This window comes from Thermobia domestica, chromosome 15 (genome assembly GCF_964235325.1).
Source record: "Thermobia domestica chromosome 15, izTheDome1.hap1.1, whole genome shotgun sequence".
Classification (NCBI taxonomy): Eukaryota; Metazoa; Arthropoda; class Insecta; order Zygentoma; family Lepismatidae; genus Thermobia; species Thermobia domestica.
In genome coordinates this window covers 171,414,668-171,556,956 of record NC_137468.1, presented here as the reverse complement: position 1 = coordinate 171,556,956, position 142,289 = coordinate 171,414,668, and the positions used below count along the sequence as shown (strand labels likewise).

Here is a 142,289-nt window from a genome sequence, read left to right as displayed (position 1 = left end):
AAGGGTCTCTGCGACGTATTGGGGAGAGGGGGGATAAGAATGTGGCAACACGGGAAAACGAAAAACAGATTCACAGTATTAAACCTGCAGAAAAATTCGTGAGTATAGTGCAAGTACCAACTCCGAGTATTACTCACGTCTTGTTGCGAAAAACCGAATTCGACAATTAAAAAAAAAAAGTGGGAAAGTGTGCAACCGGTAACTGGTGTTTACCGAAGTCATCTTTGGCTTTTATGGCAGTAACGGGTCACCATGGACTAACTTCATGCTTTCCCCAAAATCGAGCTTCTGCAATTCAAAGTGTAGATTTAAGAAATCTGCAAAAATGAACTTTTGTTACATACATATATAATAACCAGTGATGGATAGCAGAAATATTATCAACAAATCAAATATTACATGAAATAGCAGTGTTCTTTGTGTTTCCAGGAGGCCCGGTGGCTCAGTGGTAGAGCGTTCACCTCCGGTGCTTGGGGTCCTTGGTTCGATCCCAGCTCGCGTCGTGTGGACTTTGTGGTGGACAAACACCGTGCTGGTGGGATTTTCGGGGTTCTCCCGTTTCCACCCACTTTCTTCATTCCACCATTTCACTCATTTCTCATAATCACTGTCTCCTTTAGCCTAACCGGCATAAACGTGGGACGTAAAACTCCCAAGATTTCATTTCATTTTTTGTCTTTGTTTCTACATGGACCTTCAACAGGGTACAGGTTTCCAGAAGAGAATAAGAGAAGGGAATTTAAGTGTTTTGAGACTATCGACAACGAGCTACGAGTTGTGAGTGCACCAACACCTATTGGAGGATCTGCCATGGTTACAGGCTATTAGCGAAGAAGACACTAAGCAAGCAAATAATTACTTCAGAGTGGAAAAAATCAGTGAAACTTTGTTTCCGAAAACAATTTTAAGTAAGTTTAAAATTTGTTTCGTAATCGTAATTCACACCTCAGGTTACATCGGTTTAAGAAAACGTAGTAAGATGCTCATCTTATTATTTGAGAGAGCCTTTTTGATCAAAATAATAAAAAGGAGCCAGGAAAAACTTTTATTCTTTATTTAATGAATGTGAACCACAAACATCATCAAATTGTTGCACTTTCATTGTTTTCAGTGTTGCCAACGGTGATATTGAAGTTAATGAAACTTCGCTAACTTCAAGAGGCTGTAGTTCATTCATGAAGCATTGGTCGACAATGCTATTTGCTGTGTTTATTATTCATGTAAAGTTGAACAATTTGACAACATTTCAGGATTTTAAATTATGGTGATTTCGAGAAAGGTGATTTTTGAAAATTTGACGGTTTCTCGAATTTTTTGCGACAAAACGGTTGCACACACACGCAATACATTTTTTTTTTCGAGAAGCGCGTAACTAGGTCTTACCAACCGTAAAATAGAATTTTAAAATTCGAGCCGGAAGTGCTCGACGCAAACTTCAACTTTTCAGAAAAACGTACGTTCATTTGTTAATTTATGTACCAAAAGATACGCATGCGCAAACCAAACTATAATAAAATATATTTTATTTATATCCCTATGTACACTCATGTCCAAAATGATTGTCGCATATCTATAACTGTCTTCTTCTAAGAATATAATTTGATAATGATTTTGCAGGGTACTATTGATACTGATACTCGGGAAATTAATTTTTATTTTTTATTTTATCTACGCACCTTGCAACGTCGTCTGCTTTCACGCAAAACAAACTTTATTTCTCTCGTAGCGCTCAATTCCTCTGCAGACAAATCTCCTTCGCATGTATTCGGACGAACAATCCCAACAGGTTGGGATCATTCGCATCTTTTCGTCGGGTTTTTCACAATTTGCTGCTCGGAACTAGTCGAGGCCTCTCCAATTTATTTACACGTGCTGGGAAATTCGCATTCGCAATCGCATTCGGAAGTAATAGAGGCGCAGCTTTAAAGACGTCCACATTTAGTTCGGATTCCACGTTAATCAGTAGGTCCACGCCTCGCTGCTAAAAGGGACGTTAAACTCAATATCAATTCAACAATATATATATATATATTTAAATTAGAAAAATGTTTCAGAAACATTTCCGATAAAATTCATTTTAGGCGTAACAAGGAATATGTACTTTTATTGTAACAGAAGCATACATTGAGAGAATAATGTAAAAGTATTTCTTTGATGTATAATAAAATAGTATTAGATAAAAGCAGAAACTATATTTCATAAACATGATAGTAAACAGTTTGTATTCATTTTTAATATCTGTTTTAACTTTTTTAATTAAACATTAGATAAAATATTCTGAAAATAATTCTAAAATATTGTATGAAAATATTTTAATTTAACCCTAGGAAGTCCAAGGGAGGGGCTTCTCGAGCCCACTCGTTTGTATTTCTTGAAAAAACCCCGTCGTAAGTCTTGATGAAAATATTGAGAATTTTATTTATTTTGTATTATTACTTCTTTGCTAAATCCACATAATTAATGTGCATTTTTATTTAGTAACTTGTAAGTTAAAAATTATTTCTAAGTAGTGGGCTCATCAAACCCTCTCCTTGGACTTCCATGTGACATATTTTCTACAAGTATATTTCCTGAACTTAGATTTTTTCGTTTGTATTTAACAAGGATTGTGTTCTTATGTTGGGAAACAACATATCAGCCACGAGTAAGTTCTGAATGCTTATTCTATATTCATTTCTTGTTTGATGGCATTATGTGAGTTATAGTATGTTATACTGTGGGTTCGAGGAGCCCCCTCTTGGACCTACTTGAGACAAAAAAATTTTTGGACTTCCTAGGGTTAATTTACAGTAGAAGGTAACAAAAATATTTCGATACAAAATTAATAGGTGTTTTAAAAATATTTCTGGAAAATATTTCTCATATTACGAACGAATTTATTTTTAAAATATTCGAAACATTTTTAAAATTATATTTCGTACGTTTTCTCGTAACAATAGAAAAAATTGCGAGTAACACGTTGGAAAACATTCGTAAAATCTATGGAATATATTTCCTATTCTGTTTTTTATATCATGTATGTAAAACATTTTCAGTATTACTATGAAAACATTTTCTCTCTGAACATTGGAAATATATTGCATTACATTCAACACAATAGTAGAATTTGTGAAAATTTTCCTTAGATTATTTTCCTTCTAACGTTCTAAAAATATACTTATTGTACTTCAGAAAATGTTTCCCAAACATTTTTTAAAAATATTTCCGGTAAGTATTTGGGATATTTCTCAGATATAACAAGAAATATATTTTCTCCAGTAACGGAAGAGTATATTCTGAAAACAATGTAAAAATATTTCTATAATATATCAGAAAATGTTCACTAAAAACACAAAATATTTTCCAAAACATAACGGAAAACATTTTCTATTCATTTTTAATATGTTTACTTTTCCCTGTTTTAGAGTTTTATATTCAAAGTCCGATAAAATATTCTGGAAATAAGACTAAAATATTGTACGAAAATATTCCATTTAAGTTATAACAGAAGGTTACCAAAATACTTTTGTTAAAATTAAGTAAACCTTTTTAAAACATTTCTGAAAAATATTTCTTATATTACGAAAGAATTTATTTTTAAAATATTCTAAACGTTTTAAAAAATATATATTCAATATGTTTTCTTGCAAAAATAGAAAATATTGCAAATAACCTATTAGAAAACATTTTTCAAATATATGGAATATATTTCCTTTCATTGTTTCCCATATCATATATTGAAAAGATTTGTATTATCATTTCGAAAATATTTTCCTTCTCAATAGTGAAAACATATTAGATTACATCCAATAAAATATTTTTAATACATTTTGTGAATATTTTCCTGGATATACTTTCCGGCTAGCATTCTCAAAATGTACTTTCGGTAATTTCTAAAATGTTTTCTAAACATTTTTGGGAAAATATTTTCCGGAAATATTCGGAATACATTAGGGAAACCAGCATGGAAATCTCCAGAGAAGGAAAACCTTTTGGAAATCAAGGAAAATATTTTCTTTTGGTTGAGAAAATATTCCTTGCTGTGTGGGGAGGTAGTAACCTGCATGGGCCGGGCTTGGGCAGGCCGACACTGGCTTCTCTTCAGGTCGGGCCGTGCTGGGGCCGATTAATTGCAATTCTTTAGTAATTATTGACTTTCGTTGAACGATAATTGGAATAAAGCCAAACGTTGAAAAAGTTTGCCCGTGAAAAATGTTACAAAGAATGCAATAGCTATTTACAGTTTGTGTTGCTTAGCGGCTCCACTTTCGCTATAGAGGATATCAGGCACTGCTCGGTAAATTAAGCTCTGACCTTGACCTTCACTGAACCCAAAATATGACAAGAAGGGGTAGGAACCCTTAGCTTGCCACTAAACTATATTGTCATCTTCACTTTATGCTAAAAATCATTTTTTTTTTTTTTACAGGAAATGGAGTTTTTGTTCTCTCCATGACAGGCAAAGTTCTAGGAGGCAATGGTATCATTTGGGAGGCAAGCGTTAGGTTGTGAGCCAGAGTTCAGAAAATGTTTCTGAGGGTTAGGTCAAGTTTAATACTAAATTTTGAGAAAGATTGGAGCTCGAGCTAAATTTAAAAAAAAAATTATCGGGCCGGAGTCAGGCCAAAAACTTTTAAAATTTATCGGGCCTGGGCCAAGAATTTTAAAAGAAACTTATCGGGCTCGGGCCGCAAATCTCCAACACTTTTCGGGTCCAGGCTGGGCCGGGCCTAGGTACATTCGGGCTGGATTGGGCCTGGGCCAAAAAATTAGGCTCGTGTAGGTCTCTACACTGAGGGTACTACTACCGCTGGAGGTGTTGACTGATACAGTCTATCTCGATATTAACTAATTATTATTAAATTCATCATGATTTTTAAATTATAAAATTACGCAACATGCCTTAAGGGACTGCGTGACACACCAGTGTGTCGGGACACGTCGGTTGAGAACCTCTTATCTAAGCCACTACTAAGAAGAATTTTTGGAAACTTAACGTTTAAGGGGGGAAAGAAGTGTGGCATTTATTATTTTAAAATGTTCATATCTCATAATCTCTTAATGTTCGAGACATGAAATTTGCTATTTGAACTTCTTATAGTAATTAGACCCGTATTTCACTCTACTGTAATATTTACCCTAAAGAGGAAAAAAGAGGACAAGGTTACAATTGTTATAATTGGATAGTCATATCTCGAAGTTCGCTATGATTAGAGACATGAAATATAGATTTTTCGTTTGAAATAAAGGCGGACTTTTTTATATTTATTCTACAAAAGTATTAAACAGGAGGGGAGAAAAACGAATGGAACTGCAATTGTTAAAATAAGTTGGCTTTATCCTTAAATCCATTAAGATTAATGTGACGAAAACTAGTATTTAGTCTTTTCATTTAAAAATTGAAGATGATTTCCAGCACTATTGCTACACTTGGTACAATTGTACCAAATTCAGCCCTTTTTGTCATTCATCGGCCCGTTAGTACCACGCTGGCATTTTCAGCCCCTTTTGTGAAAACGTTGGTACAATTCTACCCAATTCAGCACCATTTAACAAATATTTGTCACATTTTCAAAAATATCAGTAAGACTTTTTGTACATTTCTTTCTTCTGATGTCTTCCAGGGAACGTTCGAGAACCCTGGACCGGTTTTACAGTTTTTTTTATTACAAATATCAATTACTTACCTTATATTCTTACATTCTACTATCCTCCTTCAGTCGTGAAATAAGCGAGAATAACGTGCAATAATTTAAATTTTAATATTTTATTATAAGATACCGGTACTGTTTACACACGAATTCGCAGATGATTGATTTATTCCTAGTTTAATGTATTTTTTCACATATGGCCATAATACAGTACTGTTTCGATTTATCGGTCACATTGAAATAGAGGCGCGTTGGTTTCCCTTACAATACCGAAGATGATAACTGATTTTCCTTTTAATGTGCGGCCTCTGTTATATTTCCTACGTGCGAGAAAAGTTTCATCTACTTCCACGGTTGTTCGAGGTACCCCTATTTGGATGTTTTTCAAAAGTAATTTTTAAAAAGAGCACTTTCTTGATTTGTACTCTTGGAAGAGGGGGAGAGCGTTCTAGAACTTTACCTCTTTTAGTTTCATGTTATAGAGCCATGTATTATACTGGTATAAAATAATGAATTCAGCCCTTTTTGCTTCAATTTGGTACTATTTTTAAGCCCACTCCAGAGCTAGGACTGTGGCAAAACTGATTTCCAGTGTATTTTGATATTTCCCCTATAAGGGAAGAAAAAAGTCGTTTATTTTCCATTGTACAAGCTTTCCTTTAGTAGATTTAAATGCAAATTAAACTACTCGCTGAGCAAAACAATACTTATATTGTGATAATTGCTAACGTGTAACAGTTTCGCCAACTATCTACTTGGAGATATAGTTTGATGAAGCCAAGTGGATAGTTGGCGAAACTGTTACAATTTACTAATTATTACAACATAAGTATTGTTTTGCTCAGCGAGTAGCCTAATTTGTATTTAGGCATTTAATTTTAAAATAAGTAAAGACGAGTTTCAGCGTTTTTTGATGTTTTCTTTATAACCGAAGAAAAATGCGGGAAAAGAATGAGTGTTGCAATTGTTATAACAATATTGTCACATCTGTAAAGCTGTGGAAGTGTAAAGACATGTAATTTAAGCCATGTCTCAGCGTTTTTCATGTTTCCTTTAGAAGGGAAGAAAGGTCGGGAAGAAGAAATGTTGAAAATGTTCTTCTCATAATAAGATGGCCATCTCTCGAAACGTTTAAAATTAAGACGGATTTTAATGCAAGCGTCAGTTGCGTTCTTTGCTTCCTATGTGGCTTAATAGCCAATTGAGAAAGTTGCTTTTGGCTACACATAGAAATCGCAATCAACGAACGCAACGGACCGTTACATGAAAATCCGCCCTTATAGATAAGTCTGGGTCATAAGAGATGCGAGGTTATAAGAGATGTAAATGCGGGAGTCTGGTGGCGAAGTCCTTAGCTAGTTATAAGATTGGTTAAAAATAGAACTTGAATAAATTAAGCTTAATTAGTGAATCAATGAAATATTACAGTTAAATACTATTTGCTAGTGCTACACCAGTAGATACTAGAGAACATAGGACAATTCTCTCATTAGTTCAAAATTATAAGTGTGCGTGTCTTTATTCACGTTACAGTATAATCAGTTAAATGTGAGAGTTGTCATAATTAAAATATATTATATTTGAAAATATTTAATTAAACATCTGACAACGAGAATTGTTATAGAAATTATAATAAGCATGGTATTGAATTATTTGTGTGTAGATGCAGCTATGCATAAAATTAAATTTTGAAAATAATTATAACAAGTTCCTTTACTAAATTAGGAATAAATAGCATGAAATTGAATTTTGAAAAATATCCACTTGGCCTTGATGAAAATATTCGGCGTTGTGAGAAAATGTAATTAGTTCACCATTAAGAAAACATTAAATTGTTTTCGACGAAATTTGATTGGATTTCGGTCTTTTTAGAAAGTTGTCTGCATATTTAACATTGCATATAAATAAACATGGGGAAAATGTTTAATTTATATATGTTACATAAATTAATATAGCAACTTCACTGGAAAATTCTGTAGCTTTTGTTAGAATTGTAATAATCACCAAAAACTCCAAACAATTAATATGTGGATAATGAAAATGGATCTATTAAAAGAGGCAGAAAGAATTCTTCTGGAAATTTTGTATACTAGGAATGCGGAAAGTTATAAATTTTAAAAGAGTTATTTGTCATGCTAGATATATGCTAAATTTGAAAAGCAGATTTCCAAGAGTCATTATTGACGAAAAATGGTTTTGATATGGGTAAAAGTTAAAAGAATGGAAGGTATGAGCAAAAATACGTGAAACATTGATATATGGAGTTGACAGCAATCATTAACTAGGTAAATAACCTTCTCCATTTAAAATTGATTTGGTTTTCCCATCGGAAGTAACTGATCCAAGTGAACGTAAAACACCTGAGTAAAGAAATTCTGTTTAAAAAAACACTAACGTCTTTTATAATCTATGTATTAAGAAATCTTCTCAACTAGTTAAATCGTGTTCATATTTTTTTTTTAATTTTCATACTGTCTTAGTTATATAATATCATGAAGAGTTTATTTTGTTTTCTCTTCTTTAAAGGAAGGAAGGAAGACGTAAAGCCTTGTCTGTCTATGTATGTGTGCAAACTGCAGACGTGCCGTGAAACAAAAGGGTCTTTAAATTGAATATTTTCCTTTTCCCAAATGTTTTCTTGTCTCATAGTTAGGGATGAGCAAATGCAAGACTTAGACCCGGTTGGTCTTGGTCTTGGCCATTGTCTTGCATATCCAATCTTGGTCTTGGTTTTGCACTGGAATCCTTGGTCTTGGTCTTGCTTGCACAAGAGTCTTGCAAGCCTTAGTTTTAAGAGATCTTATGCTTTACATAGGTAAATTTTACTATGGATATGAGTGATTATAAATTCTGCAATGCGCCAATACTAACGAAAATACTATATAAGTTTCTAAATGTAATTTAGTTTACCTTCCTGTAAGTATGATGATAGTATACAACATAGACTATGACTTATTTTTTAATGTATGCTCATACTTCACTACTTATAACAAAAAACACAACATTTCGTATTTTTTTATATTTTTTAACAGATCCAATACTCCACTGGTTTCCAAACTGGGGAGGTCACACCTGAGACACATGAAAGAAAATCAAGATGACAGATTACTCAAATACCAGAGTTACAAAATTATTTTTACACTCAACAAGCGTCAGATTTTTTAAACCAGGATTAGCTAAGCTTTGTATTGAACAAACTTCTAATTAAATATTAAGATCTTGGTTTACTGATTTCAATATGGACTCTATGGAGCAGAAACATGGACATTAGCAAAAGTGATTACAATGGAGGCTTTCGAAACGTGAACATGGAGAAAAAGGAGAGAATTCACTGGGTTGAACGGAAAACAAGTGAGAAGGTATTAGAAATAGTAGCAGTAGGGGAAGACAGAAGAATTTTAGATTAATTAAGACGAGAAAGAGGAACTGGTTGAAACATTGGCTGAGGAGGAACCTTATTATGAGGGAATGCTAGAGGATATGGTGGAAGGAAAGAAAGGGAGGGGATGAAGGAGACTGTAGTTGAAGGAAGATATTACAACAGAAAATTTCTACATTAAGACGAAGATACTAGCTGAGAACCACCGTACATCGAAGCTTCTCAGTTGCAGCAAGTGAAGTGCCAATAATTGAAGAATAGATATGATGATGATGATGATGATATGTTTAGCAGTATTGGGCAAGAAAGATAAAAATTAAAATAATGATTATAATCAAATCTCTTACTATTTTAGAACAATTTGAGTGAAAACTGAAAACGACTCAACGTCTATGTCTATTATGTAAGTTCCATTTATATTTAAAAAAAAAAAACTTTTGAAAAGTTATTTTAAATAACTACAAAATCACTCTTACCTGTGAATATAGATTATTTATTGTTGTATAATGTTATATCACTCAATCCTCGATGTGCTGTATATCTAAGGAGGCTAAAACTTATTCTGATAAAAAGTTATTCAACGTATAAGTATCTGCCCATGAAATCTAACTTGCGGCCATAAGCACTAAGTTTTTGCCAATGTCATGGAAATGTTATTTCGATATTAATTTTATGGGTACATGTTAAAAATTTCCAACAGATGTTTGAGCCTTGGAGCCAAGGCCATAGCCATATAGTTGGCACGTATGATGTACGAAATTACCGATGTTCAATGCTACATTTCTCTTTAGTTTTGGAAGAACTTCACTAATATGTTTAGAAATTAAATGAAATATCTAGTTTAACGTCCCACGATATTGCACCGACGCTAGCTGAGACTGTAATGATGAGAAATGACTGAAATGGAGAAATGAAGAAAGTAGGATGAAACGGGAAAACCCCGGCACACCGTGTTTGTCCACCAAGCAAGCTCACATGGCGTAAGATGACACGTGTGTGGCTTGAAAACGAGTAATAAATACAGAAAATGCAGAGAGCCGATTCAGAAAACGACATACTGTAGCTATATGCAACAGGGGCAGGTCGACTCACATAGATCGCATAAACTACTGGGAATATTTTCACTCCAGTGGTGTTTTTACTGAAGCTAAGAAATTCAAGTGTAAGATGTAATGATTTTTCCCCTTTTTACATTCTATAAAATATTCAAGTAGCACCGGTTCTTGTGAAAGATTCTTGCGCAAGTGTCTTGGTCTTGCATCGTGATTCCTTGTCTCGGTCTTGCATGCAAGACTCTTGCACAAACTGCAAGACCAAGACTCTTCCGCTCATCACTACTGATAGTACATGTGAGAATAAGTAGTTATGATGGTTATATTAATGTTACTGAACAGTTTGTGAGTTCTCGTACAATATTAAACAATTATAATGAAAAATAACTGCAATTTAATAGTTACGTATGTTACTCGTAAACACAAAAGAGACGTTGTGTTTAGAAATAGAATTGGGTTGAATTCGAGGTTAAAGTGTCTGTTTTACCAGTGACGCTATTGATAGAATGGACTTAATAATTGCTCAAGGTCCCACTAGAAATTGATGTCTGGTGTCTAACGCCGAAAACTAGCACTAACAGCATAATAGGTGGACTTGAGATATATATTTAAGTGTGAATGGCGAGAAGTTGAGAATCCCTTTTAGCATCGAGATTATACAAGACAGGGATTCCTAATTGTTGAAATTAGGATTGGGTAGAAAGCGCTTTGAATTAGGTACTGTACTATAAGCTGGTAAGAGAACTAGTATGTTTAAATAAGATGTAGGATTATGATGAATGTTTCAAGTGGAGTTTAAGACGGGGTTTCCGCGATGAATGTGATAGTGTCGACATCTCCTAGAGTGAACATGACGAAGAGGAAGTGAAAAAAAATGAACCATTCTCACGATACACTTTTCATACACATTTTCAAATACTCTTGAAATCACCTACATCTATTTACAATTACCTTACACGGTAACACTATCTATTTTTCATTTTTTCCAAATCTGTCACCCTATCTGGGTAGCTGGCTCTCTTCTTCCCCTTGGAACTCCATCACGATTTTGACTCTTACTGCACCTGATTGTAAGTATACATTTCTTTACCAAACTGTGACAAATTAGTTATCCTATTCCTAAACTTACATAATTAACAACATTTATTTTTGTATTTATTTCCTACTACATATGACAGGTAATGCGACTTAAAAGTCGACCAAAAATGCAAATGGCGGCATCTGCCATTTGTAAAATTCCTTACAATTTATAACAGAATAATTCCATTCTTGTACAAGTAATTCAATTCACCCACATTTTATCATACTTGACCTTAAAAGTGATCCTTCCTTAAAATAACACCGATAATGGTGATGAGGACAAGATAAGGCAAGAGTTTAAGACAAGATATCGATTTATGATGTATATGGAAATAATGAAAAGGTAGATGATAATTAGAATATATTAACGAAGACAAATGTATAGAAGAAGAAGTTATTATGTGATCATGTCTATTGTACAAGAAAGAGCGCAGATGGCACAGATAGATAATAAAAGGATTTGAGGATAGCGTGATTAAGTGGCATTGCTTAAGATAGTTTTTGGTTAAGATATTTTATTGCTTGGTAGAAACTTAAAAAAGAATAGAACACACACACACACACACAGAGAGAGAATTTAGTGACACTAGTAACATGAGTCCCACCAGAAATCGAACTGATAGACTTTCATGCTGGAAGCTTATAACCAAGCAAACTATAGATATTCTTTACTTTGGCTTTTTAGATTAACACCCTATTCAACACAAAGACTATGAACGTTCTTGGGAATCGATTTTGGATTTTCATCTTGAAAGTATAGAAATAAAAAAATGGAAATATGGGAGGGAAGAAGAAATCTCCTAAACGGATTGATTGATGTGTAACAATTGAATTAGAGTCTACTAAACACTAACCTTTATCATATGATTTAAATTTGGAAGCATGTATGAATACGGCACTAAATCATAGGTTAATGAGTCTTAGCATTCGTTAAAACAATTTATAATAGAATAAGTGTATATATAATCATGTGCCTTTACCATATATTTTAACAATACTTCTTATAATCTGTTATTATGATAAGATGTCTGTAATTATTTCATCTTACTTAATTATCTTCGCATAATTATATTATTACTGGATTTACAAATTGATCACATTTGATGATACATCGACTTCTTTAGCGTGTATAATATTTATTAATACATCCGAGTTGAGAGTTGATGTATCTTCTATCATAATAATTATCACCTTATTACGATACATGTTCATTGAATATAGCCTATAAGGTATTTCATCAACATCTTATAAATTACTTTCCATTATATCTTTTGGGTGAATGGTTTCAATTATTATCATAATAGTAAAGGATGAAATTATGAAATGTTAATGGAATTTTTCAACCCATTGATTTACTGTATTTGAATGTTACAGTTTTAGTGATATGTTTTAGCGATAGGCAGGCAAGTAGTAATGTATGTAACAACATATATTAGTGGGTTAATAAAATCAGGAAAATACTTGACATTGGATACTACAACTACTCGAAGTACAGGAGATAGGGAAAGATAATTAACAACGCACATAAAGTCATCTATTAACACCATAGTTAAATATTACGACCTCGAAATTACTTGACATGGATATAGCAACTACTAATATATATATATATATATATATATATATATATATATATATATATATATATATATATATATATATATATATATATGTATGTATATATATATGAGATAGGAACAGTTAACCACCAGTGCAAATAACGACATCTATTAGCGAAATAGTTAAATATTAATATCACGAAAATTTTTGGTGCATAATAGTGCACATAATGATACTGTTTCTTAGAGCTAAACGGTAGGGAAATGTTCTTCTCACTCACTTAACAACATCACAGTGACTGACACCTATTTATTAACTGAGAACATATTAAATAAGCAATAAAATATTAGCTTAAGTACGCAATTAAGAAAATTAAAAGGAATTATTTAGTTTTTCATCATATGGTTAACCCTTTAAGCACGGTTGATTAACGAAACTATAAATGAAATTAACTTCTTGAGTCCTAGAACTTAACTGAAGCTCGGGCTCATGCGCAACAAGGGCTCGCGCATTACCTAAATGTCCACCACGGAGGATTTCACTGATGTATGCATGTATGTTGTTGAAACGCCTTGAACGTTGAGTTTTATTGGATCACTAGAACAGAGCCTGTGATGTGAACGGTCATAGGAGGGGTGATAACAAACCGTGGTACTATAGTATTTATGATCGCGAGAGTACTAAACATATTACGTACGAAGTATGATAACACTGTAGTCGTACGGGAATACTGCATGTTGGGAGATGAAGTAATGCCATGCTGACAAAGGGATAGTCAATAAAAACGATGGCAGACAACGCTAGGTTTGTCATAGGGAAGATGATAGACTTATTAGCTCTGATAGTGTTGTGAATTTCGAGGTGACGAATTTAAAAGTAAATAAGTAACTATAAATGATATATAACGGGCTCATTAGCAGTAGTTATTTACAAGTGGCAGAACCTAGGTGAGCTGCTAAGAACTATGGGAAGTAAGAAGTTCAGTTTTACATAACATAATTCTGAATCATGGAAGTAAACAAAAAAAATTACATATGATTAGTGATGAGCGCTAGAGTCTTGGTCTTGCAGTTTTTGCAAGTCCTGCATGCAAGACCAAGACCAAGACCAAGGGGTGCAAGACCAAAACCAAAACCAAAAGCAAGACTCTTGGGGAAGTCTTGCACAAGTACCGGCTCAATAGTAAAGCGTTAACCTCGGGTCCATGCGGTCTCTGGTTCGATACCAGCTTGCGCCATGTTTGCTTTGTTGGTGGACAAACACCTGCACCTGGGTTTTCTCGGGGTTTTCCCCTTTCCATCCTATTTTCTTCATTCCACCATTTCATTCATTTCTCATCATTAATGTCTCCCTTAGCCTCGGTGCATAATCGTGGGACGTTAAACTAGATATTTAAATATATTAGTAGCATTCTTCTTCCAAAACTAAAGACAAATGTAGTATTAAACATCAGTAATTTCGTACACCATAGTGCCTGCTACACGGGTATGGCCTTGGTTCCGAAGCTCAAGCATCCATTGGAATCTTTTAATGTGTCTCATAAATTAATATCGAAATAACATTTTTATGACATTGACAAAAACTTGCATCTGACTGCAAGTTCGATTTCATGGGCGAATGTTTATACGGTGAATAATTGTTTATCAAATAACTTTTAGCGTCCTTAGGTATACATCATATCGAGAATTGAGCGATATAACATTATTCAACAATAAATAATCCATATTCACATATGAGAGTGATTTTGTACAGTTCTTTCAAATAACTTGGAGTTTGATGTCGTTACTTTTTATTTCTAATATATATTAGGCCAAAAGTATTTACACAAATTGAGTTTAAACAAAAAATAGACAATTGAGTCGCTTTTTGTTCTCACTCAAGTTACTGTAAAACATTAAGGTCGTGATTATAATCGTTATTATTTTATTTGTTTCTTTTTTTGGCCAATATTGCTGACAGCTATTCTGCCATTATTCGCAGGTCACTTGCTGCAACTGAGAAGCTTCGATGTACGATGGTCCTCAGGTAGTCTCTTCGTTTTGAAGTAGCTTTTTTTTTTTGAAATACCTTCCTTCAACTAGAGTCTCCTTCGCCCCCTCACTCTCTTTCATTCTACCATACCTTCTAGCACGTCTCTCATAATACGGTTCCTCCTCAGCCAATATCCCAACCAGTTCCTCTTCCTTCTCTTAATTACATCTAAAATTCTTCTATTTTCCCTACTGCTACTGTTTCTAACACCTTCTCATTCGTTTTTCGTTCAACCCAGCTAATTCTCTCCTTTCATCTCCATGCCCGAATTTATATAGTCTCCAAGTTTTTTCATCGCTTTTGCGTAATGTACATGTTTCTGCCCTATAGAGTACATATTGGAATCAGTAAAAGAATATCTCAATGTTTAATTGGAAGTTTGTTCAATACAAAGATTAGCTTATCGTTATTTTAAAAAATGCCTTTAGAATGTAGAAATAATTTTGCAAATCATGGTATTTCAGTAATCTGTGCCGTCTTGATTTTCTTTCATGTATATTGGGGGTAGCCTCCCCAGTTTGGGACTCAGTGGAATATTGGATCCGTTAAAAATATAAAGAGATTACGAAACGTTGTGATTTATCTGATAAGTAATGAAGTGTGGGTACCCATTGAAAAAAAAATAAAGGCCATCATCTAAGTTGTACAGTATCATCATGTTACAAGAAGGTAAAATATATTACATTTAGAAATATACATCGTATTTCCGTTACTATTGGCGCATTGTAGATTTTATTATTCCTTATATCCAGAGTAAAATTTATCTACAAAAGCATAAGATTTCTTAAGAGCAAGACTTGCAAGACTCTTGAGACCAAGACTGTGTGTGCAAGACCAAGACCAAGGGTTCCAGTGCAAGATCAAGACCAAGACCGGATGTGCAAGACCAAGGCCACCCGGGTCTTGATCTTGTACTTGCTCATCACTACATATTGTCGGGGCCGGTGGCAGGAGGCGATCAGAACTTTTGCGGCCACTTGTGAGGGAGTCCCACCACAGGTCACGAACATAAAAAGAGATTATTAACGATGCTATCTCTACCGAAGGTTGCCCGAATCAAACTAAAAGAATAATTAATAAAACCCCGGAAGGTCTCAAGAATATCACTGACTTAGAGAGCTGCCTGACATTAAAAATGTAATGGAGCTGAGCAGTCTCTTGGCTCAACAGTTAGTTAGTAGGGTAAGGAGGAGGTCCGTCCTGTTCAAACAATGTCCGACCAACAAGGCTGTCGGCAAGGTGATTTGATAGAGAGAGAGAGAACAGGATGAGTGCCTATGTATGACAATAACTAATCACAAAGTTCAAGCACGAGTTTACGAGATTATAAGGGAGCCTTGATTCATGAATGTCCCGCAGGTAATTGCCAGCACTTTAGGGCAGTGGCGGCTCCGAGGGGGGGTCACTAGTTAACGTGAAGCCCACACAACAACGAGATTAATTAGTACGCCAAAATAATAGACAACTAGGACTCGTGCAAACAAATAAATATTTGTAGCGGGACGACAACTTATAATTAGGCACGTATTATACAACAATGAATTAAAATAAAGCTAATGCAATGTAAACAAGATTATTAACACAATTAATGGACCTCAAATACATAAACTTCACAAGACAAGGTCAGGCTTGGCTATACTTAAATAATTCAGCCTAGTAACAATTTAATCGATAAACAATAAAATGGAAGAGATAGTTATCGCTAACAACCTTAGTTGTAGAATCACTTTATAAAAAACACAAACATTGAAATCGGGTATTGGATGCACAGAAGTAGACGTGATTCTGAATCGATGCGAGGAATCAAGATGCACAATTAAGATCACTAAAACAATTTAAGTCACTCACCTCGCAATTGAACACCTACGGAGATGAAAGAGTTCCAAGTGGCCTCTGGAGATATCGTCAAGTCCTGTATACGTCCAGTTGAGCTTAGCGTGGCAACAAGATGTTCGCTGCGACCAAGAATTCCCAGAAGATGTCTGTATTGGTTCGAGCGGTAAAACCAACAAGATGCTTCCACTTCCTACGGAGAGTGACGTCCTTTCTCCAATCGGAATTCTCACGGCGAATGCAGGGATAGTACTGGAGTCGCAGAACACACACAGGAGGGTGATGTGTCACCCAACTTCCCAATCCAAGAAGATGAAGAGTTCAGTCCTCAACAGGCGTGACTGGTGTAGTGGTTCACGTAGGAACCAGAGAACAAAAGAGATGTTGTAATAATAGACTTCGACGAACGGCTTTTTCGGAGGTACTTTCTGAGATAGTATGAGTAGGTGAGATCGTACTTTGAAAACTTTAGATAGGCGTTTTAAATGACTGGAACGCCGAGTTAGAAGTAGTATGGGTTTTATTGTAAGTTGCTTTTGTACAGCACAGAAGAGTTGATAAGCAATAAGTTGTTATACAGCGGAGGTATCGTTAGATGACGCATAAGTCTAGTGGCGTATGCGTGAAACTTGAGAGGGTCAGAATATGACCGATGATAAAAGAGAAATAAGGGCAGTTCCATGAAGAGGTCGAATTACGACTGCCTGCATGTAGTAGTAGTAAACTTACTAGTAACAAAGTTCAGCACAGTAACAAAGTTCTTACAGTACAGTCTTGCACACACGAAACGAAAGCAGAGATGGTCCTTAGTAGGAGAACGGAGATGACGGAGTTCTCCACTAACACAGTGTAATAACACACTCTGATAATGTACTAAGTTCTTCTCTCTATGACTCTAACAAAGTCAGAGAAGAAACGCAAGTCCGGCGGGCGAAGGGCAGAAGCCTGAGCCCGAAGAGTGGGCCGGAGCCCCCGGCGACGAGCACGAGGCTCGGGCCTCGAAGACGGCACGGTAACTTTCCCGTCGAAGACGATAGATTTTTCCCCGAAGGGCAACGAGCACGAGGCTCGTGCCTCGAAGACACGCAATAATTTCCCCCAGAGAACAGCTTGTAAGGCTATTTTGTATTCAGGGAGTTTTTCACACGTTACGTACGTGGGAGTATAGTAGGGTGGTATCTTTCCAAAAGGGCGGATACTCGTGTGCAATGAAATTAGTCTTTACGTTTAGATTGGATACTGATAATCTAAACGACTATTTAGGGTGTTAACTAGAATAGTCACGCATGCGCATTATTACAAACAGTACAAGGCTTTAGCGTCATCTAGTACATAATATCCAAATTAAAAGTCAAAGGTTAATTTGATATTACAAAGAAAATCAGGCTTTATCAGGATTTTACAGGTTTCTTAATAGTCTCACAATGATACCAAAAATACAAGTGTTCCCAAGACACTTATTTTATACGGTGTCAAAATAGACATATTTAGTATTTTCGAAGTGTCAACTTCGGCGCCAAAATGTTAGTTATACGTCTACCATGTTTTTGAAAACATCTGGGCTTAAACAGAGAACAATGAGAGTATTAAGAAAATAACATCAGACTCTCACAAGTAAGGGACCATATGGTTGTCGCGCAAATCAGATGCAGACATACGCCATCTGATTGAGCATGAAAAGATATGGAGAACACAGAAATTTAAGGTGCTAAGGGCCATAGGGAGCGGAGCAAGGAAAGAGGAAACATTGAATGTCGGCAAAATTGGAGAAAGTCAGGAATGTCGGGAAAAGTTAATTTTTTGTAAACAGGGAAAGAAAGTCAACCAAAAGAAAGAAATTAAACATAACAAGGGCATCAATGACGAAGAAAGATCATAATCAGGGTTGCCATCCGGACCGCAGTGTTGCCAGCTCTGCATAACATTGATATGGAAGATATAACACAGTATAGCAAATTAATGCACAAAGAAAAATATTAGTAACACAAAAGACAATTGAAAAGACTCTGTACACGTGCGTAAAAAGGTTTAACGATAGTCGTGAGTGAATAATGTACATGAGGGAGGACAAATATAGACATGAAAGTGAAGGGGGTACACATGATAACACAGAAACGAAAGTGTTTGGGAGCATCGTTCCATGATGATGATGATGATCGTTTATCACAGATACATTAGTGTTCTCTAGTATTGATGTGTGGCAACGTGAGAACTTTCTCCGCCTTCAGTCATTTGTCCAGTACCAGTTTTCCTCTAGGCGATTCCGAATGATGATACGCTTTGCATTTTTCAAATGTGGCTACTCCAATGAACATCCTGGACAGTTTGAAACACCTTCCGATATTGCTTTGAAAAAGGACTCACAGAGGAATGCTGCAGAGACGCGTGTGACCAGCTTGCTTTCATCCGCTGTGCTCACTGCGAGAAATGTTTGTTTGTTGACCACGCATTCATTCGTGATCTTCACGTCAATTGCAATTAAACTACACATGGTGCGTACTGTTCTCTATTTTCCTCCATTTGTATTCACGCGGGTGTAATATTCACTCACGACTACGTTAAACCTTTTTACGCACGTGTACAGAGTCTTTTCAATTGTCTTTTGTGTTACTAATATTTTTCTTTGTGCATTAAGTTGCTATACTGTATTATATCTTCCATATCAATGTTATGCAGAGCTGGCAACACTGCGGTCCGGATGGCAACCCTGATTATGATCTTTCTTCGTCATTGATGCCCTTGTTATGTTTAATTTCTTTCTTTTGGTTGACTTTCTTTCCCTGTTTACAAAAAAATAACTTTTCCCGACATTCCTGACTTTCTCCAATTTTGCCGACATTCAATGTTTCCTCTTTCCTTGCTCCGCTCCCTATGGCCCTTAGCACCTTAAATTTCTGTGTTCTCCATATCTTTTCATGCTCAATCAGATGGCGTATGTCTGCATCTGATTTGCGCGACAACCATATGGTCCCTTACTTGTCAGATAAGACACAAGGGTTGGATATTCCCTTGCACGTGCAGCGAATCGAAGGTTATAGGTTACCAATTCAGATCTGTTTCTCAAGATGCAAAGAGGGGAGAAAAAGATATGAGTGTCCTCTTACGAGACAACAGCTAACTTTAAGTATTCGTCTGGCTTAGTTATTCCACAGAAAGAACAAAAATATAAAGAAAGAAATTTAACATTCAATAATACCTGCAGTAATTGGATGGCAATAAAGCAATTAAACGGTTTTTAAATACTAATTATGAATTTAATAACAATAAGAAAAGCAAAAAATTAGGTCGTCCCGAAGGCGCCACAGGTCGGCCGCTACAATATGATCCTCATTGCTGAAAATCTATATAAAGGATCACAAGTTGAAGGAAAGAAAATTATAGTTTTTTTATTAATCGTTGCACTAGAATACGTATTACTTGCTGCTGTCTTTTAATGTAAGGGATATTTTTATTGTATTAAAATTATTGGATTATACTAATGATGTTTTGTTTGATCATATTATTAATTAAATATTAGAAAATGTCCTTATGGATTTTCATTTGCAATGTAGAAAGACATTCTTCTTCGCATCTGCAGTTCTATGCATCGTCGACATATAAAAGAATGAATGGTTGCATAACACGAAAGGAGATTACATTCTTCTTTTACAATAAAGAATTAAAACGAATAATTTCCAAATATAATGTGAAGAATTTATCTTTCCGTTATGATTTCTTGAAATCATATTTGTACTAAAATTCACAAAATATTTGATCAAATTTAGTTGTCCTATTATTACTGTTATTTACCATACTTTCTACAGAGTGTTTCCATAGCAGTTTGCGTCTTCGCATAACCAAATTGGTGCTGAATTACTTTTGGCGCACTACATTTTGGAAGATTTACAGGTACAATTCAATACTTTGCATGAAAAGACGGGGTATGTTTAGTACAAGGGGTCCAGAAGCAAGTAAAAAACAAAATTTACAGGAGAAATGAGTGATGCAAGCACTTAGACGTAACATAACGTAACCAAATCTAACCTAACCTAACATAAACTAACGTAAGCTAACCTGAACTAACCTAAACTAATGTAATATTAGTGGAAATAAGCGAAATCTATGATGTTTTTAGAAAATTATGCGAGACTCCTACACTAATATAACATAAACTAAACTAACCTAACGTAACCTAAACTAGCCTAACCGAACTTAAACTAACCAACCCTACCCTAAACTAACCGAATGTGAACAGAAATTACTTAAATTGTAACATTTTTTAGAGAAAAGAGCTGGACCCCTTCTGCTAAACATAGGCCGAAAAGACATACTAATATCTATATACATAACAAATTTCTGCAAGTAATAGAACTAAATACAAAGTAAAAAGGTGTATGTTTACAAGTGTAAGATTACTAGTGTAAAATCATTACAAGCTCTTTATGACGGATAAAATGAGTAAGTGCATATGAAAGATGACTGTATTAGAAACTATTTTCCATCTGCAGGGGATTTCTGCACAGCGTATAGACACTGTACCTTATGTTTGCAAGTGGAGCGCTACTAGTATAAAACCATGACAAGTGATATTGAAACACGTATCATTGCCAAAACATACTCGTTATCCTGTTCTATGCTTTTGCGTATACCCAACTCCGCTGGCGCGCCTGTTCCTTTCGGACGCACCTCCTTAACTCTGGGGCCCTCCAGCTTCGCCCTTCATCACATTTGGTCAGATAGCATTTGTGTTTATTAGCACAGGTTGGTTTCTGTTTTTGACTAGTTTTATGGATACATTCGGACGCCGCATTTATAGGAAGATCATAGAAGAATTGTAATTTGTCAAAAATTACTTCTGATGGCTTCTTTGATATCGCTTAGCGCAAATCATTTAGGAAACAAAAAGAAAGATATTAGTGAAGGAATTCTAATATATCAACAATTATTTCGAGTTGTGCGCCAAAAGCAAACCTACAGGAGAAATTTTGCATTTTATTTTGGGATACGCGTATAGCATTTACAAATGGTTATTAATGTTCTGTGTTGCGTTACTTCCTTAATTTTGATGTCATTACTGAATGATGCTGTAGGTGTATATTTTTCATCGATTGATTGTTCGTTTGGCAATGCTTCACTTGGTATTTTAGAGAAGAAGAAGTGAAATTCCCTTTTTAAGTTAGACGAAGAGGAAGATTCTATTTAAGAAAAGAGAAAGAAGTTTTCAGAGTGTGTACTGCTCGTTGTTACTGAAGCGAAAAAATGGCAGATCCAAAGTATGCTGATTTACCTGGAATAGTAAGTTTTCATATCACTACTTGTTATTAAATGCGAACGGTTAATTTGTTGTGTTCTGATAGTATATTTTTTTTTCTTAATATCGATAAAATTGTCTCGACAATTCTGAAGAAAGTAAAGATAATTTTGAGAGAATGAATTTCCAATACTAATTTGTGTATCTACTTACGTGTGATTTTACAAATAGGAAAGCAACATTGTCATCCGTTGAGCCTTATTTATTATTGATGTTGTCTAGAGTCGTAGATTAGCAGTGCTAAAGTTGTATTAATATTCACTCTACAACGCTATTTGTATTACGTTCAGTTTTGCTCTGTAGAAGCTATCTGAAACAGTTCTGTGAGTTTTTCACTATATCGGGAAAGATTCAGATCAAGAATACATTACTGTTATTGAAAATTTATTGGTAAAATCTGTTAATTCCCAAAGGTCCCTTCAATCCCTTCAATTAATTAAAGGAACAGCAAATTTTACGTAAACGACAACCGCGGATAAGACCTATATCAACTTGTTAACATTGTATTACTGTTTATATATACTGTACTTATATATATTATCAGGTACTTCACCTAACATAACTTTTTTTTTTTTATATACTTTCCGTCGTTCGTGAATCACTATTTTGTATTTTTATCCTTTACTCTTCAAAAAAATTCGTATTTATTTTCATTATTTTGCAAAACTACTACCTTCCACCTGTGTGTGCGAACTACGCATTATTCAGAAGTAATTAAAAGAATGAGTCAGTTACCTTCTCATGTTTCCAACTATCATTATAAACAACACCGTATTACAGGCTCAATCCATATCAAATCAGGGCCTATGTTTAGCAGAAGGAGTCCAGTTCTTTTCTCTAAAAAATGTTACAATTTTGGTAATTTCTGTTCACATTCGGTTAGTTTAGGTTAGGGTTGGTTAGTTTAAGTTAGGTTAGGCTAGTTTAGGTTACGTTAGGTTAGTTTAGTTTATGTTGTATTAGTGTAGGAGTCCCGCATAATTTTCTAAAGAAATGATAGAATTTCGCTTATTTCTACTAATATTGCGTTAGTTTAGGCTAGTTCAGGTTAACTTACGTTAGTTTGTGTTAGGTTAGGTTAGATTTGGTTACGTTATGTTACATCTACTAAACTAACCTAACCTACCCTAAACTAACCGAATGTGAACAGAAATTACCAAACTTGTAACATTTTTTAGAGAAAATAGCTGGACCCCTTCTGCTAAACATAGGCCCTATTTTGTTGGCATTAGTGCTTGTTGCCGGACCACACGAACATCGAAAAAATAAAATTTTAATATTACTTAGTTTCTCCCCCAACATACTAGGTTGTGACTCTGGCTCTCTTAATAGTGATTATTGTTGGAAATACAGTGTGGACGTATGGCATACGAACTAGTGCATAGAACACGAACCAACCTGTGCTAGGTAACCGAGTCAGAGTAGGAGCGCAGTAGGGGGGCCAACCTACGCAAGGGGCTGCGTCCGCAGGGAGCAGGCACATCAACGGCGATGGGTATACGCATAAACGAAGATAGTGGAAAAGCACTTTATATGTCGTAAAATGCATTGCTTTGTTGTTGCAGGGCTTTGAGGTAGGTACTATTTCCACCTAAAAAGTTCCAAAATGTAGTAAATTAGGTTAGATTAGATTAGATGTTCCTCTTCTTTTTTGTAGTTTCAATTCGTTTTTACACTTACAACAATCTGTTCGCCTGTTTATATCCCACGCCTTTCACACAGTTTCAACATCTGACTTTCCGTATTTTTATACAGCTTGATAGAACTCAAACATGATATGTGACAATCTTGTCATTTACGCACCATTTCCACGTTGCCTTTAACATAAATATAACAAATGTACTTCCCCGCCGCTTACAACATCGTAAACAAGTAACAACAACAAGTATTTTCTTAACTTCAGCTATTCCCCTCACCTACTCGCTTCCTCACAAACCAAAATAAATTCTCCAATTCATCTGGTAAATTTTTAAAAATTGGTCCGGCGATACAGCAGTTAACACCAGATTCACTTTAAGTGGTCTTTACTTATACCATGCTTGAATTTTGCTTACTTGTACAATGCTATTGTGGAATCAAGTTATATATTTATTTCACGGATTTTACAAATTTATGCCTCCATAAAATGGAATAACACCAAAGATTTTTGCCCCATTTCACAACATCTATTTCAGATTAACTCCCCTCTTATTAGTCTCCGCTCTATATTTTATATTTCTCTCTGTTATTGAAGCATACTCGTTTAGTTAATAAGATGTGGGTTTGAAACACTACAGTGTTATGATCTTTTATCTAATATCAACATTAATACACGAAACATGTAGTGCAAAATTTAACTCTGTTTTTCTCCCTAATGAATCACCATACACTGATGACCTTTATTGTCTTTTTTATTACTCCCATGTTAATATTTCATCTGGTTCCGTTGATTTCTCCGTAAATATTGTATTTCAGGTCCACCATCTGCAGCAGTTGACCGAAAGGAAATAAATTATGTAGTAGGAGATAATATTCTAGAGAAGGGCAAGATTCTAGAGCACAGGTCCACCACCCAGAGTCCAAGTTAGGTGAATTACGACAAAGAAAACTATCTCAAACTATTACTAACCAAAATATCACTTGCATAAAAGAATTTCTTCAAATAAACTACTCTTTAAAGTAACAATGGGGAAAAGGGCAGAGTCCCCCGAATATATATTTTTGTATTTTAGAATATATGTTATTAGAAAAAAAAATCCTTCAATGCAAATGGAATTTTGGTTAATTAAAAATTTCAAGTAATTTATTTAGTCGTAATTCACCCAACTTGCCCTAAAAAACAAAACTAACCAGCAACATCAGTACCATCTATTTAAAACTGTAAAAGGGAAAGTCGTCGTTGCCATAGAAACCACCGTTTCTTAATTTTGAACATACTAGATTCGATTGAAACGAGAAAACTTTTTATCGGACTTCTAGAGAGAATGAAATAAAATAACTAAATACATGACCGTGTTTATTACATCTAGGATTCCCAGTCACGACCCCCTTTTCAGTTTTATTAAAAAATAGAAGAAGAAGATGAAGAAAGGAAAAGGAAAATAGAAAAGGAAAGAGGTAAAGTAAGAAGGTGATAAAGAGGAAGCTGTTACTGAATATTTTGAAAAATATGGTAAAGAAAAGTGAATAATTATCGAATTCCAATAGCTATTGGGTTAATATTTGGTGTTAAGGTGATCAAGGGTAGACACATGTTAACCCATACATCCCCGATCTAGATCCATTTAACCCTAACTACCAAATTATCCCGATCTAGATCTGAGATAGATGAGAAAGTTTAATTCTACAGTTTATTCAATATTTCCACTAATATCCAATATTTGAAAAATAAACGACGAAGTTGATGGCATGTTAGAATCGACCACAAAGAAAAAAAAAAGTCAGAGTATTACATATTCGTAGAAGATTTTGACTCTCACAGTTCTCCCATGCTGATCATTCGTTCAGGCTACTTCAGTCCTTTTTACTTCCTTCATAGAGCCAACTTAAGTTAGTATTAACATTCAATGAGTTTAATTGATAACTACCATTAATTATAATAAATCACACATATATGTCAAAATAATGGATGCACTTAATACTAAACCTACATTTCACTCACACACACATTCATACAGGACAATGTATACTTCGGGTTGTATTTAGTTAAATTAAACTAACCTAACTACGTTACTATATACATTTATTACATTTCAATAAAAGAAAAATTAGTTGGACATAACAGGGAAAAAATTTAATACATGGAAAGAATGTTTCATTAACATGCATAGAAATTCGCTAATTTTATCAAGACCAAATAACACATTTCTCTTCCTATATATATATTAAAAGTTGAATTACATAAAAGAGAATTTGACAAAAAAAAAAAAAAAAAAAATGAAAGACAAAAATAAAAAAAATTCAAAGATCAATACATTTAGGATTCAATGTAATGAATATATATATATCGTTGCGGAAAAAGAAAGAAAAAATAAATAAAAAAAAATATATATATATATATAATTGGTTAATCATTCTAAAAAAAAAAAAAAAACACTTTAGTAACATTTTATTAGGTCTCTGTCCAAAGAGGAGACATTTCGACGATTTTATGAGTCTTTGTTCTCACATCGATAATAGCTCCTTTTTCCAACTCTCTTTTCGCACTGTGATTTGTGTCCATGAGAGTGTTTAATTGTTTTTGTTTTAGCTATAGACAAATAGTCGCTTCATATCACATATATATATTTATATTTCTCATTTCGTCACTCGACGCACTCAATATAAAATTTCAAAGTTTATCAAGGTTAAAAAAATTTTTGAATCCAGTCACAGATATTGAGAACATATTTCCATATTCCGGTATTCACATTAAGTTATCAACTAAATTTCTCTTCATTAAATTTAAGACCAGTAATTTTCTTTATAGTATAGATCTTGTAGTCAAAAGATTCTAGTCACTGAATAGTTAAATTTCTGATCGTAGGGGAAGGATTTGTTTCAGAGTCTACTGATAGAAGATTCGTTGGTGGGGCACACTGTTTCGTAGGTTATTAATTTCACTTTGATCTTGCGAATAAATTTGGATGAGGATTAGGGTTATTTTACTTATCTTACGACCTGCTACTCGTTTTACTTACATGCGGTATTTAACATTATATTCAACTTTAATAGTTACAGACATCAGTAACCACTCAACAAAATGTAATTTATTACAATATACGCGGTAACACTATATGTCACAAATAGTTGGTAACGGTCGGGTGTCAAAAACCTATGGCAACCTAAACAAAACCAGGGTAAATACCGAGCCCATTACATACATACTCGTATATATATATATTCATATTATTCAATACAATAAATTTCACTTTAATATCCATCGTAGTATTTTGTCGACGTTTAAATTCTACATAACCGTTCATATTCGACAAGTATTCATATTTTATAAATGTTTATATTTTATTGGCTCAAAGACAAAACAAAAACCCTGACTATCAAAATTCACTTTTTTCTCTCATAAGGTTGCAACATTGTACTTTCTATGTATAAACCCGATAATCAATAATCATTTTCAATTTACTAAAGATCCGCATATATATATATAAAAAATAGTTGGTGTTATTTAGTGACATAAGAGGTGGAAATGTAACAAATTGAGCAGGCACGTAACTTTTAAAACTATGTAAGCACATATATAGATGTATATAAAAAAAAATCAATGTTATTGGAAACTAGTGGGCCCAGACTACTAATACATACACACTATATGACCAATCAATAGAAATAAAAACCAGAAATCAGTTGTCAATGGATATAATTTGTATGATCCATGAATAACGAATGTTTCTAGGAATCCGAAAGCATAGTGTACCTTCCCATCAATTTCTCCAGTGGTGGATTGAATATCGCGAAAATGGTCCCGAGATGTGCTGCAATACCTCCACGAATTGCATCCCTCGATGTCTCAGTTAGTACATATGATCGAAATAAGTGATATGGAATATTGTACATTTTCATAAGTTTCAGAAACCGGGGGGGGGGGGAAGGTTGAAAAATTAAAAAAAAAATCTCGAAGTAATGAAGACAGAGAGAGATAGAGAAGAAGGAAGACGAAGAATAGTGGCGCCAAAGACTTAAGTGAGAAGTAACTAACGCTACAAAGACGAAAGTCGAATTTCTATCTCAACAAATCCATAGCCAAAATATTCTTAACATGCCAAAAGGGTGGTCTACTCAAATACGTAGACTCAAGGAACGCCCTGCTGCCAAGGATGCAAGTTCTGTGTCCATCAGATCCCAATCCCACAAGAGTTTGGTTGTAAGATTGAAATCCGATCCCCGTATCCGGCCCAAACCAGCAGGTTCCCGGAAATCGTCCGGAAGGTTAGAGAAGGCGCTAATTTAGAATTTCAAGAAAAAAAAAAAAATCATCCGACCTCTTGGAAACTAGAAGATTCCAGAATAGGGATGAAATTAGAGTAATAGCTAAGGTATCCCTAATTAGTAATTCGCCAAAATTAAAAAAAAATTAAATAAATAAACTGAATTTTGGATCGGTGATTTCAATTACCGAAACATCACCGATGGCTACCCAGCGCAGACATGCCACCGTCTGGGACGTCGTTAATTTCCCTCATTTAATTAAACTAAGAAAAGACATGAAAAATACTTAAGGGGACTAGGGGTCGACGTCCGGGTACGCTAATGACATGAATATTAATTTAGTAGCAGTTAATTTAATCGGATAGTCCGAACTGAGTTATATGAACACTGCACAATAACTAAATAAGGTAAGCGACAAAAAAAAAAAATCTCTGAGAGGCAATGAATGCTAAAGATACAAATGACCGAAACCTGTACTTTTCGATGATCACAGGATATAGCAGTTGGTTTTCTTAATTATCATTTCTGTCATCCTTTAGAAGTAATTCCCACATGATACTACTCTATCTATTGAAAGGCTTAAGATCTGGGGCTGTTATTATGAGGTACATAAATGCAAAGTAACACACAATTCCCAACTATAATTTACATTCAAGTAGCAAACTCGGTTGGATGAATGCACTGGTGTGGAAGTCAAAACGCGAGAGATTTTTTTTTTTTTTTTTTCGTAAACATATTCATATTTTCACTATATAAAATTCACTAGGCCTATCCATTTAAATATAGGGGTCGTCATCTCGTTCATATTATATATCATATTATTAACATATCATTACGTTCATTCATTATCTACTAATTTTCGCACGAAGTAATATTTTATAAACACCCTATTTCGTACATTTTACACGCAGGCCATACACATATCTACATTACGCAGTAATAAATATATATATATATATATAACTATCACAATCTATCACGCTCAAACCACCACACGATCACATTCATCGAACCACGTACTCTTTATTTCGAAGCACCCAAATTGTATTTACCTTGCAGGTTTAAAAAAAAATCATACATGTATTTACGGAAAGTTAAATTGTCAATGATTAATCTATTTCTGATTTGTTGATAAAACTGAAGCAACAATGGAATTTTCGACAGCCACGGGAAAAAAGAATTTAATACTACATTTTGAACCAAACAGTAACAGCATATGGGCTTTACTTCTATTAAGAAAATAGGTGTTCTTTATTTCAGCGGATTATTCATTAACTACTGGACCTAGCAAGCTGAAATTTTCAGTACAGTAAGATCTCATGCTATTTTATACGAAGGTATACTCATCTGAACCGAAAACCATGTCCAATGAAAGTAATTTTTGAATAAATGACTAAAATCCGACAACCTAGATCACTAAGTTATGCGATGTCGTATTGTCAACAAACAATTGAGTACCGAAACCGGACGCTGTGGCGCTGTAGTGGAGGCATAATTTACCGTGTACTGAAATCTATACTTGTACTCATTAATCAGAAATTTAATATTTACTCTGGTTTATTTATGTTAGAAAAATGGGACTAAATTAACATATATTTATACACTGTCCTAACCAAAAATTCACACACTCACACAAGACTACTAACTACATACACCACTGCTAATACTATACATAAAACAACTAACTAAACCAAACATGCACCATTTAGTTACATGCATGTTGACAAAATAAATACTCCCTTCTGATATATACCGTCGGCTCTATTTAATTTAGAGGGGGCAAAATGAGAAAGGTAAACACTAGGTCCAATTGACCTGACCAATTGTTTACATAATGACTACCAAAAGTTGATGCCCGGGGGGCACCTTAACGAAGTTTATGGAGGGTCCCTTCCCCTAAAAGGGGAAAAGGCCCTAAAACGAACAATAACTAACCCATTCCCCCGCTAGAACCGGTTCAATTCAGAAAAGGGGATAGGAGCCCTTTTGAACTAACTTAAGCTGCCATTATGATTATTTACAGTACTATTAAACCTACTACATACATGCAATTACGAAATAAATAATAATAATTCACATTTACTTAATACACGACCAACATGCACTAATCAGGTCGTAATTTCCCTAATCCCTAATTGAATTTGAAAAGATAAAAAAAAAATCACTTTCCTATATTGTCTATCCTATCTGGGCAGCAAACATGGCTTCCTGCAAACCGAAATCCTGAATCAGATATTTTCCCCTGGTTTTGCAGTTCTTTCAACAAAAATATGGGTTTCCTGGCTCCTGATTGATCACACGACGTTTACGATGACATTTAGTCTAAATTTTACCTGTTTTACACTCGAAATCCACGTCTTTACCAGCCAGTATAGCGTAGTTGATTTCCACGGCTGTGCTCGTAGAGTCGTTCTTGATTATTCCCATAACATTGCGCCGAAAAAGCCAGAGGTAGGAGAATTCCTCCAATCAGAACGAAAACTTTAGCCGCGGAAATTACAAAGCGAATGGAAATTTGGTAAATCCAGATATAACCGGATCTGAAAGTGACTATGGACTACTGAGAGGGGGTGAGGGAAATGGTTAGGTACCTGACTAAATTCTACATTGGTCTGAAATTAAGAAAATTTATATCCAATGACAGAACTATGTTTCGGTATGACGTCAGAATGGTAAACCTTGAAACTTTTCAACTTATATATCAGAAAATGGGATTTACACTTAATCAAAATGTAAATAAATATATTATACAGTGGGAATATGGTTATTAATGAAACCTTTCGATTCATTGTATTTAATTCGAAGTAAAGGGAGTAAATAAATTGTGTAGCTAAACCGAAATTGAATAAAAAAAAAAAAATTACTAGGTACAGGGTGCGTAAAAAAAAAATTGCCATTACCTTCAACTGTAATGGTACATTACAGTTTTCCCCGGCCCATTAACAAAATTTTGTTAGAATAACAAAATTTTGCTAATTGGGAATACTAACTAATGATGCTTGTTAAGTTAACACACTCATTCATCCCATTCAAACGTTACCAGTCACTCTAGGACAGTGTATTATATCTACTTGGGGTATTGCGCAAGTAATTCACTACGTTTATCTTCTGTACAATTGAAAAGCTTAAGATCTTGAAGATTGCGAGTTCACCTTTTAGGTAGCAGGAAAACACGAGGCAACCAGTTCGCAATGTTCCCATCGAAAGTGGGAAAACGTTCAATATCCCGGAGGGAAACTTTAGAGCTCATACTATACAGGGCAGGAAAAGAATCCAGTGGAATCAACGCGTTATCCTGAGCGGTTGGGGTTGTCACCGGATTTGTCACCGACGGAGTGGTCACTGAACTGAACGCTCCCATATGACCAAGAGAGGTTTTATAATTAGTATTGACCATGTAAGGTTCGAATTTAGGACCCACCACTGCAGTAACTGACGGTCCGGCACATCTCCTTTCCCCTCCTGGCAGCACGCTGTAAGATTGTACCATTCCAAAGGTAGAGTGAGCATTTACGCTAGTGACTGTTGTAGTCACAACACTCGACTGCATCGGTACATCGAAATTACTCAACCATGATTTCGAGGTTGGCTGATGCGGGGGACAATACATGGTTGTGTCCCGTGCATCAGGCAACACTTGACTCTTTCCCGGGAGGACGTTACTCGTTTCGGGGAAATTTTTCCCTATAGAATCGCTATCAGGAAAAGGATAGGAGATGTCAGACTTGACGATTTCCAGTTTAGTAATCTTCCCCTTAATACTGTCTACCTCAGTTTGAATTCGACTAATTCTTTGATCAACCGACTCTAGTTTAGTTTCTATTGATAGGTCGGATATTACAACATTCAATTTACTTATTTCAGCCTGCTGCTGTTCAACCTTTCGTTCGATGTCACCAAATCTTTTGTTTGTACCCTCAAACCTTACATCTATTTCGTTTAATTTCTCATTTGTTTCGTCTCTGAGCTGCTCGGTAGACTGTTGGGCCTGGTATCTAACCTGCTCCAGTTCAGTAGACGTTTGTTCTTTCAATTTACTAATCGAAGAAGCAAAGTCTAAACAAATCTGGTCAAATTTGTTGTTTAATACCTCGAATCGAGCGTCGGTCTCTCGTTTCGAGGTATCAAACTTCTCATTTATCTCACGCCTTAAGTTTTCACTATTCTGGTCTATTTTAACTTCCATGTTAGTGAATTTTTCATGCATCATTTCCATCATCTGGCGAATTAATGCAGACGTGTCAGACCCTCCAGATGACATTCCTTCCTTCGGGTTTGCCGTCTGATCCCGAGAATCACTGTGATTTTCATTTTTTTCCTCATCGTCGAGGTCAGATATCTCCGCTGGAGATATTTGGCCTCGGTCCTTTTCACAGTCCTCACAGTATTTTTCTATTTCGCCGGTTTGCACCTTTTCTGCATTTTCCGCAGTATCATCTAAATTGGAACAAGCAAAGTGGATCCATTTTTGTCCACAACCGGTGCATCTAATTAATCTTCGCGGGGCGCGAGATCTTTTCTCTTTTTCATTTAATGTGCATTGAGTGCACGTGATTTCACACTCGCCCTGTGACACCACAACCTTTTTTGTTGCCATAGCTTTGAGACACTTTACACTTTACAAAAGACAAGATATATATAGCAAAAATACACATATACTATAAAATACTTATTTGCTATCCAGACAAGTATTATTCATGACTTAAAGGACTCCCATTCTCTTTCCTTCCTTGAAACCCTTCTAGCGTTTAATTCTAATTTTAGAAAAATTTGGACACTCCTTCTCTTTCTCCCCCTTAGAAAAGGAAACAAAAATGACAAAGTAGCCAACGACTCTACTTATTTCATTTGACTATAAAATTTCTCTTATTAATTTCAATGTTGTAATCAATTCAACATGCCTTCAACCTCACTCTTTGACATTCTTAAAAAAAATTTCAAATCTATCGGTTGCCATTTAAACTGAGATCCGTTGCCATGGAAACAAACGTTGCCATAACAACCATTCTTATCGCGGTTCACCAACTCAAACTGATTGGCATGATAACTGGTATTATTCAATAAGCATTTTCAGATCCGTTACCACAGTAAACATGGTTACCATAGCAACAATCTTGTCACGTGTCGCCAATTTAAAACTGTAAAAGGGAAAGTCGTCGTTGCCATAGAAACCACCGTTTCTTAATTTTGAACATACTAGATTCGATTGAAACGAGAAAACTTTTTATCGGACTTCTAGAGAGAATGAAATAAAATAACTAAATACATGACCGTGTTTATTACATCTAGGATTCCCAGTCACGACCCCCTTTTCAGTTTTATTAAAAAATAGAAGAAGAAGATGAAGAAAGGAAAAGGAAAATAGAAAAGGAAAGAGGTAAAGTAAGAAGGTGATAAAGAGGAAGCTGTTACTGAATATTTTGAAAAATATGGTAAAGAAAAGTGAATAATTATCGAATTCCAATAGCTATTGGGTTAATATTTGGTATTAAGGTGATCAAGGGTAGACACATGTTAACCCATACATCCCCGATCTAGATCCATTTAACCCTAACTACCAAATTATCCCGATCTAGATCTGAGATAGATGAGAAAGTTTAATTCTACAGTTTATTCAATATTTCCACTAATATCCAATATTTGAAAAATAAACGACGAAGTTGATGGCATGTTAGAATCGACCACAAAGAAAAAAAAAAGTCAGAGTATTACATATTCGTAGAAGATTTTGACTCTCACAGTTCTCCCATGCTGATCATTCGTTCAGGCTACTTCAGTCCTTTTTACTTCCTTCATAGAGCCAACTTAAGTTAGTATTAACATTCAATGAGTTTAATTGATAACTACCATTAATTATAATAAATCACACATATATGTCAAAATAATGGATGCACTTAATACTAAACCTACATTTCACTCACACACACATTCATACAGGACAATGTATACTTCAGGTTGTATTTAGTTAAATTAAACTAACCTAACTACGTTACTATATACATTTATTACATTTCAATAAAAGAAAAATTAGTTGGACATAACAGGGAAAAAATTTAATACATGGAAAGAATGTTTCATTAACATGCATAGAAATTCGCTAATTTTATCAAGACCAAATAACACATTTCTCTTCCTATATATATATTAAAAGTTGAATTACATAAAAGAGAATTTGACAAAAAAAAAAAAAAAAATGAAAGACAAAAATAAAAAAAATTCAAAGATCAATACATTTAGGATTCAATGTAATGAATATATATATATCGTTGCGGAAAAAGAAAGAAAAAATAAATAAAAAAAATATATATATATATATATATAATTGGTTAATCATTCTAAAAAAAAAAAAAACACTTTAGTAACATTTTATTAGGTCTCTGTCCAAAGAGGAGACATTTCGACGATTTTATGAGTCTTTGTTCTCACATCGATAATAGCTCCTTTTTCCAACTCTCTTTTCGCACTGTGATTTGTGTCCATGAGAGTGTTTAATTGTTTTTGTTTTAGCTATAGACAAATAGTCGCTTCATATCACATATATATATTTATATTTCTCATTTCGTCACTCGACGCACTCAATATAAAATTTCAAAGTTTATCAAGGTTAAAAAAATTTTTGAATCCAGTCACAGATATTGAGAACATATTTCCATATTCCGGTATTCACATTAAGTTATCAACTAAATTTCTCTTCATTAAATTTAAGACCAGTAATTTTCTTTATAGTATAGATCTTGTAGTCAAAAGATTCTAGTCACTGAATAGTTAAATTTCTGATCGTAGGGGAAGGATTTGTTTCAGAGTCTACTGATAGAAGATTCGTTGGTGGGGCACACTGTTTCGTAGGTTATTAATTTCACTTTGATCTTGCGAATAAATTTGGATGAGGATTAGGGTTATTTTACTTATCTTACGACCTGCTACTCGTTTTACTTACATGCGGTATTTAACATTATATTCAACTTTAATAGTTACAGACATCAGTAACCACTCAACAAAATGTAATTTATTACAATATACGCGGTAACACTATATGTCACAAATAGTTGGTAACGGTCGGGTGTCAAAAACCTATGGCAACCTAAACAAAACCAGGGTAAATACCGAGCCCATTACATACATACTCGTATATATATATATTCATATTATTCAATACAATAAATTTCACTTTAATATCCATCGTAGTATTTTGTCGACGTTTAAATTCTACATAACCGTTCATATTCGACAAGTATTCATATTTTATAAATGTTTATATTTTACTGGCTCAAAGACAAAACAAAAACCCTGACTATCAAAATTCACTTTTTTCTCTCATAAGGTTGCAACATTGTACTTTCTATGTATAAACCCGATAATCAATAATCATTTTCAATTTACTAAAGATCCGCATATATATATATAAAAAATAGTTGGTGTTATTTAGTGACATAAGAGGTGGAAATGTAACAAATTGAGCAGGCACGTAACTTTTAAAACTATGTAAGCACATATATAGATGTATATAAAAAAAAATCAATGTTATTGGAAACTAGTGGGCCCAGACTACTAATACATACACACTATATGACCAATCAATAGAAATAAAAACCAGAAATCAGTTGTCAATGGATATAATTTGTATGATCCATGAATAACGAATGTTTCTAGGAATCCGAAAGCATAGTGTACCTTCCCATCAATTTCTCCAGTGGTGGATTGAATATCGCGAAAATGGTCCCGAGATGTGCTGCAATACCTCCACGAATTGCATCCCTCGATGTCTCAGTTAGTACATACGATCGAAATAAGTGATATGGAATATTGTACATTTTCATAAGTTTCAGAAACCGGGGGGGGGGGGGAAGGTTGAAAAATTAAAAAAAAAATCTCGAAGTAATGAAGACAGAGAGAGATAGAGAAGAAGGAAGACGAAGAATAGTGGCGCCAAAGACTTAAGTGAGAAGTAACTAACGCTACAAAGACGAAAGTCGAATTTCTATCTCAACAAATCCATAGCCAAAATATTCTTAACATGCCAAAAGGGTGGTCTACTCAAATACGTAGACTCAAGGAACGCCCTGCTGCCAAGGATGCAAGTTCTGTGTCCATCAGATCCCAATCCCACAAGAGTTTGGTTGTAAGATTGAAATCCGATCCCCGTATCCGGCCCAAACCAGCAGGTTCCCGGAAATCGTCCGGAAGGTTAGAGAAGGCGCTAATTTAGAATTTCAAGAAAAAAAAAAAATCATCCGACCTCTTGGAAACTAGAAGATTCCAGAATAGGGATGAAATTAGAGTAATAGCTAAGGTATCCCTAATTAGTAATTCGCCAAAATTAAAAAAAATTAAATAAATAAACTGAATTTTGGATCGGTGATTTCAATTACCGAAACATCACCGATGGCTACCCAGCGCAGACATGCCACCGTCTGGGACGTCGTTAATTTCCCTCATTTAATTAAACTAAGAAAAGACATGAAAAATACTTAAGGGGACTAGGGGTCGACGTCCGGGTACGCTAATGACATGAATATTAATTTAGTAGCAGTTAATTTAATCGGATAGTCCGAACTGAGTTATATGAACACTGCACAATAACTAAATAAGGTAAGCGACAAAAAAAAAAAAATCTCTGAGAGGCAATGAATGCTAAAGATACAAATGACCGAAACCTGTACTTTTCGATGATCACAGGATATAGCAGTTGGTTTTCTTAATTATCATTTCTGTCATCCTTTAGAAGTAATTCCCACATGATACTACTCTATCTATTGAAAGGCTTAAGATCTGGGGCTGTTATTATGAGGTACATAAATGCAAAGTAACACACAATTCCCAACTATAATTTACATTCAAGTAGCAAACTCGGTTGGATGAATGCACTGGTGTGGAAGTCAAAACGCGAGAGATTTTTTTTTTTTTTTTTTCGTAAACATATTCATATTTTCACTATATAAAATTCACTAGGCCTATCCATTTAAATATAGGGGTCGTCATCTCGTTCATATTATATATCATATTATTAACATATCATTACGTTCATTCATTATCTACTAATTTTCGCACGAAGTAATATTTTATAAACACCCTATTTCGTACATTTTACACGCAGGCCATACACATATCTACATTACGCAGTAATAAATATATATATATATATATAACTATCACAATCTATCACGCTCAAACCACCACACGATCACATTCATCGAACCACGTACTCTTTATTTCGAAGCACCCAAATTGTATTTACCTTGCAGGTTTAAAAAAAAATCATACATGTATTTACGGAAAGTTAAATTGTCAATGATTAATCTATTTCTGATTTGTTGATAAAACTGAAGCAACAATGGAATTTTCGACAGCCACGGGAAAAAAGAATTTAATACTACATTTTGAACCAAACAGTAACAGCATATGGGCTTTACTTCTATTAAGAAAATAGGTGTTCTTTATTTCAGCGGATTATTCATTAACTACTGGACCTAGCAAGCTGAAATTTTCAGTACAGTAAGATCTCATGCTATTTTATACGAAGGTATACTCATCTGAACCGAAAACCATGTCCAATGAAAGTAATTTTTGAATAAATGACTAAAATCCGACAACCTAGATCACTAAGTTATGCGATGTCGTATTGTCAACAAACAATTGAGTACCGAAACCGGACGCTGTGGCGCTGTAGTGGAGGCATAATTTACCGTGTACTGAAATCTATACTTGTACTCATTAATCAGAAATTTAATATTTACTCTGGTTTATTTATGTTAGAAAAATGGGACTAAATTAACATATATTTATACACTGTCCTAACCAAAAATTCACACACTCACACAAGACTACTAACTACATACACCACTGCTAATACTATACATAAAACAACTAACTAAACCAAACATGCACCATTTAGTTACATGCATGTTGACAAAATAAATACTCCCTTCTGATATATACCGTCGGCTCTATTTAATTTAGAGGGGGCAAAATGAGAAAGGTAAACACTAGGTCCAATTGACCTGACCAATTGTTTACATAATGACTACCAAAAGTTGATGCCCGGGGGGCACCTTAACGAAGTTTATGGAGGGTCCCTTCCCCTAAAAGGGGAAAAGGCCCTAAAACGAACAATAACTAACCCATTCCCCCGCTAGAACCGGTTCAATTCAGAAAAGGGGATAGGAGCCCTTTTGAACTAACTTAAGCTGCCATTATGATTATTTACAGTACTATTAAACCTACTACATACATGCAATTACGAAATAAATAATAATAATTCACATTTACTTAATACACGACCAACATGCACTAATCAGGTCGTAATTTCCCTAATCCCTAATTGAATTTGAAAAGATAAAAAAAAAAATCACTTTCCTATATTGTCTATCCTATCTGGGCAGCAAACATGGCTTCCTGCAAACCGAAATCCTGAATCAGATATTTTCCCCTGGTTTTGCAGTTCTTTCAACAAAAATATGGGTTTCCTGGCTCCTGATTGATCACACGACGTTTACGATGACATTTAGTCTAAATTTTACCTGTTTTACACTCGAAATCCACGTCTTTACCAGCCAGTATAGCGTAGTTGATTTCCACGGCTGTGCTCGTAGAGTCGTTCTTGATTATTCCCATAACATTGCGCCGAAAAAGCCAGAGGTAGGAGAATTCCTCCAATCAGAACGAAAACTTTAGCCGCGGAAATTACAAAGCGAATGGAAATTTGGTAAATCCAGATATAACCGGATCTGAAAGTGACTATGGACTACTGAGAGGGGGTGAGGGAAATGGTTAGGTACCTGACTAAATTCTACATTGGTCTGAAATTAAGAAAATTTATATCCAATGACAGAACTATGTTTCGGTATGACGTCAGAATGGTAAACCTTGAAACTTTTCAACTTATATATCAGAAAATGGGATTTACACTTAATCAAAATGTAAATAAATATATTATACAGTGGGAATATGGTTATTAATGAAACCTTTCGATTCATTGTATTTAATTCGAAGTAAAGGGAGTAAATAAATTGTGTAGCTAAACCGAAATTGAATAAAAAAAAAATTACTAGGTACAGGGTGCGTAAAAAAAAATTGCCATTACCTTCAACTGTAATGGTACATTACATATTCATTCCGAAGTAATGAATTTCAAAGAACAGCACAAAAAAAATAAATAAATAAATAAAAAAATAAAATAAAATAAAAAAAAATAAACCCACAAAACCCAAACACATACACTCGCAATACAGTCAAGAAATAGGACACTAAAAGAAACTATAAAATGTACACAAAGCGATATATTGCAATATATAAATATTTCGACAGATTCACAAAATAGTCATATATCACATCTACCACCAAGAACCCGATGAATAATTTAACATCTACTCCCAAGACAAAACGATGAAACAATGAAATTTCGAATAAAATAAAAAGCAAACTAAAATAAAAGTATGCAGGTAAAATCAAAGAAATACCAAGAAAAAAAAAATTATCTAAAATTATAATTACTTAAACATTATTATTACTTCATGTATAAAACAATAGATATATTACTAGTGTGATTAAGTAACCAAACATGGTAGTGGACTGTTCAAAAATTGAATTTCAATATTGTTAGTTTCGGTAATAATATATTTCAACGATAAAAACGTCAAAAAAAAAAAAAAAAAAAAAAAAAAAAAAACTGGGAAGAATGAAGATAAAATAATAAGGAACGAAAAGGAACCGAAACAAGGTATATCAAATATATTTCATTAGTTTTTTTAAAGGGGGCCAGTGTTCTAAAACCTTCCTCTTGATAAGTTGTCTGTGAATATAGAAACAACAAGAATAGTTTGTTATTTCTGCAATTGTAATTCAAAGATAGCTTACAGCGTTCATGTAGCACAGGTTGTTGCGTGTTTTCCGTAATTATCTTCTTTAATGCAAGTACCGAGCGTTGACGTGCATGTTTTCTGTGAAGCTCTCTCACATTGCTGTGTACCTTATTAGATGGGATCCTAGCTTGTACTGACCACCTAGCAAAAGTTGGTGCATGTTTTTCTTATGAGTAGTAGTTTTAATAATATGTGCCTATTATTAGACTTCCAAACCAAGCTATGGGTAAGTGTCGGCAATATGGCTTTGGTCGTCCGTCTGTGACAGGTATCAGAACAAAAATGGTAAGAGATATCGGTATGTAATTTTTTGCAATCGATTCAGTGTCTCAAGAATAGATTCCTCTGGTAAACTCTATCCAAACTGTATCCAAGTAGTTCAGATTAGTTATTTCCGGTTTCAACGTTTATCTCCATAGAATGAAAACTGTAACAGATAGCGAGAAGCGGTTGTTTGCAAACGATTTAGTATCTTAAGACAACATACCTTGACAACCCCGATCACTCTACCCAAACCGGAAGTGGTTCAAATTTAACATTACTTCCAGTTTCAATGTTGATTTTCACAGAGCAAAAACAGTAAGAGAGATCGTATTTTTGTAATCGATTCAACCTCCCAAGATTAGGTTCTATTTCCTCTCTTAACCCTCTATTCAAACCGGAAGTGGTCGAAATTGACGACTTTTAGTTTCAGCCTTTATCGCCATAGAACAAAAAGAGTAAGGAATACAGAATAATGGCTTTCTGGCATGAATTCAGTGTCCGAGTAACAGGTTCTATCTTTGATCTTATTAATTTGTTGCAACCAGTAGTTATAAGTGTACTACTTCAAATTTGAGTATTCAATTCTCATAGTGTGGAAGTCTACCATACTTTCACACTGTGAAACGATACTCATTTGTGTATGACATACAAGGGTTAAACCTGATTTCTCTGGATTATTTATATTTGACATCCCTACCTTTCGGAATATAATTTGATCAGCAATAAACTCAAACTTTGATTTGGACAGGGTTGGCAAAAACCATGTTTTTTTATTGAAAAAGCCAAAAAAAAATAAAAAACAGGCTTTTTGTTTAAACCCGGTTTTTTTGGTTTAAACCATTTTTTTTTTTAAATAAATAATTTGCTCTGTGTATTTATATCACATATGGACAGAAATAAGCTTGTTTCGCCTTGGTGTTTGTATGCAACAACCGGATTATGCTGGAAGGGGTCACATAAGCTTAAAGCGGAATCCAAACCGCTTCTCGGCTTATATCCAACAGAAATTGTCCTCCATTTCAACTCGAAACCGGGACTAATTGGCCACAAATGCGATACGTCTGCCGGCTCACTCACGAAGGACTCCTGATAAAAACACGTTGACTGATCTTTACATATTTGTTAATCGTCAAGAGTCATTAGGACAGAAAAATAAACAATTGCACAGGTGGAACCATTATACAGAATTACGTATGGAAAATTTCAAAGTACTACAGAGTACAACAGAACTAATTTAGTCCAAGTCAGTTCACTACGACTTCTATTAGACCAAGTTAAAGAAATATAACGACTTACTTTGCATATCAATAAGAAAATGAATCAAGATACGAATTAGTTGAGTCCACTTTGGCTCTGACCCATTTATACCTAAATAGTTACCAAAGATTCTTGTTATTTCAATAATTACCTCTCGTGGGGTTTGTATGACCCCCTCCCCAAAAATGTACGGCATTTCGATGTATTTTATCAATAGTAAACATTATTAAAACGAAACAATGTTTATAATTTTCTAGAGATGCAAGGGCTCGGAAAAAAACCGGCTTTTTTGGAAAAAAACTCGGTTTTTTCTGCTTTGCTTTTTTGCTTCGGAAATTTTGGGCTTTTTTCAAAATACTGCTTTAAATTGATAAAACAGACTTTGTATCGCTTCTCTATAACACAAAAAATCATTTAATTAGTGGTTGATGCTGATAATAATATAAAACATCGAAAATAAAACTATGAATTTCGAAAAAATATTTCAAACAATTTTTCTTCAACATATTTATATTATGAATTCCACAGGATTAACCAATGTATATAATAAGAATTTTTTAACCTCCTATATACAAAAGTAAGCAGAGTTGGCAAGAACCGTGGTTGTTTTTGAAAATGCCAAAAACCCGTTTTTTGGGGGATGTTTAAACCAGGCTTTTTTGGTTTAAACCAGGTTTTTTGACTTAGATTTTTTGCTTTATGTATTTATATTACATATTCACAGAAATAGCCTAAGTTTGTTTCGCCTTGATGTTATTATGCAACAGCGGGGTTATGCCGGAAGAACTCCCATAAGCTTAAAGAAGTGCGGTCAGTAAATTTCTTAAGTTGAGAATCTCCCGCCCTAGCCATTGGGAAAATCCCGTCATTACTTGAAATGTAAGACAATAACGGGAAAATCCTGTTATTGCTTTGCATGTAAAATTTAAAGGTCAACGTACCATAATCAGTACGCTAAAACTGAGGTATTAAATTACAAATTTAGTACCGGTACGTAGATATCATTGAAAGTCCAATCCAAGCTAATGTTGGAAGCTACGTAGGCAATCGATAAATTTTGCCAATTTTTATCAATATATTTAAGCAATATTGGCTTCTCTATAAAACAACACGCATTTAGGCATGTAGAAATATACAATTTGGTTTGTTTCGTATATTTAGGCTTAACATCCTTACGAAATACCTAGGTTATCAAGGAGAAGACTTTCGCTTAAACTGACATCCGAACCGCTACTTGGGTTACGCATGAAAGGAGGATTGTGGTTCGACCGAGAATTGAACATGGGACACCTTGATTAAAAGGTGAAAGGGAAATAAAACTATTGCAGGTAGTTTGATATCTGGGAACGTTACCATGAAGTTCACACGATTCGCATTTTTGATTCCTTTTATTTTTGTGGTTTAAACCAGTTATTAAAAAAAAAAAAAGTTGGTGTAAACCAACCAACTCTAAAAGTTAACACTTCTTTTAAAAAAATACACAAATAACTAGCAAAATAGTATGTAGTATTTTTACTTCAAAATATTCCATACCCTCTTTTTGAAACAAAATAAAATTAAAATAAAACATAAGAGAAATACTTAGATTTATATGATACACTTAAAGGCTGCACATCTAGAGCTTTTGGTTCTGTATATTCTTGAAATTCTAAAGTTAAGTTTTATAGAACCACCATCACAGTTTACCCAATCCTCAAGTTTTCTGAATTTTTAACAAGAGGGATTCAACATATCATTACGGAACTCCCCCCCCCCCCAAAAAAAAAAAAAAAGACTACGGAATATATTTAAGCTAAGCTAAATACAACTGCACAACAAACATGACTGAGTGATTAGCTTTTGCGCTTCTATCGGGAAGTCCGGGATTCAACCAGCATTCGACCATTCTGACAAAGCTTTTCTTCATTCCATCTGTGAATGTAGAAATAGTGCGTGTACTGTGAGTTGGGCGACTTCCTTTTTTATTGTTTTTAAATCGTTATTATTAATTACCAGCAGTGACGGTTTTGCGAAGGTTAGGGGGGCGGTCTTTCGGACTGAAGCCCGTTCCCCAAAGTTACGGAATGTCTGCAACAAACGAAATATCTATTATTTATGCCTTTACTCATAAACTTTAAGCTCCCGTCAAATAAAAATTACGAATGTTTAAAAAAACTAAACATTAGTAAGAAACCCTTCCCAAAATACTTTTCAAAATCCGCCACTGATTCTCAGTATAAAATGATTTTTAAAGTTGTATCCGGAAGATTATTGCTAAACATATAAACGAAACGAAATATTAGTTATGCCTGTACTCATAAACTTCAAGCACTTCCCAAATAAAATTAGGACTTTTTAGGAAACGAAACAATCAGAAAAAACCCTCCTAAAGTACTTTTCTAAATCCGCTACTGATTATTTGTATAAATTGGTATTCAAGGTTGTGTTCGGAAAATTATTGCTAAATCACTTCACAGCTACAGTATAACAGAAATGTGGAAGTACGATTTGACGGATATATTGAAAAACGTACGCTTTGACGGATAAATAGAAAAACGGGCAAGTTTAACTTTTGCGCTAGAAGCTAGAGTACTAAAAGCTCTTAGAAATGAAACACGGATGACAAACTAGAGAAGAAAAAAGATGTCGATAACTCAAAAGTTAAAATAAAGTTAAATAGCCTCTAAAATTACCCTCAAATACTACATTCTTCATGTTAGCTTTAATTCGTAAAACATGTGCTCCATCCATCTTGATGGTGAATTTCAGAGCGAAATATCACATTCAGGTCATGGAATTTTTATCTAACTATAGAATATACTATAAGAAAGCTATTTAGATAGAAAAATCATTAAGTTGAAAAAAGCCAAAATTTCCAAAATTCTCGTTTTTTTCCCAAAAAAGCCGGCTTTTTATGTGAAAAAAACCATCGATTCAAAAAAGCCGGCTTTTTTGCATCTCTATAATTTTCCTTTGGTTGCATAACAATAATAACAAACTATAAAAAAATCACAAAAGAAACATCCATAAAGTTACATAAAAAAAAGTTGCTTTTGTAATATAATCTCTTTGAGTAAAGAATGGGAAATTTAGCTCTGAATATATATAGTACGAATAATATATGGGAGTGAAACGTGATTACCCACAAATATGTGTTCATCAAGATTTTACGAATAGTTACACTTTTACGAACATTTTTCGTTTTTTGGTTTAAACCAGTCAACCCTGGATTTGGATATTCTTTTCTCACCTTGAATCACCTCTAGGAAATATTTTGAAACATGGAAGAGTATTTACACCGTGCAACAAGTAATTACACATCCATTTTCCACTACTTTATCATTATGAATGTGTAATTACTTGCTGCACGTTGTAAATAAAGCTTCCGTGTTATAAAATATTTTATAATGTATGGAAGAATCAATGCATTAGTCATTTATAAGACCATCAACAAATGAGACTGAATCTGCCACTGCAAGAAAGTGGAATCATCATTTCTGAAATAACAGGAATGTAGATGGCAGCCAGTTACTTTGTTCTCAAGATACTGTCGACCAGAAAGAATGTTCCATATTCTTCTGCAGGAGCCGAAATCATTGTCCTTTTAACGTAAATAATTTACACATGAGATACGTAGGGTCAGTGAGGGTGATATGAGGCAGATTTCACAACTTTTCTACGTTACTCAGCTTACATTAGTTTTGAAAGCAGTTAACGTAGGCAGCAGTTTATGGTTCCAATAGAGTAACAATTTGCTGCCAAGAAATTTCCTTTCATCTCACGTTGATAAGTAAATGTCAATTTTGTGCTGTCTCATAGTTTCCCTCCAAAATAGTAATTATGAGACACCAGGTGGGTAGTTATGAGATACCTGTTGTACCGAGCTTCTGTATGTGATATTGAGGTATGAAGGAGACCGATTGTGAGACAAAGAAGTCTTCGTTATTTAGTGTTTATTGCATAAAGATATACAAATCTTCCTCTGAGTTACACGAAATTAACCAAGAAAGAAAGTGGAAATGGCTACTGATGTTATTCTAACATTTTTGTGAGTTGACTATAATAGGCCTATAGGCTATATTAGATAGTTTCAGACTACAAAATAGGCTTATGAAACAAATTTAGACCAAGTTATAGGTTGTTCACTAAAAGACAACTTAGGCTACTTCTATTTCTTTATGTTTTAGTACCCTATATTGATATGCAGCCTAGACTATTTTCAACAAAGTAATATAGATGTAGAACTTTGAAAGTTAGTAAGAAACAAGATTATAGGACTACCTAAACTACAGAATACAGCCTTTTTAAAACTTAACATAGTAGGATACAGAGACAAATTCCAGTATGCGTTTCATAATTACCCTCCATAGAAGCAAAATGAGATTTAAAAAAAAAAAAAAAAAATGTAACTCGGAAACAAAAGCCCAAGGAACAAATTCAACCTGTAACTGCTGTAACCTGTAACTGCTGACCTACCTGGCTTCCATCAACATCTATTGGTTTCACAATAGTCATATTGCTGCACGAGTAGAAATAAAAGTTAATGATAGAATTTCAGAACTTTTTTTTTAATGGCTTTGTTAAACAAAATTGTACATCCAAACTTTTGTAAACTGAAACTTAAAAATGTAGACAAAGCATTGTGAAGGATGTTACTAAATGCCTGTGTTCTTAATTTGTATTTATCCTACAGTGATTGAAGATCAGTGAGGGGTATCTTATAATTACCCTCACTGACCCAACATTACCTTATTTATAACTAACTCATGTCTGCCAGTAGGACCAATGAGATAATTTTATGGGGCAATATTAGCTTTGAAATAAACATTCGTGACTCTTGATTTCTGAGAAGTATATGAATGCCCAGTTTCTCCTTTGTGTTCTGTGTATTATTATTATTTCATGTGTAGCCTAGTCCTTGCTAAGTATTACTTTATCTTTTAGGCATATGACCAGCCTGATGTCTATGAGACGTATGATTTGCCTGAAGTTGATCAGAATGTTGATTATTATGAGGTAAGTCTTATTTTTGACAGTATGAAGTTTATTAGAGATTGTAATGTTTAATAGCACCTGTATCTCCATCCATCACGACTCTGGAACTTACTCCAGGAATAACTAACACTTTTCTGACCAGAGTATATACGCTTATTATAACTAAAATAAGGTGTTACAGTTTTGACAACTTAACATTATCAGACACTAACTACTGATAAAGCAGTTATCCGATAAAGAGAACTTTAAATTGTCGAAACTGTAACACCTTATTTTAGTTATAATGAGTGTATAATAATAATAATAAATTTTATTGTTGAATCAGCCACATAGCCATAAACAACGTCAAATTATAGCTTACTAATAATGTACAGCAATAGTGATTATTCATTATCTACAATAAGTGCTAAAGTACTAAAGTTCACCACAATAACAAAACTTAAATTTTATTACCTTACAAAAATTAAATATTATCGTATTCAAAAAACTCATCTATTGAATAAAATGGTGTTTTAACTAACCAAGAATATAATCTATTTTTGAAGCTACCCATAGGTAGTTGTGTCAGTTCTATAGGTAATTTATTATACAACTGCACACTCTTGGCTTCATAGCTATTTTTGTGATTTTGTTAATCTCAAATATGCTACGTTGAGACGTCTATTATTTCTAGTGTTGTATGAGTGTATGTCATGCCTATATTGCATTTCTGACGTTTTGCCCTTTATATACATCAACAAATTATATATATATAAATTGATTACCGTCATTATTTTTAATCTTATGAATAATGGTTTACAATGACACATATTCTCTGCATTCATCATTATTCTCACAACTTTTTTTTTTTTTTTTTTTGGTAACAACAGAACGTCATTCACATGGCTACCGTTTCCCCATAACAATATACCATATAGTAAGATACTTTGAAAAAACGCAAAATATGCGGATCTTACATAGTTTTGTGGTATCTGATTCTTCAAATTTTTTATCAAATATATCTCTTGAAAGTCTTCCTGTAATATATTGAATATGAGAGTCCCATGATTATTTGTTATCAATAATAAGACCCAAAAATGTTACACTGTCCACATTGTTCTCGGTTGCCATCTCTCTTAAACTGAAGTTTAAATGTTTCGTTTCACCTTCATTAAGGAAAAAAACGTTCGTCTTAAACCACGATCCAGCTTCAGATAATGTTCTTTCTGTGATTTCTTCTGATTTTTCCAAGTCGTGGCTAACGCTGAGAAATGTTGTGTCATCTGCATATAAAATTGAGTGACTAGTAACACAATTTGGTAAATCATTAACCATTATAGTAAAAAGCAAAGGCCCAAGTGCTGAGCCTTGCGGTACACCATATACAACCTGTGCAACTTGTGACTTTTCCCTTCCCACACATACCACTTGTCTACGATCCTTAAGGTAAGTCCTGACTAAATTTAGACCAGCATTTCCTACACCATATTACGCCAGTTTATTTAATAATAGATTATGGTCAACACAGTCGAAAGCCTCGCTCAGGTCACAGAATGTACCCCTTGCACAGCCTCTAGACTCAAAAACTTGTAAAACCTTGCTTACTAATGAGTTTATAGCATCAACCGTAGACCTTCCGGTCCTAAATCCAAACTGTGTATCATTAATTATATTATATTGATCCAAATGATCATATAACTGTATTTTTACAATGTATTCGATAATTTTCGAAAAGATAGGGACCAGCGAAACATGGCGATAGCTAGCTGTACAACGTTTGTCTCCCTTTCGTATATACTGTGGTCAGAAAAGTGTTAGTTATTAATAGCACCATATAGATAAATTTCGGTAGCATGAATATTAAGTTTATAAATACTGTATGTATAAATGCGTAATGTCACTGAATGTTATCTATGTCTTCGGAATTCCGTGGTCTGATGGGTATAAATTTGTTAGAATAGTTGTAACTTAATTCCAAAGTGTGTGCTAAGGAAATTCTTAAAAATTTTAGTCTGAAAACCATTATATTTTATTGTAAATTGATTAATCTAAAGAAATAATACAGCTACAGAATCTCTAGAAACTTTAAGCCTAAAAATAAAAGCACCAAGCTTCTTTCTAACTTTTGATATACGGAGTGTTCCAATTTTGCTTTACTGATTCAATTGATCTTTACATAAATAGGTCTTGGTGATGTAGGAGGGTTTTGCATAACTTTTTGTATAATCAATATTATTTATTTATTGAGTCGTCAAAGAGAGGGTTAAAATTCCTATTTTATAACGCGTTTCTTCGAACAGTTAAGAATCATTGTTATTGATTGTTTTTACTTGAATCGATTTTTTAAAAATTAACTAGCAGAATACCCGTTCTTCGCACGGGAAAATACGTTTCATTTGGACATAAAGGGGTAAATTTGAATTTAAACGGCATCGGAAGTGACATTGTTCAGCGACAGCGACCCCGAAAACTATGGATTCGGCACTAATATCTATCATTTTTGATCATTATATATATATATATATATATATATATATATATATATATATATATATATATCCCTCTCAAAAATGCGGGACTGAATTTGGATTAAAACGGCATCGTAAGTGTCACTGTCCATCTCAGGGGCCCCGGAAACTTCCAATTCGACACTGATATCGGTCATTTTCAATCATTTTTAAATATCTTCCCCCTCTCCTTACCTTAAGTTGCACCGTCAAAATGAAATGATAAAAACCATGCCAGGTCCGAACTTCACCCATGTTGAAAATTTGATCGAGATCGATCGTTGTCAAAAGTTAGTAAGTTAAAAACATAGTGACTTTCATTTTTATATGTATAGATTATACTAGATTAAAAAAGAAAAACAAAATTTACATGGTGTTCGTCATTTAAATTGTTAAACTACGGAGGTTCAGGTTCTTTTTTTTAAGTGATGTTAGAGTAAAGAGTAAAATCGGAAGTTTCCTGATATTTGTGTTGTGTTTTCTGCAATGTTTCTCATACGCGACAGTTAGTAGCAGTACCGTTTCGTTCTCCTTACGTCTAAGAGCAGGCGATCACGGTGATTTTGCGAATTCAGTTTACAATCATTGGACGATAGAAATATAATATGGTAATCTTATTATTTCTTCTTAAAGATTTTAATCAATAAACAACTAAAGTACTGTAATACATGTTTGCGTACAATATGTTACTAGGCATTGCGCTGCACAGTAAGTATACGACCTTTTAAAACTATTTTGTGTATAAATTAAATACATTTTTTAATACTCTTTTCATCGTAACTTTCTCATAATGAATATTAATATTTTGTTTTAAAATTGTAAAATTATTCAGGTAAATTTGCATATCTGCATGAGTTATACGTGATTATAAATATGTAATGTACCATTACAGTTGAAAGTAATGGCAACTTTTTTTTACGCACCCTGTACCTAGTAATTTTTTTTTTTTTTGTTCGATTTCGGTTTAATTACACAATTTATTAGTTCTCTTTACTTCAAATTAAATGTAATGAATCGAAAGGTCTCATTAGTAATCATATTTTAACTGAATAATATATTTATTCATATTTTGATTAATTGTAAATCCCATTTTCGCATATACAAGTTGAATAGTAACAAGGTTTATCAGACTGACGTCATACCAAAAAATAGTTCCGTCATTGGATATAAATTTTCTTAATTTCAGACCAATGTAGAATTTAGTCAGGTACCTAATCTTTCCCTCACCCCCTCTCACTAGTCCATAGTCACTTTCAGATTCGGTTATATCTAGATTTCACCAAATTTCTATTCGCTTTGTAATTTCCGCGGCTGTTAGAATCCGTCCTGATTGGTGGAATTCTCCAACCCTTGTCGTTTTCGGCGCAATGTTATCATAATAATCGAAGACACATTACGAGGCGCAGTTTGTGATTTCTCCTTCTACATATCTGCGGTAAAAGGACGGACATTTTCATTAAATCCAGGTAAAATTTAATGTAATTTAATAGTTAAAGACTGACAATGATTTAGGAGCTGACAAACTTCCATTTTTCGTCAAGTAAACTGTAAAATAAAGGAGAAATAGGAACCAGCTTTACAGACGCCATATTGCTCATCATCCAATCCAAAGCATAGACAGTTTATGAGAGTGATTGTCTGATCTTTTTAAACCTCAGTTACGGATTAGGGAAATACGACCTGTTTTGTGCATTTTATTCATATATCTGATAGTGTGATTTTTTTTATTATTTATTTAGTAATTGCATGTACACAGTAGGTTTCATAGTTGCAATGTTAACTCTCAGAATGACAGCTTAATTTAACAAAAAGGGGCCCCTATTTTTCTTTCCAAATTGAACCATTTCTAGCGGGGGATGGGTTAGTTATTGTTTGTTTTAAGGCCTTTTTTCCTTTCAGGGGAAGGGTCCTTCAATAAACCTCGTTAAGGTGCCTCCAGGGCATCAATCTTTAGTAATCATTTTGTAAACCTGTTTCAAGTAATTGGTCAGGTCAGTTGGACCTAGGGTTACCCTTCTCATTTTGCCCCCCATAAAGTTCAATAGAGCCAACTCTATATACCGACAAGGAGTAATATGTTTAAAGGTGCTTGCCTTTAATATGCATGTAATTAAATGGTGTTTGTTTAGTTAATAGTTTTTATTTGTAGTATTTATAGTGGTGTGTGTAGTTGGTAGTTCTGAGTGAGTGCGTGATTTCTACTATTAGGACAGTTTAGTTCACATGCATTAATTTAATACCATTTGTCTAACTCAAAGCACAATAAACGAGAGTAAATATTAGATTTCTGATTAATAAGTACAAGTATATATTTCAGTACACGGTAAATTATGCCTCTACTACAGCGCCATCGTGTCCGTTTTCGGTAGTCAATTGTTTGTTGACATTACGACATCGCATGACTTAGTGATCTAAGTTGTTTGATTTTGGCCATTTATTCTCAAATTACATCCCGTGGACATGGTTTTCGGTTCAGATGAGTATACATTCATATAAGATAGCATGAGATCTTACTGTTCTGAAAATTACAGCTTGCTAGGTCAAGTAGCAATCGAAATATCCACTGAAATAAAGAATGCCTATTTTCTTAATAGAGGTAAAGTCCATATGCTGCTACTGTTTGTTTCAAAATGTAGTTTTAAATTCTCTTTAGTCCCGTGGCTGTAGAAAAATTCCATTGTTGCTTTAGTTTTATCAGCACATCAGAAATAAAATCATCGTTGACAATTTAACTTTCAGTATGTGCACGCCTGACTTTTTTTTTTTTAACAAAACTGCGAAGTAAATATAATTTGGGTGCTGCGAAACAAAGAGTCCGTGGTTCGATGAATGTTATCGTGTAGTAGTTTAAGCGTGACGGATCGTGATAATTATATGTTTATTAGTGCGTAATGTAAATACGTGTATGGCCTGCGTGTAAAATGTATGAAATAGGGTGTCTGTAAAATATTACTTCGTGTGGAAATGAGTAAATAATAATTAAATGTAACGATATAATAATAATACGATTATAATGTGAAGTGAATGAGATGATATGACACCTATATTTAAATGGATAGGCCTAGTGTATATTATATAGTGAGAATATGAATACGTTTACTAAAAAAAAAAAAAAAATCTCTCGCGTTTTGACTTCTACACCAGTACATTCATCCAACCGAGTTTGCTATTGGATAGTAAAGTGTAGTTGGGAATTGTGTGTTACTTCGCATTTAAGTACCTCATCCTAACAGCCCCGGATCTTAAGCCTTTCAACAGATAGGGTGGCATCATGTGGGAATTACTTCTAAAGGTTGACAGAAATGATAATTAAGAAAACTAACTGCTATATCCTGTGATCATCGAAAAGTACAGGTTCGGTCATTTGTACCCTTAACATTCATTGACTCTCCGAGATTTTTTTTCTTCTTTGCTTACCTTATTTATTGTGCATTGTTCATATAGCTAACAGTTCAGTTCGGACTATCCGATTAAATCAACCGCTACTAAATTAATATTTATGCCCATTCGCGTACCCGGATGTCGACCCCTAGTCCCCTTAAGTATTTTCATTTCTTTTCTTAGTTTAATTAGATGAGGGAAATTAACGACATCCCAGACTTTGGCATGTCTGCGCAGGGTAGCCATCGGTGATGTTTGGTCATTGAAATCACCGATCCAAAATTCAGTTTATTTACTTTTTTTTTTATTTTGGCAAATTACTAATTAGGGACATCTTAGCTATTTTTTTCCCTCTAATTTCATTACTATTCTGGATTCTTTTACTTTCCGAGAGGTCGGATGATTTTTTTTTTCCTTTTTGAAATTCTAAATTAAGACACTACTCCAACCTTCCGGTGGATTCCGGGATCTGCAAGGGCGTTGACCGGATACGGTGAGTGGTGGGATTTCCCTAAAGCCTTTGTCTTTCCGAAAATCCCATCGAGGACACAGACTCGTCTCGACTTTGCAGACATCTTTTTTCGGCTATTTATTTGGTAAGCCGAACCCCTTTTGGCATAAAAGAGAATATTTAGTTATAGTATGTTGTATACGCAAATTCGACCACTTATCTTTCATAGTTGTAGTGTTGTCTCCTCTCTTTTTACCTATTCTTTCCTCTACTTCTTCTCTAAAGTTTTTTTTTTAATTTTTTAACCTCCCTCCCCCCCCCCCGGTTTCTGAAACTCATGAAAACATACAATATTCATATCACTTATTTCGATCGTATGTACTAACTGAGACATCGAGGGATGCAATTCGTGGAGGTATTTCAGCACAACTCAGGACCGTTTTCACGATACTCAACCCACCACGGGAGAAACTGACGAGAAGGTACACCATGATTTCAGATTCCCAGAAACTTACTTATTATTCATTGATCGTACAACTTATACCCGCTGATTACTGATTTCTGGTTTTCTTTCTATTGATTGGCTATATGGTGTGTATGTATTAGTCGGTTGGGCCCACTAGTTTCAAATAACCTTGATTTTTTTCTTTCTCTGTATATACATATATATATATATATATGCTTACATAATTTGGAAACTTACGTGCCTGCTCTATTTGTTGTATTTCCATCTCTTGTGTGAACTTACCAAATAACATCAACCATTTCTCTATACGCGGATCTTTAGTAAAATTGAATTATTATTATTGATTATCGGGTTTACATATAAAGTTCAATGTTGCAACCTTATGAGAAAAAAAAAAAGAGTTTTTGTTAGTCAGGGTTTTTGTTTATTTTTGAGCCAATAAAATGTGAATACGTATTGAATATAAAAAGGTTATGTAGAATTTAAATGTCGACGAAATACTAAGATTGATATTAAAGTGAAATTTATTATATTGAGTAATATGAAAATATATATATATATATGCGAGTATGTATGTAAAAGGCTCGGTATTTACCCTGGTTGCTTTAGGTTGCCATAGATTTTTGACACCCGACATTGACCAATTATTTGTGATGTAAAGTATTACCGCGTAAATGACACCTTACTGATTTGTTATTAATGTTTGTAACTATTCAATTTTTTTTAATACTATGTCAAATGTTGAATGTAAATGGAACAAGTAGCAGGTCGTAAGAAAAGTAAAAATAACCCTAATCCTTATCCAAATTTATTTTGCGAGATCATAGTGAAATCAGTAAACTACGAAACAATGCGCCCCACCAACGAATCCTTCTATCAGTAATCTATGAAACAAATCCTCCCCTACGACTGGAAGCATAATTATTTATCTTTCGTCCGTTCAGTGACTACAATCTCTTGACTCCACGATCTATACTGGAAATAAAAATTTAGTGATCTTAAGTTGAACTGATTTTGGTTAATAATTTAGTAATGTGAATACAGGACCTACGATGGGTCCATTGAGATATCGTATAATGGAAATAAGTTCCCAATGTTTGGGACTGGACTCGATATTTTAAATCTCGATAAACTTTGAATATTCATACCAAGTGCGTCAAGTGACGAAATAAAATATATATATGTAATATGAAGCAACTATTTGTCTGTAATTAAAACCAAAACGACTAAATACTCTCATGGACACCAATCACAGTGCGTAAAGAGACTTAAAAAAGGAGTTATTATCGACGTGAGAACAAAGACTCATAAAATTGTCGAAATTTCTCCTCTTGGGACAGACTCAATAAAATGCTACTAAAGTGCTTTTTTTTTTTTAAAAAAAATGATTAACCAATTATATTTTTTTCTTTCTTTTTTCACAATGATATGTATTCATTGCACTGAATCTTAAATATGTTGACCTTTGAATTTTCTTTTTTTTCTTTATTTTTTGTCTTTCGTCTTTTGTCGAATATTTTTTTTAAATGTAATCCAACTTTTAATATCTCTAGAAAGAGAAATGTGTTATTTGATATTGTTGAAAGTAGCAGATTTCTGTGCATGCTTATGAAACATTCTTTTTTCATGTATCAAATTTTTCCTGTTATGTCAAACTAAGTTTTCTTTTATTGAAATGTAATAAATGTCTATAGAAATGTAGTTAGTTTAGTTTAATTCAACTAAATGTAACCTGAAGTATACACTGTCCTGTATGAATGTGAGTGTGAGTGAAATGTAGGTTTAGTATTAAGTGCACCGATTCTTTTGATATATATATGTGTGAGTTACTATAGTTAATGGTAGTTGGCAATTAAAGTCGTTGAATGTCAATACTAACTTAATCTAAGTTGGCTCTATAAAGTAAGCAAAAAGGACGGAAATAGCCTGACGAACGATCATCATGAGAGAACTTCGAGAGTCAAAAGTTCCAATAAGTAGATGTGTTACTTTTTTTTTTTCCTGTGGTCGATTCTAACATGCCATCAACTTCGGTGTTTATTTTTTTTTCAAATATTGGATATTAGTCTAGAACTTCTGGAAATATTGAATAAACGGTTAAATTAAACTTTCTCATCTATCTCAGAGCTAGATTGGGATAATTCGGTAGTTGGGGTTAAATGGATCTAGGTCTGGGATGTATGGGTTAACATGTGTCTACCTTTGATCACCTTAATATCAAATATTCACCCAATAGCTATTGGAAATGATCCCAATTCCATAATTATTCACTTTCCTTTACCATATTTCTCAAAATTATCCAATAACAGTGCCTTTTTTTTCATCCTCTTACTTTCCCTATTTTTCTTCTCTTTTATCCCAATTTTCTCTTCTCTTCTTTACTTCTATTTTTTAATAAAACTGAAAAGGGGGTCGTGACTGGGAATTCCATATATAATAAACACGGTCATGTATTTATTTATTTTATTTTATTTTCTTCAGAAGTCCGATAAAGAGTTTTCTCATTTCGATCGAACCTAGTATGTTCGAAATTAAGAAATGGATATTATATTCCAATATAATTAGACATAAGCTGATAGCTTCATGAATATCCCCACCAGGGGTGAAGGGTTCCCACTCACGACTTATTCCATGCATCTCATTTGTTGCAGAGCGAGCTTAGCTTTCTTTCTTTCTTTTCTTTTTTTTTCTTTCCGTTTTCTGTTTTAAATATTTGGTCTTATTGCAAGTTATTTGCATTCAGTATGCTAATAGATTAGTAAGATCTTTTAGTAGTAGGATGTTTCTAATCAAGATTTTTTTTTTTCAAATATATTTTTCATTTTTCTTTCTTCATTTGGCCGTTGTTAGCTTGGGAAGGATAATTCATGGCAAATCTTTCAAAGGTATATTTGATTCCCCTTTCCCATTCTCTTAGGATACGTATTTGAATTTAATTGATAAAAACCCAGCTCGATGCAAGTGCTAACTTTCTGTAAAAGTTCATTTCTAACAGTGTAGGCGTTATTGTTTGCGAAAACTTAATCTCTTCTCCTTCTTCTTAAGATATGCATTTCAGTCAAAATCTAGGACTAATTATGAACACCCAGGATAACACCAAGTTCTGTTTCTAAAAATTAATGTTAAACGGTTCAACCGTTTCTTCACTTTTGCAATTTTATGAATACAAAGTACGAAATTAGTATTTTTACAGAAATGTTCCTCGTCTAGAGGTGGAATTTTCGAAAACTCGGGAGTATGAAATAAAAATTGAATCTTTCCTGGTGTCGTGATGAATATACACTGCTCCACAAAACTTAAGCAACCCGAGAGAACGTAGTATAAGCGACGTGTGGGGCCCACTCAATACTGGTTAGTGGCATGCACATACACAGAGACGCGTCAGAGACACACAGGCAAGGCGAACACACGTTCTATTGCATAAGCAACACCGTTTCAAGCGCGGTGAACAAATTATGCCATGAGGCGTACACCACAGCCTAGTAGTGTCCGAGGCTCCAAGCATTGTGTTAGTGGTTCTTGTGTGGGGTACACACCTTGCAATGACTGATAGACGACATTTGAGTGACTTTGACCGCGGGCGAATAATTGGGCGGTTGGAATTGGGTCGATCGCAAGTGGAAGTGGCGCAGGAATTCAACGTGAACAAAAGCGTTGTGTCAAGGCTGTGGAGTCGCTTCCAAAATGGAGATGAAGTCAGTAGACGTCATGGAGGAGGCCGTCCGAAGAAGACGTCGGCCGTCGATGACGCATTTCTCACAATTTCTGCCAAACGTAATCGGCAAGAGTCACGCTCTCAACTGGCCAATGAGTTGTTTCAGGCTACATAACAACGCGTGAGTCGTGAAACTGTTCGTCGTCGGCTCAACAGAGCAGGACTCTATGCAGGAAGGCCTGTGCTGTGTGCGCCATTGAAAGTGGAGCACAAACGTGCGCGTTACACATGGTGTCAGGAACATGTTGCATGGGGGAACACCAGTGGGCGCGTGTCATGTTCTCCGATGAGTCGAGATTCAGTTTGTCGTATGATTCTGGTCGGACTTTAGTGTGGAGAGAGCCAGGAACACGCTATCATTCAAACTTCATTGCTGACCATCTTCCTATGGCGGTGGTTCCATTATGGTTTGGGGTGGAATTATGCTGAATGGGAAAATGGACCTCCATATTGTGCAACATGGCACTTTAACAGCACAACGGTACCGGGATGAAATTCTGAATGCACATGTGCGCAATTTCCGCGGAGCATTTGGCCCAGACTTCCTGTTCATGGATGACAATGCCCGCCCACACCGTGCACATCTTGTTTCCGACTATTTGGAGAGCGAAGACATTACGCGTATTGCATAGCCTGCATATTCGCTGGACTTGAATCCCATCAAGCATGTGTTGGATGCTCTTGGACGGCGAATAGTGCAGTACAGTCCACCACCAGGCACTCTCCCTGACCTGGGAGCAGCTCTCCTGGAGGAGTGGCAACATCTGCCACAAGACTTGATCAACACTCTGATTTGCAGCATGGAGGCCAGATGTCGTGCCTATAGCTGTTCGTGGTGGTCACATACGAGCATGGAGGCCATATTGACTGAATATGCCCTCGCACAATCCAGCTTCACATGTTGAGGTATTGTTGTGCTGAACTTTTTGGTTACTCTGTACATCCTAACTGTATTGTTCGTCTTCACTTGTGTTGCATTGTGCATCTAGACCGTCGGTTTCTTCATTATACTTGGTGCAGTGATGGTGTCGTTTTATTTTCTGCCACTTTCTTCGAGTTGCTTAAGTTTTGTGGAGCAGTGTAGATATTCTCGAGCAATCAGCCAGGGGAATTCTATGTTGTCCAACGTTTCGAGAACCGACAAGACTGTTCTCGTCTTCAGGGTGATCATTTTCTTGGCGTACATTTTTATATCTCCACCTATTCCCTTATGATTTGCAATTCAGTGAATGTAATAACGATAAATATCAGGCTTGAAACAAGTAGTAACGATGTTCAAACATTCATTTCAAACTGTTCAGCCGTTTTCTGGTGATCATGAGATAGACAACGTCGATTTGAATGTGGAGGAAGAGATAAGCATGTAGTGAACTACTCCATTGCGTCACATACCAATTTTTATGAGTTTACCCCCAAGGAGGGGGAATGGCCTCCAACATGTCTGATGAAAACGAAGAAAAGCACGAACTTTACCCTGTGCCTTCGCCGTGGTAACCCTCCCACATACATAAAATTCATATCGGCGCGGAAAGGTTCATCCTCTAGGAACACATTGATACCAAAGTATCTTCTTAGCTTAATTAGGGGCAGAGCTATTGATGTTTTAAAGCCTTAATGGAGCAGCTACGTCAATGGGCGTTTAAAGGTTAATCTCTAAAATATCGGATATTTTGTTTGAACGTAAGTTCCTGTCATTACATAGTACGGATTAAGATGCGAGTTTTATACTTTCATTAGTGACTGAAAATTCTCAGAAATGCCCCATTTTGTTTCTGTTTTAAGCAAAATAAATTTGATATGAATCAATCAACCGGGTAGCAGTACGAACTTTATGTGATAAATATGTGACTCTCCAAGAAGAAGAGAAGCAGTGCTCACCTCTTATGCGAGGGACCCTGGGTCTATCCCAGACCATGTAAGTTTCTGATGGACGACAACTTGCCCGGGGTTCTCCCAGAATATAGTTCCCTTCTACATTTTTATCCCACCAATTCTTTCATCATCATTCATCCTCTTTAATCATCCATCTCTTCTAGTCTACAGAGCATATCGTGGGACGTAAAACTAAAAAGATTTCATTTGTTATTATTTTTCTCAGGAGGAGCCTGATTCGATTGAACGTCTCCATATCAGTGCAAGTGAAGCATTTTCTAAGTTCAAGGGCAAATCACTCGTTTCAACTCACGTTGATTTCTCCGACAGATTAAGTAAAACTTCCAGGACTGGATATGATGCCAGGTAAGTGAGAAAAAGTAGATCCATACATACAGAACTCTTCATAATGCAGTAACATTTTTTTGTTAATCTTTCACCTTCACAAAGGGGTTTTGCATAATCTTTGGAAAATGACCCACTACAGAAAATGGACATAAAATATTCCATTGAAGAGGAGAGGTGTAGAGAAAATGAAGACGGTAATAATTTAGAAATAAATGGATTTGCTTAACACAAACGATAATGTCAATCATACTCCTAGAAAGGGCCCCTTTCAATAGCTTAGGGCCCCATCAATTCTAAACCTGCCCACTACCTTTCCTCTTGGGTCCAAATATTCGCCTCAATATGCCTAACATAGATAATTTTGTTTTTTGTTTTAATGTAAGTGATTTTTATGTACCATTTTCAGTTAATAAAAATTCTTATTTGAATATTAAAAATCGCTGTCATTGATAATGATTAGCTATATTGCCTGCCTTATGTTTGCATTACCTATGCAATAGGGTGGGCCGAAAATTTTTTTTTTCAGATATTCCGGATTGAGTAGTTATCAAAAGTTGTGCATTGGTACGAAATAAAGCCATGTCAAATATGTTGATCTTAAAACAATATTTAACCGGGCCCCCATGGCCCTAAAGTTCCTAATTTTTTGTTCAAATAAAATGGTTTTAGGTAATAATAACATTTTACCAGACAATACTATTAATACATAAAACATGAAATACATGGCTTCAATATACGCAAATAACTATTAAGAGCTTAACTAACTTTCATAACTACCATATTAACACATGAAAAAACTTTGTGTAGAGACCACCTCAGAACTCTCAAACTTTAAGAGAATATCACTTTTTCGCATCTGGATGCAAAATACATAACACTGGCTTTCCGAAGGCGGCGCTTACATTGCTGAATTCAAATAAACTAGAAACAATATGGCTGCGAGCCTCTCTTCCTGTATTGTCTTGACTTCGAATTAAGCATATGATTTTGAATTACAACTCAAAATGCAAAACGATATTCATTAACCCCATTAAGAAATGAGATATACCCCATTAAGAGCCAAATTAAAGAAATTTAAGAACGGTGCTCAGAAGTTATGTGATATTTTTTCTTGCAAATGCTGCGATAGATTAACCTGTAAGTGTGGTAAATCAAATTATATACCGCTTTTGGAGTGGGAGCTCATATTAGATCAGAGAAATCAGAGACAAATGACGAGTTGCAATGTAGATGAAGCAAAAACCCATAGGCTCAAAAGAAAGCATGACACACAGATCGATTATGATGCTGCGGTACCAATTACAAGAGGGTTACAATTGTTAGCCTCAATCCCGTACTTGGAGCATACATTAAGCGCTTCCACTCCGAATTCAGACGATGAAGAGTTCGCATGGAGCTATCGTTTAGAGAATAAAATCTAAAGTAAACCTAAATAAACAATAGTGAGCCCTAAACAAAAAAGTACCGCAAAAGATTTAACAGATATATCGAATAGGTCGGCTGCTAAAATTGTATCCGCTGTTTTAGAAGATATGAATTTATTGAACAAAAACTAACTAAGACAAGGTAGTAGATAAAAACAAAATCCGTACGAAACTAGCAAAAAAGAAAAAGAAAAAAGAAACCGTCTACAGTGTAAAGCTACTAATTTTAAGGGTCTCTATTTTGATGACCGAAAGTACCAAACTATAGTTCTAATTGACAATTGCAATAGGCAAAGCACTGAAGAATATGCGGATAATATCGACTTGATCGATTGGTCAGAAGTAATAGTAACGAAACCTCCAATTTCGCCTAACGTATCAATAGAAGAACCAACCGAAATGATTGTGGAAAAGAGGTTTCAGTTTGTCACGTTCCCCTTCCACACGCAGGCTTTGGAGAAGTGTCTAAAGGTAGTAACAGAATCTTCTTCAGAAGTATGCGGTAGTGTTGCACGAGACGGTTATATTCGCCCAAAACTGGAAGCACGAAAGTATCTACCAAGCTTCGGACATAAATCTCAATATTTTGTTTCAAGATTCCGCTAAGGAGCTTTAAGTAAGAGGAGGGTGGGTGGGAGGAACTCGCTGTGTAGCCATCTCCACGTGGTGAGTTCTGCGCTGGTTTGGTGTTTGTTGGTCAATTTTTCAACCTTACCTTATGTATTTGTGTCCGTACTATTATATCTACTAAACACCAATCAGGCGAAGAGCTGCACATCAGATCAGAACATTTAAAATCCTGGGGTCAAGTTAAAGTATTAGGAATCTTAATCAATTTTCTATACATACTTAATAATATATATATTTAAAAAAAAGTAACACTTTTCGGACCCGCAGGGCCTGGTGAAATATTTTTATCTGCCTCTGTTTTGGGGAAGAAACATAGCATTATACAACTTTTGCACGGTACTCAAACTTAATTTTCTGAAAACAAATATTTCAATAATATTTTCACTACTCACAACCATATTTTTTCAGCATTAACGTTCTTTTGGGCTCCCGGGACGCGGTTAAATATCTTTTTATCCGGCTCTGTTTTGGTGAGGAAACATGACATTATAAATTTTGCACGGTACTCAAACTTAACTTTCTAAAAAAATATATTTCAATAATATTTTCACTATTCACAACTATTTTTTTTTTTTTTTTTTTTTAATTAACGTTCTTTGGGGTCCCCGGGGCCCGGTTAAATATCTTTCAATCCGGCTCTGTTTTGGTGAGGAAACATAATATAACATTATACAACTTTTGCACGGTACTCAATCATTTTCTAAAAAAAATTTTTTTCGGCCGTTTTCGGCCCACCCTACTATGCAAGCTCCTCTTGTCCAGATTGAAACTTGGCTTCCTTGTTCTGATGGAAAAGGATTCAACACATTTCTTCCAATATAAGACGGCGACATATTTAACATTTTAACCTCTTTAATTGTGACTAGGTAAAGTAAGATGTGTGGAGAGATCTGATGCAGCTGGGTCTTCATTTCGTGTGTCTAATATGTTCTTTAATTCTGGTTTCTGTTCCCTCTTGTGATACCAGTGTAATATATTCGCAATGTTCACAATTTGGCTGATACACCCCCTGAATTATTCAGTTTATCAGCAAAATAATTTTTCGTTGTTTTAGCTTTCACGACGATAGGTTGTAACATTTCTTTCTAAAGTTTACAAGTAGTACATGTCGGTTTTAATTTTGACTGAGATCATTTCGCTGATCGTACTGCCAACTTTTCAGGATCGGAATGATGGTTGAAGTCCAGGTACTGGTGTTTATATGTGGTTGCCACTATTTGTTGCTCTCTGATTGGTTGGGCTTCTTTGCCAATCACAAGTTATTTTTGATGCGTCTTTTGATTGGTTACCGGGATTTTTGCCCTTGGAAGGATATTCTGGATAGAGTTTAACTATTATCCCGCTTGCCTATTAAAATTGTTGGGATGATTCCTGATTTCAATGTTTTCTTTAATTATCCTTTAATGATAGTTGCTGCAAGTATGGATGAAGTACATCTGTATTCGGTGTCCATTTTAATTGGAATGTTCACTCATATCGGATCTGTGTATTGTACGTCTCTTTCAATATGATGTATTCATTTATCCTGATTTATATGGTCCTCCCTGTTCGTCCAATATATAAGCTACCGGATACACAACTGATTTTGTACACTTTGGGCACCCTGTGAGTTGTTCGATACTTTACTGTCCGTAAGTTATTCTGTATTTTGTTGATGGGCTTATAAACCGGTTTTATGTTGTATTTCTTCAATATTTTCCAAGTTCTGTTGCACGTTCCTTGAGCATATAGTATGGCTGCTATTTTGGATTTTTCTTTTTCCAATCCCAAACTGTTACTATCCTTCTCGTCTAGTTCTGATTTTCGAGTATGTTTACTGTTTTGTAATTTATTTATTGATCTGTGTTGCACTGTAACCATTTTCTAGCGTTGGTTTGACGAAGTTTATTTTCACATTGATATGTCTTTTATACGAGATCCTATGTGTTCTATGGATCAACGTCGATACTATGCCAGTTGGGTAACTAAATCTGTGAACATTGGTTTTCTGTATACTCGATGCCTTAATTTGCCATGCTCCAATTTATACACTAAAACGTTCAGGAAAGGAAGCTACCCTTTTCCTTTTGTTTTCACAGTAAACAAGGATGTTCTCATGTGTCGAATTTAGGTATTTCAGAAATTTTTGAAGGAGTTGTCTGTCATATTGCCAGATTGTAAACATGTCATCAACATAGCAAAACCAGTAGTTTGGCTTATCGTAGGCATTCTTCAATGCTGCCTGTGCGAAATGTTCCATATAAAAGTTTGCAATAACGGGTGAGAGGGGTAAATCCATGGTAACCCCATCAGTCTGTTCGTACAAAAAAATAATTTTTTGTATCCAGACTTCTTTTTTAATTTCCCGAAGATTTTTTTTAATTATTAAGACAAGTTTTCTTCATGCTATTTTTTGTAACCTGCAAGTGAGACTGGGCCATAGAGATACGACTATCCAGTTTTTATCATTAACATTGTTTTTGTAAATCCTTTTGTTATGAATTCTTAAAGTTTGAGCGTTCTATTCTTCTGATTAAAAATAATTCTTAATTTATGTTGTAGTACTTGTGAACCCTAAGAAAAAAAATTATAAACGTTAGCCTTTATCTTGTTGAAATATGATATTCCCGAACTGTGATGTCCCTGGATCTATCCTTGATCCTCTTCTGTACTTTATCATTACATGTTAAGATATGTAAATATCTTGCTGCACAGTTACAAATAGAAAGCATTTAGTTGGAAAATGTATAAATATATTTTGATAATAAGTGTATAATAATGTTAGGACTTTTCTGTTGTAGGTCCGGCGAATGGGAAATTGTTGGTGTAGGTGAGAAGGAGACGCCTCTGCAGAAATACCAAAGACTTGAGTGTGAGATAAAAGAATTATTGGAAGAAGTGTCGCAGCTGAAAGTAAGTATGTGAAACTCTCTCTCGTCAGAAAGTAGTGTGCATCAGATGCAGCTCTTTTTTTTTTTTTTTTGGTCAAACAATAGTTCTCAACTGAGAGATATGAATATACAGAGTGACCCAAAAGTATGTATACAGTCACGTGCTGATCAACTCATTACTTTTTATATCATTTCTTATTGTTATCCATCAGGTAGACTTAGTTTCTTTATTATTTGTTCGCAATGGCTTTTTACTTATATCTTAAGCTCGGAACAACCAAAGCAAATAAAGCTATAAGCTAGAATGTTATACTTGATCAGTGCAGGGGTGTATATCCACTTTTGGGCCACCCTGTATTTGTTCTAGGAAAGATAGTAGTAGTTCAGTGGTAGAGTGCTAATGTCTAGCGTGGAAGTACCACTAGTTCAGTCTCCTAGATTGTTTGAATTATGGGCAGCATTTACCCGTGGGTTTTCTTCCCCATTCATATTTTTCCCATGATCAATCACTTGTGTTTGTTTTTCATCCTGTGTAATGCTTCTTAGAGAATGTTAAACTAAATATTTAACTGTGTCTTGTCTTCGAAGTACATTAAAAGAATCTAGACTCTATACAATGATTTTGGGGGGAGGGAGGGACATGGTGGCTCAGTGGTGGAGCGTTGACCTCTGGTGCGTGGGTCCTTGGTTCGATCCCCGCTCAAGTCAAGTGAACTTTAAGGTGGACAAACACCGTGTGCGTAGATTTCCTGGGGGTTCTCCCGTTTTCTTCAACTTTCTTCATTCCACCAGCTCATTCATTTCTCATAATCACCATCTCCTTTGGCCTCGCCCGCATAACCGTGGGACGTAAAATTCAGACTTCTATACAATGATTTACAGTAGAATCCTCTTTTTATAATTCAATAATGTCAATGTTATTAATAAATACACTCTAAGTTACATTTTCGTTCTTATTTATTTTTTTACCGATTCATTAAAAAAAGTTACCAATTGACGAATTTGCGCTGATAGCATTGGCTAGACGTAAGCAAGATTGTTTCAGAAGTGGAATATTGCAACTACCATTCATTCAAATTAAAGATTTCTGTATATAGTTTAACAATTCTAAGAAAAGGAAAGGCGAACTAATACGCTTAATTTAGACTTTAAACTCTGCAGTAATCCCTCAAATCTCAGAAAGCGTCACGGGTTGCTGCTTGCACTTGATCGTGCATTAGCCAATGATATAGATATTGCTGAGCGTGCCCTCTCTTTCATTTACGCATGTAACACGTTGCTCACGTTCGCTGAGCTTTTTTAAAGTCCTTTCCACTTGTATTTATAGTCACTGCGCTTTTATAATAATTTTTTTTTATTGTTTTTACATTATTTCCTGTTATTATAAAGTTACTTTTTATTATTCTTGTTATGTATTTACTATTTATTGTTATATATTTGTGATTCTTATATTGTATTAGTTTTGTGAAATATTACACCAAAATACAACTTCACGACGCATGACATACGTAGGCAGCAATATTTGGACTTGTGTAAAAAAAAAACAACATACTCGGTCGAAAAAGTGTAAGAGCTTTTTCAGACCAACCATCCTGGGTGAGGTTTTCGTGGATTTTGGGATCAAAAGATCCAATATATTTCAGTCAAAAATTTTTCTTGTACGCCTTATATCTGGAGAACTACATACATCATCATCATCATAGGTATTCTGCCTTTATTGGCAGGTCACTTGCCGCAGCTGAGAAGCTTCCGTGCTCCACGGTCCTCCGCTAACCTTTTCGTCTTAGCGTATGATCTTTCTGTTTTAATATCATCCATTAATTGTAGTCTCCTTCGCCCCCTCCCTCTCTTTCCCGCCACCATACCCTCTACGACGTCCCTCATGATACAATTCCTTCTTAGGCAATGTCCCAACCAGTTTCTCTTCTTCTTCCTAATAATATCTAAAAGTGTTCTTTTCTCATCCACCATTTCTAACACTCTCTCATTCGTTTTCCGCTCGACCCAACTAATTCTTTCCATTCTTCTCCACACCCACATTTCGAAGGCTTCCAGTTGATTTTCGTCACTTTTACGTAATGTCCACGTTTCCGCCCCATACATTACAACACTCCACACGAAGCATCTTATGAGTCTTGAACTACATACAGTGTAGCCAAACCCGAACTATCACTTAACTCAGTATGATGTGCTTATTCCGTAAATAAATTTTAAAAAAAGGAAAAAGAAAATTCGATTTAGTGGCCGTTTAAAAATTTTGTGGCCCCTGATGCAAAAACTAATTATTGGCCAAGATCACTATCTTTTGACGCATTTTTGTTATCAATCCTAAAATTCTTGTTCTCATTCACACCAGTCAACTGCCGGGATGGTACCTAACATACAGGTCGCAGGGCGCTTCCTTCTTTCCCTTTCCTCGGATAGTGTAATCGCCAAGGGACGTCATCCCTCATATGTGACGGGCTGCTATGACAATACATACCGAAAGCCAAGAAATCTAATACCTAGTTCTCTATAAAAACAATGGGGATGGGATTTAGATTTCTGGGCTTTCGGCATCTAAGGCCATTTAGCCCTTCACGTTTTGAGGGATGACGTCCCTTGGCGAGCACACAACCCGGGGAAAGGGAAGGAAGAAATGATTGGGGAAGGAAGGAAGCGGCCTGGGACCTATAAGTTAGGTACCACCCCGGCATTTGCCTGGTGTGAATGAGGAAAACCCAGGAAAACCTCATTCAGGGTGGCTGGCCTGAGAAAGCTGTTACAACTTTTTCGACCGAGTGCCCCCACCGGGAATCTATAAAAACAAGTAGCAGTGTTTTATATACTAATACACCATGTGAAGTAGTTTGATTTTTGTGTCGTGGTATTTTCTCACTTAATATTGAAACTGGAAGCGGTAGTAGATTTCAACCACTTCCGGTTTTAATAGAGATAGATTATAGTGGAGATGGAATATATTCTTGAGACACTTAGTTGATTGCTGAAAACCGCCTTTTGGTATCTGTTACCGTTTTTATTCTATCGCAATCAACGTTAAACCGAAAATGGTTGATTTCTGCTACTTTCGGGTTGAGTAGGGAGTTGAGAGAGAAGATAGTACTTATTGTTAAAACGCTGTCTCGATTCCAAGAAACCGCTTCTCGCTATCTCTTGCCGTTTTTCCTTTATGTATTACCGAGTTACTGTAAGGAGGCCTGTCACAGATAGTTGCACATGTTGTAAAGGAAACGAGAGGGAGAATTGTTCGCCAATCACAGCAGTGTTCTTTCACGCTGTTGCTAGGCAACGAATGTCACTGACCGCGCCGTTGCCGATAGTTGAGACGACTTGTTAAATGTTTAAAGTTTGTCACCAGAACTGCTGTCCCTGCTGTGAAGCCTATGGCAATAGCGCCTCCAGTACTCCACGTGCTCTCACCAGAACTGCTGTCTCTGCTGTGAAGCGTATGGCCATAGCGCCTCCAGTACTCCACGTGTTCTATCCAACTGTAAGAAGCCACCTGTCCTTGCGCACACGGTAGATCAATATTGAAATCGGAAGTTGTAGTGGGTTACTGTCACTTCCGGTTTTAATGAAGAGTTAAGCTTGGAAATAAAGTGTATTCGTGGGACACACAATCGATTACAGGAAACCGCGCGTCGCTATCTACGAGAGCTGATCAATAAGGAATGATTATAAATGAATAAAACATAATTCCTTGTACTAATCCTCCAAATATTGTTGGTCTTTTTCAAAATAGTCCCCATTACGTGCAATGCACTTGTCCCAACGTTTTTGCCAGTCATCAAAGACATGCTGGAAGTTGGAAAAAGAAAGAAATCAGAAGGGGCTAAATCAGGGCTATATGGGGTATGCGATACCCACGGAACGTTGATCTTTGAAAAATTGTCAATAGAATTTTGTACTGTTCTTCGCGTGTCACTTCCATGTTGCTTTATGCGATACTGAAACTACGTGTGCTTGAACGACTGCCAAGGTCACATTCCTTACGTCATGGCCTTCAAACTTGCTCTATGTATTCGCACTTCTCCCATTACACAGACGTGTTTCGTTTTCTGTGCCTTGCTTTTGTGTTCACCTCATAAATATTGATGATCAGCCGTTATTAATCAGACTACGTATTACCATTTTGGGGTCTATAGTGATCAACGTTAAAACTGAGAATTGTTGATTTGTACCATTTCCGGTAAATGGATTACTTCCATCAGGAAACTGCGTCTCTAACTACTGACCGTCTCCATTCTGGCGTCAGCTCAAATTAGTGTCGTTCGAAAGAGTAAATTGTTACTAGTTTTTGTGCAAAAAATATGAATGTCGTGACGTGGCGATTGTAACGTAAGAAACATAAACTGTCATCTGGTAGAATAACATTCATATTGATGAAGCGCCTTACTTGGATTAAAAGAGAGGAAGACGATTCTCCATTTTAAGGGCCTCAGTTTTTCTGTAAAGTAGTGTCTTCAGTTTGAAAACAAAATAACACACATACATTCAGTAACTTAGATAATTTTTCAGTTTCAAACTAGATACATTTAACTGCTTGATAGGAATAACATTACAATGCAGGGTGTCTATTGGTAACGAAAGTCATGAAAAAGTCAAGAAATCAGAAAACGGTCATGAAAGTCAAGAAAATTCACGAAATTTAGGTTTTGGGTCACGAATTTTTTTTATCTGTACAAATATAAGTACAGAGTGGAAAATTTTGTTGTATAAAACGTAAAAATTCATCACCAAAAATGTCTATGGTTGACTTTAGACGCTACCAAATCGTAAGGAAAGCATGCTACTATCGCATGCATGAAAATTCGGCCTATTTGCACCCAAATTCGCACTTGAGAGTGTTGCGAAATTTTATGGTTTAGTAAAGAAAAGGTCACGAAATTTCATTTTGGAATTTTAGTAGACACCTTGCAATGTCAGTGTGTTAATCCAGCGAAATATTTTCGACATCTGTTGGTGTCTCCGAAATCACCTCGCTAAGACGAACACATTGACACACTAAAGTTAACCATACCATTTAGTTAAGGAAAATGTGTCGGGCTCTTTCTTCTGTATTTCATTTTTGGATGTATTCAGTCATTAAAACCTTAATTTACCATATATAGTAGGGTGGTCCTTATATACAAGAAATTTTTTGTTGTTAAATTATTCCGAGTCTTACCCCCTAAATATGTTCTCTATTATGAAAAACGTAAGTAAACAAAATTTCAACTTCTTTACACAATTTTAAACCGTGCCGCATCGACCCTGAAATTGGGAAGTCCTTCTGAGGTTTAGATGGGTATGTGAACACTGGACATTTTTGTAAAATCGTGTTATTTATAACCTAATTAACAGAAAAACACTGCTTAAAACACTTGTTCCCTCCATATATTCGCGCTAAAATGAACCCAGAAGCAGAGAACAAAACAAAACAAATAATAGGTAAGCGAATCCCGAAATTTCGAAAGAATTGACGATATATGGCAGCCACGTTGCATGTAGTATAGATTGTTCAGGTACCAATCTTGATACGACTGAAACTGTGATTGCATGCCGAACATAAAAAGGATGTATACCCTAATGTTGCTTATGAGTATCGGTGATACTCACTGTATATTAGTGATTCCGAAAAGACTATTACCGGTAATACTCATGGCAGCAAAGTGATTGTTCTTGTTTTAGTATTAGAAGGGTTTCCTTATAATTTTGTCATAGTGCTAAAAGGTTTAATTGTGTAAAATAAACGTTTACATTACATACAATTGGGCCGCTGAGTTAGTGATCTTTTATACAATATTGAAATGGTCACCTAGGAGCCAACAGCAGGACCAACCACAAGCACGCGGAGTACGCTGACAAATACGGAGGTTTGGCTAATCGGAAAACCAATTAGCTCGATTGGTGGTAGGAAACTTCCTTCCAAAGGCGATGTCCTTCGACGTTTGTTTTTTCTAATTCGAAAAGACGGCCATATACTGAGAGACGCCTACACCTATGTGGTCAACGAGGTGCTGAAATTCTGGGAGATGGCTCGAATACCCACCATGGCATCATATAACATAATCCCGAAGGTTCAGAAGGACTATGAGAATTGGCGAACTCTACAGAAAAGCAAATCCCGACGATCGGCATCACAGGTAAAAATGGAAACAGATTTTAAAGCGGATTTGGAAAATCTCTTTGATATTGCACACGCAAATGCCTTACAAATGATTAGAATTGAAGAAGATAGAGAGTTTCTGTTGGCACAAAGAGAGGAAGGAAGGAGAGGGTACATGGCGGGAATTGACAAGAAGTTGGCTGACCAGGAAGACCGAAAGAAAGAAAGAAAAGAAAACCATCAACGATTCACAGAAAGAAAACAAAGAGGAAGAAGGTAGTAAGTGGCTGAACGCCTAGGCTGAACTAGATTCCTCCAGTAGCAGTACTGAAGACGATGATGAGGAGAAAGGAACAGCGCTTTTTGAACTGAAAAGAAAGAAACGAGGAACGAAATCCATTGTTATACCGGCTTTGGCAGCTGCCTTGGACCGCACGAAAGTGAGTGATCGCGATGTTGTCCATATTCTGTCTGCTGCTGCTTCCAGCCTTGGCCAAGACGGCGACGAACTGGCACTTAATCGAAGGACAATACGCAGGAAGAGGATGCAAAATCGCAAGACAACAGCTGACGTTATGAAAGAATCTTTCTCCCCGGATATCCCCCTAATTGTACACTTTGATGGAAAGATCTTACCAGCTGTAACTGGCAACGATAAAATTGACCGCATTGCAGTGCTTTTGTCTGGGGAAGAAGTAAATAAGTTACTCGGTACTCCTAGTATTCCTTCCGGTACAGGTTTTGGCTTAGCTATGGCAAATGCAGTGATGGGATGTTTGAATGAGTGGAATTTAAGTGACAAAGTGCGAAGATTGTGCTTCGATACAACCGTCAGCAATACTGGAAAAAAGAGCGGAGCTTGCACTCTGATAGAAAATAAGTTATTAAGGGAGTTACTCCATCTAGCATGCAGACACCATATCATGGAGATCATCGCAAGTGCGGTCTTCACCGAATGCCATAACTACTCATCAGGCCCCAACATCGCAATCTTCCAACGTTTCCAGCAGGCGTGGAAGAATATAAATTATGAAGCTTATCTACCGATCGAGGAAGAAGTTAATGAGAAAGAACTCATAATTGATTTTTGCCAGAATCAGCTCATCAACACCCAACCTCGTGATGACTACCGGGAGATGCTTGAACTGGTAATAATATACCTGGGAGGTACTCCTCATAGAGGGATACGGTTCTATAAGCCGGGAGCACTCCCCCAGGCAAAGTGGATGGCGAGAGTCATATACGCTATCAAAATTTGTCTTTTCCGCTCTCAGTTCTCTATGAATAAGAGAGAGCTCACGGCTATGCAAAAATTCGCTTTGTTTTCCGTCAGAGTGTACATTCGCGCATGGTTCCAGGCCCCTCTTGCTGCAGCTGCTCCTTCCAATGATCTCTCGCTTTTGAAGCAACTTATTTCATATGAGGACAAGCATATTTCTAAAGCAGCGGTCACAGCCTTCTCCCGTCACATGTGGTACTTAAGTGAAGTACTGGTCTCTCTCGCGTTCTTTGATCCGAGTATAACTGTCTTGTTGAAAAACTATGGTTCAAGCATTATCTGAGAATGAGAGCTCAGGGGCTGTGATGAAGAGGATCAACGTTGAACCAGAATTACAAAACTTAGGCGAAAAGACGGTTGCTAACTTTGCTACAAAAGCATCTCGTCGCTTTTTCGAAATTTTGGAGATTCCAAGCGATTTTCTTGCATTCGACCCGGAAGAATGAGAAACCAGACCTGACTATAATGCTGGTAGGGATTTCGTACAAAAGCTAAAAGTTGTGAACGACTTCGCGGAACGGGGAGTTGCGTTGATGCAGGAGTTTAACTGCATAATTACAAAGAATGAAGAGCAAAAACAATACGTGCTGCAAGAAGCCTCGACGGGATAAGGTGGGTCAATAATGAACATTGAACAATGCAGTCATTACACATTACACAATATTGCATTTTCTTATAGCTTCAAATAAATACCACAGTAAGAGTATTTTCCATTTTATTGTAGGCAGCGCATTCCGTCTTATTTCACCGATGCGTAATATTGGACAGTAATGATAAATTTCAAGGTCTGTGCGGCACGGTTTAAAATTTTCCAACCTTTCTTAAATTTTGCCTGTAGACGGTTTTCATCACAGAGAATAAAATGATGAGGTAAGAGTTTAACATTTCATAAATTATTTTTTAAGGACCACCCTAATATATAGCTTGTCCAGAGTTAAGTCTGTACTGTGGTTGCTTATGGGCATTTACTTCTGCGTACTTACCCTCTTAAACAGAATAGATTTCACTACTGTAGTTTATCTTAAAAAATGTTAAATATTTACCGACGATACAAAAATAATTTTCCTAACTTCTCTTTTCTTTATAAAGTATTTAATTAGCTTTTAATGGCTTTTTAAAACTCGAAGGGGGAAGACACGATAAGCGTAACGGCTGCTAGAACGTTGCCGGTGCATTTTTACATGACTAAAAGTGTATACGCAAAGATACCGTTGCCAACTGACGAGAAATTTCACCATAGTGTCAACCTACATTCGTGCGCTCATTAGTATTGTCACTTCCACTGATTTCTATATGTACAACAAGGTTCATGGACCACGCCAGAAATTCGGGGGGGGGGGCACAGTGCTCCAGTGGTAGAGAACCCCCTTACCTCTGGTGCGTGGGGTCCCTGGTTCGATCTCCGGCCAAATAAGTTTGTAGTGGAGAACATCATGCTCGTGGGTTTTCTCGGGGCACTCCCGCTTTCTCATTCCACTAATTCCTCCATCATTCACTTGCTTTAATCATTGTCTTCCGTAGCCTAACAGGCATAATCATGAGACGTTAAACTCAAAGATTTTATTATTTTTATTTTTCTGACCAGAAAATTTATGAATAAAAATGAGTGCTTATGGCAGAAATTTTGTTGCCTTTCTCTGCTATGCTTAATTTATTGTGAAAACATCTATAGTGGAGGTCTCTAAGTTTCAATTTTTTATATTTATTTATTTATGTATTTATTATTATTATTATTATTATTATTATTATTATTATTATTATTATTATTATTATTATTATTATTTGCATTTATCAGTGGAAAAGAAATTAATAAACAATTACAGGATATCTACTAAAATTCCAAAATGAAATTTCGTGTCCTTTTCCATACCAAATCATAAAATTTCGTAACATTCGAAAACTAATAACAGTACCTATATTCTTTAGCACTGATCTTTATTTCATCTTTACTTTCAAAGGCTGTTCCCTGGAGCGATAAAAACTTGGGGCTAATCCATATGAAGTGGTCCAAAAATGGTGAAAGTGGTTGCTCGACCATCTCCGAAAATTATAAAAAAGTGGAGTGTGATGAACCTTGTGTATGAAAAGGTCACTAACACGAGTCACGTTTTCGGAGGTACAATTGTTCCTCAATGGCGGCCATCTTTGTTGTCGGTGGCGTGTCATTTTCTGCAGTTGCAAGCGTTTACGAAAACCACATTTGCTCAGGACTTACTAATCAGAGGATCATGAAACAAAAACTAATGTGTACAGGAGAGACCAAGGTATACGGAGAAGATATAATCGTGCGCCCAAGTGAAGATTCAGGGTTGCAAACTAATACATAAAATCACCAGAAAAGTGCACTTTCAAGGGGCTGTATTTTGGAATGGCATAAAGGTAGTGGTTCAGAATTTATGGTGTGAATACTAGGGCATGCACAGATTCTTCAGAAACATTCACAGCTATGATACGACTGTTGCCACAGAGTTATGGGGATTCGAAAGTTGGAGTTTGTCATTTTTATGGCATTTTTGGGGCTTAATATCTCAGGATGGCAAACTGCTAAAAATTTCTGCTGCAGCCACAATGTAGTTCTGTATGTTAATAAACTATTACAAAAAAAATCATGACTGATATTACATGGAGAACAAAGTTATGACAATGTTAAGAAAGTACGTGCGTGACGATGCCAAGTCGGTGCATGAATCACCTTTTACGTTATGATCGGATGGATATTCATTCTACTTTATCAGTTTGAGGAAACAGGCAGCAGATGGCAGTGAAATCGTGGCCTAAATCGTTCACGTTGGAGTTACCCATCTGTATTGCTTTTTGTTATCAGTGCATTTACCCTCCATATGTCAGTCAGCTGCTTGGAGTATCCGTCAGTCGTTTTGCTACAGCCACAGTGGAAGGTTGTTGTTTTGTGCGCTGAAAATGTCCTCTCAGTGTTCTGTGGGAAATTCAACTAATGAGGAATGCTATAAATCTACGTATGGTGTTTGTGCAAAGGAACTAAAGTATATTTCGGACTTGCAAACCGAAAGTGAGGAGCTGCTTCGTCTGCGAATTGGCTGTCAACGTGTTACAGTGTGCAAGTACCATGAAATAAGATATTTAGAGCAATATAACCATCTGTTCGGTCGTGTGTGTTGTGACCCAATGAACATTCATAAGAAATCTATTAAAAAGGGACTTCGAAAAATTCTCGTTGAACACATGCTACAAGGAAAGAAGACTGGTGTTCAGTTAATACCAGGAAAAGCACTTTGTCCCAATTGTTATTCCGCAGTGTTTACATCCAGTGCAAGTAACCTGGAAGATCAAAACAGAAACAGCGATGTTGAATTTGTTCCGTCAACATCCGTCTTAGAAACTTTAGATTCAGCATGTTGTATGTTAGGATTATCGCCACCGTCAAAAATACGAAAAGTCAGTGCCGAGAAAAGGAAACGTAAGCTTCAACGCAAAATGGACCAAGTGTCACAAGCGCTAAAAAGACAATTAGAACTTGCCTTCGAGGAAACTTATTGAAGATGAAGACGACAGCATACAAGTGTCCTCGGATATAAAATCCTGATACATCAATTAAAAGAGAAATGTGCCATTGGTACCAAGGAAGAAAAAGTAAAAAAAAAAATTCTTAAGTTTGCTTCCAACAACATGGCCTCGTAAGAAGATTGCAACTGAATTTAATGTGTCAGAACGTCTTGTCAAGATTACTAGGAAACTGGTGAGTGAGCAGGGAATTTTACCAGATCTTGGGCAGAGGCAGGGAGTATCAGTGTCACCAGAGACAACAGAAAAGGTTCTCCATTTTTATGAAGATGATGAATACAGCCGTTTGTGTCCAGGCAAGAAAGGTTGTAGACCAGTACGTGCAGGAAGTGTGAGAGTTCAGAAACAGAAACGACTGTTGCTATGTAACCTGAACGAGCTTTACCTGGCATTTAAACAGAACCATCCAGAATGCACAGATATTCACAGGGCTAAGTTTTGTGCCATGAGACCTAAATGGTGCATTCTTGCCGGTGCTGCGGGTACTCATAGTGTCTGTGTATGTATGTACCACCAAAATATAAAGTTAATGATTGATGGGGCAAAACTAAACGTTGAACACAAGGATCTCCTCGAGTTACTCGTATGTGATATTAACAGCAATGCCTGCATGACGCAAACATGCGAACACTGTCCAGGAAAAGCTGCCCTTCTGTCGATGTTTGATGAAGCCATGGAAAATGAAGTTTTCCCTCACATTATTCAATACAAGCAATGGGTTACAGTTGATAGGACTAAACTGATTACGGTAGTCAAACATGCGGACGAATTTTTTGAAACATTATGTAAGAAACTCGAGGATCTCAAAAAGCATCACTATATTTCCAAGGTTCAAGCACAATACCTAAAATACAAGAAAGACAATCTCAGTGATTCTGAGTGTATAGTTTTGGCTGATTTTGCTGAAAACTATACATTCATCACCCAAGATGCCATACAGTCTTATCATTGGGTAAATCAGCAAGCCACTCTGCATTCTTTTGTCTACTACTACCAACAAGGTGAAGAACAGAAGCACTCTTGTCTCTGCGTAATAAGTGTTCATTTAGCGCATAATACTGTGGCAGTTCACGTGTTTCAGCAACATCTTATCAGTCACATTCGAGAACATTTACCACACGTAACAAAGATTACATACTTTTCTGATGGTGCGTCCAGCCAGTACAAGAACAAGAACTTTGTTAATCTGTGTCACCATCAAGCAGACTTTGGGCTCGAAGCCGAATGGCATTTCTTTGCTACGTCACACGGCAAAACTGCATGTGATGGTGTTGGTGGGGTGACGAAGAGAGAAGTTGCAAGGGCTAGTTTGCAGCGGCAAGTTACTGATCAGATCCTTACACCTTACGATATGTTTCAGTTTTGTTCAGAACACATAAAGGGGTCACGTATGTCTTTGTTTCCACTGAAGTCGTGTCTCAACATCAAGATGAACTGAAAGAGCTATTTGCGAGCTGTCAGTCCATTCCAGGCACAAGAAGCTTCCATCGTTTTACCCCCATTTCTGAACATACCTTACGCTGTTATGTTACATCAACAAGTGACGAATTTCAGGAGTTTCCTGTTGCCAAATGTGTGTCCGTAACACACTGAGAACTAATTCTGTTTTTTATACTCTTTGTTGCTCGGTCAGTACTAATACACTGAATACCATCGTCCTGCACGAGCTTTCTTAACATTGTCATAACTTTGTTCTCCATGTAATATCAGTCATGATTTTTTTGTAATAGTTTATTAACATACAGAACTACTTTGTGGCTGCAGCAGCAATTTTTAGCAGTTTGCCATCCTGAAATATTAAGCCCCAAAAATGCCATAAAAATGACAAACTCCAACTTTCGAATCCCCATAACTCTGTGGCAACAGTCGTATCATAGCTGTGAATGTTTCTGAAGAATCTGTGCATGCCCTAGTATTCACTTCGTAAATTCTGAACCACTACCTTTATGCCATTCCAAAATACAGCCCCTTGAAAGTGCACTTTTCTGGTGATTTTATGTATTAGTTTGCAACCCTGAATCTCCACTTGGGCGCACGATTATATCTTCTCCGTATACCTTGGTCTCTCCTGTACACATTAGTTTTTGTTTCATGATCCTCTGATTAGTAAGTCCTGAGCAAATGTGGTTTTCGTAAACGCTTGCAACTGCAGAAAATGACACGCCGCCGACAACAAAGATGGCCGCCATTGAGGAACAATTGTACCTCCGAAAACGTGACTCGTGTTATTGACCTTCTCATACACAAGGTTCTTCACACTCCACTTTTTATAATTTTCGGAGATGGTCGAGCAACGTACTCTGGACCACTTGATATGGATTAGCCCCTTGGTGTCTTCTTACATCACTTTCAGTATATTCACTGCATATAATCTGTTTTGTTCGGTAACTAACCAACAGCAAACACTCACAAATCCAATAATCTTAAAATTACATATCTAAATACACAAAAATGGACAAATCCTTAGCAGTCTTTTAAAAATGTCACACTGATTGTAAACAGTTGTACTTTTGAATTCTCTCTCTCTTTTAAGTTGGCTAATATTGTTTTACTTTTTTTTCAGCTTTTTTTATCTTCAGAAGTGCTTTCCCTTTGGTCTGTTGTAACAATATCTTCAGCTTTTCTGCTTCCATCTTGATTTTGCTTTGTCTTTTGTGTTCTTCATTGAATTTTTCATGCATTCGATGGAAGCGTACTTTGCTTGCAATTTGGTAGCGTCTCAAGCCAATCATGGACATTTTTGGCGGTGAATTTTGACGTTTTATAGAACAACATTTTCCAGTTTCTCTTACTTATATTTGTACAGATAAAACAGTCTTGACCCAAAAGCTAAATTTCGTGACTTTTTCATGACTTCATGACCGTTTTGTGATTTCGTGGCTTTTTCGTAACTTTCGTGGCTGATAGACTGTAGGAAGGTAGTGAAAAAAATATGATTAAAATGATTATCAAAAGATGGAATTAACTCTTTAATCTGATGTTCATGATTATACCCTTTAGAATAAATGAGACGGATGACTAATAAAGGTGAATGATTATGAAAGGAATTAATTGAATGGAAATGCAGATAAGGACATTTGGACGCAGACGTTTAAGCGCAGTCGTTTGGGCGCAAAGCCGTATATCCAGGGGTAAACGTGGATCTGAAAAGGTGGGGGGACGGTGGGTAGCGGCATGACGTCACGCCGTTCCCCCTGCCTATCTTTGCTCATTGTAATTTGTTTAAGAACTGGGGAATGTCGTACATATTGTTTTCGAGGTGGGAAGACGGCGTCCCCTCACGTTCCTCCGTACTTTTACCCCTGCGTATATCTGAATAAGTTAATCTACTTAAATGGGCTATATTATGTATTTCATAACCAGAAGCGGATGTTTACGCACTAAGAGCCCTAGAAATTGGCACTAATATCACAAAAACTGTCATTTAAAAAATAATAGCACAACTTAAAATTAAAAAATTTAAGAGAGGTGAAATTTGACCCCAATTTTCTTTTAAAAAGCTATCGTCAAAAACTTTAAATTTTCGTTACGGTACAGTATGTAATATGGTAAACAGTCACTGAAAGTCTCAGTTTGCATTAAATGTTTGGTTTAGTTCTAGTAAATTTTTGTATAATGCAGAAAGAAAACAAATATGGGTGTAATTATTTTGTTCTAGAATAACATATCCTAATTTCAGGAAAATTCGGAGACAGTGACCTGCAGATTTTTTTTTTTTTTTTTTTTTCTCAGCAGTAATCTTTATTGGGCTACAATAAAATTTGCTGTAGGCATCCAATGGCACTACAAAATAAACTTCTCTGAACGTACCTTTATATGTTCTCTAACGTGAAGGAATAGATATCCATAACTTCATAGCTATTCATAACATTGTATTACTGCTTATTACTATGTATTTGCAACAGAGATAATTGAAATGGAAACAACAGCGAAATCTAATATAGACATTGAATAATTTATTTTTGTGTTACGTTTCATTTGTCATGACATTATCATTCTATGACAGAATTATGTGCCAAACCACGCAAGTATTCTACAATGTCAACAGTTTCAAAATCTGTACAATACGGCGAATTCTTTCATGTGCCTGATGAATATAGTTTTTTTCTTTCCTTGGGTGGCTCTTCTCGTCGACGAATTGCCTTGTACACTAAATCCAGCTTTTGTGTCCTCCGAAGCACAGACTAGAATATACAGACCGCAAACTCAGCGAAAAACTGGAAACTTGACTACAGTAGGGCCTCTAAAACGCGACGACGGAACTAACCAATCGATCTGACGTCACTTACGTGGAAATTTCGAAAGTAACCACAGACTAGATTTTCACTCCTTTAGTTGCATTTGGGGAACATCTTTTTCTGTTGACGTACTTCGCGGAACTTGGATATTTTCAAAGTAAACTCTTTAAAATAAAGAAAAATCTATTAATGTATATATATATAAAGCTCTAATGGAACATTCAGTCCAGAGACAGTACAAGAAAAAGTGAACATTAGCTTATCAGATCTTTCTGCACTACATCTAACACTGAGATGCGAAGCACACGAAAACAATCGGCTAATTACTATGACAACCTATGACGTCACATTCCAAGACCGATGGCAGTGCCATCCACACAAGACGATACTGATTCCGCCCACTGACAGCGTTGATTGGTTCCTTCGCTGTGCAGACGATCCAAGCTGATTTCAATAGCCCACACAGGAAGTTGCTCGTCTGTATGTATTCTAGTCTGTGCTCCGAAGTATATCAATGAAGCGCCAAACCTTCGGATGGTCCACTTGAAGCTCCAGCTGCAGTCCACAATGAACTGCTTCGGCGTGGTTGTTCGTTCTTGACTATGGTCATTCAGAACTCTGTGATACAGACACCACATCCTTATTGGAAATAATTCTATTCTTCTTGTACCATGCGTTGTAATAATTTATTATAGAAAAAATGCGAAAATGAAAATAGGTACAGTATTGTACACATTTTAAGATAAATTTTATAATGTGTGACTCAAAAAATCAAGTACACAGTGCAGTATGAATATATATATATATATATACACATCTTTAAAATAACATTAACGAAAAACGTGCGTTTTTTTACACGAATTACGTTTCTTTATTACATGTATCTTATTTTATTAAAAAGAAATATTCTTTTAAAACTGTCGCATAGTACGGAGACCGGATACTCGCGATCCGGATAGTCGAGAGTCTGCTGCAGTTCCTTCTCATTTGTTTTCCACTGGTAGAGACAAATTGTGCATGATGTGCCGAAACTTTGCTAATGTTACTTTTTGTTTTTGCAAAATTATTTGTAGAAGTTTCTTTTTTAAAATTTCCAGTGCCTATTTTCATATTTTAGTGCCTAAACATCCAGGCTCTAGTTATGAAATACACTATAACATATGTAGGTAGGTAAACTTATTTGGATAAAAGGTTTTGCGCCCAAGCGTCTTGCGCCCAAATGTCATGGACCCTGGAAATGTGGGAAGAAGTGGGAGAATCCCGAGAAAACTCATGCATGCGGTATTTGTTCACCACAAAGTCCACTAGGCGCGTGCTGGGATCGAACCAGGGACCCCACACACCGGAGGTGAACACTCTACCACGGAGCCATCGCGGCCCACAACGAAGAGGCATAAGTATGTTTAAAAATAGGGAGGGTAAGATTATGGTTAGGATAAGTTGCGTTCAAATAGGCTAATGAAATACCATAAAAATTTCGATCTGTGGGGAAATGATCCATCAGTAGCATGAACACTTAAGATCGTCATTAGCCTAAAGGACATATCCTGATTCCAAATAAATTATTCCAGAGACTTTTCTGTTTACAGTTTCTGATTAAGCGTTTCTACAAAGTAATACTTTTATTTGTTATTCCCGACGAGAGCTCATGTGATTCGAATCCCACGTTAAGCTGTAGGTCCACGTCTCATTTAGCCTGGCTGTTGAGAGGGACGTACTTAAATCGAGTCCAGTTATATTTGTCATTGTAAAATACCGAGTTCCCACTAACGTTATTTGCCTTTGTTAAAAATAACTAAATGCTACTGCACTATTGCGAGGGAGAGTCGAAAAATTGTTCTCCCTCTCGATAAATTGTAAAGTAATGGAGCAGATAAAACATGGTTTATTGCAAGAGCCATCTATACGTCATTTAGTGACGTAAAACCAAGATGCTGCAGATAGCGCTGTCGCAGTGCCAACAGGAATTTTAGATAAGCGGCCCATTCTGCGCCCGGTAATAATGGAGGTTGAAACAATCCATGCTCAGGTGCATTGCCGAACACTGACAAGGTTGAATTGTGATATTCGAAACAAGCAGCCTGGTCTTCTGACATGTGGCGTTTTTGGGCGACAATGCAAGACCGCAATCGACTGCGGCAACGCATAACCATCTTGCCACCCTTGATTGGGAGCGTCTTGCTTATGCGCTGCACAGTCCCTACTCGCTCTCCATGACATGCATCTCTTTCCGGCATTGAAGAAAGCTCTTGCGGAAGGTACTTCGAAACCAATAACGAAGTGAAAACAGTCGTGAGTGGTTTTCCGTATGGAAGACACGCTTTTCTTCCAAGAGAAATTTTTAAACTCTATAAAGTGGCATGAGGGATGGAGTGGCATCAAAGTTCTTGGTTCTTACGTGGAAAAATAAAATAAGCCATGTTCTTTATTTTCTCAATATATTATTTGTCTTGTGTATACAGCTCTGTCCATAACCATGAGACTTATTTTCTGACTTATTCTTGTATTTTTCAGGGCGCTGTTACGAATGAATCAACGCAGGAAAAATCATCGCCTGTTGTGATTGCAAGCCAGGTGGAACATTTGCAGAAGCAGCTTTGTGACATCAAGCTGGAAGAGTCGTTAGGATCTGAACTAATCACTAATTTGTCTGATCCTCAAGGAGCCCTCCAAAAGTATGTATACAAACAGGGTCAATTGTTTATTAGTAATAAATGTATTGAGTAATATTGCATTTAAGCATACATTAAAAAATGTTATAATTGATAGCGTGGACAGTTAAGATATTAAAGTAAACTTAGTTAAGAGCAAAAGTTCAGAAGAGAGATTTTTATTCTTAATTTTAGATCATCGACTTTTTTAACAAAATAAAAAAATCATTTCTGTATGATACTAGCTGAAATGCTCGTTCTTCGCACCGAGGGGGCGCGGTGGCTCAGTGGTAGAGCGTTCACCTCCGGTGCTTGGGGTCCCTGGTTCGATCCCAGCTCGCACCGTGTAGACTTTGTGGTGGACAAACACCGTGCTCGTGGTTTTCTCGGGGTTCTTCCGTTTCCTCCCACTTTCTTCATTTCACTCATCTCTCATCATCACCGTCTCCTTTATCCTAACCGGCATAACTGTGGAACGTAAAACTTAAAGATTTAATTTCATTTTTCTTCGCACCGAGCAGGCGTATGTAAAGCGTTTGAACCCCTTCCTTTCCTTAGGATACGCATGGTGGGATTTAGACTTTAACGGCAACGGCAGTGTCACTATTCATCTCATGGATTGGACTCTTAAGGTCGAACGTTTTCAATTAACTCTAGATGTCACACTCTTCCCACCATAGCACATAATGATGGGGCTGAACTTGGACTTAACGGCATTGGGAGTGTTACCAATAATCTTAACAACCCCAGAAACTATGAATTAGACACTAATATCGGTCGTTTCGAGTATTTTTTCATGTTACCGCCTCACACCTCCTCCCCGTACTAAAAACTAAGTTAAACCAGGATACATTTATGTACAAAAGTTAATCAAAATGGGCGCAACAAGGAGAAGTTCCAGGGTCCCCTTAAAACGAGAATTTTCAGAAACGCTAGGTCTCGCGTCCTGTTATGTTAAATGAAGAATTTATGTACCAAATTTCATGTTTCTATGTTGAGATGACCTTGAAATACTCAATTTTCGCATACATTTTGATCCCTCTTACATCCCCTTAGGATACGCAATTTGATTAAAGTAACATGATAGAAACCTATGTTATGCTATGGTCTTATTATGTGCCAAAAATCATCAAATCGGTCCAGCTGTCTAGGAGTAGTTCGCAGATAAACATAGTTTCATTCATTTTTATATATGTGGAAGATAAAAGATGCCCCCCTCAGAAAGGGGAATTTTTAAAAACTCTGGAACACAAGTCTCCTTGTTTTAAATGAATTGATTTGTCAAGATTTATCTTTCAAAGTTGTGAGGATCGTGAGGTACTCAATTTTTCACATAATTCCAAATCTCCCGCTCCCCCTTAGGATACGTATTTTAATTTAATAAAATAGCATGATAAAAGCATAAGCTAAGCAAGGGTCAAGTCAGGTGCCAAAAATCATCAAAATCAGACCAGCGGTTAGGAGGGGTTGAGGAGCAAATCGTTACACCCATTTATATATATATATATATATATATATATATATATATATATATATATATATAAAATATTATACAGACTGTCCCAAAATTCACGTGTAAATTTCATTTCCTTGTTGCATAGGAAATGGTCCAGAGTTTCATGTGACACAAAAACGAGGTCGAGGGTATCAAAGATTACAGACTTACAGGGTCAAAGGTCAAAGTGTAATTCTCCTTCCTTATAGAATTTCAGTGTTAAATTCCGATAGCGGTTACCTCTGGTGCTTGAGATCCCTTTTTCGATCCCCGGCCAATAAACTTTGTAGTGGACAACATCGTGTCCGTGGGTTTTCTCAGGGTACTCCCATTTCCTCTACTTTCTCATTCCACCTGTTCTTCCATAATCATTCACTTGCCTTAATCATCCGTTTCCCTTAGCCTAACGGACATAATCGTGGGATGTTAAACTGAAAGACTTAATTTAATTCCATTTCATTGATCTTTAACCGCAAAACTTGACAAATTTGCACAACTTCCGATGTGAAACATTGTGATAATGAAAGCTCCTTCGTGGCTAAGCGGTTAGCATACGCGCTTTTGGCATGGAAGATCCAGGTTCGATTCCCGGCGGTAGCTCATGTGGTTCGGATTCCACGTTAATCAGTAGGTCCTGTCTCATATAGCCGTTATAGGGACGTTAAAGTCAAAACCAACCATTGTGATAATGAGGAATGTGTGGAGCTGTAACCTTCGACTTCTAGCAGGTCACTCGTGACTTTTGATGTAACAGCATTCATTTTAGCGAGTTTCCACAACGGATCAATTTGTCCTAACAAGGTGTAATGTAGCGAACAAATAAAGAACCGAAGATTAGCCGAAGCGTAACAATTAGGTCACCAACTACAAGCGAGATCAAAGGTCACGAAGCTTATGTGTCCTATTTCAGGTACTGAAAAATATCAACATACTCAACTGATGGAGCAATAAATTAACTATATATGAAGATTGAATTAAGAAATGAAATTTCCATCAGTTAAATCGAAAATTGTGTCCCTTGACTTCTAGCTGGTCATCTGTGACATTTGTTGTAGTAATACAAAATTAACTGTCTTGAAACTGCATAAAGAGAATTTGATCGAGTAACATGTAATTTAGTATACAGATAAAGGGCCTATCCAAGATTAGTCGAAATCTAAAAGCTCAGCAATATCAAAAGAGATTAAAGGTAACGCAGCGTCACGAAGCAAATGAGTTCTATTTGAAGTACTAAAAAGTACCACCATAATCAACTGATAGAACGATAAACTTATTATATATAAAGCTTCATTATATATAAAGCTAAATAAATCAATTAGTTGAATTGACACTTATGACTTTTCACCACTACCAGGTCACCTATGACCTTGCTTGGAACAACATAAAATTCAACACTTATAAAAGACCTATCCAGTGTTTATTATAAGTCTAAGAATAAGGTCACACATGTTACAAGAGGTCAAAGATCATGAAGCTTATGTGTTATTTCAGACACAGAAAATACCAATATTCTCGAGTAATAGAGCAAATAAATTGACTATGTATGAAGATTAAATTGTAAAATAAAATTTTCGTCACATAAGTTAAAAACTGTGACCTCTTATCATGTAACCTGTGGCATTCGTTGAAATTTAACGAAATTCATCAACTTACTGTATAAAGACAGTTTAATCGAATAACATGTAGGTCAACATCAAATAAAGGACCTATCCGAAGTTTAATGTAAGCATAAGAATAAAGTCCTCAGTGTCAAAAGAGATCAAAGGGCAGGAAGCGTAAATGTCGTGTTTCAGGAAACGAAAAATACAACATACTACATTAATAAAACAATACATTGATTATATATGAAGATTGAACTAGAAAGTAACACTTATTTAGATGGAAGGGGCCGCGGTGGCTCAGTGGTAGAGCGTTCACCTCTGGTGCTAGGGGTCTCGGGTTCAAACCCTGCTCCCGCCAAGTGAACTTTGTGGTGGACAAACACCGTGTGCGTGGGTTTTCTCGGGGTTCTCCCGTTTCCTCCCACTTTCTTCATTCCACCATTTCATTCATTACTCATTATCACCGTCTCCTTTAGCCTAACCGGCATAACCGTGGGACGTAAAACTCAAAATTTCATTTCTTTCATTTCATTTATTTAGATGAATTGAAAATATTAAGATCTTGCTTCTACCAGTTAATACTATAAAATAACAAGTAAAAAAGGCTGCAGTGAAGTACGCATACATATAACGGACATTAAAAAAAATGTTTGGCCAAAAGAAAGTTAATTCAAGCAATAAGAAGCCAAAGTTCGAGGAATAAAATTATTATTTTAGGTACTTACAAATATCTATTTCTTCTGTTATGTGTATCGAACCTCATGTGTTAAATACAAGTTTACTCTATGTACGAACGTCTTTGTAAAAACTTCTTCAAGATAGCAGTTGCATGTTCTATCGTCTGTGTTATTACTTCTCGAAATCCTTAGATTGTTATTGAAGGGTTTATGTAGACCAATTTATTAAGAAACTCCCAGAAAAAAAAAATCATGAAGTGCAAGATCAGGACTGACTTGTAGTTGGCAACTCTACTTCACTTCCCATGCATATCAAATGGTTTTCGAACCTCTCAGTTGTTTCAATTTCAAACGTTTCAGTTCTTGTTCTTGCTAGATATGCTGCAAAACCATCCTGTTGGTACCACAGATCATTAGGGCAAGATTTAAACGATCATGCAGGGAAAATAAAATCGCGCAAAATATTTTGATATACAGTTTGGATATCATGGCCTTTAAAGAAAAGTGGCCCAAGTACACAATTTACTGTTAGCCCCATCCATTCTATAATATCTCTTAGATGACTACGATGTTGTACTATTTCAAGCGGAGGGCTTTTGCTCCAGAATCGAGCATGAGTCGAAGACATGGTTGGGGGCCGCGGTGACTCAGTGGTAGAGCGTTCACCTCTGGTGCTTGGGGTCCCGGGTTCGATCCCAGCCCCCGCCAAGTGAACTTTGTGGTGACAAACACCGTGTGCGTGGGTTTTCTCGGGGTTCTCCCGTTCCCTCCCACTTTCTTCATTCCACCATTTCCTTCATTACTCATCATCATCGTCTTCTTTAGCCTAACCAGCATAACTGTGGGACGTAAAACTCAAAGATTTCATTTCATTTTCGAAGACATGGTTCCATTGAAAAAAAAAATAAAATAAAATAAATAAAAAGAAAAATGCGTCATCAGATATTATAATTTGGTAAAAAAGAAAAAAATAATAATAAAAATCGGACTTTCATTCAGCTTGTGTGTAAGCCAGTTGCATGAGAATACTCTAGCATCATAATTTCCTTCTTGCAATTTATACTGTCTTCATTTTGTACGCTTTAATCTCCAGTGCGTCAAACATCTTGTAATGTTTAGAGAAATACTAGACGACAGATAGATTTTCTAGGTGGGGGAAGCACAAAACTTCACATTTAGTGTCATCGGTGAGGATGGATGCCGTCGTCCTGCCCCACAGTGGTTCTGATAGCGAAAAAGTTGGACAAAAGTATTTTGGCACAATTAACTAAGAAAATTACAGCATATAATTTAAAGCAATAACTTGTAATTCACTAAACTAGTAAAATAAATACTCACAGTAAGTTTGAATTATCAGAGATTCCAGCCTAACTCGCCTTTATACAGAAGATCAATCACTTTCGAAGGTTGTTTTCAATTTTTTTTCTTTCTTTCTTTTCTTTGTAAATTCTGGTAAGCCTAAAATTAGTTGATCAGAACTTAACATTAATCAGTGAAAGAGGTCCAAATTGGCGTCCCTTCTTAAATCTGTACGTAACCTATCTATGTTTTCTATGCTTCGTTGTGATTCAATGGCTTCTTCGGAAAACTGTTCAGTTTGTAAAATGGGTACTTCCACAACTACCGGTCTATCGATAAAAATTTCATATACTGTTAGTGGCATATATGACGGCGCAGTCTCGCAAATAAGTCAACTGTTTTTACGCGTTTGTTGTGTACTTGTCGCCGTTGTGTATACATACATTCTGTGTTAAAGCAGTTCTTTCTAAACTGGTCATAAAGACGAATAAGTTCTATATTATTTATTTTCACACTCCGCAGTGGAAATGCATTTCTTCGTGTTTGTGTCGCCAACTTGCCACTGACAATGAACCATTCATTAAAATCAACATGTTGTTCCTTTAAATAACTATCCATTCTGACATGTAATAACATTAATAGTTCATATGTTTATGACGATACTTGTTTGCAAACAGTCACATTTAAACACAAGAATCACTGACGAACACGATGTAATCTCAAGTGCAGCATTGTATCTGCCCAACTGCAGTATTCTTCGAAAATCATTGAACCACCCTTTTAAGCAAGATAAAAGGACCGTTGATGCGAGTCCAGTATACCAGAATCAAAAAGATGATCAGAGAAACACAAAAGATTTATGCTGTAAATAGGTGAGCAAACAAAAGTTAACACATCACGGATTAGTGCACGCAGGGGTGCAGTATGTTTGTTGAAAGTTATTTTCTTTCTTTTTCTTAGCTCCAGTGCAATTCACATTGCCAGGTTCAAATGTTCCTGTTAAGGCATGAGTGCACAAAGAATACATAGTTAAATATTATTCAAACTTTTCCCCCTACAAGCCTCCCATAAACCAACTTCATTGTTGTGATCCTTCCTTCGAAATATTTTATAAATTTGAATTCTGAAAAGTATTCCATCATGTGTTGAATTTCAGTTTTATTCGATTTTTAAAGTAACCTTCTGATTTTAGTGGCATTCCAACGAAGGTCACAAGTGACTTTTAGAGGTCAAGGATAACATTTTTCAATTTATTGCTCTGTCATTTGAGTATGTTCGTATTGGTTGTTATTTGAAACGGGGTAAGTAAGCTTTCCTACTTTTGATCTCTTTTGACATTGATGATTCTCAGGCTTATACTAAACCTGGGATGAGTCCTTTATATGTATGTTGAATTACATTAAGTCCTAAATTATCTTTATACGGAATTCAGTATTCCAAGTATGGTCACAGATTACCTTGGAAAGGTTAGGATTCACAGGTTTCAACTAATGAAAATGTATTTTGTAAAAAAATCAGGGTTCATACATAATCATTTTATCGCTCCATTAGTCGAATATGTTGGTATTTTTCAGTATCTCGAATAGGACATATGCTTCGATGGGCCACGGTGACCCATTAGTAGTGTGTTCACTTCTTGTACGTGGGGTCCCTGATTCGATTCTAGCTCGCGCCAAGTGAGCACTGTGAACTCACTGTGGATTTTCTCGGGGTTCTTCCGTTTTTTCCCCTTTGTTCATTCCACCATTTGAATTTTCATAATCGTCTCATAAGTCTACCTGGCGTAAGTGTGGGACGTAAAACTGAAAGATTTAATTTCATATGTTTCGTAACTTAGACTTCTTTTGACATTGTGACCTTATTCTTAGACTAATCTACGATCATCGTTTTGTTTGTATACAGTAAGTTTTTTAATTTTATTTTATTCAAACAAATGTCGCAGGTGACCTGTTAGAGGTCAGAGGTTACAGTTTTCAGTTTATGTATCGGAAATTTTATTTTTTAATTAATTGTTCATACATAATCAATTTATTGCTCTATCGTAGTGTATTTTAATTTTTATTTATTTATTTTTTCCCATGTAGGAAGGTTCTGGCACAGCTTGAGCTCTTTAAGCAGTCAGGTGCCGGGAAGGAGAAACCCAAAAGCAAGTCTGATCAACAATCGAAAGATAAAGGTGTTGTAACGTATGAACTCTACTATCGACCAGAACACGCTCGATTAAGCCAAACAGCTAACATAACCGATATAGAACAGAGGATTCATAGATTAGAAACCGTATTGGGGCCTTCTTCCGAAAAATTGGTACGTATATTGCATTTTTGTGTATAATGAATATAATCTTAGTACAGGATCGGGTGTAACGGCCGACTTATTTCTGCAACATTCAACGTGCACGTTTGTTAAGCCATAGAGTTAGTTAAAAATACATATTTTGTATGTTACTAATTGATACAATAAGATGCGTATCAATTGACAGTAAGTAACAATTTCATACCTGTAAACATTCAAAGGCACTAAATCTGCGAACGATTTCGAGGTACCCCTCATCTCTTCGTCAATACATTTAAAGAAAACTCGTTACTAAATAGAAGACATTTATGGAATTCTTCCCTTGTCCATCCTCTAGAATAAAAGTGATAAGTTTGTATGTTGATAGTAATGAAAGTCCTTGGTATATAATTCTACGTAAGATCACAAATAATAAACACTTAATTCAATTAACCATCTTGACCTGGGAATCATTCAACAAACTGATCGTGATGTAAAATATGTCTTATTGTGAACTTGATACATTTACATATACTCGAGAGCAACTTGCTGTCATAAGATTTTTGCATAAAAACAATGAATCATCTTTGTTAATGGATGCTATAAGATAAATATATGTAAGCGAAATACTATTAACATTGTATCCGTTAATCATTTTACAGTGAAACCTCTCTAAAGCGCACAGCCATGGGAATCAAAAATTGTCCGCTATAGAGAGGTGTCCGTACGACGTAAATTAGTAAACAAGGTAATACGCAATTAGAAAACAAATATTTTTGCATGAATCATGTATTTACGAATATTACAAAAATGCCTGAATTATCCTCCGCCACCCAATACTCTATGTTCGAGGCACAACATGGAAATAAGATTATATAGTTCTCTGCTCTTTACACTTGCTACTACTTACTACATTTTCGGTATGTTGTTTTAATTTGTGAGTTAAATGCAGTCCAGTATTGTCTTTTTTCAGACAATATGTGTACCCGCGGACCAAAAATACCAAACTTGTCTTCTGCTTGCTTACAGATTCTAGCGGAACAGTACCATAACGTGTCATCCCAAATTGTGGGTAACTGTCAAACGCTTTTCTGTCTAAAACAGTTTGGGTGGGAGTGGATGCAAGCAAAGGACATGAGAGTGTTGTTAAAAAGAGACTTCGTCTGGGTTGCTGAGCAGCCAGTTGAGGAGGCAAAATGTCACAATGCTTCCTTGATGACACATGTATGAATTACTAAAAATGTATTTTTACTGCAATTTCCAACTTGTTTCTAGAGAAAGTGTCCGTAATACGGAGGTAAATAATACCTATAAAAGACAGAAAAGACTGTCCGTGTCCGTACTAGAGAGTGTCCGCTTTAGAGAGGTTTATCAATATGTTTTTTCCTATTACAGTGTTTGGGGATTACAAAATATTTTCGTTACGGGAGGTGTCCGCTTTATAGAGGTGTCCGTTGGTAGAGGTTTCACTGTATTTAAATTGTTTCATTGGTAAATCTTTAGTAACTTCTTGAAGTGCTACAGTAGACCCATTATAGATTCTCTCCTCTTAAAGCTACCCAGAAGAGGGCACCTTCATCACTTCGAAAACAAATTACGAAATAACAGAAATTTATGTAGCACTTGTTCATACATAATTACTGTTCTTCTGTTCATGTGTAATTACTTGGGTAGTACGCTCACTGAATACCAGAAAAAAAATCCAATTATAACGGTTTCTTCTAGTGTATAGTGATGGCCTTCGTTCATAGTGAGCGTCCTGTTCAATTTAATATATAATCTTTCCTTTTTTTTTTTTTATGTGTACAAACTTCAAATTTTTGTTCTTTCGTAATTCCTTTTCCAAGTAATGAGGTTGGCCTCCTCTGGGATAGTTATAAGATGAGAGGATCTATAATGGATGAGAGATTTTTGGTTCTAGCGTAGCGATTGAAGAAGTTACTGATGAAAGTAACAGAGACCATCGATTTTTTTTATTTTTATTTTTTTAATAGATGAATCTCTTTGTCATTCCTCATAACATCTGTTCATGTCCCTTTGCAGACACAAGTAAAAGACGCCTTGATAAAAATCTGCAAGGGTTATCATAAAGGGGATTTTTTAATATCTCGCACCGTTTGCAAGATTTGAGTCTACTTCCGGTTGGAGTTTTAATTTATGTATGATCAGTGTTTTCATTCTTCTTGCATGCAGTATATAATAAGCAAATACATTACACACACAATTAATTATAATGTCAGTGATATGTGTGGTCATATTTGGCAAAACATTCCAAACAATAAAGATTCATCTTAGACTGGAGAAATGGTTATCCTTCGTTTTTCATTATCATTTAGCCATGAAAAACGCCGGAGAGATATACTAACCTTGTATGCAAATGTGTGGTGTTGGAATGTATAACTCGTAGGATCAATCTATACAAAATTTGCGGTCTATCACTGAAAACAGCATCTTCCTAGAGCTTGTGGTTTCCGAGATATCATTGCGAAAAGAATTGGCGACGAACATATAAACGTCCACAAACATATTAACTTTTCTTCAGCACAAACATGTAGACCAAGCATTCTAATTAGATACGTGGTTAGACACTGGCATATAATATAGTATTTCATTATGAACCATTTTGTTACTATTCTATAATATTCAACTTTCCCGTTTCTCTGTGCCAGAATCCAGTCTTTTTTGTTTGTTTGTTTTTTTTTAAATAAAAAAAGATAAAAAATTGAAAACCAGTCTGTAGTAGGTTACGTCATAATCAAATCCTCTTTTTGCAGAGAGAAAAAGAATTTAATTTTTTTTTTCGATAGCATGTTCCCCGAACAGATTAATTATTACTTTGTTAATAAAAAGTTAAACCAAAATTATAATGTGTTTCTAATATTTTTAGACCACCAGATAAGTTTGTTCTTCCATTCCACAAGGCATGAAAATTTTACATACTGTTGTACTTCTATATTGTTTGAAAGGGAAAAGAGTATCAAAACTGACATTCCATTCACTATGATTTGTTATTGTGCATATATTTGTTTCATTCATATTTGAATTCCAGATCAACTTGTCTTTAGACACTCACCATAAAAGTTTAGTGGAGGCAGTGCAAGTACTAAGCGCACAGACCAATTTATTAGACTCTGCTCAGTTGGACCACATTGAAGGAAGACTAACTGCCCTGGCACAGAAATTGAATCAAATTGCTGAGAAGGGAGCTAGTGTTGAAGATACAGAAAAGGATAGAAAAGTAAGTCTATGTGGATTTATTTTCTGGTCTTCTAAGTTTGTTGTAATAGTTTTTCTGATTGATAACATTAATTTCTTACACACAAAATTACATACTGTGTACAGGATGTTTCAAAACAACACCGACAACGTTTGAGAGGTGATTCCTGACACCAAGATGAGACAAAAAGTATAGACCAACCTGGGTTCAGAAATCCATCATTTCGGAGTTATAGGCTGACGAAAACATGAAAAAATTAACTGTAAGGTTCCTTAGCACTAATACTACGGGACCTACCGTAATCGGGTCAAGACTTCACGTAGAAACTAGTGTGTAGCCTATCCAAATATCCATGATTCTGAATCTTGCGGTACTTCCGCAACAATTTTTATAGAGGTAGTTGGTGAGTACTTCAAATACAGTGAAATCGGTTGATTAGCTATGCTTCTATGGGAACAGTAATTTCCTATAAGACTGCTTTACTTACTAAATTGTCTGGATGTACGAGGGTTATTTAACTCGAACTGACAACACTGCCACGATTGGAGTTTCGTGTGAGAAGGAAGACAAATAACGAGCGTAGTGTGTTCCGTGGATATGTACGAGTCAGTTCAATGCTGCTGCGGTCCCATATTACGGTGTGTGTGGCAGCGCCCTAACTTAATGTTCACGCTTGCAGAACAGCGTGCGTTTATGAAATTCCAGGTGGTACGAGGGCGAAATGCTAGGACGATTCACAGAGGATTAGTAGAGGCCTGTGGTGAAGGTGCTCTAGCGTATTGGACAGTGGCGAGATGAGTTGCAACATTTCATGCGGGACGACAGTCAACAGACAAAAAGCACGGTGAAGGGCATATGCTAATGGCTACGGACGAAATTCATCTTGCAAGACTACAGACACTGCTTGACGGTGATCGGCACTGAACTTGTAGTGAATTGGCGCAAGAGCTGAACATTTCTTCCGGATCAGTGTTTCTCATGCTAACACAAGATTTTGGCATACGGAAAATTGCAACCAGATGGGTACTCCATGCTCTGACAGAGGTTCAAAAGTGGCATAGATGGGAATGTGCGCGCCTGCACTTCCAACGTTACAATAAGGAAAGTGATGACTTCTTGCACCGCATTATTGCAAGTGACGAAACGTGGGGAAGATTCAAGATCCAAGATTCTACGAGCCTGAATTGAAACGAGTCGAGTGAATTCAGTCAGTCGAGTGAATGACGCCGCTCAGAATCTCCACGATTGAAAAAGCTTAAGCAATAGCCAGCAAACATGAAGGTGATTATGATAATGTCATACGACCGCGAAGCCATTATCCTGTCACATCAAGTTCCACCGGGCGTTACCGTCAATGCTGCATACTTCAGTCACCATTTGCGACCAGCACTGCGGCGCAAACGTCCACACCTCGTGGAGTCTGGACCAATTCTCCTACACGAAATGCCAGATGCCATACAGCCAATCCAATACAGACTCTGTTACGACGAGGGGGTGGGGAGGTACTAGAGCACCCGCCATAGTATGCGGGTATGAGCTCCTGCGATTTTGATCTTTTCCCAAAAATGAACGAACCTCTCAGGGGGCAGACGTTTCAGAGACGTTCCTAACGTTGTTCGTGCCTTAGGGCGCACTGTCAATACCCTCTCACAAAGTGGAGCTTTGACAGGTATTCAACAGATGCTTTGACAGATGCCATACAGCCAATCCAATACAGACTCTGTTACGACGAGGGGGTGGGGAGGTACTAGAGCACCCGCCATAGTATGCGGATATGAGCTCCTGCGATTTTGATCTTTTCCCAAAAATGAACGAACCTCTCAGGGGGCAGACGTTTCAGAGACGTTCCTAACGTTGTTCGTGCCTTAGGGCGCACTGTCAATACCCTCTCACAAAGTGGAGCTTTGACAGGTATTCAACAGTTACCAGACATCTGGCGAAGGGTTCAACAGGCTGGCGGAGACTACATCGAAGGACTGTAAGCTTCTTGAGGTGAGTGATTCACTACCTTCCATTTCACAACTATGTCGCCACTTCGAGCTAAATGACTCTCGTATGTGTGTTGAAACTTGGCCCATTAAAACAGCTTTGTTTGTATTTACTAATGTTAAATTCACTTGTGTGTTTTGGCCGCCTTAACAGCTGTGTACGTTAATTGTGTTATTTCTTGCACATCGCGAAATATTTGTCATTATTTTGTCTCAGAGGTGCAATAAACTGAAGATCAGTTTTGAAAAGATTGGTTATGCCTGTTATTGGCGAGTGTGTGGGAACAGATCCATGCCTCTTTTCAATAAAGCTTTTGCTTATTTTTTGCATCCTCTACCCATTCCACAACCGGTAGTCGTAAGAAAGCTGTAGGAATTTCTTCAACTATAGATGCCCATTGTTTTCTTTGTAACGAATGGATTTATGTGGCCAAGCGGATATTTCTGTGTAATAAAAGAATACATATGAACCCTAGCGTTCTTCTTAAGTAATTAGCATATTTAATTCACAATATTATAACCATAGTTTTGGACGTCATATTTCAGATGTATTTTATTACGTAAAAATTGTTTTTTTTTATATAATTTTATTACGTAAAATGGTTTAGTATACCGAAAATGATTGTTCCTATATGCATTAGGGCGTGTCCAGAAGTTTCCAACCTCACGAACTTTGAGAAGTGATAGAAAACATCAGTGTTACTTTTCCCTCGACTTCATTACTTTTTTTTTTTTTTTTTTTTTTTTTTTTAAGATATATTTGATTGACATTTGAATCCCCGTGAAAAAATATTTAGAACTCTTGACTGCGAAATGGTTTATAACGATGTCTTTGAGTTCATTGTGGTCCAAACCCTTTCTTCCTGGAAGGTCTTTCTTCAGTTCCGAGGTCGCTTTGTGTTAAGTCTGGGCTGTAAGACTAGTGCTGAATCTTGTCGAAGCTACAGTCTTTCGCTGCAGTTTTGGCAAGAACAGCTGTATGGCCTGGACTAGTCATACAGTATGCGACCACCACGACTCGCCTTTGTGACAGGTACTGATTCAAATGGCTGCCTCCAACGAACAAACACAGCTAAACAGTTGAAACTGATACACAGTTTTTTTTCCATAGATGGCATCATATGCTATGAACGGCTTATTACCAGAGTGGCGCGATATTTCAGTATCAGACCGAAAACGTTTGGAAATACCCTCGTACAAGTAAATTAAAAGAAAGTAGATATCTGAGTTACTGCATTGGAAGTTGTTTTACGGTACAACTTCGTCAATTATTTTCGATGCAACCAATTGGTAGTCAGTCATTGACACTATCCCAGCTATAACCATCTCTTCACCTTTACGGACAATGTGTTGAACAGGTGGATCGTGGAAATCTCCAGCGTTTATTACACTATTCTTTTCATCGAAGACTGCGTAGATTTTTGCACTGGAAAAGTATATAACCAATTTTAAAAAAATACCTTAGCAAAACTATTAAGGTTAGCCTCTGTTTGATTGTCATTAGCAAGTGGCATAATTTTACCAGTCTGTCTTCTTCATTAGAAACGTAATTACTACGACGAAAAATCGAGAAGTCCCTGCGGCTACTGATTTATTGCTAGATTACAAACCATAAATGAAAAACAAGATATGTGCAATATTGCACGTACCTTTGTCTATTTTCCCAAATAATCACCACTCTGTTGAGGCACCTGTCCCACCACACCACAAGTGTCTTTATGTCCGCTGCGTAGAAGAAGGCTAGCTGATCACGGAAACAACGACGAACCCCTGACAATATCCTTCAGATGAACACATCGATTAGCTTTCACGATTTTCGTCAACACACGTAATGTTGTCTGGTGTCAGCGAGGAACGAGGTCAGCCCGGTCGCTTATTGTGCTGGACATTTTCTCGTCCATTTTCGAACTCCTTGTACCACCGTGGCCTACTTGTCTCCATACACCGGCTCCTTTCTCTGTGGATATTTGTGACTATGAACCATTGTGACATAGAGAACGAATAACAACACTCCGCTGCTTATATGACTAGGACGTCTTAAGCCTCCAGGCATCTTTGGCAACTACCAACAGCGCCGTGCGGTGGAAGAAATGGGAAGTTACATTGAGACCGTTCCAAGAAAAACCTACAACATCGCTCGTATATACGAATTTGGTATTAAAATGTATTATTGCTTATTAAATGTATTACTTTAATAAAAAAAAAAAGCGCAGAGACTTCGATTTTTTCCTCGTATCTCAGAATACAAAAGAGTTTTAAAAAATTCAAGATTTCTACTGAACCGGCCGGGGACATACATCCTCTTACTGTGAATCAGGACAGTCCCGGGGAGTAGGACAGCCATAGTCAAGTAGATACTATTCATGGTGTAGGTAAGGGAAGTTCGTTTTGAGTATTCAGTTGATCATAATTGCAATGTCTTTTGCAGATCAACGAGTTGTATGAGTTAGTAAAGAAGTCCGAGTCTATGTCGACCTTACTTCCAGAAGTAGTGGAACGAATGGTTGCTCTCCAATCACTTCATGAACAAGGTATGTATAAAGGCGAACACAGTTTTTCAGGTATATTCGCCAACAAAAGCTCCATTGTTCTGTGTGATGTTATTTTAGATTTTGAAAATCATTTTGTTACATTAACAGTGAGCATATACAAATAATTATCAAAATAATTGCAACACACATGTACTCCAGCTCGTAATCTTCATGAGTTAGTAACCCTGAACATTCATGCGCTACGACCAGATTGTGTTGTTGTTATGTTGGTGATAGTGAGTAGTATGCGAACTGGTATAGTACGGATTCGTGAGTGCAATAGACTCGACGTTTGTGATACAAAATGTAAGATCTTTTCGATTTTCAAAGTTCGCAGATTGGGAGTGTACAGTAAGTTCAAGACGGCAATGTGTTCGCTGTATTGGAAACGAACGGTATCCGAAGTGACGACATCATACAGAAATCGTAGCAATATATTAGATAAGAGGAATACAGAAAAATAACTAGATACTGAAAAAAAACTTATATATTAGGAGAAAAACATGTGCATGTCCTCCGTTACATATCAAAACAAGAGAATATGTTAAATCTCAGCAGAAACGCAGTAGTAATCGCGTCACTTTGCCTCACTTTTTGGCCCCTGGGTCCCTGCCTCAGGACCCATGGTCCCTGGCCGGGGTCAATGACCTAGGGGTACCTAGGACCACCCCCTCTAAATTTTGGCAGGGGTACCTTGGCCCACCCCCTAAATTTTGGCAGGGGTACATAGGACCACCCCCCTTAAATTTTGGAAATTGCCAAATCTAAAAATTTGGTATGGTAGCCTAGGACCATAGTATGTACCTCTATTAGTATTGGGTGTCTATGTCGTTCCCTTTTATGGGTAAAAAATTGCCAAAAATTCAAATTTCGGAGGTTTTTGACCTAATTTATCCCCTTTGATGAGGTGTTATTACCTTATATAGTTATATGGGCGTATACAGGGGTCCATTACCTTTCATAACATATGGGTATATTAATGCACCCCTTGAAAAATTTGGGAGGGGTACCTTGGCCCACCCCTTCAATTTTGGAAATTGCCCAATTTCAACATTGGGTGTTATAGAACAGGACCCTAATATGTATTATGATAAATTTGGGTGGTCCACCTCATTTCCTTTTAGGGGTACATAGGACCACCCCCCTTAAATTTTGGAAATTGCCAAATCTAAAAATTTGGTGTGGTAGCCTAGGACCATAGTATGTACCTCTATCAGTATTGGGTGTCTATGTCGTTCCCTTTCATGGGTAAAAAATTGCCAAAAATTTAAATTTCGGGGTTTTTTGACCTAATTTATCCCCTTTGATGAGGTATTATTACCCTATATAGTTATATGGGCGTATACAGGGGTCCATTATCTTTCATAACATATGGGTATATTAATGCACCCCTTGAAAAATTTGGGAGGGTACCTTGGCCCACCCCTTAAATTTTGGAAATTGACCAATTTAAACATTGGGTATTATAGCACAGGACCCTAATATGTATCATGATAAATTTGGGCGGTCCACCTCGTTCCCTTCTAGGGGTACAAAATTGCCAAAATATAAACGTAAGCAATACGTTATACCACGTGTTTGGTTTTTGGTCGATTTTATCCCCTTTGATGAGATGTTATTACCTTATATGGTTATATGGTCATGTATAGGGGTCTATTCCCTATCATAAGACATAGGTACATTTGTGCACTCCTTTAAAATTTTGGGAGGGGTACTTTGGCCCACCCCTTAAATTTTTGAAATTGCCCAATTTAAACATTTGGTATTATAGTACCGGACCCTAACATGTATTATGATAAATTGGGTGGTCCACCTCGTTCCCTTCTAGGGGTACAAAATTGTCAAAATATAAACGTAAGCAATACGTTGTACCACGTGTTTGGTCTTTTGGCCCAATTTATCCTCTTGGATGAGGTCCTATTACCTTATATGGTTATGTATAGGGGTCTATTCCCTATCATAAGACATAGGTACATTTGTGCACTCCTTTAAAAATTTGGGAGGGATACTTTGGCCCACCCCTTAAATTTTAGAAATTGCTCATTTTATATATTTGGTATTATAGTACTGGACCCTAATATGTATTATGATAAATTTGGGTGGTCCACCTCGTTCCCTTCTAGGGGTACAAAATTGCCAAAATATAAACGTAAGCAATACGTAGTACCACGTGTTTGGTTTTTTTTGTCGATTTTATTTCCTTTAATGAGGTGTTATTATCCTATATAGTTATATGGTCATATATAGGAGTCCATTACCTTTCATAAGATATGGGTACATTTGTGCACCCGGGAGGGGTACTTTGGCCCACCCCTTAAATTTTGGAAATTGCCCAATTTAAACATTTGGTATTATAGTACTGGACCCTAACATGTATTATGATAAATTTGGGTGGTCCACCTCGTTCCCTTTTAGGGGTACAAAATTGCCAAAATATAAACGTAAGCATTACGTTGTACCACGTGTTTGGTTTTTGACCTAATTTATTCCTTTGGATGAGGTCCTATTACCTTATATGGTAATGTATAGGTGTTCATTCCCTATCATAAGACATAGGTACATTGATGCACCCCGGGAGGGGATTCGGTATCATAGTACATGACTCAACATGTATTATGATAAATTTGGGTGGTCCACATCGTTCTCTTTTAGGGGTACAAAATTGCTAAAATATAAACATAAGCAATATGTTGTACCATGTGTGTGGTTTTTGGCCCAATTTCTCCCCTTTGAGGAGGTTCTATTACCTTATATGGTTATATGGTCATGTATATAGGTTCATTTCCTATCATAAGATATGGGTACATTGATGCATCCTTTAAAAATTTGGGAGGGGTATCTTGGCTCATCCACTCGGTTTTAGAAATTGTTTAATATAAGCATTTGGTATCATAGTACAGGTCTCCAATATGTACCACTATAAATTTGGATGGTCCACATCGTTCCCTTTTCATAGGTAAAGAACTACCAAAAATCAAATTTTGGAGGTTATTGACCTCTATTTAGCATGTTATATGGATATGTACAGAGGTTTATTACCTTTATATGTTTATGTTCCCTTTTAAATTTGGGAATTATCAAATAACAAAATTCGGTAAACGTTTTCTAAGCCCCATTGTAGATGTTGATGTTCCTCTTATGGCCAAATATTCAAAATTTAAATGTTATTGACCGGCTTTATTATTGAATAAGTACAGGATTTATTACTTTTTTTTCATAAGACACAGGTGTATTTGTGTACCAATCTTAAATTTTGGGAGGGGGTACATTTCTTATTGTCATATCAATAATTGGTAATTGTTCTTTGGGTAAATCATTGTGATCACGTGATCAGTTATTGGCCTATGATGGGATTAGGAGTCCAGGACATTGGTACATTGAAACTTTGTAGGATAATTTGAGAATGCGTCATTGGTATTGATTATTACAACCAAATATAAACGTAAACAAGACGTTGTACCACGTGATTGACCTTGATGAGGTAGTGTACAGGGATACATAGCTAACCTTATTGAAACTTATGACTCATAGTCTTAAGGGAATACATGCTACAACACTGGCAAAGTTATTGTTGATGCAATTTGATTGGCTGATCACTATCTTTCGTGCAATCTGATTGGTTGATCACTATCTTTCGTGCAATCTGATTGGTTGATGATTTTCAAATCTTTGCTGTATTCAGTTTTAAGTTTTGTTTAACATTTAAAAATCTTGGTTTCGTTCAACATTTTGCACTCACTGATAAATATGATCAAAACCGTTTATTTGTTAATCGAATAGTTAAAAAACCGGATAAAGTTTGACGGTTAACCGTGAAACGTAAAATTTTTTTAGTTTGAATTTTTTTTGCTTGAAATTTTTTGTTTGAAACTTTTCGTTTGAAATTTTTGTTTGAAAAATTTTTGTTCGAAAATTTTGTTTAAAATTTTTCGTTTCCAAATTTTTTGTTTGAAATTTTTTCGTTTGAAATTTTTTGTTTGAATTTTTTTTCGTTTCAAAATTTTGTTTCAAAGATTTTTGTTCTAAATTTTTGTTTCAAAGTTTGAGTTGACATTTTTAAAAGTTTGTGCATTTATTAGTAAAGAACCGGAACTGTTTAGAACAAAAACCTTTGACAACATTGTGGTGCAATAGTACACGTCAGAACCTGGGGTTGTACTTGAAATGAAAAAACACAATTCATTGAAATGGATCATTTTATTACACTCCACATACATCCATACCAGATAGTGGTTCTGGATATTGTCGATACAATGTATTTTGAACTTCTTGCACTAGTTTGTCTTTAGCATATAATTTTAATTCCAGTTGAAGTCTTTTAAGGTCTAATGCAATATCAATTGGTGTAAACTCAATGTCCATTTGATCACAAATAAACTGTTTATCAGTACAGGTATGCACCCACGAACGATGTTGACAACCATCACAATATCTAGATACATGTTGTACAATATGCATAACACATTTTTCAAAATAGTACTTTTTCAGGAATATACTAGTTTTGTTGCACACTTCCACTGCATGTTTAACACACTGAAATACGCTGATGAATTTGTTCCATTCAGTTTGTGTTAGATACACCATGTTGCGAGGGACATGGAATGTACTCTTTTTACGTAACAGCACCATCTTCTCTTCGAGGACTGTACGCAGCACCACTTCATGATTTGAGCCTAATGATTTGACTATGGTCACATTTAGCTCATCATGAAAATAATCGTTCATTTGGTCGATTCGTGAACATAATATTTGCCATTCTTCACAGGTCAGTTGTACACCAAATTGTTCTGCTTTGCTCAATCGAATCACAGGTTCAAATGTTCTAGCACTGATACCAATCATCACATGTTTTGTTTGAAATATATTTATTGGATAATAGCTTGCGAAGATGAACTCTTTATCGTTAGAAGTACACATCTTTCCTCCTGAAAAGCACTTGCTCAAATGATTTCGTGGGATGACACTATATTTGCTGGTTTATAGTTATTGCTGACGTCATTGGTAAGGAATGTGCTGACGTTTGAATTCATGATTTCATCACAGTTGCTGACGTCATGCCGACCAACCAAATTCATACAACTACAGCTGACGTGCTGACGTTTGAATTCATGATTTCATCACAATGGCTGACGAATCTGGCTGTGTACTAAATTCAAGTTGATGACTTCGACCCAAGAATCCTTTGTAACATAAAGATACAGATCCAGTATTTAAGAAACGCAGCAGTTCTTCTTGTTTTGATGCTTCCATGGGAAAATATCTTGCTGGTAAAATTATATTCTTATCATTTTCAAGCTTCACCACGATTCTTAATCCAAACTTTGTAGGTATCATTTGGCTAGCTAAGATTCTATGAGGTACATTCTGTTGTAAATTAGTAATCTTGGTAAATGATTTCATCACATCACGTGTGTTTAGAAACTGCAGACAAGTAGCCATGATGACGTTATCATGAATACTAACTCCAACGATACTTATATATGATGCAAAACTGATGACGTTGCATTATCGTGTTCTGACGTGTACTATTGCACCATGTTCTGACGTGTACTATTGCACCACAATGTTGCCAGAGGTTTCTGTTCTAACAGTTCCGGTTCTTTACTAACGAGTGCACAAACTTTTAAAAATGTCAAACCAAACTTTGAAACAAAAAATTTCAAACAAAACTTTCGAAAACAAAAAGAATTTAAACAAAAAATTTGGAAACGAAAAATTTCAAAACAAAAAATTTCGAACAAAAAGTTTTCAAACAAAATTTTGCAACAAAAAAATTTCAAACAAAAAAATTTTCAAACAAAAAATTTTGAAACATAAATTTCAAACAAAATTCTGAAACAAAAAATTCAAACACAAATTTGAAACAAGAGTTTTCAAACAAAAACTTTCAAACAAAAAATTTTCAAACTAAAAAAATTTTACGTTTCACGGTTAACCGTCAAACTTTATCCGGTTTTTTAACTATTCGATTAACAAATAAACGGTTTTGATCATATTTATCAGTGAGTGCAAAATGTTGAACGAAACCAAGATTTTTAAATGTTAAACAAAACTTAAAACTGAATACAGCAAAGATTTGAAAATCATCAACCAATCAGATTGCACGAAAGATAGTGATCAACCAATCAGATTGCACGAAAGATAGTGATCAGCCAATCAAATTGCATCAACAATAACTTTGCCAGTGTTGTAGCATGTATTCCCTTAAGACTATGAGTCATAAGTTTCAATAAGGTTAGCTATGTATCCCTGTACACTACCTCATCAAGGTCAATCACGTGGTACAACGTCTTGCTTACGTTTATATTTGGTTGTAATAATCAATACCAATGACGCATTCTCAAATTATCCTACAAAGTTTCAATGTACCAATGTCCTGGACTCCTAATCCCATCATAGGTCAATAACTGATCACGTGATCACAATGATTTACCCAAAGAACAATTACCAATTATTGATATGACAATAAGAAATGTACCCCCTCCCAAAATTTAAGATTGGTACACAAATACACCTGTGTCTTATGAAAAAAAAGTAATAAATCCTGTACTTATTCAATAATAAAGCCGGTCAATAACATTTAAATTTTGAATATTTGGCCATAAGAGGAACATCAACATCTACAATGGGGCTTAGAAAACGTTTACCGAATTTTGTTATTTGATAATTCCCAAATTTAAAAGGGAACATAAACATATAAAGGTAATAAACCTCTGTACATATCCATATAACATGCTAAATAGAGGTCAATAACCTCCAAAATTTGATTTTTGGTAGTTCTTTACCTATGAAAAGGGAACGATGTGGACCATCCAAATTTATAGTGGTACATATTGGAGACCTGTACTATGATACCAAATGCTTATATTAAACAATTTCTAAAACCGAGTGGATGAGCCAAGATACCCCTCCCAAATTTTTAAAGGATGCATCAATGTACCCATATCTTATGATAGGAAATGAACCTATATACATGACCATATAACCATATAAGGTAATAGAACCTCCTCAAAGGGGAGAAATTGGGCCAAAAACCACACACATGGTACAACATATTGCTTATGTTTATATTTTAGCAATTTTGTACCCCTAAAAGAGAACGATGTGGACCACCCAAATTTATCATAATACATGTTGAGTCATGTACTATGATACCGAATCCCCTCCCGGGGTGCATCAATGTACCTATGTCTTATGATAGGGAATGAACACCTATACATTACCATATAAGGTAATAGGACCTCATCCAAAGGAATAAATTAGGTCAAAAACCAAACACGTGGTACAACGTAATGCTTACGTTTATATTTTGGCAATTTTGTACCCCTAAAAGGGAACGAGGTGGACCACCCAAATTTATCATAATACATGTTAGGGTCCAGTACTATAATACCAAATGTTTAAATTGGGCAATTTCCAAAATTTAAGGGGTGGGCCAAAGTACCCCTCCCGGGTGCACAAATGTACCCATATCTTATGAAAGGTAATGGACTCCTATATATGACCATATAACTATATAGGATAATAACACCTCATTAAAGGAAATAAAATCGACAAAAAAAACCAAACACGTGGTACTACGTATTGCTTACGTTTATATTTTGGCAATTTTGTACCCCTAGAAGGGAACGAGGTGGACCACCCAAATTTATCATAATACATATTAGGGTCCAGTACTATAATACCAAATATATAAAATGAGCAATTTCTAAAATTTAAGGGGTGGGCCAAAGTATCCCTCCCAAATTTTTAAAGGAGTGCACAAATGTACCTATGTCTTATGATAGGGAATAGACCCCTATACATAACCATATAAGGTAATAGGACCTCATCCAAGAGGATAAATTGGGCCAAAAGACCAAACACGTGGTACAACGTATTGCTTACGTTTATATTTTGACAATTTTGTACCCCTAGAAGGGAACGAGGTGGACCACCCAAATTTATCATAATACATGTTAGGGTCCGGTACTATAATACCAAATGTTTAAATTGGGCAATTTCAAAAATTTAAGGGGTGGGCCAAAGTACCCCTCCCAAAATTTTAAAGGAGTGCACAAATGTACCTATGTCTTATGATAGGGAATAGACCCCTATACATGACCATATAACCATATAAGGTAATAACATCTCATCAAAGGGGATAAAATCGACCAAAAACCAAACACGTGGTATAACGTATTGCTTACGTTTATATTTTGGCAATTTTGTACCCCTAGAAGGGAACGAGGTGGACCGCCCAAATTTATCATGATACATATTAGGGTCCTGTGCTATAATACCCAATGTTTAAATTGGTCAATTTCCAAAATTTAAGGGGTGGGCCAAGGTACCCTCCCAAATTTTTCAAGGGGTGCATTAATATACCCATATGTTATGAAAGATAATGGACCCCTGTATACGCCCATATAACTATATAGGGTAATAATACCTCATCAAAGGGGATAAATTAGGTCAAAAAACCCCGAAATTTAAATTTTTGGCAATTTTTTACCCATGAAAGGGAACGACATAGACACCCAATACTGATAGAGGTACATACTATGGTCCTAGGCTACCACACCAAATTTTTAGATTTGGCAATTTCCAAAATTTAAGGGGGGTGGTCCTATGTACCCCTAAAAGGAAATGAGGTGGACCACCCAAATTTATCATAATACATATTAGGGTCCTGTTCTATAACACCCAATGTTGAAATTGGGCAATTTCCAAAATTGAAGGGGTGGGCCAAGGTACCCCTCCCAAATTTTTCAAGGGGTGCATTAATATACCCATATGTTATGAAAGGTAATGGACCCCTGTATACGCCCATATAACTATATAAGGTAATAACACCTCATCAAAGGGGATAAATTAGGTCAAAAACCTCCGAAATTTGAATTTTTGGCAATTTTTTACCCATAAAAGGGAACGACATAGACACCCAATACTAATAGAGGTACATACTATGGTCCTAGGCTACCATACCAAATTTTTAGATTTGGCAATTTCCAAAATTTAAGGGGGGTGGTCCTATGTACCCCTGCCAAAATTTAGGGGGTGGGCCAAGGTACCCCTGCCAAAATTTAGAGGGGGTGGTCCTAGGTACCCCTAGGTCATTGACCCCGGCCAGGGACCATGGGTCCTGAGGCAGGGACCCAGGGGCCAAAAAGTGAGGCAAAGTGACGCGATTACTACTTGTGTTGGTGATAGTGAGTAGTATGCGAACTGGTATAGTACGGATTCGTGACTGCAATAGACTCGACGTTTGTGATACAAAATGTAAGATCTTTTCGATTTTCAAAGTTCGCAGATTGGGAGTGTACAGTAAGTTCAAGACGGCAATGTGTTCGCTGTATTGGAAACGAACGGTATCCGAAGTGACGACATCATACAGAAATCGTAGCAATATATTAGATAAGAGGAATACAGAAAAATAACTAGATACTGAAAAAAAACTTATATATTAGGAGAAAAACATGTGCATGTCCTCCGTTACATATCAAAACAAGAGAATATGTTAAATCTCAGCAGAAACGCTTGTGTTGTTAACCAACTTTCTATAAAGTCAATTGAGATGTTAGCAATAAACTCTTGAATCTATGCCTCCACCCTCTCCACTGTGTGAAGTTCGGACTTGTACACCTTCGCCGTAGTGTAGCCTCATAAGAAAAAAAAATCACGGAATAATACCTGAATTTATTGCTAGCCATTCGTGAGATCCACACCATCCAAGCCAAAGCGCAGGAAGTTAGTTCATAAACAGATAAAGGTCCATCATATTTGTTTACATTGCACATGCTGCTTCCTGCAGTCAATGATTGAACTAACAAGGAGAAAGCAGACCTCGCGAGACCATCTTTCGCGAGGTAGTAGTGCACATTTAAAGTGTTAATATTACAATCTGGGAGAGTGCAATAGCCAAAAATAGCGGAGTAAAAGCTTCTTAAAGTTTTCGTCTCGCCGCATATATGATACGACGCGTAAAGCTACCAAGTGACGGCGCGGCAGAGTGAGGAGCAACTACGGCTTACGTGCAAAGGGTCCCGGGTTCGATTCTCACTCGGGTCTTTCTTTTTTTTGCTTTAACCAATAAAGTAGCCATTTGTAACTACAAGTAAAATATTAATTCACTATATGCATATAATGCCGCAGACGCTCCTCACACTGCCACGCCGTCACTTGGTAACTTTACGCGTCGTATCATATATGCGGCGAGTCGCAAACTTTAAGATGCTTTTTCTCTGTTATTTTTCGCTATTGAGCTCTCCCAGTGTGTAATATTAGCACTTTAAATGTGCACTACTCCCTCGCGAAAAATGGTCCCGAAGTTCATTCACCAGTCTGCTTTCTCCTTGTAAGTGAAGCAGAGAGTATGAAATCTTAATAAATACTTTGTATTATGGCACTGTTCTCAACATGAAATATTAGGGATCGTAGTGGCTTAGTGGTAGATCGTTCACCCCTGGTGCGTGGGGTCTGTGGTTCGATCACAGTTCGCGCCAAGTGGGTGGGCTTTGTGGTGGACAAACACCGTGTGCGTAGGTTTTTTCGAGATTCACCTTTTCCTCCCACTCTTCATTCCGCCATTTCATTTATTTCTAATCATCACAGTCTCCTTTAGCCTACACGGTACAGTGGCGGCTCTTACCAAAATAGTCAGGGTGGGCAAATTATAATAGTATATAATCTAGTACACAATAAAACTAAATTTAGCAGCTTACCTTTATCTGTAGAGCAAATCTATGTGTCGATCCTTCCTACTAGCATAACGTTTAATGATATTCTCATACCGAAATTATTGTTTTTCCAACTTACCCTAGACGTTCACGTTCAATAGATACTGTAGCTAAAGCCGAAATTCTGTCTTGTCCCTTGGTGCTCCGTAAATACGATTTCATTCTCTTTAAACACGAAAAACTCCTCTCGACGCTGCAGCTTGTAGCGGGTATTGTTGCTGCTAAACAAAATATTCTGTAGACTTCCGGTAACATACTATGAAAATCATTGTCCACAATATTCTTTATAATGCCTGGTACACTACGATATAAGAACTGATTGTCTAAATAGATGATTTCCAACTCATTTCTCAAACGTTAAAAATCGAAATAATTGTTGTAATAATTTTTTAAAATGAAATCAAGGCATTCAAAGGAAAATATTTCCGGAATTCATTGAACTTAGATGAGTCTACTAACTTCAAAATTCCAGATTCTGCATGTCTCCAAACCGTGACTTAAGCTGAATTACGTAGTTGTCCAAAATTTCAAAATATAGCTGTCTATATTGAGCAAGGTTTCTATCAGTACTCTCTCTATTACTCTTTATGTTGTTTGTGTCGTTGATTACGTTGAAAAATTTTTTAGCTTTTCTTTTATTTCACATTTCCTCTAGTTTCTCTGTCTCTATATAGCTGTGAAACAATGCTGTATATCTAATGACTTCTTCTGTAACATATCAAATAGTATTTCTGTCATTGAAAATATATCTTTTTATACATTCAATAAGAAGAGAAATTTCGGATTTTGAATATGGTTTTCTTAGACCGATAGCTCCGTTAATAGGATCTTCTTCGATATGAATACACACAGCCATTAGATTCTCACTTTCAATAAGATGGGCTCAAGAATTCTAGCATTTTAAATCCAATGCACATCGCTGGCAGTCGGTATTCTTTCTCCTACCATCTTATCCAAAATAGCTGTACGTTTAGAAGACTTATGAAAATATGCAGGGAACGCTTGAATATTAGAAAAAAAATACGAACATCTCTTATACACTTTGCACTATTTTGCAATACAAGATTCAGTCGATGGGCAGAACAAGGTGTAAACAATGCTTGTGGAGCATGTTCTTTCACGAGTAACTGAAGTCCATTAATTTCACCAGCCATGACACTTAACTCCGTCATAGCACTGACCAATCAGTTTCCCTTCGACATTGGAATCCGTGAGAACGTTAAGAAGTAAAGAACATAATTTTGTGGCATTCGTATGGTTACTAACATTGTGAAAACCTAAAAATCGTTCTTGTGGAATACCCTCGTTATCTACGTATCTCACGGTAATTGACAATATCATCACACTGAACTGAAGAGAAAGGAGCTTCCTTAATCTCTTTCGATATTGTATCCCTTATTTCTTCGCGTATATATTCAATAAGCTCATTTTGAATTGTTTTGAATAGACCTGTTTTTCCCCAGCTCTTTTCAATGTTGACGTAAATCTTCATCGTGACGAAAAAAATCTGGTTACAACTTCTACAAAATTGCCGCAGTGCAATGAGCTCACTCTTCCATCGTATCCTCGAAAGGGTAATTCTTGCTTGCACAACAATATGGTCACGTCTATCAGTCTTTTCATTATTTGTCTGTTTTTCTCCACATTCTTATTATATTGTTCTCCTGCAATCTTTTGTTGCTCAGACATTTCAGAAATTGGATTTAAATTTTGTTCCAGTCTCTTTAGATTTACTGTGAATGGCTTTCGATAAATTTTTCATGTCGAAATTACCATCACGATTTCAAGTACCTTCTTACTTGACAGCAACGAACGTGGCCAACAATACTGTTTAGCTTTAATTTCACTTTCTGTTGACCATTTGTGTCTTTCATACCACAAATTATTGAATTTTCTTGCATTTTTGTAATTAACTCTATGAACAACTGTGTTTAATAAAGAAGTTTGTCGCTCACTATCCAAAATGTTCCGTTCTTCTACATCACTACGGCGCGAAAATGGATTATGCAAAAGATCACTCACTATATCTGTCACTTTAAAAAAAATAAAATAAAAAAAATAACAAACTGCACAAAAACACTTGAACTTGTAGTTTCAGGTAATGCAGTTAAATTTTGATATCTCTTCTTACTAAAAGCAAAATGTTATAAAGTAACTACATTGTTAAGATACACACACAGCAAACACCAACACACGAGAAAACAATTGCGGTGCGATCACTATGTTTACGGAGGTATCGTTGAGATAGGCAGAGTCTGCAAGAGCTGGCCAAAGCTTTATACGCATGCATTGTGTATGCTTTGGAACATGTGTTGGATGTTATGCTTATTCATGGGCTAAAACTTGTAATACACACTGAACGTATCTGGCAGAGCAGACAAATTCACATATGCTGACCTTAGCTATTTCAGAGCTACTAGCGGGTTCTTCATGAACTACATGCAAAAGTTGATGAGCGCACGTTCGTCCAGACCTTTGCTTGTATCGTTAATTGCAAATTTAAACATTTCGAAGGCTGTGTTACAGGAAAGTTTTCATACAGTGCTCTACAAATATTTTAAAGATTTAATTCCTAAATTATTTAAGTAAACCAGGGTAGGCTTAGCCTACCCTGCCTACCCTGAGGAGCCGCGTCTGACACGGCATAATCGTGGGACGTAAAACTGAAAGTTTTTTTAATGTGAAACATTGTAATGTTATAATCTTTATATAGTATTAATACACCCATCCTTATAATGGCTACTTTTTACGAAAGATAGATAAGAGTGTTCATTTTATTATGTCAACTAAAATGTGCATAATTGCCACGAAGAAACGTTCTTTTCCTATTTCCCCTCATAACACTTTGCATATGTCTACTTGAATTTGGGACATGCCTAAAATAAGTAATCTCACCGAACACAAAATATTTGGGAAAAGAGAATAATAGATGATCTGTCTCATTACTCTCAACCCCAATACCAAAATAGGTTTAATTGCACTCTGGAGCAATGTGCAGTAGCATTCGTTAAATAATATGTGATAAGTAAAGTATTGTTATATCAAGATTGCACTACTACGGGCTAATAGCTACGAGGGAAGTTTCCGGCCTGACGCTAAGCCGTTCATGGTATATAGTGTCATCTGTGGAATAAATAATGTATACATTTTAACTGTCTAGCTACGTCAGTTCATTGGGGACAGTCAGTTGAATCTTGTATACGATGAGCTCGCATACTGCATAATAATGCTTCTTTCCACACGGCTGTTGTTGCCAAGGTAGCAGTGCTAAGTACGGGCTATAGGGTGGGTGCTGAATATGCTCAAAGCCACAGTCTTTCATTGCAGCCTTGGCAACAGCAGCTGTGTGGATTGGAGGATTGTCATGAGAATGCGAGCTCGCCTCCAAGGAACTGTTGCAACTAGACAGTTGAAACTTGATACATTATTTCATCCATAGATAGCACTACATGCCATAAACGGCTTATCACTAGTGGAACGATATTTCAGTCAGGTCAGAAACTTTCGGAAATACCTTCGTATAACAATTCTGTAGGTTCGAACAGCTTATCACTTATACAGTTAGAAGGTTGGCTGGTGTAAACCAAGGTGGTTTAAGCCAGCTGTTAAAAAAATAAATAAATAAAATAATAAAAAAAATGGTTTAAACAAAAAAAAAAGAAGGAAAATGCTTTACATCGTAAAAACTTATTGATGACGTTTACACATATCAAACCATCTGCATTAGTTTGATCTCCTTTTCACCTTTTAATCAAGGTACCCCATGTTCAATTCGTGATCGAACTACAACTCTTCTTTCAAGTGTAAATCAAGTAGCGGTTCGGAAGTCACTTTAAGCGAAAGTCTTCTCCTTGATAACCTCAGTATTAGATAAGGATGTTAAGCCTAAACATACGAAACAAAACCAAATTGTTATTTCTGCTTGTTGTTGTTTTATAAACAAGGCTTTTGCCAACCCTGCACAGTTATATATAGATAAGTATTATCAGATTACTGTTATTATGCCATGCTGTATATAATGAATCTTTTTTCTATTTTAGCTCTGCAGTTTAGTAAGACTCTTACCCAGCTTGATGGACTTCAGCAACAGTTGACCGTTAGTTTACAGAACAATGAAACCTTATTGAAGGATGTGAAAGAAAACTTCGCCAAAAACATGGAAGTTATTCAGAAAAACATTTCCAGCTTAGATGGTCGTTTGTCGGTTTTAAAGAAGTGATTTGTTGGGAATCAGAAACATTTTTATTACGTGTTATTGCTTTACTGAAAACTTTTTTTTAAAAAATCACAGTTATAAAGTGCCTACTTTTTCTTCGTGAACGGTCGTTTCGTGTGCACGTTGGTCATTAATTTTGCACTAATATATAATGCTATTTATTTATTTACTTGCAACTTGGCTGTGACGTTGTTATCTACACAAAACTATTTTTTTTTTTTTCCGAAGCACATGGTGAAATATTTTCAGCATGTTCAATTTTGTTTGGTGTCGGTCGGTGTTGTAAATAAAAAATACTGCTTTTGTCAACATAAGATATTTACAACTCAGCAGGTGTTAGCAAAAATGATGTATCATGTCAAGTTTGAAAGAAGCTCGTCATGTAAGTGGACGAAGAAACTTTGCTGTGTGCGGAAGAAATACAGATTGCAATTACCTGTTAACTACGCAAAATAAATAAGTTTTATGTAACATTTCATAATTGTATGTATTTAATTATCATGATGCTTTAATTTATCTTGATATATTTGAAATACTTTTTCCTCACTGGTTGCTAATTGCTTTTTACGTCATTGTTATGTCATTAATTATATTCAACTTTATTGCGTGTTATAGTGACTACAAAAAGTGCGCTGTAGATAATGGGATGGGCTATCTTGAAGGGTGGAAATATGATTTTTTTGCAGTTACTCTGTATTATTGAAAATGAAGACCCAATATTATCAGTGAAATAAAATTATTGATAGATGTTTATGTACATATTTTGTTGAATCATTAATAGCGCCCTCCTTCAATTCAAGTGCTGATTTATAAAAAGATGGTGTAGCAGTCATATTCAACTGGATGTTCTGACGTCACAGGTTTATTGCTCCCTTCTCAGTAAAATACACGGGCACAAGAAGGAGCAGGCAGGAAACCTGACATTAAGAAGAAAAGAAAAAAAAAAAACAGTTGTGGCATGCGAACAAGAACATCAAATGGCGTTGTCGATGGTTTTGCAGGGATGACTCGTTGATTCATGACTACAGGTACACTGGTAACACTGGCTTGTTCCGTGCTCCTTCCCTCATTTGCTCTAGTGCTTCTCTCTGCTATTTCTCTGTAAAAGCGCGCCTCCAGGTCATGTATCGACCAGTTGTAAATGACTGTTGTATAGCATCATCGTTTGTATAATCTGGTTCTGAATAAGCCTTGTTTAATTCTGACACTATTACATACGTGCCATTATTTAGAATCACTCAGTTCAGTAGTGCCACTTCTCGTTTCTGTGGTAAATGTATTTTATGGAATAAAAGTCTTTTGTAATAGGTACATTATTATCAATGTACATGACTTAACCAGTGGCGAAAGGTGATAGTTTCAAGAGGGTAGGCCCAATCTTATAATAATAATAATAATGCCTGCATTACTTATATCATTTTGTAAATTAATTCCAAATATCACTTTTTCTTCTCATCAAATATATCTATTAGTTTCTTCTTGAAAGCTGTATCATTGGCTAATATCCTTCAGAGTTCACTTCGCACTAAGTCTGTCGTTACTCATTATAATTCCTCCGGAATGTTTTTAATTTTCTTCAGGGCACCCATACGCTTGTCTCACATAGTGTTGTTAGTAACTGGAATACTGAAGCACATATGTAACAAGCAAATACATTTTAGGTACACTTCTTGCAACCCGTTTGTTGAAATGTATTGAAGTAAATTAAGAGGTCTAAAATGCTGATTTTCGTCGTAAAAGATGATTGTCAGTTCATTCCGCAGCTGATAATTGTCGAAAGTGGGATAAAGTTTAAGATGATTCTATAGTTTCTTCCTAAGAAAATCAGTATTGTAATCCTGAAACTGTTCACAGTTAAGTAGTTCTACAGATTGCAAAGAAAATAAATCACGAAAATCGTTTTCATCTGATCTTCAACTGTACCCAAAATTTCGTTGGAGAGTGGCTTTTAAGTTTTGTATTTCCTTATCACCGAACTGCAATGAACTAATATTTTAACAATCATGCACAGTTTCTTCTGAACGCAGTCAATATTTGCATGACTTCTTTGTAGCTACGCGTGACATATCGGAAGTATATTTTCTTTTGCAAAATATGAACTAGATTATCAATAGACATAAATATTACAGAAACACAATAAGACAAATTCACATGAATTTAACGTATTATAGATCATCAACAGCACTTATTCGATTCGGATCTCAATTTTCATAATGAAATTCACGTATGTGACTCATAGCTTATCTTAATTCGGCGTAATGCAATTTAATTATTTCAATTGGGCGTGATCGGGTGGGGAAGACGGACTACCACATTATCTGCGCTTCACAAGAAACATAAAAAGTTTCGCCTACTTGTACTGAAACAAACTCTACTTGTAAAATTTCGCCTTTAATTTATATTGTTCAAAACACACGACAAACATTCAATCAAGTCATTTTGTATGCTACTTGAGTTCTCTTTAAAAACAGAATCAGACTTAAATATTCTTCATACTCTGCACTTTATGTGTCAATAACTCCAAATAAATTTTCGTACCAATGCATGCAGAACTCTCTTGCTCTCTGTTCTATTTTCAACACAGGCGTTGGTCTTCGTTAGATAATAACACATTAATTTTCAAAAGCCCACTGACATAGAGGATTCTTTAATAGGAATTATATTATGTTCATATTCTCCACTTACTGGCATTTTCTCTCGTCCACTTTTGCAAATAAAAGAAAAAAAAATCACCCATAATATCTAAATAAAACACACACTCTATTTAATTCTAATAAACACAACTAGTATGATTTCGTACGGGTTTGTGTCAATGTAACGGAATAAAAGGGAATTAGTTTGCGATAATAGGCATAGCACCTTTAGGATTGCTTGTTCCTGCTTTGCGTTGGTTAGAGTCCGCAAAATTAAGCAAAGTTGGTACGGAATGGGGCCCCACGTTCCCGTACTCTTTATTTGTTTGGCATAGCAAATCGAAAGTCTCGAGAGAAACGCTTTCTGACAGTGAGTAGCCTGCCGGTCGTTCTACTGTCGCCTGAGACCTGCTCGGTGAGCCTCCCAGCAGTGGTGCTAACCACGTTTTCTTTATCGAACAATAAAATATTTTTTTCAACTTAAAAAATTATCATACATTCTGTGCAAGGAAAATGAATTAATTATAAATTATAATTTCTGAAAGTAAATGGGTAGGCCGGTCCTCAGGACCTCTTATCACCCTTAGTCACTGGACTTAACTAAAATGCTTGAGAAGTACTTTTGAGCGATTAGTAATTTCGAGAGCTTAATTTTTTTTTTTTTTTTTTTCAAATCAGAATTGTAAAGAAAGAGGTGTCTCCTCAAGATGGTAACATTTTTAATATAATATGTAGCCTACTTCTGAATACTTCCAGGAAAATCAGTCCCTAAACCGTTGTACACTGCACTAAATAAGGTTCCGTGTTGTTCCAAGAAGTTAGTTTTGCCACGGAAGCTTGTCATAGTGGTAAATTGTGCATGTGACCTTGGGAACACGGTTAAGTATATTGTATTGTATTTATTTCTTTTGTATGAACTTCTTGGATGCTATGACTATAGAGTGATGCTATGACTTCGTCACTGTTTCAACAATTGAACAAAGAATAAATATCAAGTTCTGTGTTCGGGCAAAACTAATAAAAATATTTGAGATGTTGAAAAATGTTTATTGGGATAGCAGTCTCTTATTGCCGTGTTTTTCAATCTGTTAAGAGGTTCAGTACTGGCAGGGAACGGAAGCGTCCAGGTCTAAGCAGGTCTATTAGAAAAAAAATGAAATGATTTACAAAGTTCGGGATATCATTTTGAATCACCGAAATGAGATCTGATGGTAATACCAGATCTCGTGGGGGTGGATAAAGAGACTTTTCACTGAATAATAACTGAGGATTTAAAGAAGCGGAAGCTATGTGCCCGTCTCATACTGCATTCTTTAACGGAGAAGCAGAAACTGCAACGAGTGTGCACACAACGCATTAGTTCGTGAGTTTTCGCCCCAAAAAAGTGTTCGTGTGTTTACACAGCCCGCTTACTTGCCAGACCTGTCCTCTTAGGATTATTTTCTTTTTTACAAATTAAAAACATCACTGAAGAGTTGCTTTACTGACGATGTTTCCACTATCCAGAAAGCAGCGAGGAGGACCTTCAACACAGAGTTCCAGAAGTCATTCCATGATTTACTTGATCGTGTAAAGGTGCGCACAAAAGAAGTTCCTACTTCGAATAAACCGATATAAGTTGGTTCTACTTCTATTCACTTACTAGCTGAACCTGCGCTCTCTACACAGCGCATCATTCACATATGAACATGAATCATGTCATTCCTCACAATCACAACATCTGTACATGTCCCTTTATAGACACAAGTGAAAGACGTCTTGATAAAAATCGGCAAGGGGTACCATAAAGACGAGATATTTTTCGATTATTTTTTTTCAATATCTCGCACCGTTTGCAAGATTGAGCCTATTTCCGGTTGGAGTTTCTAATTCATGCATGACCAGTGTTTTCTTTCTTCTTGCATGCAGTATGTAATAAGCAAATACATTACATACGCAATTAATTATAATCGCAGTTATATATGGTGTTCATTGGGCAAATCACTCCAAAAATAAAGATTATAGTTCCTTTTTCATTATTATTTGGCCATGAAACAAACGCCTGAGATATATGCAACCCCTATATATAACAGCGTGGCGTTGGAATGTATAACGCATAGGATATGGTGCATTAGTTTTTTTTTTTTTTTTTTTTTAATTTCAACGCTTCCATGCGTACCCTAAAAAATGTAATAAAGAAACAACGGCCATGTTTTTAAAATATTCAATTAGAACTGGACAATCTACGCAAAATCTCCAATCGATCAGTGAAAACTTCATCTTTCTAGAGCCTGTAGTTTGCGAGATCTCATTGTCGAAAGGATTGGCCACAAACATATAAATTTCCACAACATATAGTTTAAAAGAACTCGGAAGATGGAAGCACAATTCATGTGCACTGATTTTGGAGAAGGCTTATTAAAATACAAAGGCTTTGAACAACAATTTTATATCATAAAGTTTATGAAAAAGATCTAGTTAACTGATTTATTTAAAGTACTCGTACTTAAAATGTTTGTCTCTGTTAAACGTGAAATCACACATAACCGTAAATGAAAGATTTGAAAGCCATAGTTATACGTTGGAGCTCGGGCGCTTATAATTGCGATTGTAGCATTTTAATAGATTAATTATAATGTCAGTACATTTCGCCATTTCGCCAATGTATGGTGTACATTGGGCGAAACGCTTCAAACAACAAAGATTCATCTTAACCTGGAGAAATGGTTATCCTTCGTTTTTCATCATCATTTGGCCATGAAACTTGAGAGATATACAACTATGTTGTGTTGGAATGTATAATTCATAGGGTACGTTGTTTTACTTTTAAAATTTCAACACTTCCAATGTAATAAAGAAATAACGGCCACATTTTTTAAATATTCAATTAGAACTGGACAATCTATACAAAATTTGGAATCGACCAGCGAAAACGGCACGTTTCTAGTACTTGTGGTTTTTCGAGATCTCATTGTCGAAAGGATTGGAGACAAACAATAAACATTTTAATATATAGATTTTTCAGTCTCGATTCCCAATTGCCGCATTCTACATATTGAAATGGTTACGACTTGACAGATTAAAAATTCGCTGAAGATGATTTAGAAAACATTAAAACCACTTACATCTCACTACCCTTCCGTTTGCTTCTTCTTGTTGCTATGTACGTGGGAACATCATTTTCAGTAGCATGGGATCGAAGAACTAGTTGCATCATTCGTTTCATGTGTGGAGATTTCTATTCTTAGGTAACTTGCCGTAGGCCGATCATATATGTATCTTCACTTGTTTGATAGTCTGTCACATTTTTCTGGATCTTGCTTAACCTTTTCACTGCTGCGGTCATCATAGTGGCGGTCCCGAAATTCAGTTCTGTCATTGCGACGGCGAGTGAACATATGCTAAAAAGCAGCCTTCTATGGCATAGAATATAAATTTTAAATGTGGTTTTGAATCAATCTGCAACATGTTCTATCATCTATCAGAGTTAGAAGTATAAGTTTTTTTTTTTTTTTTTTTTTTTTTTTTTTCCTGCTTCGTGGTGCTTCTGTCAGCAGTGAAAAGGTTCATATATTTCCACTGAAGGATTTTCCCCCCCTATTTTAATTCTTTGTTCTAAAAAATATAAGAGTTTACTTATTAAGTCATGAGTTCTCAGAAGTATATACAAAAGAACCTTCTTTTGTTAGTTTCTCATAGTCTACGCCATTTGGGTCAAAAGCATTGAGTCAGGAAGCCATCTGGTATGGTACATAGTGTTATTGATGCCTGAAGAGGAGTGAAGCTTTCTCAATATTTGATCTCGTGTTTCACCCTTTGATGATGTACACCACGTTTACAAAAGCTTTTGGACAACATTACTGAAATTTTGATACAAAGCTGCTAGAGGATTATCTGATATCGAAGGTATAACCATTAATAACAATGTTTAACTCTGATCAGGGCATTAGTAAAATATTCATAGGAAATCTATACTCTCCAATTGACTCAGATCTTCCTATTCTCTAATTGTTAACACTAGGAAAGCTTGTTGGTAAGTACAGGACCTGTCTGGAAAGTAAAGATATAAACACATTTGCATGTTAAGAAAAAAAAATGTGTACCGAAGCTGGAAACACTGGCAGTAACCTTGACTCACACGGCAAGGATTGGGAGTGATCCGTTAGTGCTGTGCTGATTCTTGTGCGAGGAGCACGCGTTAGTAATAGCAGCGGCAATACCGAATCCCGCCAGATATTAAGACTACAGTGTGATCAGGCTTTTACAGGAAAGCGTCCATAGGAGATCCATCGAGAAATAGTGTCTTGTGTGCAGAAACAATGAATCGGCAAAATGTGGCAAAATGGCTTCATGAATTCGGAGAAAGTCAGTGTGATATTCACGACGAAGGGAGGACCGGGAGGCCGTTCAGTAAATGCCACCAAGGAGTTGCTTGCACACTTTCAATAGGACGTCCGTGAACATACGCCAATACAGGCCCGACTTCGCACCCAGCGACTACCATCTGTTCCTGTGCCTAAACAACCATCTTCGTGGAACACATTTTGACGACGATGGTAAGGTCAGGGAAAAAGTTACAACGTAATTTCAGATGCAGGCGCCAGATTTTTACGATTCGGGGATACAAAAACTTGTTCTGTGTTTGAACATATGTTTGGACAATGGTGGCACTTAAATGGAGAAGTAGCTTCTGTACCAGTATCTCCAGTATTTTTTTCGGGGGAGAGAGGGGGCGTCAAATATTTCGTGTATATTTTTCTTTTTATTTGCATCTTCGCCTTTCTGAAAAGTTTCGTATAAAAAACCATAAAAGAAGTCGTTATGCTTGAAGTACCAGCTGCACTTAACGTTGTCATATATTGTTTTCTTCGTTGCTTATATAGTGATACACTACATGTTTTATTTTAGAAACCAGAGCATTTCCTTTTGGACACATTAATAGTTCTGATGATATTTTGCTCTCTGATACAAGAAGAGTAAGCTTCGTCAATTTTTAACATCACATTACAAATAAATCTTTCTCTTCAGCATTTACTGTATTTGCTGGATCTTTCTGGACTGTTTCGAGTATTTATCGCTGTACGATGATAGAAAAAAAAAAAAAAAAAAAAAAAAAAAAAAAACATTTTACATACAGAATTGACATAAAACACGCTATTTTCTTTTGTTGCCTACAGGCACTCTAAAAACCTGAAATGCCTTACTTCTTTGTTGAAGTTCACTTTTCAGCAGCACCGAGGCTATATGGGAAGTAGACTTACAGTTCCGTAATGCTCTCAAAGCTCTTCCACCGAGAACTGAACCCGAGAGGCATCAAAGCACCTCGCTAGTCATTAGACCAGCAGGGAGGACGACCTTAACTGCTATTGCCACTGGAATCCACCTCTGTATTCTTATGATGATATCTCTCGTCTATTTTTGAATCCCTCAAATACAAACGTGTGTTCATTTTCCTTTAACCTGGCAAATGACAGCTTTCGTGACTTTTCACCTTCTGCCAAAACGTGATCGAATGTAAGGAACATGACAATAGAGCACGGTTCTTTTCTAGTGTCAAATAACTATGAAATCAGTAAACCAACAGTAGAACATTCACTTGTACTCTAAAAAACTGGTGTTACCATTGGTACAGCCTCATAACTAATACAATCTCCCTTACTTTCCACAATACAGCTCTATAGATCCAAATTAAAAGCATAATCTTTGCATCCTTCACTAGCATGTGTCTTCAACACTATAGACTTAGGTATAGAATTTCCGGAAAATATTTGAACTAAGATGTGCCAATTCTATTCTCGAGTTAAAAAATAAAATTATATTGACAGTTTCTGCACTGGCTACGTATCATGCAGTACACACACAGTCTGGTCGGCCATAGTCCTCCGTAGCTGTAGCGCCAGAATTTAGTTTCGTATTAGGTACCACAATTTTAGAAAATTGATTTATTAAAGCAATAATTACTTATTATGGCGTACGCTGATGATGTAAATTTAATAGGGGATGATAGAACAATAGTAAGAAAAGCCTAAAAGTCTTATTAAACACTTGCAAGGACATGGGTTTAGAAGTAAATGCAGAGGAAACTAAATACACGGAAGTTCTTCGGGATCATAATACGGCAAATTATGAATGCGTTAAAATACAGGATAATACTTTTGATAAAGTGGATTCTTTTATCTAGTATCAATGTTCACAGACGCAAACCATATTCACGAAGAAATTAAATGTCAACTAAAAGCATGGAATTCGTGTTATTATTCAGTTCAATATCTCTTGTCGTCGCGAATTTGAAGCTTAAAATATATAAAACGATAATCATGCCTGTTGTTCTGTATGGTTGTGAAACATGGTCGCTTACTCAGAGAGAAGAACGTAGACTGGAAGTATTTGAGAACAAGATCTTGAGACGAATATTCTGACCCAAGAGAAACGGGAATGGGAAATGGCGGAAACTTCATAACGAGGAACTACATAATTTATACGGTTTACGAAACATTGTTAGTCATCAAATCTAGGAGGCTCAGGTTGGCAGGTCATGCAGCTAGGATGGAAGAAAGTGGGAACGTTTTCAAAGTTTTAACTGGAAATCCAATCGCAAAACGACAATTAGGAAGACCTAGGCGCAGATGAGAAGACAATATTAAGATGGATCTCGCAGAACTAGGAATACAAAGTAGAAACTGGGGCAAATTAGCGAAGGATAGAAGTCAATGGAAAGCTTTTGTGAACGTGGCTTTGAACCTCTGGGTTCCATAAGCCATGGTGTTAGTTTTAGTTTTTTAATAATTAACTTATTTTATAACTTTCACCTAACTTTGAGCACATAACAATCACCATTTTAATCTGTTCTATAATACTTTTCTCAGAAAGAATATTTTATTTATTCCTAGAAAAGAAATATAAACTTCAAAAAGAAAGTGGGGGCGCGGTGGCTCAGTGGTAGAGCGTTCACCTCCGGTGCTTGGGGTCCCTGGTTCGATCCCAGCTCACGCCGTGTGAACTTTGTGGTGGACAAACACCGTGCTCGTGGGTTTTCTCGGGTTTCTCCCGTTTCCTCCCACTTTCTTCATTTCACTCATTTCTCATTATCACCGTCTCCTTTATGCTAACCGGCATAACGTGGGACGTTAAACTTAAAGATTTCATTTCATTTTTTCAAAAAGAAAGCGAAACTGGAATTTTTTACTTATTAGAACATTAAACAATGAAATTTCCATTCAAATCATATCATTTCTTAACAATACTTTAAAAAACAATAATACATGAAATAAATTCAAATTTATATGGTTATCGTATATAAAACAGTAAGTACTATGTTTTTCGTGATCGTGCTAATTACTTCGTTCTCCAAAGCGACAACGCCTGGAGTTCATATATGGTAAGTCAAATTTTAAAAGATATATAATTTTAATTCAGTAAGAATACAGAAGTTGGAAATTTTAACATAATTCGAAGGTACATTCAAAATGCAACGGTTTATATGTGGGTGTAGATAATTGTGTCAATTTGCGTATCAATATCGATATTCGAATTTTTTATCACTGCAGCTGCTGCTGTACATTAATGAGCAATACTATCTTCAGAATTAATATGCTACACTTTATATAGGATGATTATGTAATATAAGGAATGTGAAGGGAAAAAAAAGTGTAGTCACATGTCTGCTTCTTAAATCATTGCACAGATTCTGTAGGCTTTTGAGGGGTCAAAACTAGGTAAAAATACTGAATGTTTACAGGAGGAATGAGTTCATGTTACCGTAGTGTAATTGATATGTGCGTAACCTTTGACGTGAATAGAATGGAAACGTAGTGTGTATAATGGCGGAGTGGGAAATGATGCAGGGACTATTTATTTGCAGTTAGCAGAAGAGCACGTAAGAGTGTATGAATACACAGATGCAACTATTTGGTCGTTTTGAGCTATGGCGGGATCATGCATAAGGACTGATATTTCAATTCTAAACTTTATACAAATGTATATGGGAAACGAAAACAAAATATTGAAGTTTCTTGAAAGGCGCGGATTTGAACTTGAGAACCCAGTGCGGTCAGTGCAATAGAAACTTGAAAATAACAAAGACAGGAACTAACCTAATCTAAGCAAAATTAACCGATATTTAACATTTTTTTTTTTACAAAAAATGCTGCCCATCCCCCCCCCCCCAAAAAAAAAGGCCGACATATGCCCAACGCACTTTCAAATAGACGAAAGAAAGAAAGAACGGAAAATGTGAAACGAAGTAAAGGACAAAAAGAGAAAGATAGGAAAATGTGTATACAAATTTCGTACAGTGAACATGCTTAAAATGAGGAAAATGAACTTTTAAGCATACTACAGTAATGTAGTTTTACTATTAAATGTATTTTTCAAAATTTTAATGTTCCACCGAACTATCACGTATGCGATGGTTGGTCTGTTATTTGGTATTATATTCATCTTAAGCTGCATAAAGACATTAGAAATTTACATCAAGGAATTTTGAAATAACAATATTCGTGATACTTTTGCTGTCGAGTGTACTAATCTAACTTTACAATATAATTATTCTGGGTATTGTATCATGTTTAGTAACTATAAGTAAAAATTTTCAAGCCTTAAAACACCGGAAAGGTACAATATCTGCGAATGGTTTCGAGGCAATCATCATCTTTTCTGCAGCGAATCTAAAAGAAAAACTTATTCTACATAAAAGATATTGTATGTAATTCTCTGCTTTATCCTATAAATAAAAGTGCTGGGATCAGTTTATAGTTGTATAGTGAGATTTCCTAATTTGTGAGTTATGAAAATTCTTTGGTATGTAATTCTACGAGATCACCAATAACAAACATAACATTCAGATGTTGATCTTTTACCCAAATCACTTCTTTTGTTCAAAAGGATAAAATTCAAAACATGAACTTCGAAAGTAATAATCAAATCCATATGTTTTCTTCAGTTTAATCAACGCAAGAACTATGCTTGACTCAAACAATTGATTTGACGCGTGAGTTTACTTTTGACAAGTTGACTCCTGCAGTGCTGTACCCTAGTAAATCCATTTCATGTTTTTATTATTTTTTTTCTCCTGTTATCTCCTGTAACCAAGACTCCAGGGAAGACTCGAAAGTTTGGAAGCATAAGTGATGTTCAGGAATTGCATAAACCTGTAAGTAGTGCGATAAATAAAATTCCTGAGCGTATCATTAGAGTATACTATATTGATTGCAACGTTATCAACACAACATTTGATTGTATTCAATGTAACATTAAGAAATGAACTTTGCACTCTAGACTTTTCTGGCGCAAAATTTCCAGTCGGCTGGTCGCTAATGGCGACTAGAAATTTAGAGCTGGCGACCAGTGTTCAGTAGGAATGGTATCTGTATAAACTCACAGGGCTGCCTGTTTCTGTTCCGCACGAAAATGATTGTCACTGAGTGAGAGAGAACAAAGAATGAGATGTCTTCACAACGTTGTAATTCGTCACTTCTTTCCCACCTTCAATCGAAAACTTCATTACGAGATTCCTAAATTTGCTTCCAATCGTCACATTTTGTGCAGTTCTGCCTGTGAGTTTTGCTGCTGATTTGCCGACAATTTCCATCAACGGCCCTTCACTTAAGGATCTGAAAATTGCAATCGACAAATGGTACTTCAGTGCAAAGGGAGAACGTTACACAAACGCAAAGTCTTAAGGTAAGGTATTTTTATTTGTGTATGAATTGTCCAATTCAACATTGATTATCCTGAATCTAATTGTCTGGTTTTGAAATTTTATGCCTCTTTCTTTGTAAAACCAAAGGCCGTGGAGGAGGGCAGGGGGGCACCTCTCATAATTTGTACGTGAGAGATACTGGCGACCAGCATTTTTGGATTGGCGAGTGCGTCTGACTTTGAAATTTTGCGCCCTGGTTTATTCTTTTCACTCTTGCTTTTTCCAGAAATCATGAAAATTGTCTAAAATTTGACTTGAACTTCTGAAAGTTAGTCTTTTTATAGTAGATAAGCAGTAGAACAAAGCACATTATGTTTACATTTTTGATAATATGCTTTATCTTTTTGACAAATTATGTTTTATCATTTCATATATTTCTTTTTTAACTAAACATCAATGATGGAACGCAAATGTTATTCTAAATACCTTATTTTTTGTCTGTTTATTAATATTTTGTATATAACAATAAACCTGAAATCCTGTTTATCAATATCATATTTTTTTCTTGGGGGAGGGGCTGTAAAGTAAATTTTTAAGATAATATGCAATTACGTAATACACACTGCAATAATTACAAAGCAATGCTTAAGAATGACAATTCAATCATCTATAACATTATCACTCTCTCCACCTGCACCACTCTGAAGTAATTGATGAATTGCAAGTTTTTGGTGAACCTTAAGTTTTCATCTGTCAGAATTTTCCATCTGCACAGATGCTAGTTGGTTAAACTTGTCGCAGCCCCTCTCCAAGAAATTCTGCTAACTATTTCAGTGCATTGAGCCCCGTTTATTTACTACTGCGAGAAGTGTGTTAATTTTTTTTTCTTTTTCCGGTTTCAAAGACACTTTGATGCTGTTATAGATTTCAATATGGTGTAATATATTCTGGTTTTCCGCACTAAGAAGTGCAATTTAAGTAAAACGAAAACAACTCGTTCGATCTCAATCAAAGTTTTACCCTTTGCTCGTCAAAGTATCTTACGAATCTGCGTTAAGTGTGAGCGCATAAACATAAACGAGAAGCGGTTGACAGCCGAACAGGCCAAGGCTGTCCGCGAGCGGCATATCCAATTCTACGAGAACCAGTGTTCGCGTGACTTTACGGTTGCTTTAAACCATTTTAAGCGTGGATATTCTTATAGTACAGTGTATAGAATATTGAAAAATTATGTGGAGACTGGTGAAACATCAAGAAAGATGAAATCTGGTCGCCCAATTTCAAAAAGTATACAAAAAGTGAAAAGTACTATTAGACGAGAACTCTTGAAGAACCCTAATTTGTCAAACCGTTTTATTAGGACGAAAATATCAAGTTTCTGAATTCAGTGTAAGGAAGCTCAAAAAAAAAGAACACGGATTCGAAGTTGGAACATGTAAAAGTGCACCATTTTATACAGACGAACAGAAGAAGCTCACTAAGATCAACTGCCGCAAACTCTTCGACAAGATGTTCGCAAACAAGATTGTGATCATGAATAATGAAACTAACTTACTGTTACTAAAACTTAGCGTTCGCGCTTGTTTCCAAGTATGTATCGTAGATTGATAAACGTCAACTTAGTTCTAGCAAGTTCGTAAAACCTAAAGACAGTTATGTGGAAAATTTTTGATCTGGCAAGCGATCGCAGCAAACGGCAAAGTTTCATCTGCTGGTGTTCGAAGTGGGATAATCAACGGTGACCTCTATTTAGAGTGCATTAAAAAGGTTTTGATTCCATGGATACAAAAAGAATTCACCGGACATGACATTGTATTTTGGCCCGATATGGCGTCCTCGCATTATGTGAAAAAAAAAAAGTGCGATACGCGCTTACTGACGCTGGTATCGAATTTGTCGGCAAAAACGAGAACGCGCCAAAAATTCCTCAGGTTATAACCATTGAGCGTTTTTGGGCTCTAGTTAAATGCAAAACGGTTAAAAAGCATATTTTCATAATCGATGTGAAAGATATGAAAAAAAGAAAATCGGAAATATCAAAAGAAGTGGCAAAAAGCAGTGGACAAGCGCTTTTTCAGGAAGTTCCAGTTCAAGCTTCGAGAAACCGACCTTAAGGGTGTCTACAGAGTCAAATAGTAAACTACTTCTTTTTCCAGTTATCATTTGTTTATTATATTAAATTGTGTTGTGATTTCTCAAGAAATATAAAAGTTAATACAAAAAGCCAAAGTTCCCTTAACATAAATCTCCCTTCTTATTCGACTCGTATACAGAAAAAGGATTTTTTTTTTTAACTGGAAATTCTACAGCGAAATGGCAAATACTTACTTACGTTGTTAAGGATGCTATAAGTTCAACCTCTATAACTGTTATATACTTTCGAACTGGTATGATTGTCTTAATGTAAAATGTTAAGCAATGAAGGAACATTTGGTATATAAAGTATATAAATAGGTGAAGAGAAAAATAGGCACAAACAGTGTCGAACTTATAGTGGCGAAGGTATAGCATATGTAGAGGATCAAACAACCGTACATTATGAAAATGATAAAAAGAAATATTTTTTTTCAAGAACGACCAACGTTTCGCAAAGAATATGCTTAACTTGGTGGTTCTGTAAATATATATATATATATATATATATATATATATATATATATATATATATATATATATATATATATATATATATATATATATGTACGTATGTGTGTATGTTGTGTGTGCTTGTCAGTGTTGAGATATTGAAGTGATTTTTTGAGCACGTTAAATGTATGTTCCTCTTTCATCTTCGTTTTCTATTGCACCACTCCTGTACCGTATATTAAGTTTTTTTTTTTTTTTTTTTTTTTTTTTTGTTTGTTGTTTCATAATTCGTTTCGTTTGTTGGTTGAGTTTTGAGCTCTCTTATTTTCCCGACACACCTTTTAAGAAACAAAGATTTCATTACAATTATTGATCAAAAGGGTGAGAATTGTCCCGAATATGAAAATGATTATTAAGTCAATGTAATGTCTGAAAGATTTTAATTGCATAAAGTACTTTCAAAGCAGCAATGTTTTCTATCACAATTTCACTATAAAATAATCGTATTTTTGATGTTGTTACTAGAGAATTTAAATATAACGTGGTCCAAAGAAAGTAGAAACATACTTATTTTTTGTGGATTGGAAGTTTCAATCTAGCTTACAGCATGATAGAGAAATCGTGGGTGCAATTAATATTAAACTTACATCGAAACCTTATTTCGAGGTTTAAAACGTAGCTTCGGAAAATTTTAATGCATTAAATTATAGTATAATGCTATTATAGTAAAGATAATATAGTGACATATAAATAATATGTAGACAATTTACTTTCCCTGATATTTTGTTGATCAAAAGCCGTAGTAAAAAACTTGCTGAACTAGAAAAGCTAACTAGGATTTTTTTTTTCATTCTCGAAAATTACACTTTCCTTATTACTGAATATGATATATTGTAAAGAAACACCCTAGTGTGTTATCTATTTATTTATTTTGTAACTTCCTTAGTTTATTTCAATTGAATACTGTAAAGATTTTAATTGAATTCTATAAATTGGTCATATTTTGGTTGTTAGATACTCTAAATGTAAGTAAACCCAACCATGTGAGTTGATAGCTTATAGTATGGTAGAGAAACTGGTGGTACAACTATTAGCAATCTCTAATTAATTTATATCAAAACTTTATCCCAAAATTTGAAACGTAGTTTTGAAAAATCTTAATGCATTATAAGGTAAAACATTATTATAGTATAAATAACGTAATGAAAGATATGATGTATAGAAAATTTACCTCACCAGATATTTAGTTGATCGAAAATCGTAGTAAAACTTGATTAACTAGCATAGCTTATATAGAAAAAACTTTTTATGTTCGGAAACTTCCTTTACTTTACTATTGAATACGTTGTAAAGAAATATTGTTCTTTCTTTCTTTACAACGGGGGCGGTGGCTTAGTGGTAGAGCGTTCACCTCTGGTGCTTGGGGTCCCGGGTTCGATCCCACCCCCCGCCAGGTGAACTTTGTGGTGGACAAACACCATGTGCGTGGGTTTTTTCGGGGTTCTCCCGTTTCCTCTCACTTTCTTCATTCCACCATTTCATTGATCACTCATCATCACCGTCTCCTTTAGCCTGACCGGCATAACCGTGGGACATAAAACTCAAAGATTTCATTTTTAAAAAAATAAACGTTGCTTTGTTCAGTGGTTAGTTTTCTAGTTTGAAATGAAATGAAATGAAATCTTTTAGTTTTACGACCCACGGTTATGCCGGTTAGGCTAAAGGAGACCGCGATGATAAGAAATGAATGAAATGGTGGAATGAAGAAAGTGAGAGGAAACGGGAGAATCTCGGGAAAATCCACGAGCACGGTGTTTGTCCATCACAAAGTCCACACGGCGCGAGCTGAGATCGAACCAGGGATTCCAAGCACTGGAAGTGAACGCTCTACCACTGAGTCACCGCGTCCCCCCCTGTTTTCTAGTTTGAGTTACTTAGGAAACAAAGCTAATATGAACCAGTGAGATTTCTTAACTACAAATTAACTAGATATAGAAAACTTTTCGTGGCCGAAAATTCCACTTTCTTTAGCATTGATTATTGTATGTTATAAAGAAATATTCTGTTTAGTTATTTATTCATTTGTTTATTTTATCACTTCTTTAGTTTTTATATGTGTATTATTAATTCTTAAAATATATAAACTTTTACATGCGCAACTATATAAGTATTTTTCTTTTTTCTTTTTTATTTAGAATATTAAGTTTCTTGTGTCTTGTTTTTTAAATATGTGTTATTATATCAACATATGTTTCACTGTACACATTTATATATCCATGTCTGAAAATTCTTGAAATAGTTTTTTAGAGTTAGATAGTATATCTTTTCAATATATAATTCTTTATGTAAATTTTATTATACATTAGTTGAATAGGTGTACGGAAATTATTTACTCCCCCTCCCCTGTTTCCACAGAATAACGCTTTTAAATGAAAATTTAATGATAAAAACTCGTAAGGTGCTATTCATCTGGTTCAAACAGTTTGCTTAAACTGGTTGTTAAAATATTTCAAGTTTACAGAAACGTTTGTTATACCCAAACATAACAATGAATTTTACCCAGTTATACCCAGGAACAGTACATTTTAGTTTAACTATCTTAGTTTTTAGAATTTCTTACAGCTACAGGGTTAAACAGGGTATACCTTGATTTCTCAGAACAAAGTATAAGTGTCTACTTCTTAATCTCAAAGGCTCAGATATCAAGAATGACAACTAGGATCATATTTGAAACTCTTACATAGCATTATCAACAATTGCCTATCCATTGCTGAATTAAAGTCTTTCAGCACTTTTTGACAGCCATCTCTCTTGGATAATTCGTTCCCAAGATATTCGCAGTGCTACCTAATTTTGTGACACTACCTTGTATAAGGATACTGTGTAGATCTCTACTTGTCACTTGTGATATCCAGTAAAAAATTCTCTCTCTCTCCGTATATATATATATATATATATATATATATATATATATATATATATATATATATATATAACCGGTTGTCAAAAAATTAGAATAGCACCACTAAACATAAATAACTATTTGTATGAGGTAAATGCTTTCGTATAGTTAATTTGTGGTTTATTGGTTTATTTTCTGATTGCTTTTGCGCCTTTATTCTTATTATATTAAAACATATCAGATCGTTATATAAGAACACAATATTGTAGATTAAATTTGCCATTGACTCTAGTTGAGAGTGGTTATTTCAACATGCTGACTAGGAGAAATATATTAGAGGCTTTTGAGGTTTCTGATATTCCCTGTATAAGATAATAATTAAATTTTCCGTGAAAGCTTGCTGTGGTAAAATAATCCTGTTAGCGTCTACTTGCATTATTGAAACAATCGGATGATCAGTAAGTTAAACTATATGAAAAAGTTAAATAAAGCGCAAACTTTAGTTACATTGGCGAGACATATATCATAAGAAGACTTTCTTCCAGAAAATTTTGTCCGGGGGACAAAATCAAAATATGAAGGGGCTATATTGGGATCTATTTTGGTACGTTGCAATAGTAATTTAATTTTTCTTAGCTCCAGGGAGAAGGGAGGATACAAACCCAAACATGCTTAACATATGCCTGGAAGAAACACTGCTTATGAGCTTGCCAGAAATTTGCGTAACTCCTTCCTCTGAAATATTAGGTTATTACGAAAATCTTTTTTTTTTTTTTTTTTTTTTTTTGTAATAGTTACGTCATTCATAATTGGCATTTACATATATAATTGTATTAAATGAGTTGTCAATTTTCAACATTTTGAAATTATTTGTTAAGGTTGATTATTATTTATTCTTTGTCTATTATTTGCAGGCGTTTTAAAACTAATTCTTAAATTTTAGTATCATGTTAAATAATAATAATAAAAAAAAGTGTCAAAAATTTACTTTTGGAGGTCTGTAATGTTGCAACTCACTGAATTGGTATTCATAAGTATGAAAGACAGAGACAGAGAGAGAGAAAGAGAAAATACATTTTTCAATAACAATCACATAAATGCATATCTCCATGACGATTTTTGTTATAACAGAACTTTATTTTTTATTTAATTACGTGTGACGCATTGACTTCAATATGTATTTGTTACTGGTAAGTTTTCCTTTTAAAAAAATTGCATTGAAGTATATAATATTGTGTTAAAACACTGATACTCTGTTGACATTCTTAATTCGCACAGAAAACTCCAGATTACCTTTTGATTGATAGAAATTTCTCTTGAATTTGTTACAGTAAACTCTATTTATTTATTTATTTATTTATATCGACTTGTTTGACATGTCTCAGTTAAGGCTATAAGAAGCCTTATCTACCACCTAAACATGATACCATCCGAAAATATATAGAAGTATAGCTTAAACTGGGATACTTAGGAGTGGCAATTCAAGAATGAAAAGCAAAAGATTTTTTTTCCAAATTTGTTTCACTTACTTATTTATTGATTGCGACTAATGTTTAATGTACTACTAATTGCACTGTTTCGATGTGTCTTGTCACCTTCCTCAGCAGATCGAAAACTTCTTTGGCAATCCATCTTTCTTCTTAGAATTTATTCTTGTACTATTTTGAATGTAAATTCTTTTGCACTGGAACCTTCTTCATTTGCTGTGGAAACTTACGCAGAAGACTTCTCTGAACAGTTGTGAAATTTTGTGCTAATTTGTAAAACCTCTGCTCACTTCTTACATGCACATGCAGATAATCTTAAATCTGTTTTAAAGTTCATTAGATATACTTCCGATTTTTCTAACAGAGTGCTTGATTGCTTTTAAATTTAACCGAATGGACCAAGAATAAAACCAGAAAAATATAGTTATTTTTTTACGAAACATATCACTTCTTATATCACAATGAATATTAAGAATTAAGCAACTGAAATTGTGTAGTAAAATAGCTAAATATGGTTTCAATCATTAATGTTTTGATTTTTAAATGTAATGAATCTTACTACTAAAACATTTTATTTATTAGCATTTTGGTTTACAGGTGACTGTAATTTAAATTAAGATTTTGTGCTAGTTCAGTATTTTTCATTATAAAAATTAAATGGCAGATCAATATAAACTAAACATAAATAAGTCAGCGTATTGAGTCATGTCGCAGTGTTTGATTAGTTACTATTGTAATTAGAATAAATAAGTAAATATTAACACGTATAATAGATATTACGTGAAACTATTATTTTGATTAGAGATTAATAAACAAAATTGTAATAGTTATCTCTTATTATCTAATTGTGTATATTTTGATGGATGATTTGAGCACAAAGATATTTAAAAAGAAATAGAAAATGTTAATCAAAGGATCTATTCCAATGCTATTTTAAAACAACGTTTGCACCTTGCACCCTTTGACACAAAATCAACATTTAAGAAACGCAAATAAATTTTGAGGACATAATTTATAACCATCAAAATGTTAACAAAAAACTCCCCTTTGACGAAGACTATCAAGTAGCGATATTTCATAAAGTCTATTCAATACTCATAGAATTTCCAAATAAGTTTGGGAAAAAATAAGTGATTTTGATTGTTTATTAAGTTTTTAAGTCAATATATACTACAGTACATATACAAACCGCATCAACAGTTGCCAAATTTAAAAATGTGAACTCCGTTCTCTTAGACAAAGGTAAAAATATGAGTAGCAAATGAAGGCAAGTTCCTCTTACCAGATTATTAACTACGTATGAACGAACGCACAGCTTATGAGTAACATTTAAAAAAAAAAATTGCTGTTTATGCATACTTAAACATGTATTTCCAGTCACTGCTACACACAATATTTAATTCACGTTTCTCCATGTTATTTTTCTTTAAACAGAACATAAGTTAATTCATGTTTATTTTTTCTCTCTTTATTCTCCATGTATTGTTTCTATATGGATTTTTTAAAATTTTATTTTATGTTCTATATTTTTTTGGTTAAGTGATGTATTCTTTTATATAAGTTAACATCCTTTTCTTTGTAATTTTCATATTTTTGTGTTTTAATGTATTTAAAAACAGTGTATGCACCTAGTTAAGTGCTCGGAGAAGTCTGCAGAGCCTTAACGTCGCTACGTAAAAGAAGTAAAAGAAGTCATCAATAAAGAAGTCATCAAGTCATCAATAAATAATAAATAGACAACCCCAAAATAAATCTGCAACCATTGCCAGTGTACAGAATTATTAATCTCTGATGCTGGAGTTAGTACTTGGTGGAGCCCTTTTTGGAAACACTTAATAGTTCAACCCTACGTGACGTAGTAAGTCATAGATGATATAAGAATTGGTACCATTTGCCAAGAGTACTTCAAGTAACTATCGTTTACCGTTTGTGCAATTTTAGTTGTAGAAGATATCACGCATTTTGTATATTACTCAAGTCTAGGCATTGTCGAGTTCAGGCGTATCATTTTGTATCTTCCAGCGGATGGTCAACTTTGTGTAATATAGTGTCCTGCCATTCATGAGTTACGTGGGATTCCGCAACGGTTTGTCCGTTTCTCAGAAGGGTAACAATCCACCCTGCAATATACCCGTATATTTTACAACGTTGGTATGCTTATCGGAAAAATGAGGTCACCTTTCCAAATTGTATCTCACCATGAAGCTTATGTTGGTATATTTCCCGCAGACTGATTGGATTGTGGTCAATCGCGGTCTTAGTAGGTGCTTCCACCTTCATTGTCTACCGCTGCTCGAGGATTGTTGAAATCAGCTTTCATCAGAAAATTTAACGTGGTTCCAAAAATGTTGGTTTTACATGGAGGTTGCCCAAGTTTTATCTCTGTGTTATTCGTTGTTTACAAACAGAGGCTTCTTGTTTTGCGACTAGTCGATACATTCCCGCATTATGCAAATATCGCTAGACAGTTCATGCTGATCTGTTAATCTCGGCCACGATGCCTTTGTTAGATTTGGATGGTACGGTCCTTGCAATTATAAAGTCTGCGTTTTTCAGGTGTGACATTGGTACCAATACATCCAATCTGTGCATGCTTTTCTGTCCCGTTTGAATCGCACTATAGTCTTGATAACAGTTGCTAACGATACACGTAACACAGCACTGATACTACAGTGACTTCTACCTTATTTCCACTTCCTTCGACTATGTGACTTCTGCCACTAACTGTGTCATGTCATACTCATCGGTCATTAGCGTTCGTTCTTTGTTTCCACGAAATCGTGCTGTTTTGCGGGCGTCAAGCAATATGTTCGACTGACGAAGTGGAAGGTTGTTATTGTTAATGTTACTTCAATCATGAAATAACATACGATATCAAGGAGAGCTAATAATGCTTCAGAAGTCGTAATATTGCATGTTTGTTATGTAGATAGTATGAAGCCATTATGAATTCTAATATATATGAAAAGAGGAATGCTTAGAAATAATTTCTGAACTACACTAATGAAATCATTTACAAATATAACATGAGCAAAGAATAGTAAAAACTTGTGATGAACTTTGCAGTAAACATAGTTGGAATGCAAAACCTATATACACGTCTTACTAAAATACAAATGCGCGTCATTGAAAGAAGTTATCAATATGCACTACATCGGTAGGAACATAGACTCGTGACAATTGAGATTAGGGAAAACAATTTCCCACTACGATAAATGACTTATCCTCCCTCAATATATCAAGTTAACTTAAATTGTAAGCTGTTAGAATTATTTGTTGTTTCGAAACTCGTTTAAATTTCGCTATAAAGTCCTGATTTTAATCCTGAAATATCTATAATGGTTTTGAAACCTTAATAAGTAGGTAGAAAAATATTCAACTTCTATTGTAAATAGTTCGAAGTTATTTTGTGTAACGATAAATTTCTAAATATTTAAAGAGCTTATTGTTTTATATATAAAAACTAGCAACAAAATGTTCAATCAAAATTCAGTTTATTTTTCTCTTTGGATGAATAATCTCTATAAATTAAAGAAGAAATACTGACTGAGTAATTGATTTATCAACACGCAGCTTGAAATTTGGACAGAACATAGGATTTTTTTTTTATGTAAAGTCCCACTAAGGAAGAATTTTTTGAAAGTTGACGAGAAAGGGGAGAGAGAGGGATTGGAATTATTATCTTAAAACGTTCATATCTCGCAATATCTGAAGGTTAAAGACATGAAATTTGCTACATGGACTTCTCATTTAAAATAATTAGGCACGTGCTTGACAATTCCTTGATATTCGACTCAGAAGGGGAAAAAAGGAGTGAAAAGATAAAAGGGATGGGAATTACAATTATTATTATTATGTGATGTCCATATCTCGGAATTCCTTGAAATTGGAGATATGAAATTCGGTTTTGAACTTTTCAATTAAAATAATTAGGCACATGTTTCATCGTATTTTAGTATTTGTCCTAGAAGTGAAGACAAAAGGGAGTGGTTACAATTGTTATAATATGATGCTTATATCTCGAAATTCGTTAAGGTTAGAGACATGAAATTTGGTATTTAGATTTGTCATTTAAAATAATTACGCTTATTTTGATATTTCCCCTAGAAGAAAAGAAGAAAGCCGGGTAGAAAAAATGAGGGTTGCAATTGTTAAAATAAGATGGCCATGTCTGGAAATTCGTTAAGCTTAGAGACATGAAACTTAGTATTTACACTTTTCATTTAAAATAATTAAAGACGTGTTTTAGCGTTTTTGGATATTTCCCTTACAAGATAAGAAAAAAAGACAGGAAGAAAAAAAGAAACAGTGTTGCAATTATTCAAATAACATGACCATATCTTAAAATCCCTTGAGGTTAGGAGCATGAAAATTGGTATTTAGGAATTAAAGGTATGTTTGGACGGTTTTTATATTTCCCTTGGGAGGGCAGAAAAAAGGGAGGATTTGGAGTTGTTAAAATAACATAGTCATATCACGAAATCCCTTAAGAGCAAGGACATGTTAATTAAAGACGTGTTTCAGCATTTTTTTGATACTTCCTTTAAAAGTGAATTAAAAAAGCCGAAAGAGAAAAGGGGTGAAAGTTGCTATTATTATAATATGTTAGCATATCTCGAAATCACTTAAGATTAGAGATATGTTTGGGATTTGAGAAGTGTGAGGCTGTAGGCCGAGCAAATACGGAGGTCTGGGGGCAAAGTCCCCAGCTAACCGGAGCCTAGTGTAATATATTTAAGAACAAAACGTATCTGGTGTTCCCTTTAATTAGGAACGTATTGATTTTTATTTTGTATATCTAATTGTATTCATGTTTCATTGTATATTTCATATTGATGTTGATTTCCTGTGTATGTAATCTTTTGTCACTTAGTATATTGTAAATATATATATAGGAAGTAAATACATTAAAACCTAAGTTATTATTGTCGTCTTTGGTACGGAAACTCGAGCTTCGATTTCCAGTAAAAATAAGTGTAATTTGAATCTCACGTTAAGTTGTGATTCCATGCCTTATATAGCTTTGCTGCTGTAATAAATCCTAGCAAATATATAGTTTAAGTTGACCATGCTAGTTCTACATAAGTTGACAAGTTTATTCAAGTAATCAAACTACAAGGTAATAAATATATGTTAGTACTTTCACGGTTCTGCAGACAAGAAGCTAAATTAAACAGACGGACAAGTTGTAGTACTAATCAATTTAGCAGATTTCACTACTGGAAATCCTATATTTATTATTAATTGTAATGTTATTTTTGTTTGTATTGGAAGCTTTTATAATAATTAGTTTTGTGTTTAATTTGTTGAATTTCATTAGGTCTACGTTCATTATAGACTAGCATCAATTACCCGCTTCACTGGGTTAAATTAAGAAAAAATAGTGATATGTTTCGTTAGTCAGTCACTTTTTACTATTACTAAAGCGCTCCTTGATATTGGCCATTCTCGATTAATTTTATATATGCCCTCTCCTCCACATGTTGCAAGCCACGGCATCGGAAGTGTCATTGTTCATCTCAGCGACCTCAAAAACTATAGATTCGACACTAATATCGGTCATTTTCTATCATTTGTAAATGTCTTTCCCTTACTTTAAGTTACATCATCAAAGTGATATGACAAAAATCATATCATGTTCAAAGTTAATCTATGTTGAAAATTTGATTGAGATCGGTTCAGTGGTTCAAGAGTTATTAAGTTTTATTTATTTTTATATATCTCCCCTTCCTACCTCCTCCCCTAAGTTCTATCGTCAAAATGAATAGATAAATACCTTCCCAGGCCCGAACCTCATCTATGTTGAAAATTTGATCGAGATCGGTCAGGTGGTTCAAGAGTGAAGTCACATAGACCGTCACTTTCATTTTTATTTTTTTACATCTATCTATCTATCTATCTATCTATCTATCTATCTATCTATCTATCTATCTATCTATCTATATATATATATATATATATATATATATATATATATATATATATATATATATATATATATCCCTCCCCCTCCCCTACGTTGCACCGTCAAAGTTAAATGATAAAAATTATCCCAAGCCCAAACGTCATCTATGTTAAAATTTGATCGAGATCGCTTGGGTGGTTCAAGAGTTATTATTTGATTTATTTTTGTATATTTGTCCCCTCCCCTTCCCCTCTCTTATGGTCTATCGTCAAAGTGATATGATAAAAACCACTCCAGGTTCGAACTTTATCTATATTGAAAATTTGATTAAGATCGGTCCTGTGGTTAAAGCATGATGAAGTCACAAAGACGATCACTTTTATTTTTATTCTTTTTACATATATCTCCCAATACCCCTCCCCTAGGTTCCACCGTAGTGAAATAACGAAAACATCCCGGGCCCGAACCTTATATATGTTGAAAGTTTGATCAAGATAGGTCTGGTGGCTCAAGTTATTAAGTTTCATCAATTTTTATAGATTCCTCCCCTCTCCTTCACCTCTTCTAAGTTCTACCGTTAAAGTGAAATGATAAAAAAACACCTCAGGTCCGAACCTCATGTATGTTGAATTTTTTTTTTTAAGATTAGTCGGGTGGTTTAAGCGTGATGAATTACTTTTTTTATACATATATATATATCTCCCCCTCCCCTTTGTTGCTCTGTAAAAGTGAAATAAAAAAAAAAAAAAAACATCCCAGACCCGAACCTTATGTATGTTGAAAGTTTGATCGAGATCGGTCTGGTGGTTCAAGAGTTAAGTTTTATTTATTTTTATAGGTTTCTCCCCTCCTATACCCCTCCCCTAAGTTGTACGGTTAAAGTGATATGATAAAAACCACCTCATATCTGAACCTCATCTATGTTGAAAATTTGGTCAAGATCGGTCGGGTGGTTTAAACGTGATGAAGTCACAAAGACAGTCACTTCTAGTTTTACTTTTTTTTTTTTTTTTTTTTTTTACATATATCTCCATCCTTCTCCTCCCCTTCGTTGCATTGTAAAAGTGAAATGAAGAAAACATACCAGGCTCAAACCTCATCTATGTTTTAAATTAGATCGAGATCGGTCGGGTGGTTCAAGAGTTAAGTTTTATTTATTTTCATTTATTTCCCCTCCCCTCTCCTAAGATCTACTGGCAAAATGAAATGATAAAGATCTTCCCAGGTTTGAACTTCATATATATGTTCAAAATTTGAGTGAGATCGATCGGGTGGTTCAAAAGTAATTAATTCACGAACATAGTCACTTTTATCTTTATATTTATTGATTTTTGTATATCTCCCCCTCCATCCCCTTCCCTACGTTTCTCCGTCAAAGTGAAATGATAAAAATCATTCCAGTTCCGAACCTCATCTACATTGAAAATTTGATTAAGATCGGTCGGGTGGTTCAAGAGTTAAGTTTTATTTAATATTTTTATGTCATCCTCCTCCTCCTCCCCTAAGTTGTACCGTCAAAGTAAATTGCTAAAAACACTCCCAGGGCAGAACCGCATCTACGTTGAAAATTTGATCGAGATCGGTAGGGTGGTTCAAGAGATTAAGAGTCAAAAAACGTAGTCACTTTCAATTTTATAATATAGTATCTTGTGTTGTTTACATCAACCTTAGGTTGTTTTAAACTAATAATAGGTATTCTTTTAATATTTTGTGATTGTCTTATTTGATTTTATTCGTAGTGTTCAATAACTAGTGATTAAAAACCTAAATTTATAACTTGATGTTGGATGTCTATTTTCTTTTGTATGGGGGTAATTTAATCTATTTCAGTAGATTTTAATTCAAGTAACCCAAACAAGATATTTCAGGACAGGAATAGCTTTCATTCTTGCTCTTCATTTGAATTACAAGTGTGAAATATGATACTGGAGTCCATTAATCAAGCTACACATTTTACGTTTGTAAGTATTATCTGGAACTTTTAATTATCATAATAAATCAAATTCCATGAAAACTTATCCTGCAAAAATTTTATCAAATGTTCCTCAATACGAGTTGTGAGAAATAATTTTTAGCAATTAAAATTTATGAAAGAGAAATTACAGGAAGTTTACTTTAGCAATTAGATTATATTTTTGATAGTAAATAAAAGATAAAGATTTGATGCATCTTTCTTATTTTCCTTCAATACAAGATTACATAAAATTCTAAAGGACTTAGTACGTGAACTTCCTATCAATTGATTTCTTTTTATAACCAATAAAAAGGTTTTTTCAACTTACAGAATTAGTGTTCAAGATGAAGCAGCTTTATCCATCATTACCATGGTTGTTGGCTAACGTAAGTTCTTTGAGAATAATATCCAAACCAATGTGACAATCTGAATGAGAGTCGAATCAGTTTTCATACTTTGTTTATCTTGTGCTTAGTTTATGTATATATTGATATATACAGGGTGTCCGAGAAGTCCTTCCCTGATTACAGAAATTGATAACTCAGGCTAGAAATAAGATAGAAATATGAAACTGGTGTTGAATTGTTTACAAACTATAAAAGTTTTTGTCTGTGTTAGATTTGTTCTGTTTTACCAAGTCTCATTTTTTTTTGTTTTAGGTTTGTAGTACGTAAGTAAGAAGCCCAAGAAGCCATGCCAACCAACCAGGAGAAGGCACAGTGTATCCTGTGGTACCATGAGACACAATCACCAACCACGGTGCAGAGACAGTTCCAGACAACATTTGGGAGGACTCCACCTGATGTCAAGAGCATTAAAGCCTGGTATGAGAAGTTCAAGAACACAGGGTCGGTTGCTGACCTTCCGAGGTCTGGTCGACCAAGAACCTCAGCAGACACGGTGGAGGCTGTGCGGCAGTCTTTTCTGAGAAGTCCTAAGAAATCGGTGCGCAGGGCCTCACGTGAATTACAGATGCCAAAAAGCTCTATCCATGACATTTTATACAAACGTTTATTTAGAGATGCAAAAAAGCCGGCTTTTTTGAATCGATGGTTTTTTGCACATAAAAAGCCGGCTTTTTTGGGAAAAAAAACGAGAATTTTGGAAATTTTGGCTTTTTTCATTTTCATGATTTTTCTGTTTAAATAGCTTTCTTATAGTATACTCTAAAGTTAAATAAGATTCCATGACCTGAATGCCATATTTCGCTCTGGAATTCACCATCATAATGGATGGAGCACATGGTTTATGAATTAAAGTAAACATAAAGTACGTAGTATTTGAGAGCAATTTTAGAAGCTATTTAACTTGATTTTAAATTCTGAATTATCGACATTTTTCTTCTCTAGATCATTTCTTTTTAGTCATCCGTGTTTCACTTCTTAGAGCTTAGTACTCTAGCTTCTAGCACATAATTAAACTTATTTTTTTCAATATATCCATCAGAACGTACGTTTTTCAATATATCTGTCAGAGTGTACTTCCACATTTCCGTTATACTGTAGCTGTGCAATGATTTAACAACAATCTTCCAGACAGAACCTTGAATACCATTTGATAGAAATAATCAGTATCGGATTTAGAAAAATATTTGGGAGTTTTTTTTTTTTTTCTGAATAATGTTTGGTTTTTCTAAAATTGTCTAACTTTTATGTAAGAGGAGCTTAAGTTTATGAGTACAGGCATAACAAATATTTCGTTTCGTTTGTATATTCAGCTATAATCTTCCAGATACAACCTTGAAGACCATTTTATACTGATAATCAGTGGCGGATTTAGAAAAGTGTTTTCGGAGGGGCTTTTCTTATTAATGCTTAGTTTTTTCTAAAAATTCCTAATTTTTTATTTGAGGACAGCTTAAAGTTTATGAGTAAAGGCAAAACAAATATTTAGCTTGTTTTAGAAATTCCGTAATTTCAGGGTAGAGGCTTCAATCCGGAAGACATCCCCACCCTAACCCTCTTCTCAAAGCCATCACTGCTGGTAATTAATAATAACAAAGATTTAAAAAGGATTAGAAAGTAAGCCGGCCAGGACTCACAGTACACGCACTATCTTTACATTCACAGATGGAATTAAGAAAAACTTTTGTCAAAATGGTGGAATGCGGGGTTGAATCCCGGACTCCACGATAGAAGCGCGAAAGCTAACCACTCACTCATGTTTGTTGTGCAGTTGTGCTTAACTCAAATGTATTCTCTTTCTCTCTTTCTCTACGGCCACAAAAGCTCTCCATTGACTTCTGTCCTTATCCATTTCAATCCAGTTTCTACTCTGTATTCCTATTTCTGCTAGATCCATCTTAATATTGTCCTCACATCTGGGCCTAGATTTTCCTAATGGACGTTTCCCGATTGGATTTCCAGTTAAAACTTTGAAAGCGTTTCTACTTTCTTCCATTCTGGGTACATCACCTGCTCACCTGAGCCTCCTAGACTTGATGACTCTTGTTTGGTAAACCGTATAAATTATGTAGTTCCTTCTTATGAAGTTTCCGCCATTCTCCATTCCCGTTCCTCTTGGGTCCAATTATTCGTCTCTGAATTTTATTCTCAAATGATTTCAGTTTGCGTTCTTCCCTCAGCGTAAGCGACCATGTTTCACAACCATAAAGCATAATAGGCATGATTATCATTTTGTATATTTTAAGCTTTAAATTCCTTGACAGAATTCGCGACGACAAAATATTTTGAACTGAATAATAACAAGAATTTCCTGATTTTAGTCGACATTTAATTTCTCTGTGGGTATGATTTTGGTCTGGTAATACTGATCCAAGGTATTTGAAAGTATCCACTGTGTCGAAAGTATTAATTGACATTTTAACGCATTCATAATTTGCCGTAACTTCCTTGTGAACTTCCTTCTATTTAGATTTCTCTGCATTTACTCATGTCCCTGCAAGCGTTTAATAAGGCCTCTGCATTTCTTTCGATCGTTCTATCAGATTTACATCATCAGCATACACCATAACCTGGTGAATACCATTCAACTCTAAGGCCTGGTTCCTATTTTTGATTTTTCTTATAGCGTACTCCGGAACAAAGCTGAATAATAACGGCGATAACGCATATCCTTGTTTCAGGCCAATCTCGACGTGGAGGCTCAAATTTTTCTACTCGGACTTCACTCTGGAATTCATTTAAACACTTAATAAATCTAGCTTTTTCGGTATTCCAAATTCTGTAAGAATGTTGTACAATGTTTCCCTCCTTACCGAGTTGTAAGCCTCTCTAAAATCAATAAACAGTTGATGTACTGGGTAATATATGCCCATTTCTTTTCGATTATTTGTCGAATGGTAAATATCTGATCGATTTCGACTAAATTCACACTGATAATCTTCAATAATTTCATCTGCGTGTGGGGTCAATCTTATTAATAGAATGTTAGGAGAAATGCCTCGATAATTATTACAATCAATTTTGTCGTCTTTCTTGTGAATTGGAACAGTGATTGATTCTTCCACTCTTTTTAAATGTATTCCATAGTTTTTCTTTTTTGTAAAAAAAAAAAGAAGAAAAAAAGAAAGAAAAAAGAAAAAAGAAAGTTTCGTAACTATATGTTGATTTTTTTTGTTAAAAATTCAGAAACCTTCAGCATTCGGTAAACCGTGATGGTGGTTATATATTCTTCAGC

At 35.5% G+C, this 142,289-nt stretch overlaps 1 protein-coding gene across 1 annotated transcript; it reads left to right on the top strand.

Annotated features, from left to right (window-relative positions):
- The first annotated feature begins 21,690 nt into the window (after positions 1 to 21,690).
- On the top strand, positions 21,691 to 112,321 carry DCTN2-p50 (dynactin subunit 2). The gene is made up of 9 exons (XM_081740417.1): positions 21,691 to 21,839; positions 46,062 to 46,133; positions 58,710 to 58,849; positions 63,666 to 63,777; positions 81,415 to 81,575; positions 88,708 to 88,927; positions 91,944 to 92,132; positions 96,528 to 96,630; positions 111,389 to 112,321. Exons 1-9 carry the CDS (start codon positions 21,804 to 21,806, stop codon positions 111,565 to 111,567), a joined length of 1,212 nt encoding a protein of 403 aa, XP_081596543.1. The 5' UTR covers positions 21,691 to 21,803; the 3' UTR covers positions 111,568 to 112,321.
- Positions 112,322 to 142,289: the final 29,968 nt, after the last annotated feature.

Coding starts and splice junctions, on each gene's coding strand:
- DCTN2-p50 (XM_081740417.1), top strand. CDS start 21,804: ATGGCAGATCCAAAGTATGCTGATTTACCTGGAATA. Junction 63,778..81,414: donor AAGAAGTGTCGCAGCTGAAA/GTAAGTATGTGA, acceptor TGTATTTTTCAG/GGCGCTGTTACGAATGAATC. Junction 96,631..111,388: donor CCAATCACTTCATGAACAAG/GTATGTATAAAG, acceptor TTTCTATTTTAG/CTCTGCAGTTTAGTAAGACT.